Raw genomic sequence first — 144,179 nt, 5'->3', positions numbered from 1 at the left:
CTCTTCTGCAAGAAATATTTCCTGCCTGGGACCTTCCATTGTGGTGTTCCAATACCACAAATTTACGAAAGGCCTCCGAGTCCACCAGTTGATATGGCAGTAGTTGGCTGGCTATCAGTTCCGACAAGCCAGCAGTCAAACGTTGGGCAAGAGGGTTATCCGGCGTCATCATTTTTTTCCGCTCCAACATTTGGGCCACAGAAGCTTGCCTTTTTGGAGTGTGGCTTTGTGGGTTCTGACGGTGTTGCTCCCACTGGGCTCGACACTGCGAAGCCATTTGTCGGCATCCTGGGAGCGCCAGATGTGACTGTACATGGTTGATGGCTCTTGATACATTTGCAGTCTGCTTTGTACCTCTTGTGCAATGCAAGTTCTGCCTGCCTCTCCTCCCTATCTGCCGGTCCATCTCTCCCTCTGAACTCCCCTCCTCTTCCTCTCTTGTGGCCACCCACGTGACATCCATAGACACGTCATCATCCACGTCACCTTCCCCACCACTAACATTCGAGATCTCGGAGTAGGCAGCAACAGCAGGGACCAACCTCCTTGGGCTGATCTGGGTACTGTCGTCAGACTGCTGAGTGGTGGCTGTTGCTACCTCCTCTTCCTGAGCCGATAGCAAGAATGGCTGCGCATCGCAAATGTCTTGTGATGGATCGGAAAATAATTAGTGACTCAAGCGGAGGGTATAGGGTGGTGGTGTTTGTGGTGGTGTCTTTGGGGGTGCACACAGCAGAGAGTGAAGAGGGTGCAGATAGAGAGGATGAGGAGGGTGCAGAAGAGGAAGGCTGAGTGAGCCATTCAACCAAGTCTGGTGCGTCCTTTGACGTAATCAAACGCACCTTCTGAAACTTCACACTTTGTCTCCAGCCTACTGCTCCTGCCTTACCCCTACCACCCCTGCGGAAGGGCCTGCCTCTTCCTCTGCCTGTCATTTTTTAAATTCCCCTGTGAGAAAAGTCTCTAGAGAATCGCAGTATATCTGGAAAAAGGTATATAACACCCCGCTTCAATCTGTGGTATTGGGGGGCCACAGGTTTATCACACCAGTTCTACAAATAATTGGCCAGTAACTGTTGTCACTGTGTGTAGCACAGTTAACACAGCAAAAGAGGCCAGATTTTTGCAGGACTATAATGCAATCTTAGAACTGTATACTGTTAAATAACACCCTACTTCAATATGTAATATTGGGGGGCCACAGTTTTATCACACAAGTTCTACAAATAATTGGCCAGTAACTGTTGTCCCTGTGTGTAGCACAGTTAACACAGCAAAAGAGGCTACATGTTTGCAGGACTAAAATACACTCTTAGAAAAGTATAATGTTAAATAACACCCCACTTCAATATGTGGTATTGGGGGGCACTGGTTTATCACACCAGTTGTTCAAAAAAATGGCCAGTGAGTTTGGCACTGTGTGTATCAGAGCTAACACAGCAAAAGAGGCAATATTGTTGCAGGACACAAATACACTTGTAAAAGTATACTCAGATAACACCCCACTTCAATATGTGGTATTGGGGGGCCACTGGTCTATCACACCAGTTGTTCAAAAAATTGGCCAGGGAGTTTGGCACTGTGTGTATCAGAGTTAACGCAGCAAAAGAGGCAATATTGTTGCAGGACACAAATACACTTGTAAAAGTATACTCAGATAACACCCCACTTCAATATGTGGTATTGGGGGGCCACTGGTCTATCACACCAGTTGTTCAAAAAATTGGCCAGGGAGTTTGGCACTGTGTGTATCAGAGTTAACGCAGCAAAAGAGGCAATATTGTTGCAGGACACAAATACACTTGTAAAAGTATACTCAGATAACACCCCACTTCAATATGTGGTATTGGGGGGCCACTGGTCTATCACACCAGTTGTTCTAAAAATTAGCCAGGGAGTTTGGCACTGTGTGTATCAGAGTTAACACAGAAAAAGAGGCAATATTGTTGCAGGATACAAATACACTTGTAAAAGTATACTCAGATAACACCCCACATCAATATGTGGTATTGGGGGGGCACTGGTCTATCACACCAGTTGTTCAAAAAAATTGGCCAGGGAGTTTGGCACTGTGTGTATCAGAGTTAACGCAGCAGAAGAGGCGATATTGTTGCAGGACACAAATACACTTGTAAAAGTATACTCCGATAACACCCCGCTTCAATCTGTGGTATTGGGGGGCCACAGGTTTATTACACCAATTCTGCAAATAATTGGCCAGTAACTGTTGTCACTGTGTGTAGCAGAGTTAACACAGCAAAAGAGGCCAAATTTTTGCAGGACTGAAATACACTCTTAGAAAAGTATACTGTTAAATAACACCCCACTTCAATATGTGGTATTGGGGGGTCACTGGTCTATCACACCAGTTGTTCAAAAAATTGGCCAGTGAGTTTGGCACTGTGTGAAGCAGAGTTAAAACAGCAAAAGAGGCAATATTGTTGCAGGACACAAATACACTTGTAAAAGTATACTCATAACACCCCACTTCAATATGTGGTATTGGGGGTAGTATTGCTGCAGCAACGCTCAGTCACCACACCAGTCACAATGCTGCACAGTGCACAATACAAATCCACTATAGCACTATAATATGCTTTCTATATTACAAAGTATATTATACCGTGGATTACACCCCTATATAGTGCACTGCACACCTATACCAAATATATCGCAGGCCTTAACATGACTTTTGTGGACATTAACAGAGCGATTTGTGTCACTGCTGATCTCTGTCCCTGGAGCACACTGGAGACCTGTCCCTAAACTGAAAAACTGCACACCTATACCAAATATATAGCAGCCCTTAACATGGCTTTTGTGGACATTAACAGAGCGATTTGTGTCACTGCCGATCTCGATCTGTCTCTGATGAACACTGCATACCTGTCCCTAAACTGAACAGAAACTGTACACCTATACCAATACCAGCCATTAAAAGGATTTTTGTGGACAGTAACAGCGATTTGTGTCACTGCCGATCTCGATCTGTCCCTGATGAACACAGCATACCTCTCCCTAAACTAAAAAGAAATTGTAGTAGACCTATACCAAATACCAGCCCTCAAAAGGACTTTTGTGGATCTTAACAGAGCTATTTGTGTCTGGCAATCTCTCCCTGATGCGCACAGCCAACCTCTCCCTATGCTGACAAAAAGCAGAATGTGAAATGGCTGCCAGCTCTGGTCTATTTATAAGGTAGGGGGCATGTCCATGTGCTGAAATGTTTCAATTGGCTGTCCCGTTCCACCTGACGGCTGTGTCATTGGTCAAAGTTCTCCCCAATGTAAACTAATATGGCCGCCCCGAACATCGGCAAAAGTCCAACTTTTCGCGAATTTGCGAACAAGCCAAATTTGTCGCAAGCCGACCGTTGGGCGAACCGCAAGGCCATCTCTACCGATTTTGTATGTTCAATATGTGTTATCAAAAATCCAAGGGGACATAAGTATTGTGTCCTCTGATTATTTCATATGTAAAAGATCCCATAATGGGGTGAACATAAACTGGAATTATCGGATGTGAAAAATATTAATATATATATAATACATATAAGTTTAGTATGTGAAAAAATTGATAAAAATGTTTTTTTTTTAAAATAACTGAAAAAAGGAAAAATGTGTAATATGAAGAATATATGTGAATGTGATGTGTGTACAAAGACAACAATTACAGTGCCTTGCGAAAGTATTCGGCCCACTTGAACTTTGTGACCTTTTGCCACATTTCAGGCTTCAATCATAAAGATATAAAACTGTAATTTTTTTTGAAGAATCAACAACAAGTGGGAAACAATTATGAAGTGGAACGAAATTTATTGGATATTTCAAACTTTTTTAACAAATAAAAAACTGAAAAATTGGGTGTGCAAAATTATTCAGCCCCCTTAAGTTAATACTTTGTAGCGCCACCTTTTGCTGCGATTACAGCTGTAAGTCGCTTGGGGTATGTCTCTATCAGTTTTGCACATCGAGAGACTGAAATTTTTGCCCATTCCTCCTTGCAAAACAGCTCGAGCTCAGTGAGGTTGGATGGAGAGCGTTTGTGAACACCAGTTTTCAGTTCTTTCCACAGATTCTCGATTGGATTCAGGTCTGGACTTTGACTTGGCCATTCTAACACCTAGATATGTTTATTTGTGAAACATTCCATTGTAGATTTTGCTTTTTGCTTTATGTTTTGGATCATTGTCTTGTTGGAAGACAAATCTCCGTCCCAGTCTCAGGTCTTTTGCAGACTCCATCAGGTTTTCTTCCAGAATGGTCCTGTATTTGGCTCCATCCATCTTCCCATCAATTTTAACCATCTTCCCTGTCCCTGCTGAAGAAAAGCAGGCCCAAACAATGATGCTGCCACCACCATGTTTGACAGTGGGGATGGTGTGTTCAGTGTGATGAGCTGTGTTGCTTTTACCCAAAACATAACGTTTTGCATTGTTGCCAAAAAGTTTGATTTTGGTTTCATCTTACCAGAGCACCTTCTTCCACATGTTTGGTGTGTCTCCCAGGTGGATTGTGGCAAACTTTAAACGACACTTTTTATAGATATCTTCAAGAAATGGCTTTCTTCTTGCCACTCTTCCATAAAGGCCAGATTTGTGCAGTATACGACTGATTGTTGTCCTATGGACAGAGTCTCCCACCTCAGCTGTAGATCTCTACAGTTCATCCAGAGTGATCATGGGCCTCTTGGCTGCATCTCTGATCAGTCTTCTCCTTGTATGAGCTGAAAGTTTAGAGGGACGGCCAGGTATTCATAGATTTGCAGTGGTCTGATACTCCTTCCATTTCAATATTATTGCTTGCACAGTGCTCCTTGGGATGTTTAAAGCTTGGGAAATCTTTTTGTATCCAAATCCGGCTTTAAACTTCTTCACAACATTATCTCGGACCTGCCTGGTGTGTTCCTTGTTCTTCATGATGCTCCCTGTGCTTTAAACGGACCTCTGAGACTATCACAGTGCAGGTGCATTTATACGGAGACTTGATTACACACAGGTGGATTCTATTTATCATCATCAGTCATTTAGGTCAGCATTGGATCATTCAGAGATCCTCACTGAACTTCTGGAGAGAGTTTGCTGCACTGAAAGTAAAGGGGCTGAATAATTTTGCACGCCCAATTTTTTCAGTTTTTTATTTGTTAACAAAGTTTGAAATATCCAATAAACTTCGTTCCACTTCATGATTGTGTCCCACTTGTTGTTGATTCTTCAAAAAAAATTACAGTTTTATATCTTTATGTTTGAAGCCTGAAATGTGGCAAAAGGTCGCAAAGTTCAAGGGGGCTAAATACTTTCGCAAGGCACTGTATATCCATATAGTCCATCAATGTAATGAAAGCGCATATTGAAATATATTAATCCAGCAAAATATGTCATAAAGATTAAAGATGCATGTCCATTACATTGCTAAAAAAGGACTATATCCGAAAACCGAAAAAAACAAAAAAGAAGGAAAGAAAGGGGGGGGGGATATGTATGTGACAAATACCATAAACCTAATTTCTCAATGTATTGTATCGTATTGTCATGAACAATAAGGCCCAAAGAACAAATCGATCATTATAAAGATGGGATAGGAACCCTATAAATCGTTGTATGTGTGTCCCGAAAAAATCTGTGTTAATTAGCATTAGATATAACTAAAGGACACACATGCAGTAATGGATTCACACAGAGAACAATATGCATACGGTGTTAAAATCCAGTTCACAAATAAAATAGGCCATTATCCCATTCAGAGGTTTGTAGAACTATAACCTGTCAGTCGGACATAAATTTTAAAAACCAATAGAAACACTTGAAAATACAAAGTTGAAAAAAGTTATTTTTTAAAAAAGTTTTTATATATATATATATATATATATATATATATATATATATATATATATATATATATATATGTAAAGCCACTGAAAAAAGTCAAGAAAAAAATAATCTCTAATGGCTATAGAGATAAAAGGTAAAAGCATCCAAGGGAGAGGAGAGGAATAGTTTCAAAGGATGATAACTCATCTATAGACTAATTCACAACCATGGACCCCAGTAAAAATTAAAAATACATAGGAAATATAGATTTCAAAAATGCAGGAAAATCTTTTTCAAAAATTGCAAAAAACTTTTTTACAAAAAAATTCCTCTATAGAAAAACTCTCTCTACAAAAAATTTTTTTCTTTTACCAAAAAATTTAATTTCCCTTGCAAAAAATCGCAAAAATCGCCAAATATATAAAAAAAACAAAAGATGACTATAATTAGGATCATGCAAGGGGTTTCTTGACTAATAATATAGTCATATGGAGACCCTATGTAGATGTTAGTGGAACCGGCCAACAATCTAAGTATAAAAGTGTGTTACGTCCCATTTGAAATTAAGCCCCTTAGGCAAACGAGTCTGGAGCTTATAAATCCAGAACACTTCTCTTTTGCAGAGGGTTTGGAAATTTATCACCCCCTCTAGCTGGACTCATAATTGTTTCCACCTGTGTTGGATTCCTTTACCTTGACCCTACACTGTGGGGATGGCCTGTATTGTTAATTCTGGCACTGGATCCTGCACAGGCACTCACCTTGGTACCTCAATGCGCTGTAGTCATTCCGCAGGATGCTATACAGGTCCATCTCTATGCTCGCTGTGACGGGTGCAGCCTGGGCTTTATGTACAGTCCACCGTCATAGACATGTCAGGCAGGGTCACCCTGTAGCACTGACCATTATTGTAAAAACCGAAGCTACAGTATGTATGGAATTGGAATGTATTCAATTTACAGGGTAAACTTTCCAAACTTAGCTTGAAAATGAAACTACTTAGAGCTTAGTCTCAGGTAGATGACCAGGTGTTACTTCACACTACTGGTTGCGCACTTTATCACCACTCCTGCCTAGAACCCTTAAAGGGTACTCAGGTGCATCTTCCCACCCTTTCACCATGAGGATTCATTATAGGGTGGTCCACACACTAGTAAATCAAAAAAACAATAAAAATTACATAAATCTTTCCCGTAGTTAGTAAACACAATAACTTTTGCACAAACCAATCAAAATATGCTTATTGCGATTTTTTTTACCAAAAATATGTAGCAAAAAACAAATTGGCCTAAAATGTTAAAAAAAATTTGATTTTTACATTTTTTTTTGAGAATCTCATATAAAAGAATGTGAAAAATTTTGTAATTTTTTCAAAATTGTCGCTCTTTTTTGTTTATAGCGCAAAAATAAAAACATCACACAGGTTATCAAATACCACCAAAAGAAAGCTCTATTTGTGGGGAAAAAGGACGTCAATTTCGTTTGGGTACAGCATCGCAATTGTCCGTTAAAATTGCGCACACCCTCGGAATGGCGACAAACTTTAATAAAAATCTCCATAGGCGACGCTTTTAAAGGTTACCAGTTTAGAGTTACAGAGTAGCTCTTTTGAATTATTGCTCTCGCTCTTGCGATCGCGGCGATACCTCACATGTGTGGTTTGAACAGTGCTTTCATTTGTGGGCGCGACTTCCGTATACGTTTTCTTTCGCGCGCGAGCTCACGGCGAAGGGGGTGCTTTAAAAAATGTATTTTTCCTCTTTATTTTATTTAATTTTTTTAATTCTAGCACAGGTTTTAAAAAAAATTTGATCACATTTATTGCTGTCACAAGCAATGTAAACATCCCTTGTGACAGCAATAGGTAGTGACAGGTACTCTTTATGGAGAGATCGGGGGTCTAAAAGACCCCAGACCCCTCCACTGCACTTCAATGTATTAAAATGCCAAAACTGCATTTTTGAATACTATCACTTTTTTAAATTTGGCGCCTTTAGCCGCCGAGTAACCCGGACGTGACGTCATGAACGCTGCTTCTGGGTTACATCATTGGAGACCCGATCGAAGCTGAATACGGCTTTGTTCAGGACCCCAACCAGCCGGTGGAGGTGTCGGCTGGTTGCTCAGGTCTCCTGGTGGGATGGGAGAACCAGTCAGAACTGCGGAAGGCGGCAGGAGGGGGGGCGTCCCCTTCTGCTCGCTGGGGTAACCACTGAGCGGCTCCCAAGCCGCATCAGCCATTGCCACCTGAAAGCCGACCACCAGCTCTAAAAAATAGTACCAGGATGATGCCTCTAGCTGCAGGCATCACCCTGGTACAGCCACTTCTTGCAGCTGACGTAAAACTATGTGAGTTTACGGGAAGTGGTTAAGTAATATGGGTTCCGCACTCTGTCTCTTCAACCCCAAAAACAGACTCAAATCCCACTGGCACACCTAGATAACTGTTAGTGTAAATGCAGAAGAAAATGGACACAGGTTGTAGTGAACACAGAAGTTATCTTTACTGTTAGCTTGCTTAACGAGGAAAATGAAGCAATAGTAACAATACTATGGAATAGTATATAGATATATATACGAATGTAACAAAAGAAATAAAGGCTATCAAGAATCAACTCCTTCTGCTTCCAGGGGACGCCTTAAGGTGAAATAACCCTGAGAGCAGAGGTAAACACACAAAGCAACAAATTCTATAGTGAATACTACTTCAGGGACTTAACCGCCAACTCTACTGAGAGTGGACTATATGAGTCCAGGCAGGGGGAGGGCAGAGGAATGACCTGAACTGCCTAGCAGACAAGATGGATGTCTCTTCTCCTCCTCTTGCCAGAGAATTCTGGGATGTGAAGTTCGATCCTCATATAAGTCTATAGCAGTGGCGTACCAATGGGGGGGCGGCCCGCCCCGGGTGCTACGCACTGGGGGGGTGTCAGGCTGGCCCGCAATATCAGTGTGAAGGAGCTGCAGTGCCAGCTCCTTCAGTCCGCGCTGCTCGCGGGGCCGGCGGCCAGTGGGAAGAAGCACTGAGCAGCCTCCTGTATGTGTGTGTGACTGGATAGGAGAGGAGATGGGACAGCTGTATATAGAGGAATTCATCTTTCTGTATTCCTCCTGCTGCCGTTGAATGGCTGATTCTCCTCTCCCTCCTGCAGTCATTCAGTGGCTGCAGGAGGAATATGTAAAGATCAAATCATCTATATGCAGATGTCCCATCCCCTCTCCTATACAACTTGCTGGCCCCCTAGTGCTCTCCAGCCCCTCCCCATGCTCTTAACACCCCCCTTGCTCTTAACACCCCCCCAGTGCTCTTAACACCCCCCCAGTACTCTTAAAACCCCCCTGCTCTTAACACCCCCCCTGCTCGTAACACCACCCGGTGCTCTTAACACCCCCCCAATGCTCTTAAAACCCCCCCTGCTCTTAACACTCCCCCCCCCCCAGTGCTCTTAACACCCCCGCCTGCTTTTAACACCCCCCCAGTGCTCTTAACACCCCCCAGTGCTCTTAACACCCCCCTGCTCTTAACACCCCCCCAATGCTCTTAACACCCCCCCAGTGCTCTTAACACCCCCTTGCTCTTAACACCCCCCTGCTCTTATTCCCCCTCATGCTCTTAACCCCTCAGTGCTCTTGCCCCCTGGCAATTGCAAGATGATTTACGACCCTTCAGTCTTAACTCCCCCTGTGTAGTGAATTTTCCGTCTGCTGGCCAGGAGATGCAACGACACATAGCACTTAAGCTTATTGCAGATACATCTAATTTATTTTAGTTCGGCTCACATATTTATGGGAAATTTGAGAGGGAAAGACCGGTTCAAACTAGTGTACAATCCATGGGTCAGTTTGACAATAAAATATATATATACTAAGACAATACATGAAAAGGCTTTTGTTTCCCTAACACAGTGCTGAAAATGTGGGGTGTAGTGTGTCTGAAAGTTCGTTTGTGGAAAAGCCGTTCCGTCTCTGCTAAGCTGTCTGATGTGTTAATATGTAAGTAATTGTCATTGTGTTCAGGTGTTTGTCTGTAATCCATATGCAAAAGTTAAGTGTCCAGGATGAATGAAATGTGTTTAATATGTAACACTTATCTGTCATCTGTATGCGGAGCCTAACTGTTAAGTGTCTAGGATGAGCTGTGTTTAATATGTAATTGCAAGGGACCACATTTCATTGGAAAGTGGGCATTAGCTAAAATGAATTCTCTGGTATCATGAAATGTAATATTTCATCAAGGCACACTCTTTCACCCACCCAGCGCTCCTTAGCCCCCCAGTGCTCTTCAGATCCCCACAGTGCTTTTCATCTCCCCCCTGTGCTCCCTGGCTCCACCAGTGCTCTGCACCCCCCTGTGCTCCCTGGCTCCCCCCTCAGTGAGTTCCAGTTCCCCCCATGCTCTCCATCCCCCTGGTTTTCCCTGTCCCCCCCAGTGCCCTCCACCCCCTGCGCCTTCCAACCCCCCTACAATTCTTTTCAAACCCCTCTTAATTCTCTCCAGCCCCCCCCACCCTTCAACTCCTCCAGTGCTCTCTGCTTGCCCTGTGCTCTCCGGCCCCCTAGGGCTCTTCTATCATGTCTGCAGTCTCTGACCTTCTTTTGTATCATGTCTGCAGTCTCTGACCATCTCTTGTATCATGTCCTCAGTCTCTGACCATCTCTTGTATCATATCCTCAGTCTATGACCATCTCTTGTATCATGTCCTCAGTCTCTGACCATCTCTTGGATCACGTCCTCAGTCTCTGACCATCTCTTGGATCATGTCCTCAGTCTCTGACCATCTCTTGGATCATGTCCTCAGTCTCTGATCATCTGTTGTATCATGTCCTCAGTCTCTGATCATCTGTTGTATCATGTCCGCAGTCTCTGATCATCTCTTGTATCACGTCCGCAGACTCTGACCATCTCTTGTATCACATCTGCAGTGTCTGACCATCTAATGTATCATGTCTACAGTCTCTGACCATCTCTTGTATCATGTCTGTAGTCTCTGACCATCTCCTGTATCATGTCCACAGTCTCTGACCATCTCCTGTATCATGTCCTCAGTCTCTGACCATCTCTTGTATCATGTCCACAGTCTCTGACCATCTCTTGTATCATGTCTTCAGTCTCTGACCAATCATCTCCTGTATCATGTCCTCAGTCTCTGACCATCTCCTGTATCATGTCCTCAGTCTCTGACCATCTCCTGTATGTTGTCTGCAGTCTCTGACCATCTCTAGTATCCCGTCCGTAGTCTATGACCATCTCTTGTATCATATCCTCAGTCTCGGATTTCTCTTGTATTAGGTCCGTAGTCTCTCACCATCTCTTGTATCATGTCCTCAGTCTCTGACTAGCTCCTGTACCATGTCCGTTGTCTCTGACCATCTCTTGTACCATGTCCTCTGTCTCTGACCATCTCTTGTATCATGTCCTCAGTCTCTGACTATCTCCTGTACCATGTCTGTTGTCTCTGACCATCTCTTGTATCATGTCCTCAGTCTCTGACTATCTCCTGTACCATGTCTGTTGTCTCTGACCATCTCTTGCATCATGTCCTCAGTCTCTGAATTCTCTTGTATTAGGTCCGTAGTCTCTGACCATCTCTTGTATCATGTCCTCAGTCTCTGACTATCTCCTTTAGCATGTCTCCAATCTCTTACTCAAATTTAAACACATTGATAATAGTATTAGCTATCTGTTTATGCCAAAGGTAGGACTGTGCAGGGGAGGCAGAGAGTGCAAAAGGGGAACTGTGATTAGAGAGAGGGGGGGGGGGCAGACTGCAAAGGGCACTGTGATAGGGGGGCTGTGAAATTTGTGCAATAAATATTCTTGGAGACATTAAAAATTTTTGCGGGTGTTTTTACATTTTAAAGTGGGGGGTGCCAGATATAGGATCCGCCCCGGGTGCCAAATGCTCTAGGTATGCCACTGGTCTATGGAGCTGTCTGGTGGGGACTACATGCCCCAGAATGCTTTGCTGATTGCTGCTGAGTGGTTTTCTTCTCCCTGTCAATGAGAATGCAGGGGAGGGAGCAGAACAAACAGAATCAGTGTCAGTTAGGAGAGGGGGGGGGAATCCGACAAGCATTCTCTCTCCCAGTTAGAGCCTCGGTCAGCTTGGCATGGCACGGGAGATGCGAGGCACCCACTACATACAGTATCTCACAAAAATGAGTACACCCTTCACATTTTTGTAAATATTTTATTATATCTTTTTATGTGACAACACTGAAGAAATTACACTTTGCTACAATGTAAAGTAGTGAGTGTGCAGCTTGTATAACAGTGTAAATTTGCTGACCCCTCAAAATAACCCAACACACAGCCATTCATGTCTAAACCACTGGCAACAAACGTGAGTACACCCCTAAGTGAAAATGTCCAAATTGGGACCAAATTGTCCTAATTTTGTGTGGCCATCATTATTTTCCAGCACTGCCTTAACCCTCTTGGGCATGGAGTTTACCAGAGCTTCACAGGTTGCCACTGGAGTCCTCTTCCACTTCTCCATGATGACATCATGGAGATGGTGGATGTTAGAGATGTTGCGCTCCTTCACCTTCCACTTGAGGATGCCCCACATTTGCTCAATAGGGTTTAGGTCTGGGGAAATTCTTGGCCAGTCCATCACCTTCACCCTTAGCTTCTTTAGCAAGGCAGTGGTCGTCTTGGAGGTGTGTTTGGGTTCGTTATCATGTTGGAATACTGCCCTGTGGCCCAGTCTCCAAAGGGAGGGGCTCATGCTCTGCTTCAGTATGTCACAGTACATGTTGGCATTCATGGTTCCCTCAATGAACTGTAACTCCCAAGTGCTGGCAGCACTCATGCAGCTCCAGATCATGACAGTCCCATCACCATGCTTGATTGTAGGCAAGACACACTTGTCTTTGTACTCCTCACCTGGTTGCCGACACACACGCTTGACACCATCTGAACCAAATACGTTTATCTTGGTCTCATCAGACCACAGGACAAGGTTCCAGTAATCCATGTCCTTAGTCTGCTTGTCTTCAGCAAACAGTTTGCGGGCTTTCTTGTACATCATATTTAGAAGAGGCTTCCTTCTGGGACGACAGCCATTCAGACCAATCTGATGTAGTGTGAGGCGTTTGGTCTGAGCACTGACAGGCTGACCCCCCCACTCCTTAAACCTCTGCAGCAATGCTGGCTGCACTCATACATCTATTTCCCAAAGACAACCTCTGGATATGACGCTGAGCATGTGCACTCAACCCCTTTGGTCGACCATAACGAGGCCTGTTCTGAGTGGAACCTGTCCTCTTAAACCTATGGTCTTGGCCACCATGCTGCAGCTCAGTTTCAGGGTCTTGGGAAACTTCTTATCGCCTAGGCCATCTTTATGTAGAGCAACAAATTTTTTTTTCAGATCCTCAGAGAGTTCTTTGCCATGAAGGTGCCATGTTGAACTTTCAGTGACCAGTATGAGAGAGTGAGAGCGATAACACCAAATTTAACACACCTGCTCCCCATTCACACCTGAGACCTTGTAACACTAACGAGTCACATAACACTGAGGAGGGAAAATGGCTAATTGGGCCCACTTTGGACATTTTCATTTAGGGGTGTACTCACTTTTTTGTCAGCAGTTTAGACATTAATAGCTGTGTGTGGAGGTATTTTGAAGGGACAGCAAATTTACATTGTTAAACAAGCTGTACACTTACTACTTTACATTGTAGCAAAGTATAATTTCTTCAGTGTTGTCACATGAAAAGGTATAATAAAATATTTAAAAAATGTGAGGGGTGCACTCACTTTTGTGAGATACTGTATGCAGGATAAAATCATATTTTGATTTTAGAATGTGGGAGATATTTAGCGCTATGTTTTTTAAGAACGTGTTTTTTTTTTTTTTTAATCAAAAATTTATATATTTTTTCTACCTATGTAATTTTTGGTGTATTTTTTTTTTACATTGTACTGACATGCTTGACAACCTCATAGTGTAAATAGGGTATCAGATGTCTAGTTGGAGGTAATCATCTTAACATTTAATAATGGGAACCAATAAATCATCAAATATTTTTGAATCCTGAAGATTACCCTGCGCCTCTCATTCAGGCCTTCCTTCAATCAGGTCTTGACTAGAATTTGGCCTTAAGCACTCTGAAAGGACAGGTTTCAGTCTTTTCCATTCTTTTTCAAAGGCCTCTGGCTTTGCTCTCTCTTGTAAAAACCTTTATTTCAATATGTATCTGTGCCTCCTTGGGATCTCACCTTGGTTCACCTTGGCCCTGCAGAAACCACCCCTTGAAGCCATTAGGGAATAAAGGATAGCTCCTTAGAAGACCCCACCTGCAAACTAGCCACTTTGTTTACTTTCACAACTTTAATTTGTGTCTCTAAGTTGCCAGCTCTCTCTTTTAAGGAGCCTTTACTTATTCTTCAGAGTGTCTTACTCCCAAGAGCATCCTTTCTGCCTATGGTGGTATCAGTCCTGTACCTCAATAGGAATATGGTGCTACCATCCTTAAGCAAATATAATATACAAAAAATTATCAGCGCAAACCAACCTGTGGTAGAAACCAGAAATAATAATGAAAATACAAGTGCAAATATTTATGCAAATATATAAACAATGCCATTCGGTTATCCGGCAGCAAACACTAAATTGTGTAACACCTCACAATGATAGAAAATAAAAATGCTTGAAGAGTGCTGCGCCAGACAAATACTTAAATCAATGTAATAAATGCAGTGAATACAAGTGATTATAATAGTGAAATGGTGTAAAGTATTCTGTGAGATAAGTCCATAAGTGTCCAATAATCTAGTGGAAAAGGAACTCCAACAGAATGGTGAGAAAATCCCACAAAAAATTCCACAACACCGCTGTGCATATATCCTACCACCGGATAGATTGGTCTCTCACCTCAGCCACATACCCATGAAGGGTCAATGATCACATAAATCAGCTGTATCAACTAGGAGACTCCCTTCTCTCTCGGGCAGCCCAGCATAGATCGATCAAGGTGGGGGTAGAGGAACTTCACTCAAACTCGGAACGGATGCATGTATAAATATAAAGGACAAATATAGTGCTCTCCGTCTGATAACAATAGTTTATTGAAGTTTATGAATGGTACTCACATTCAGCGGCACTCGGCGGTGCACGCTTGAATTGCAGACAGATGATACACACTACACTGGGACCAAGGGAAAGTGCGACGTCAGGTACGCAGACTCCGCCCCCTTATACGCGTTACGTCAGAGCTACCAATAGCCTTCGACTTCTTCAATAGGGGAGCTACTGTTCATTGAGGGAATCATGAATGCCAACATGTACTGTGACATACTCAGTTGCGGCTGGTGCTCAAAATTTTTTTGGAGGGGGGGGGGCGCAAACAGAAAAATGTAATAGGCATTGCTTTGTGGCAAAAAAGGCTGTAAAAAATTGCGTGACTTTGAGGTCGCAAAAGTGTGAAAGGGGCCTTCAGTAATTAAGGTATAGTGTGCCCCCTTTCAATGCAGAGAGACCAGCGTGCCCCTTTTCAATGCACAGGGACCAGCGTGCCCCCTTTCAATGCACAGTGACCAGTGTGCCCCCTTCAAAACAGTGACCAGCATGCCCCCTTCACAACAGTGACCAGCGTGCCCCCTTCAATGCAGTGACCAGCATACATGCCCCCTTTCAATGCAGTGACCAGCATACATGACCCCTTTCAATGCAGTGACCAGCGTACATGCCCCCTTTCAATGCAGTGACCAGCGTACATGCCCACTTCAATGCAGTGTGCCCCCCCCCTCCGAGACCAGCGTACTTACCTGGAGCCATGGAGCAGCCGCGGCGGCGAATTCTCTTCAGTGTCCCGGCGGCGGCTTCTCTTCAATCCCCCGGCGTCTCCACGAGTCCTCCCGCTCCCGCCTCCTCCTCGGCCAATGGCATGTGGTATGCCTTGCGGCCAATCAGGAAGCGGGTATCGGACGCGCTCCCTGATTGGCCTGGAGGAGGATCCGTGTGACAATAGCGAATTTTCATTCGCTATTGTCACACACTGGGTGGGCTCGGGACGCACTGCTCTGCGCCCCGGGTCCACCCTTTGCATCGCCCTATTAGAGCCTCTGGCTCTAATCAGGTGATGCAAAAAAAAAGCCCCATTGAACTCCATGCGTCCGGCGCCCCTGTATGCAGAGGCATGGATAGGGGGGGCGACGCCCCTGCGCCCCCAAGGCACCGGCTGCCACTGGACATACTTAAGCAGAGCATGATCCCCTCCCTTCAGAGACTGGGCCACAGGTCAGTATTCCAACATGATAACGACCCCAAACACACCTCCAAGATGACCACTGCCTTGCTAATGAAGCTAAGGGTTAAGGTGATGGACTGGCCAAGCATGTCTCCAGGCCTAAACCCTATTGAGCATCTGTGGGACATCCTCAAACGGAAGGTGGAGAAGCGCAAGGTCTCTAACATCCACCAGCTCCGTGATGTCGTCATGGAGGAGTGGAAGAGGACTCCAATGGCAACCTGTGAAGCTCTGGTAAACTCCATGCCCAAGAGGGTTGAGGCAGTGCTGGAAAATAATGGTGGCCACACAAAAATATTGACACTTTGGGCCCAATTTGGACATTGAAACTTAGGGGTGTACTCCCTTTTGTTGACGATGGTTTAGACATTAATGGCTGTGTGTTGAGTTATTTTGAGGGGACAGCAAATTTACACTGTTATACAAGCTGTACACTCACTACTTTACATTGTAGCAAAGTGTCAGTTCTTCAGTGTTTTCACATGAAAAGATATAATAAAATATTTACAAAAATGTGAAGGGTGTTCTCACTTTTGTTAGATACTGTGTGTATATATAAACTTTACACAAATACTGAAGTAATACAACAACACAGATTCTTGTTAGTGGCACTGAAAATAAGGGGAACATAATATACTTCATGCTCGGGAATTTACAAAAAAATCTCAAACACAGAATATCACATGTTAAGCAGCAGATCAGGTGCTCATTTTAATATCAACATTGTTATTTAAAAACAAGACGCATCAACTAAAGTTATCTAGCAGCCATTCTCCAGTGGACCCTATTTCAGCACACCACTATACAGTGAATCTGTAAAGTATTTACAGCGCTTTAATTTTTCCACATTTTGTTATGTCACAGCCTTATTCCAAAATGTATTACATTCATTATTTTCCTCAACATTTTACAAACAATAATGACAATGTAAAAGAAGTTTGTTAAAGGGGGCTAGGATTAAGCTTACTACTCTTCAGATGGGCAAGGATAGTGGTGGCTTGGCAGTTCCTAACCCCAGAGTATATTTCCTGGCCTCCCAGGTTCAGCATATGGGGGGCTGGGGTCTTTTGGATCCCTTAGATCCTATTGGGTCCCTTTTGGTCCCTCCTGACTCTCCTCACCCTGTACTTGTCCATCTTGAAGCGGGGTTCTCCAATATGGTGACGAAGTTACCGACACTCACCTTGATTCGCATGGTATGGCGCTGTGTCAAGGGGCTGTTGAAGATCAAGGGTTATCTTCCTCAGACTCCGATTTGGTATAACCGCAATTTCTCTGTCGCTCATTGACAGACGCAGTCCTCTTGATTAATATCAATTGGGTTATACTGCCCTCTACAGGAGTAGGACACTAGGCAGAAGAAAACGTTCTGGCCACACCTTAGGGGCAGTCCCAGAGGGTATATCCTCTCACTTCCTGCTACAGGATGTCAGTTTTTTTTCTGTCTAGTCAGGAGTAAGGACCTAAGTTCCTTGCTGGGATCTTTGGTCCTGGCAAGATTTTTTAGATAAATTATTTTTAGTTAGCTTTTTTTTCTCCAGTTGTTCCTGTGAGATCTTCAAGCAATTATGCCGGATCTGGGCGACTGGCTGGATGTTGAGGTCCAGTGGTCAACCCAGCTGGCCTACAAGCGCGTGCAGATTCCAGCTCCGCGCTGGATCGGCCGCGACACATTTAAACAATTATGCTGGAGCTGGGCGACGGGCTGGATGTTGAGATCCAGTGGTCACCCCAGTCAGCCTACGAGCGCGTGCAGGCCCTAGCTCCGCGCTGGGTCAGCCTGCGACATAGTCCCACTGGACGGGGACTGGCCCTGCGAGTTAAACGTCTGGCCAGGACGCCTACGACCAGTCGGAAACTGAGTCGCGGCGTCCGTATTGGTCGACAGCCCCCCCACCTCGGTGGAGAGGGGTTCTGTTAGGAGTGGGTGCCCGCCTGTTCCAGTATGGTGAGTAGAATGTTCCCCCTCTCCCCTGTCGGGTTTTGGGAATGGATACGGGCCCCTCTGTGGATGGTCGGACCCTCTTGATCCTGGGTTCCCCCTCTATCCTATGACATGCTTCACAGATCTCCCTCTTGATAGTGTGATTTGGTGAATAAGAGATACCACTCCAGGAGGCTTGGTTTGGGAGCTGACTATCTGATAGTCACTGTAAAGAACTGGCGCTGTAAAAGGAGGAAGCCATGACTGAGATCAGTCAGGGATGGGGACAGGGCGCCGCTGGCGTTACTGTTTGAAGTAGTCATGTAAAAGAGGGTGATATGATCAAGCACCTACCTAATGCTAGTGATGCAGCTTCATGGACTACCGCCATCCTCCCGCAGGCCGCATGGAATCCGCAGGCCGCCGCCATCCTCCCGCCGGCCGCACGGAATCCGCAGGCCGCCGCCATCCTCCCGCAGGCCGCACGAATTCCGCAGGCCGCCGCCATCCTTCAACAGGCCGTCCGCAGGCCGCCGCCATCTCCCGCCGGCTGCGCGGGGCCGCCATTTTGGCGTAGCCTGGTGTCTCCTGCATGGGGGCGGCCATTTTGGATACACCCAGCTACCCGAGGAGTAGCAGTGGGAGTGTCGGAAGGCATGTAAAGGGGCGGAGCCGCCTCCTTTACCCGGGAAAACGATCCACAAGACTTCCTGTTCTGTAAAGGACAGCACTGAGAGCAGTTCGGTAGAAGCTTCTGGGCATCAGGTAGTGAGCCCTTGGGGTCTCTCTCTCTCTCTGTGGGGGTCCGAAGCAGGTAACACTGAGGGGCGCTGTTGCGCTGGGGGATTACAAAAAAAAAAAAAAAGTTTTTTTCTTTTTCAATTCTTGTTTGCTGGCAAGTGTTCTTGGATTAATCATGGACCCTGCCAAACATGTATCCCCACCTGATCCCCTCGAGGTGGCCGCAGGACCCTCCAGTTCCCCATTTACTATTGTTGCATTGTCAGCGGTTTTGGAGTCTTTTTTATCCCGGGTGGAGGTGGCCTGTCAGGGACGGGGCAAAAAAGCAACCCCCGCCTAACCCTATCTCATCTGACATTTCAGATACAGATTCTGAGCCTGTCGCAGCAGCTGCAGGCCCCTCTTCTGAGGCTAGTGTCTCATGTCCCATCTACTCGGAGAGTGAGGAGGACATCTCTCCCTCCGCTATAGCGCAAGATGAAGCTCTAGTAGATGCACTGATTGTGTCTGTGCAGGAAACCTTAAGAATTGCCTTTGGTACTCGCAAGCCTACCAAGACGGCAAAGGTGTTTCCTTTGCCCAAATGTTTTCAAGATATAATTAAGGAAGAATGGGTCCGTCAAAAAACGAACCCCTGGTATTTCCAAACGCATTGCTAGACGCTATCCGTTTGAAGAATCTCTCCTTAATAAATGGACGGTACCACCATCGGTGGATTTGCCGGTTTCCAGACTAAATTAAAGCTACTGTTATCCCGTTGGAGGATGCTCCGTCTTTTCGGGATCCAGTGGACCGTAAGGCGGAATCTTTATCCCGCTCTATATTTTCCCTGATAGGGTCAGCCTTTAGGCCAGTGTTCACTATTGCTCTGGTTGCACAAACATTGACAGAGTGGACCAAGTTGTTACGCCGAGATCTGGAGGGGAGAAGTCTCCCCCCGGCAGCATCGGACTTGCTGGAGCAAATGATACAAGCGCTACAGCTTGTCTGTAACGCCGCCCTGGACACCGCTCCATTGTTGGGGCGTGTATCGATCTCGGCGGGGTCCTTCGGCGCATGTTATGGTTAAAGTGCCAGTCGGCGTATTAAGCTTCCAAAAGAGCTTTGGGCTGATCCCCCCTTTTCAAAGGGATCGCCTGTTTGGTGCTACCTTGGTTAAAATTATCAAGGGTCTCATTGGAGGCAAGAGCACCTTTCTTCCACAGGCTACGAAAGGTAAAGGACCTCGTCGCAGACGGGGACCTTCTTTTTCTGTTCATAAAAAATTGTTTCGTTCCTCTAAGGCGAGTAATAAGGCGAGCTCCTCCAAAGACCCCGCAGGGGGTTTCAAAGGGGCCTACGGCCGCATCACCTTGGATGCGCCCAATCTCGTCTGATCTCGGAAACTAAACAGGGTTGGGCCTGTTTAGTACCTGTATGAGAAACCGCCTGGGAATACCAGGTGCTGTAGGCTTAACGCTGGTCGGGTAACAAAGATCCGGTCCTTCCAGACCTGAAAATAAGACCACACAGCCTGAAGGTGCGCCCCCACCCATATCTGGGGTGGGGGGACATCTTCACCGGTTTCCGGACCCGTGGCTTTCCAGAAATCCAGACAAATGGGCTCGCGAGGTCATACGGGCAGGATACAAGATCGAGTTTTCGATCATTTCCACCGGTGCGATTCTTCCCTTCCTACATACGACTATCCCGGAATCGCTTAAAGGCTCTGCTGGGCAAGGAGTGGTCCGGTCCCTTGGGGGGAAAAAGTTTCAGGGATTCTACTCGAACCTGTTCACAGTACCCAGGAAAGAGGGAAAGCTGCGTCCAATTCTGGACTTGAGGGCCCTCAATTATTTTGTCCGGGTGCAAAAATTCAAAAGGGAGTCCATTCGCACAGTGGTGGCCTCCCTGCATCAGATGGATTGTTTGGCGTCCGGAGACATCAAAGATACCTATCTTCACATTCCCTTTTATGCAGGACATCAGCGTTCCTTCGCTTTGCTGTGGGAGAGAACCATTATCAGTTGTGGCGTTACCCCTTGGTCTCGCCTCTGCTCCCCGGGTCTTCACAAAAGTGTTTTGACCCCGAATTTGACGCTGTTGCGACAGCGAGGCATGTCGGTTCTAGGCTACCTGGACGACCTTCTTGTCCGTGCAGAGTCTCCTTAGGCTCTGTTGCCAAACTTGGAGATCACCATGGTCTCTTTGGAACAGTTCGGGTGGCTGGTGAACCTGCAGAAATCATCCCTGGTCCCCACCAGGAGACTGGACTATCTGGGCCTAACTTTAGATCAGTGTTTCTCAACTCCGGTCCTCATGGCACACTAACAGGCCAGGTTTGCAAGAAAACTGAAATAAATCACAGGTGATATAATTTGCTGCTCAGTGCTTGCAGCATTCTCGTCTGCATCTCCCCAAGGTAATACTTAAAATCTGGCCTGTTAGTGTGCCCTGAGGACCGGAGTTGAGAAACAATGCTTTAGATACATCCTTGGCAAAGGTGTGTCTCCCTGCAGAGAAACTCCAGAGGATTCAGTCGACGACTCAGTTGTAATTGTCTGTCAACTGGCCTTCCCTTCAGATTTGCATGAGGGTTCTGGGACTGATGGTGCCCTCCTTCGAGGCAGTACCTTTTTCCCAGTCTCATACCCGAATTCTCCAAAAGGAGATTCTTCTCAAATGGAACCGAAATCCCGATTCCCTGGACAATCGGATCCGGCTGAGGGTTTGGTGGCTTCGATCACCAATGCTCAGTCAGGGGTAGTCATTTCGTCCAATCTATTGGACTATTGTCACCACGGATGTCAGACTATCCGGGTGGGGTTCTCGGCAGACTATCTGCTCAAAGGCCCTGGTCCCTGGAAGAATCCAGGTTACCGATAAATGTAGTGGAACTGAGAGCGATCAGACTTTGTCTGATTCACTGGACCGAGCAGCTCCGGGGCAGCCCGGTGCGGATTCAGTCAGACAATGCCACGGCAGTGGCTTACGTCAATCACCAGGGGGGCACCAAGAGTGACCTGACGGCCATAGAAGTGACCGGCATCCTTCGTTGGGCGGAACAATTTTTTCCAGCTCTCTCCGCGGTATTAATTCCGGGGGTGGAAAATTGGCAGGCAGATTTTCTCAGCCGTCAGATTCTGGATCAAGGGGAATGGTCTCTTCATCCAGAGGTATTTCACCAATTGTGCCTTCATTGGGGCACCCTGGATATAGATCTGTTGGCATCTCAGCTCAACAGGAAGGTGCAGAGGTTTTTAGTTCGCTCCCGCGATCCTCTAGCAGACGCCGCAGACGCGGTGGTCGCCCCGTGGGGGCAGTACCAGCTACTGTATGCCTTCCCTCCTCTCAAGTTGCTGCCGAAACTTCTTCGCAGGATAGAGGTGGAGGGAATTCCAGTCATCCTTGTGACTTCGGATTGGCCCCGTCGGGCCTGGTACGCTGACCTGGTGAGGCTGGTCGCGGACGTCCCTTGGCGACTTCCTCTCAGGAAGGATCTGCTGTCTCAGGGACCGATCTTCCATTCTGTTTTGCGATCGCTGGCTTAACGGCCTGGCTGTTGAGACCCAGGTGCTGAAGGACAAGGGGTTGTCGGCTTCAGTTATTCCTACTCTGATTAAAGCAAGGAAAGCGATTTTCAGAAAGGTCTATCAGCGCACATGGAAGTCTTACATTGCGTGGTGTGAATCCCTTGGGTTTCCTCCACGTTTCTACTCGGTGGCCAGAATATTGGCTTTTCTGCAAAAGGGAGTTGAGCAGAAACTGTCCTTGAGCACTATCAAGGGTCAGGTTTTAGCGTTAGCAATCTTCTTTCAGAAGCCTTTGGCTACTCATTCCTTGGTACGGAACTTCATCCAGGGGGTGCGGCACCTGGCTCCGCCGATGCACACGCTCTTACCGCCTGGAATCTTAATTTGGTGTTGTCGGTTCTTCAGAAACCTCCCTTTGAAGATATTAGGGAGATTCCCTTGATATCCCAGAAGGTGGCCTTTTTGGTGGCTATCACTTCTGCACGCAGGGTGTCAGAACTGGCCACATTGGCCTGTTGTTCCCCAGATCTGGTGGTACATAAGGATAAGGTGGTTCTTCGTCCGAATCCATCCTTCCTTCCTAAAGTGGTTTCAGAGTTTCATCTAAATGAGGATATTGTGTTACCTTCCCTGTGTCCTAAGCCCAGCCATCCTTGGGAGTTTGCATTACACTCCCTGGATGTGGTTCGGGCGATCAGGGTACACTGGACTACTACGAATTTGTTTCGTAAGACGGATTCACTTTTTATGATCACGGTTGGCCCTAGAAAGGGGTTGCCTGCTTCTGCCGCGACCATCTCTAGATGGATCAGACAGACGGTGGTACAGGCTTATTCTATTAAGGGTCGGGATTCTCCGTTCCCTGTTAAGGCGCACTCCACTCGGGCGCTTAGTGCTTCCTGGGCCTTCCGCCATCAGGCGTCAGTGGTTCAGGTTTGCAAGGCGACTACCTGGTCGTCGGTTCATACCTTTACAAAATTGTATAAGGTTGATGTGCTGGCATCGGCGGATGCCTCTTTTGGCCGCAAGGTTCCTGCAGGCTGCTATTTGAGGAGACCGTTGGTCTACCTCGAGGGTTTGTTGGGTTTTTCACTTGGGTCTCATCTTTTTGCTCGATGAGTCCTTGATGCTTCTGGTTGGCTCCGGTTGGGCCTTCTGGATTGGATTTTGATTTCCGTTATCCCACCCCTCATTTGTGGCACTGCTTTGGGACGTCCCAATTGATATTAATCAAGAGGACTGCGTCTGTCAATGAGCGACAGAGAAAAATTGATTTTTGTAAGATCTTACCGTGAAATCCTTTTCTCTTAAGCTCATTGACAGACGCAGTACCCGCCCCTCTATTTTTGAGTTGGGTTGGGTTAAATTCTCTGACACTGCTTTGTGACATAACTGACATCCTGTAGCAGGAAGTGAGAGGATATACCCTCTGGGACTGCCCCTAAGGTGTGGCCAGAACGTTTTCTTCTGCCTAGTGTCCTACTCCTGTAGAGGGCAGTATAACCCAATTGATATTAATCAAGAGGACTGCGTCTGTCAATGAGCTTAAGAGAAAAGGATTTTACAGTAAGATCTTACAAAAATCCATTTTTTTCAGAACTGTTCCGTTTAGAAGGCGCTGAGGTGTGGGAGCCAAAATAAAAGGAAACACAGGCGCCACTAAGTGCAGTAACTTGAAATTTTATTGGTATGAGACCACTGGATAAGAGGGTACTCACAAAGGTGATGGATACAACAGCTCATAAAAACACTCCGGTAAGGTTCAGGATGGCTTGAGCGGTGAGAGTAGGCAGGCTATAGCGGTAGCTACCGCTCTTCCTCTTCCCGGGGACACTCAGATGCCCGTCCGTCGTCACTTCCGCAAGCGTGATTACGTCATGGCGCTGGTGCCGCGTTCTCAGGCCGAGGAAGGAGCGCATGCTCCAAGAACGCGTCGCCCGCGCCATGACGTAATCACGCTTGCGGAAGTGACGACGGACGGGCATCTGAGTGTCCCCGGGAAGAGGAAGTGCGGTAGCTACCGCTATAGCCTGCCTACTCTCACCGCTCGAGCCATCCTGATCCTTACCGGAGTGTTTTTATGAGCTGTTATATCCATCACCTTTGTGAGTACCCTCTTATCCAGTGGTCTCATACCAATAAAATTTCAAGTTACTGCACTTAGTGGCGCCTGTGTTTCCTTTTAGTTTGGCTCCAAGCAAATCTTCTACTTGTCACTAGAGCTGCCTCAGGAGTGCACCTTGGGATTTTTATGGACTTTTCCATGGACCTTACCATACATGGACTTTAATATTGTCCTTTTTATTGTTAATCATTCACTCTGGTCATTGTGTGCCTAGTATTACTGGCATAGTCCCTGGTGATACTTTATTCCCCGTTGTGCGCCAGCTGTTCATTTTTGCTGAGGTGTGGGAGGCCCATGGCGTATATTTTATGGCACAATTATTCCGAGCTGGGGTACTGAAATCCTTTCAAGATATGCAGAGGGAGTTTGATGTTCCTAGGCACTGTTTCTTTCGCTACCTACAATTACGACACGCGATTACGGCCCAGGCAGGATTGTCTACCTTGATACCCGACACTCACCGCCTGATGGGTGAGGTATTTCAAGTTTCGGACAAAAAGGGTATGATATCACAGTTGTATGCACTTTTGTTGGGATCCATACAGGACCCCGCTTCCCTCCCGGCTCGTGCGGGGTGGGAGGGGCATCTTGGACCCATAGATGGGGAGACGTGGGATCTGTGCCTCTCCTCGATCCCTATGGTGTTGGTGTCGGCCTCCCATAAGATATCTCACTTATTTCTGTTTCACAGAGCATACAGGACACCGGTACAGCTGTTCCGTTGGAGGCACAGATCTACCCCTTTGTGCCCCAAATGTGAACGGGACCAAGGTACACTTGTACACATGTTGTGGAGATGTCCCAAACTCTTTCGCTATTGGGGGGAGGTGATCGACGCGATCTCTAGAGTATACAATTTTCAGCTGCTAAAGGATCCTGTGGTTTGTTTGCTTGGTGCGCTGGAGGTGGACACTCTGACCCCAAATGCTCATGTTGCCGTGTTGAGATTTTTATACATTGCCCGCAAATTAATTGCTAGATTTTGGATCTCCTCCAGGATACCGAGCAGGGGCCAGTGGATAACACAGGTCAATGCCTCTTTGATAAGAGAAAAGCTGACGTACCAGCATCGAAAGGCTCACAATAAATTTGCTTCATTGTGGCAGCCTTGGCTGGATGATCCAGCCTTGGCTCCATCTCAGCTAGTTATGGATCGGCTGCTCATGGGATAGGGTGACATTCCCTGAGACGGCCTAGCATGCAGTGTCTTACCATCCTTTTCTTTTCTTTCCCCCCTCCCCCCCCCCTCTTTGTCCTTTTCCCTTTAAGTTTTCTGCCACTGTTCTTTCCCTTCCCTTTTCCTTTGCACTTAGTACTACAGGTGGTTTTTTTGCCAATATACAGAGGTATGTGCTATACTGTTGGATGTGCATAGTTATATTACTAATATGTGGGAACAACTGAATGTTGCTGTTTATATCTATCTTATGCACATATGCACATACTCAGGATTGTCTACTTTGATGCACTATACACCTGAGTGCGATATTTTCTAGATGACATTTTCCTTTATTGTTGCTGTTATATCCTTATACTTTTGTATTTTTTCCGAACACTGGTTCTGTAAATGGTTTTGTCTACCGTTGATGTTATTTATACAATGTACTGTTTATACTCAATAAATAATATATTTTTCTTGAAAAAAAAAAAAAGAAGTTTGTTTGAAATCTTTGCAAATTTTTTAAAAATAAAAAACGAAAAAATCATAAGTACATAAGTAATGACAGCATTTGCTATGACACTCAAAATTGAGCTCAGGTGCATCCTGATTCCACTGATCATCTTTGAAATGTTTCTATAAACTTGATTGGAGTCCCCCTGTGGCAATTTCAGTTGATTGGACATGATTTGGAAAGGCACACAGCTGTCTATATAAGGTCCCACAGTTAACAGGGCTTTTCAGAGCACAAAGCAAGCCATGAAGTCCAAGGAATTGTCTGTAGACCTCCGAGACAGGATTTTATGGAGGCACAGATCTGGGGAAGGGTACGAAAACATTTCTGCAGCATTGAAGGTCCCAATAAGCACAGTGGCCTCCACCACCTGTAAATGGGAGAAGTTTCGAACCACCAGGACTCTTGCTAGAGTGGGCTGCCCTGCCAAACTAAGTGTTTGGGATAGAAGGGCGCTAGTCGGGTAGATGACCATGAACTCAATGGTCACTCTGACAGAGCTCCAGCTTTTCTCTATGGCAAAAGGAGAACCTTCCAGAAGTACAACCCTCTCTGCAGCACTCCACCAATCAGGCCTGTATAGCAGAGTGGACAGATAGAAGCCACCCCTCAGTAAAAGTCACATGGCAGCCGGCATGGAGTTTGCCAAAAGGCACCTGAAAGACTCTTAGACCATGAGAAACAAAGTTCACTGGTCTGATGAAACAAAGATTGAACTTTTTGGCCTCAATGGCAAGCGTCATGTTTGGAGGAAACCAGGCACCGATCATCACCTGGCCAATACCTGAAGCATGGCGGTGACAGCGTCATGCTGTGGGGATGTTTTTCAGTGGCAGGAACTGGGAGACCAGTCAGGATTGAGGGAAAGATGAATGCATCAATCTACATCCTTGATGAAAACTTGCTCCAGAGCCCTCTGGACCTTAGACTGGGGCAAAAGGTTTATCTTCTAACAGGACAATGACCCTAAGCCAGTGGTGGTATTCAGCCGGTTCGCACCGGTTCTACGGAACCGGTTGCAAACTTTCTGCAAGTTCGCAGAACCGGCTGATCCCTCTAAGCTGGCGGCCGGGGAGCAGCAGAGCAGTGCGCCCCGAGGCCGAGCCCACCCATTCTGTGACAATAGCGAATGAAAATTCGCTATTGTCACAAGGATCCTCCTCCTGGCCAATCAGGGAGCGGGTCCACCCGCTTCCTGATTGGCCGAAAGGCAAACGCCGTGCCATTGGCCGAGGAGGCGGGAGGATTGAGGAGACGCGGGGAGTCGGTACTGAAGAGAAGCTGCCGTGATGACTGTCCGTGAGGTAAGTAAACAGGTCTCGCGGGGGGAACGCTGGCACTCTGCAATGATTCCGGGCAAAGCTGTGGGCACTCTGCAATGGTTCCGGGCAATGCTGTGGGCACTCTGCAATGATCATTGGGGGCAACGCTGTGGCACTCTGCAATGATCATTGGGGGCAATGCTGTGGCGCTCTGCAATGATTGGGGGCAATGCTGTGGCGCTCTGCAATGATTGGGGGCAATGCTGCGGCGCTCTGCAATGATTGGGGGAAATGCTGTGGCACTCTGCAATGATGGGGGGCAATGATGTGGCACTCTGCAATGATCATTGGGGGCAATGCTGTGGCACTCTGCAATGATTGGGGGCAATGCTGTTGGCACTCTGCAATGATTGGGGGCAATGCTGTGGGCACTCTGCAATGATTGGGGCAATGCTGTGGCACTCTGCAATGATCATTGGGGGCAATGCTGTGGCACTCTGCAATGATTGGGGGCAATGCTGTGGGCACTTTGCAATGATTGGGGGCAATGATGTGGCATTCTGCAATGATTTGGGGCAATGCTGTGGGCACTCTGCAATGATTGGGGGCAATGCTGTGGCACTCTGCAATGATTGGGGGCAATGCTGTGGTCACTGTGCATTGAAAGAGGGGCACGCTGGTCTCTCTGCATTGAAAGGGGGGCACGCTGGTCACTGTGCATTGAAAGGGGGGCACTCTGGTCACTGTGCCTTGAAAGGGGGGCACGCAGCGCTGGTCACTGTGCATTGAAAGTGGGGCATGCTGGTCACTGTGCATTGAAAGTGGGGCACGCTGGTCTCTCTGCATTGAAAGGGGGGCACGCTGGTCTCTCTGCATTGAAAGGGGGCACGCTGGTCACTGTGCATTGAAAGTGGGGCATGCTGGTCACTGTACATTGAAAGGGGGCACGCTGGTCTCTCTGCATTGAAAGGGGGGCACGCTGGTCACTGTGCATTGAAAGGGGGCACGCTGGTCATTCTGCATTAAAAGGGGGCACACTGGTCACTGTGCATTGAAAGGGGGCACGCTGGTCACTGTGCATTGAAAGGGGGCACGCTGGTCATTCTGCTGGGAAAGTCGGAACTGGTTACTAAAATTTTTGAATCCCACCACTGCCCTAAGCACATAGCCAAGATAACAAAGGAGTAGCTACAGGACAACTCTGTGAATGTACTTGAGTGTCTCAGCCAGGGCCCACACTTGAACCCGATTTAATATCTCTGAAGAGATCTAAAAATGGCTGTGCACAGACGCTCCCCATCCAACCTGATGGAGCTTGAGAGGTCCTGCAAAGAAGAATGGGGGAAACTGCCCAAAAATAGATGTGCCAAGCTTGTAGCATCATACTCAAAAAGACTTGAGGCTGTATTTGGTGCCAATGGTGCTGCAACAAAGTATTGGGCAAAGGCTGTGAATACTTATGTATTTTTTTCATTTTTTATTTTTAATAAATTTGCAAAGATTTCAAACAAACTTCTTTCACATTGTCATTATGGGGCATTGTTTGTAGAATTTCGAGGAAAATAATTAATTTAATTAATTTTGGAATAAAGCTTTAACATAACAAAATGTGGAAAAAGTGAAACGCTGTGAATACTTTCCAGATTGACTGTACAGCGATATGTGTTTCCCACAATGGGGGGGGGGGGGGTTACTAAAACTGGTCCGCACTGAATTTAGTGCAGCTGTGCACCAGAGTCTAAAACTCATAGCTTAACCACTTTACCTCTGCTCACATTGCTGCTACTGCAGCAATGTGGCACGATCCCGTCCAGCGACGTAGACCTAAGTCGCCTGACTCCTCCCCCTGTAGGCGGCGCTCGCGCGCAGCCGGAGGCGCTCTCCCGTTGTTTTCAGTCACAGCGGGAGTCAGGCCAGGGGAGGATCGTCGGGGAATCGAGCGAGGAGATCCGCCCGCTTGTGTAAACAAAGCGGGTGGATCTCCTAAGTGACAGGCAGGGACAGATCGGAGTGTTCAGCATAGCTGAACATCCGATCTGTCCTTGTGTCACACAGTCACCTCCCCCCCCCACACGTTAGTAAGCACCAGGCATACATTAACCCCTCCCTCTCCAATAAAATTAACCCCTTCCCTGCCAGTGTCATTTTTACAGTAACAGTGCATATATATATAGCACTGATTACTGCAGTAATGTCACTGGTACCCCCAAAAGTATCAAAAATGTCAGTCAAGGGTCCGATCTGTCCGCCGCAATGTCGCAGTCCCGCAAAAAAAATCGCAGATCGCCGCCATTACACGTTTAAAAAAAAACACCAAAAATTACAGAAATCTTTCCCTTAGTTAGTAAACGCAATAACTTTTGCGCAAACCAATCAAAATACGCTTATTGCGATTTTTTTTTACCAAACATAGGTAGCAGAAAACAAATTGGCCAAAAATTTAAAAAAAATTTGATTTTTACATTTTTTTGGGGGGGAATTTCATATAAAAAAATGTTAAAAATATTGTTATTTTTTCAAAATAAACGCTCTTTTTTTGTTTATAGCGCAAAAAGTAAAAATCGCACTGGTGATCAAATACCACCAAAAAAAAGCTCTTTATGGGAAAAAAAGGACGTAAATCTTGTTTGGGTATGGTGTCGCACGACCGTGCAATTGTCAGTTAAAGTCGCACAGCGCCGAATCGCAAAAAGTGGCCTGGACGTAAGACAGCAAAATCCTCCGGTGGTAAAGTGGTTAATTGAACAAGATGAAGTAGAAACTGGTTGGTTACTATGTACAGCTCCACTAGATTATGTGTGCTCCAGTTTTAGTAAATCCCCCACCCCCAATGTGTTCTTCCCTTAGAATGGGGAATAACATATCAACTGAGTGATCATATGACAGGACTAGGTGACTCCTGGCAGACCAGTCCCAACATTTTAGATGGTTCTGAAAATAGGGCACCTTTCTATTCCCCACTGCATTGTCACCCAACTGCCTGTGGTTCTTTAATGTCGACAATGCCAGCAGTGACCATTACAACTTATTGCATATGAGATAAACTTTTTCAATACTGCCCTGCAATTTTGAGACACAGCTCCAAGCTGAAGTCATTGGTGGCACCTCTAAAATTTCAGAAACTGACTAAACTCTGGTCCCAAATGCCTGCATGCCATTGGGTGCGAAACGAGATGATTGATCTTTGATCACTTGCCCCTCTAGTGTTGTAAGAGTTCAACCATACAAAGTTATAAGCAGAAACAGTGAAGAGAGAGTCAATTCTTAATAAATAACAATTTCCTGTAAATTAGAAATACATTTTTACCAATGTTCTTAGCAAAACACACATTGCCTCCATAATATTTTCATCTGGATATCTTTAAGGGTAAAGTTTAACCTACTTAAATTTTGCCTTCACTTGTTCTTTTCTCTCATCAACATGCTAATAATATTTTTAAATAAAACCATTCCACTTTCATTATATACCTTATGCTAGAGCCAGTGACATCATCACGGAATCTCTGTGCTTCTTTCACGCAATTCAGACCTGTGTTTAGGACATGCCATCTGCCACATTAAGAGTTGCCATCTGCCATTCCCTTGTTTAATAAAAAGTATCCTTACTGATCACTGAGACCTCCAAAATCTACTTTAGTGTTTGAGTGCCACTTTATCTTTGTTCCAATAGTATGGCATGTTTAGATAAACTTGTTTTCATTTATATGATTGTTACAAAAAAATGAAGCATTTCTTTATTTTATCTTGTAAAAAAAAAAAAAAATCACAAAGAAAAAAAATCAGCCATTCTTATCATTACATCACTAGTAGATACAGCACATATATACCAACTAGAAAACATGGATTACATTCTTTGACTTTCATCTACTTTAAACATTCAGATAAAGCTGAATCCTGGCAAACTTAAAAGTCCTCCCTTGTAGTGGGACCAGGGCTGCTGTTAGGAATGATGGGGCCCCGTACAGCCTACCTGATGGGGCCCCCTTCAACCCCATCCCTGGCCCCGCCTCAAAACAAAATGCAGGTTTGTCACCGTTTACGTATATGTGCGGGACCAACATGCATGTTTGCAATTACTCATGAACAAGGGGGAATGGGGGCTTTAAAAAGGTTTTACATTTTATTTTATTTATGTTACTTTGTGCAAAGTTGCTGGGGCTATTATGATGCAGGGATGACCAAGATATCACCCTTCCAATCCAGGGACATGCCAGTGTTCTGTCAGAATAGCGCTACCTATCAGATTCTGCTACCGGAAGTAATATACAGACTAGAACAACTTACTGCGCATGCGGCATGCATTCCAACATGGCTGCTATGCATACCAATAGCTTTCCTAATGACACGAAGCAGCGGCGGACATCTTCTTACACCCACGCAAGTCTTCAATTTTACATTTATTTTATCAGTAAACTGACCTTATAGAATAAATCACAGTATTACATTTGTATTATTATTGTATTCTAGTAAATATAGCGAGAAACCTGCGGCCAATGTGGTGACGGCCACCTTGGTACACCCCGCACTGCTCAGCGACAAACTGATTATATAGTGAAATAGACTGTTCCACTCGGCTGCGGTGAAATAGTCTATTTCAGTATATAAGGTGAGTTTACTGCTAAAATAAATGTAAAACTCCAGACTTGCGTGGGTGTAAGAAGATGTCCGCTGCTGCTTGGTGTTCTGTCACATTAGGAAACCTATTGGAACGCATAGCAGCCATGTTGGAACACATGGTGCATGCGCAGTAAGTTGTTCTTTCCGAATGCCACTTCTGCTAGCAGAATCTGATAGGTAGCGCTATTCTGACAGAACACTGATACATCAATGGGCGGGAAGAGGTTAAAGGGGAGTGGTTTGACTGTGCATGTTTACTGTCCCCCAAACACAAGTTTAAAGTAGCATCTCACTGTGTCCTATAATCAGCAGCATGAAAATCACACAGGCTGCAGGTGCCCTGTCACAGTGTCATATGGATGCTGGGGATGCTGACTTTGTTATGCAGTAACACTCACTACAGCCATAGCTTAAAGTCAGCATCCCCAGCATTCATGTGACACTGTGACAGGGCACCTGTAGCCTGTGTGATTTTCATGCTGAGATCATAGGACACAGTGAGGTCTCTGTCCTCTGCTCTTCACTCACTGTGTCCAATCCAGCCACGCTGTCCTCCTGCTGTTCCCTGTCAGCTGCTGAGCAATCTGCCTCCGTACATGATCACACTCTGCACTTGAGTAAGGGGAGGCGGGGCTGAGCAGAGAATTATTGTATCCCTCCGCCAGGCAAGGCAGTGGACAGCAGCAGCCAGGACTATATTGCAGCAAATCAAAATGGAACTAAATCCTATGTATACATGCGCCCCGAAAATGGAAAAAAAGTCCCGCCACTGCACTCACTTCCTGGGCCCTTCTGCTGTCATTATAGGGACCAGGAAAATGTAATTACACCCCCAAAAAATTACAAATTAGGAAAAGGTTTAGAAAAAACGATTTTTTTTGAACATGCAGAAATTTACTGTGATGCTGCCCGGGCCCCTTGTAGAGCTGATGGAGCCCGGGCCCGGTACAACAGGGCTGGTTGTACTGCCCTATCAGCGGCCCTGAGTGGGACTGTGCCTGCACTGCAAGGATTATTTGCCTGTTTGGTCTAGGGCAGTGATGGCGAACCTTGGCACTCCAGATGATCTGGAACTACATTTCCCATGATGCTCATGCACTCTGCAGTGTAGTTGAGCATCATGGGAAAAGTAGTTCCAAAACATCTGGGGTGCCAAGGTTCGCCATCACTTGTCTAGGGGACAGCACTTTTTTCACGGTCCTATAAAAGAGCAGTTAACTCTTGCAGTGGGAATGCAGCCCCAATGCAAGGGTAGAATTTTTAGTTTTCCAAGGTTCAACCTTAAGTGTCTGTACTGCGCAACCAATCCTGTTGAAACTGACAATCCTGACCTCCTGTTCTGAAAATACTGGTGTTTTGGCTGCATGCTTATTTGGTGGCATCAGTACTTTTTGCATTACTAACCTACAAGTATGAAGATTTTCAGATTTCTGCATGCTTGATCCAAGCCAGTCAACTAACAAATCCAGGAGGCCTGCAGAGGCGGCCTTTGTACTTTTTTCAGCTCAGATTTTTCATACAAATCCAAGCTAAAATCTGATTCCTTGCAGTGTACCTCTGCCCTTCTTATTAGGATACTTTTTTTTATCCAAAACCCTACCTATAAGGCTGGGACAGTTATTTTGTTTACATGTGGGATTGTATATTGTGTCTAGGGTTGGCACCTGTCCGGGTTTCCAAACATGTGTTCGGGTTTCAAGCTGCCTGAAATCCAGACACATACCTGCAGCACTGTACCAGTAATTGACCGGCAATGCCCCAGCATCCTGCATATTGGCACTGTGTTCTGCAGCCAGCACTCTGCAGCTGTCATCAACCTGCCCTCTCTCTCTCTAAGCAGCCTTGTGTTATTACATCTGGCTGGCCTCCTACGGCCTACTTTTTACAAATAAATATCTGAAAAGTGTGGCGTGCATTTGTATTCAGCCCCCCTGAGTCAATCCTTTGTAGAACAACCTTTCGCTGCAATTGCAGCTGCAAGTCTTTTAAGGTACAGTATGTCTCTACCATTTTTAGAGTGAAATTTGTGCCCATTCTTCTTTGCAAAATAAATCAAGCTCTGTCCGATTGGATGGAATCTGGAAACAGCAATGTTCACGTTTTGCCACAGATTCTTAATTTGATTTAGGTCTAGACTTTGATGGGGCCATTCTAACGCATGAACGTGCTTTGATCTAAACCTTTCCTCTGTAACTCTGGCTGTATGCTTAGGGTAGTTGTCCTGCTGGAAGGTGAACCTCCGCCCCAGAGTCAGACTTTTGCAAACTCCAACAGGTTTTCTTCTAGGATTGCCCTGTATTTGGCTCCATCCATGTTCCCATCAACTCTGACCAGCTTCCCTGTCCCTGCAGAAGAAAAGCAACCCCACAAAATTATGCTGCCATCACCATGTTTCATGGTGGGGATGGTGTGTTCGGGGTGATGTGCAGTGTTAGTTTTCCCCTCTTACAACCCCCCCACAGGAGGCATTCCACCATCAACACTGACTGTGCCAATTTGGTAATTGAGCAATCTTTTTTCCTTCCACCAGTGGTTAAAGGAAAGAGAATCTATGGACTGTCCAAGCCATCCTGCTGTGCAATGGATCAAAGTCACAGTTTTCCCGTATGAGCCAAACAAATTTCCTGCTATGGGAAAGCTTGCTATCTTTTTGGCTCCCTCACTACTTTGTGAGTTCTCCTGCCTCTGCAGCCTATGAGAAAGGACCTGGCCGCTGGAAGTGTCACCTCCACCAATAGAAGGTGTCCACATCACACAGCCAGTGTTGTGGACACCCATAGAAGGACCCCAGGAAGTAAACAGCAGAAGAAATAAGGATTGCCACATGATTGTGACTTCAGGGAAGTAGAATGAGCATTTGGAAAGGTTTTCTTTTTCATTCCAGCGTTTAGTTACAGCAAGATGGGAGGGTGGGTTGAAATTTGGCTTTAAGGCTTACAACAATAATCTACAACATGCTGAAATATGTACAGCTTTTTCATCTTGATTAATTGTATAATTTCATAGTCTCCGAACATGACATTCACTTTTAAGATAATTAGTTTACAATCATTCTATAGTGCTGTCATATAGCTCCTAGTACAAAGGTTTTTACATCCTGGATTGTACTGTAATAACCCTGTGACCCAGAATAAATGGTATCACAGCAGGTAAAGTATGGCGATGCCATCATGCTGCTCATTTGATGCATGAACAATGGAGGCCTATCTAACAGCATTGCTACCTTTAAATAGAACTATCACTTCATACAGTATATTATGTGATTCTCCAGTCCCCTAGCGCACAAACTACATATAGCACTTTGCCCCAACTTTCCAGGAACTGTAGAAGCTGGGATCCAATGTGACAGGGTACCCCAAGCTCCGCCCACCACTTTTTGACAACAACGTTTCAAGATGTATGATTGACAGCGCTTGTGTCATCTGCCATGCACTTTCACGAAACACACGCACCATCTCTTTGAATGCAGGGTAAAGGGTTGCCAGTTTGACAACACAAGCTCGAAAACAGCAGCGCTGTTCCTTTGCTGCCCATACATGTCCTGTTTAGCAGATGAGAGCTGTAGTGGGGGTCAGAAAGAGGCCATGCTTTCAATTGTACAAGGCTTTCGTAAGTTAAAATCATTCGTAAAATTTATGTTGTGACACTGCTGCTGCTCCCAGCTTATAAGCAGACATTGCATTTGTGAGCAGAACAGAAACAGCGCTGCTGTGAGTATGCCTGGGTTTATCCAGCGTTAAACCCAGCAAGACCCCAATATTTTAGTAGGAATTCTGTGGCAATAAAAGTGAGTACACCCCTAAGTGAAAATGTCCAAGTTGGGCCCAAAGTGTCAATATTTTGTGTAGCTACCATTATTTTCCAGCACTGCCTTAATCCTCTTGGGTATGGAGTTCACCAGAGCTTCACAGGTCGCCACTGGAGTCCTTTTCCACTCCTCCATGAAGCCATTACAGTGCTGGTGGATGTTAGAGACCTTGCGCTCCTCCAGCTCCTATTTGGTAATGCTCCACAGATGCTCAATAGGGTTTGGGTCTGGAGACATGCTTGACCAGTCCATCACCTTTACCCTCAGCTTCTTTAGCAAGGCAGTGGTCATCTTGGAGGTGTGTTTGGGGTCGTTATCATGTTGGAATACTGCCCTGTGGCCCAGTCTCCGAAGGGAGGGGATCATGCTGTCCTTCAGTATGTCACAGTACATGTTGGCATTTATGGCTCCCTCAATGAACTGTAGCTCCCCAGTGTCGGCAGCACTCATGCAGCCCCAGACCATGACACTCCCACCACTATGCTTGACTGTAGACAAGATGCACTTGCTTTTGTACTCCTCACCTGGTTGCTGCCACACATGCTTGACACCATCTGACCCAAATAAGTTTATCTTGGTCTCATAAGACCACAGGACATGGTTCCAGTAATCCATGTCCTTAGTCTACTTGTCCTCATAAAACTGTTTGCATGGTTCCTTGTACATTATCTTTAGAAGAGGCTTCCTTCTGAGATGACAGCCATGCAGACCAATTTGATGCAGTGTGCGGCGTATGGTCTGAGCACTGACACTCATATGTCTATTTCCCAAAGACCACCTCTGGATATAACGCTGAGCACGTTCACTCAATTTCTTTGGTCGACCATGGCGAGGCCTCTTCTGAGTGGAACCTGTCCTGTTAAACCACTGTATGGTCCTGGCCACCGTGCTGCAGCTCAGTTTCAGGGTCTTGGAAAACTTCTTATAGCTTAGGCCATCTTTATGTAGAAACAAAGCAAAAAAGGAGACAGGGCGCACATCCGACCTAGTGTAATTCCATTTTATTAAAATTATCAGATATAATAAAAGGTTGCACTCACATGTTGACCATAGTTCCTGAGCATGTCAAACGCCTCCTATCCATTTATGGCCTCTTTAGGTGGAAACCGGGCGCCCGATCCGTGTCTCTGTCTCCAGGTGAACTGATGTTTCCTCCCGATCTATTGAAGACGCAGCACACTCTGGCGTCTCCGGTCACCGCTCCTGCGCCCAACTCGACCTGCACGGCCCCCTACCGCATATGCGCACATCGGCCCGGCCAGGAGACCGGTGGAGACGAGGAGCTCTCAGCGGATAGGAAGAAGAAGATTCCAGACCTGGTCTGTTGCTATGACGATGCGTTTCTTTTCCCGTTTACGATTCTTTAATTTTATAATGTTCTGCCTTTTGCTACTATGGCTACCTGTATACGCCTGCCCATGTTCCTTTGTTATGGGGCCTCTCCAGTTATGGCCTCTTTAAGCTGAGGAACAGGGAAGGGGCCAGTACACATATAATGCCATGGAGCATGGGTGGGGTTGGGACCTGAAGAGGGAGGCCACACCTCCGAAACGCGTCGTCATAGCAACAGACCAGGTCTGGCATCTTCTCATTCCTATCCGCTGAGAGCTCATCGCCAACACCGGTCTTCCAGGAGGGCCGATGTGCGCATGCGTGGTAGGGGCCGTGCAAGTCGAGTTGGGCACAGGCGCGGTGACCGGAGACGCCAGAGCGTGCTGCGTCTTCACTAGATCTGGAGGAAACATCAGTTCACCTGGACACAGGGACACGGATCGGGCACCTGGTTTCCACCTAAAGAGGCCATAAATGGATAGGAGGCATTTGACATGCTCAGTACCTATGGTCAACATGTGAGTGCAACCTTTTCTTATATCTGATAATTTTAATAAAATGGAATTACACTAGGTCGGATGTGCGACCTGTCTCCTTTTTTGCTTTGTTCAGTTCACTTATCCGCCTCCCAGTGGATTGGAGCTGCAGCGATTTAGCCACAACATTCCAAACTGCAATCAAAGAAGTATGTTTTATCAGCATCTCTTGGACTTGTATGATCTGCGCATTTATGGTGAAAAAAACATTTTTCTTTTATCATCTTTACATAGAGCAACAATTATTTTTTTCAGATCCTCAGAGAGTTCTTTGCCATAAGGGGCTATATTGAACTTCCAGTGACCAGTATGAGAGAGTGAGAGTGATAACACTGAATTTAACACACCCAATCTCCATTCACACCTGGGACCTTATAATACTAACAAGTCATGATGCCAGGGAAGGAAAAATAATTGGGCTAATTGGGCCCAATTTGAACATTTCACTTTGGGGTGTACTCACTTTTGTTGCCAGCAGTTTAGACATTAATGTGTTGAGTTATTTTGTGGGGACAGCGAATCTACACTGTTATACAAGCTGTGCACTCACTACTTTACATTGTAGCAAAGTGTCATTTCTTCAGTGTTGTGTCACATGAAAAGATATAATAAAATATTTACAAAAATGTGAGGGGTATACTGACCTTTGTGGGATACTGTATATTGTACCCTAGGAGACGGTAGCATCAAACAATATATGAAGTGATAGTGCCTCTTTAAGCACAAACAAACAGTATTACCCCAAACATATTGCAAAAGTACATAAAAAACTAAATATTTAGCTAGTGCTATTAGGCTCTCCGGTCTCACTGTACAAATCTTTATTTGGGTTGTAAGGTCCACCAATTAATGGCCAGCAGAGAAAGTAGATGATTGATCATAATGTACAAGGTATTTTTCCAGCAACTTAAAGGCTCATGCACACAGAGCGTTAAAAAAAAAAAAAAAAACCCCGAGATGCAAAGCCAGTACCAATGCCAGGAAAAAGAGGCTGTAAAAACGCGCTTTTAGAAGCATTTTGCATGTGCGGTAATGCACATTTCACAGCGTTTCTCTGCCCTCTTCTATTTTCCACTCCCAAATCCAATTACCACAGCTTAACAACGCTTGAAGCAGGTTAACGCTGTAAAGAATACGCGTTTAGCCACGTCAGACGTTTGTACAGCTGTAACGCTGCTGCTAAAGAAAGCGCTGGTCTGCGTTTTTTTATGCAGCTTAAAAATGCCTATGCCGCTTACAGATCCTAAAAGCCCATGCGTGCATGAGGCCATAGAATAACATAAAGAAGTGTTTTTAAGCTGTATAAAAAAAAAGAAAAAAGCCTGGCGCTCCTAAAAGCGCTAGGACAAACACCCCATGTGCATGGGGCCCAAAGCATAACTAAACCCAAAAAATGAAATATATTGCAGCTTACCAGTACTTAGATGTGGTGGCTGCATTTGTGTTCTTTTTTAGACTTTTTTTTCCTTTAGGCCTTGTTTACTCCTCTGGCTGGATGTTATATTTTAGGTGGGCGATTGGGAGGCTGGGGTTCAACCACTTGCTTTTACTGCCCCCTTTCTTTCTCTTGTAAACTAGGCTTTATTTTCACATGGTGGTCTGGCCAGTAAATCTGTAATTTTTTTAAGACCAAGCTGCCCAGCAAAAGTTGCAGCTAGAGAGTTGAGACAAATCAGGTAACACTGCCTAGCATTCTCTCAGTGGTTACCTTTATGTAAAATCTTTATCCCGAAAGGAAAAAAAAACAGTTTACTGCTTTAGGCCTAATGGATACTGTGCATAAAAAAACGCCACTTTTAAAGGCATTTGGCATTTTTTTCAGCCTGTAAATGCACCTGTAAGTTTGCTTATGTGTCCATGTACACTTAGGCATTTACAGGCAGTTTAGGAGAGGAGCATTTACAGGCTTGAAAAAAAAAAAAAATGTGCATAATGGAGTGTTGACGGCAGATGCGTTTATGAGCCTTTGCACATAAATGCATTCTAATGGCCAGAATAAATGAATATTCTGGCCAATAGACTTTATTAACATTGCATGCGCAAATGCTCATAAACACGTGCATAAATCGCAGCTTTTACAACATTTTTTAAGCAGCTTTTCTCTGCCAGGAGAAAAGGTGTTTAGAGGAGCTGGGAAAACACTCTGTGCATGAGGCCTAAAAAGCGTTAGTTTGGCTTTAATTTGTTAGTCGAGTCCATCCAGGTCAGCTAATGCATCTGACATTACCCTCTCCCCAGAATGCTGCATACGTAAAGAGAAGAGAAATAGATGACTGCAAACCGATGCCTCATAAACTCCTTTATCAGATAGACAATATCACAGATATCCCGGGGAAGCCTGTTGATGTGTTTCACACCATGGGACGCTTAGTCATAACACAATGCAGCCATGTAAGGCAGGTATATAAATAAAATAATCAATTAACCATTCCATTAATTACTAACACATGAATGGTGAAGCACTGGCTTGATCCGCAAAGAATGAATTAAAACTACATAAATGTATAAACATATCCCTCCAAAAACAAATGAAAAAAACAAGTAAATCCATCATTAATCATAAGTATGTATGGGTCTAAGTCACTTTCAGGATAGTAGAAAATTGTGGTTGATGATAAAAACCTATCAAACACACGGCCAGCGCTAGTAGTCCCTAAGAAATACTAGATGATAACACAAAGTATTGACATGCAACACAATACTGATGTAACTCCAAGTATTAGCATGTAACACTGAACTGGTGCAACAATAAATGTAAATAAATCAATAAATATATATCTCTGATTAGCAGCCGCTGTAAAAAAACAGTACTATAAATGAAGTGCAGTTAATAACGTGTCAATACACAAAATCAATCACACTCAGCAGCGCTATCATAAATATATCATATTACTATAAAATCTTAAGCTCAAAAAGCTCCATAATAAAATTTGCACTAAAATACTGAACCTAGGTTACATAGTAATACTAAATGGCAGAAAACTAATAAGAATGTTAAAAGCAATTAATAAATTATCAGGTGTTAAAAAATTATTAAAACACAACCACTAATAATTGCTTAAAAAACAGTTAAGATCTAGATCTATATTTAACCCATTGGGAGTAAGAGCATTGGTCAAATATATCCAATGATATACTCAGATATACTAGGTTCAGTATTTTAGTGCAAATTTTATTATGGAGCTTTTTGAGCTTAAGATTTTATAGTAATATGATATATTTATGATTTTTAGTCATTGGTGCAATAACTGAATTTATTGTGTATTTATTTGATTTGTTTATCTATTTATTGAGCATATAAGCTATCAAGCATTAATTGGTTTACATAAGGGCATGGATGCATGTGTGGTACCATGCAACAATATGCCTATACAGACAAATTGTCAAAAAATGTAATTTTTAAAAAAACGAAGATTGCATGCTGATTGTATGGTGTATGTGGTTGTATACTGCAATACCGCAGATCTGATTGCAGGTCGGGACGGATGCTGCGAGGTGACGCCTTGATGTGTGCATCGCCCATGGAGTCTGGAAGGCCAGACTTAGTGGGGGATAAATTGAACGTCAGGGGAGCGTGCTGACGTTCTCTGTTGAAGTCGCTTTACGACGAAACGCATCAGAACGCCAGCACGTCGCTATCATGGAGACACCAGGAGTCGGATGTCCTTGCCCAGAAGCCGTGGCTTCCATAGCAGAGGTGGGAGATCTGCGGGGAGCTGACTGATCGGCCGGATTCGGCTACATACTGGCGGTATTCCATTAACTTATATGCTGAATATCCTACACTTGAATGTAAGCATGTTTAACGGGGGGGGGGGGGGCGGATTGATTGTGTTTTTAGCAATAAACAGTTGAAAACGTTATCACACTATCCGAGCCCTACTCTTGTCTTTTTCCATTGGTCAAATTGTGTCACATAGTACTAGAGAGTCTGAGCACAGGAAACAGGAAGCTACAGCGCGCAGTGATCTGTATCTATTAACCAGAGATTTGGAGAGACAACTGAAAGGCAATAACATAGAGGCTTCTGATCTCTGTTGGTCTGGTGAGTGTTTAATCTAGAAGGGAGCACTGGAGGTGCATTTCACTTTATCCGAATTGAAGTACCACTATTCATTCGATCTGGGATTATGAACTCCATGTCACTCTGACAGTAGAAGACCTCACTGGGGAGTTATAGAGACTGCTCTATGTAATGGACACTTACATTCATATGATGGTCCTGTGCATTTTGTTTTATATTTGACATTTTTGATACTCAGAGCGGATGACTTTGAGTATAACGCTGCTGAGTGTGATTGATTTTGTGTATTGACACGTTATTAACTGCACTTCATTTATAGTACACTTTCAGGATAGGATGAAATAATAATCTGTATGTTCTGTTTTGTGTTTATACAATCCCAATGTATTGGGACGTACTATTATTGGTATGATTAATCATGGACTTACTTGTTTTTTAATTTGTCTTTGTAGGGGTAGGATTATAAGTTTGTTGTTTTTAACTCATTCTTTGGCGATAAAGCCAGTGCTGCACCATTCATGTGTTATAATTAATTGAATGGTTAATGAATTGTTTTATTTATATACCTGCTTAACATGGCTGCAGTGTGTTATTGCGTGAAACGCGTCAACAGGCTTCTCTGTCGTAGCTATGATGTGGTCGGTCTGATAATGGTGATTTGAAGTGCTTGAATAAAGAAGTTGGAATTTTATGAGGAATTGTGTGCAGTCATCTGTTTATTGTCTCCTTATGTAATGGAGCAAGGGCTGAACAGATTATTGTAACCTACCACTATTCCTGCCATATAAAATAAATCAGGGATCTCCAAACTTTTTCAACAAAGGGCCAGTTTACTGTTCCTCAGGATTTAGCGGGGCCAGACTGTGGCCAGTGTGATTAGAAAATGTCCTGGCATCAGGGGGAGTAAACACTGCCCCGTCATTGGTTTTAGCAGAAGGAGTGCCCTGTTGTTGTTTTTAGCAGGAGGAATAGTGCTCCATGGTGTCATTGGGTGGAATAGTGCCCCATTATTTCTCTTAGCAGGAGGAATAGTGCCCCTTTAATGACGTCAGTGGGAGAAATAGTGCCTCATTAATGGTGTCAGTGGGAGGAATGACGCCTCATCATTTGTGCCAATTGGAGGAATAGTGTCCCAAGGGCCACATAGAGGCAAGCAAAGGGCCGCATCTGGTGGCCAAGCCGCAGTTTGGAGACCACTGCAGTAGATACTAGTATAAAAACTGCTAGTGGTAGGTTGCTGTGATCTATTAGATCATGATTGATTAGATGGTTTACCTGTTTGAAAGCTGTTTGAAAGTGGCTAAAATTGCTGTGTGTACATAATTAATGCTCATTTTTTTACCTACAGCCCTGATCAGTTGTCTTTTCCAATGAAAGTGTCAATGACACATATGAACAGCTGGTTCTTCAGAAGTCTTCTGATGCACATGACCAAAGTGCAGAGGCTTCAGCATCTCTGCTGTAGATAAAATGGATGCAGTTTTACAGGTCATCATACTCATAAAGTCAAATTTTTATCACTAGTTAATAGTGATTGTTTTACATTGCCGTAAGAATGGAAATAATGAAAATACAATCTTCATCTGGCCTTCTACCTGGAATAATATAATATGAGAAAAATGCATAATTTAATACAATTCTAAGGCTGGCCATACACGCTTAGATTTTTTCATTTAGCCTGAACAGATTCCTTCACCCAAGCTATACATTGCAGATGAACTAATCTCCCACTGAGGCTATTATGTTCAGACTGCGGGCAGTCAGAATACCCGAACAGCAGCTGCAGTTAATTGGGTGCAGTCAATGTTCAGCTGACAAATTTCTGCCAAGCTCCTTCAATTTTTCAGTCGAAAGATATCGGGTGGGAGGAGGCAGATAGGGCAACCTGACTAAATTGGAACAGTGTATGGCCAGCCAGCTTAACATTTCAGAACAAGGACGTATGCGTTCTCTAAATTAAAATCTTAGCTCATTTTTACTGTGTACATAATGGCTATACAAGTTTAATGATTCATTGCTGTGTATCATCCACAAAGGCTGGACACTTCACATTCTTAAGAGACTGGTGTTTTGAATATGTAGAGGAACCATTCAAGGACTTTAGCATTACAGCATAGAAGATCTGTGTCATCTTCAGAATTGATTTGTATTTGGTCTTATGTGACGTTCTGTCTGATGTGCAGAATAAAGCTTCTTATGTGGTTACACCTTCATTCATCCCACATATGAATCTTTGCTTGCTGGGAATGAATCTGGTCCACTAATCAATGATTTTTGCTGGTGTTTATTGTTAATCATTTGCTGTCCTTCCAGTTTTATGAGGCATTACTTTTTCAGGATAGAGGAAAGCTCCAGAAGCATGCTCTGAAAAATACAATGCAAAAACATTACACCAAATATGTTTTTTTTTTTTAAGGGCATAAAAACAAATGACCACTATTTATGTTGTTTCATTTTTTTAAGCAGTACATACAGTACAACAAAATTGGCACGTTGGCAAGCTATAGGGTTAGGATTAGCTTATGCTAGTAAAAGGTAACTAGCTGTGTCACAATCAGTGTTTTATTATTATTATTATTATTTCTGGTTTTACAAGCACTGTAAGTTCCATTTGCTTGAATGTTTGTGTCAGGAATCAGCAGCAGGGATGGCCAGATCTGTGTGGCTACACTTAAAGCAATCAAAAATAAAAGTCAGCAGCTACAAATACTGTAGCTGTTGACTTTTAATATATGGACACTTACCTGTCCAGGGAGCCCGCAATGGAGGCACCCCAGTCGATTTCCATGTCCAAAATCGGGTGCTGCTGGCGCCATTCGTCGTAAGGGAAACCGGCAGTGAAGCCTTTCTCCTTCACAGCCAGTTCCCTACTGTGCATGCGCGAAGCGTGCTGCACTTTTTAACTGACCAAGCAGCAAAGAAAGGAGGAGAGGGGCAGAACTTCTGAGGGAAGGTACCACGGCACCATCTCCCAGGAGTGGGGAAGGGTACCTGTCAAAATCAGGTACCCGTTACCCCCTTCCCCCTGAAAGGTACCAAATGTGTCACTGGAGGGTGGGAGGAAACAGATCAGGGGAGCTTTCATTTTTGGGTGAAACTCCACTTTAAAGTGTTACTAAACCCAGGATCCTACATTCACTATATCTGGTCTCCCACAGAACACAGGACATGGAAATGAAATTATTTTAGTAAATATAAACTGCTAAATACCTTTTCTCATCCACAGTTAGAACAGTCTTGTAACTTCTATCCGTGTCCAGCCAAGCACTGGTTAAAGCTTGTAGGAGGTGTTTTCTGACTGACCTATGGGACTGCAAGATCCCTAACCCTCTGTCTGGACAGTGCTGATTGGCCCTGTGCTGATCATATGCACTCTCTCAAGAAAGAGAAAACCTCTCTAGCAATATACACCATACTGAGCATGTGCAGCCTGACTCCAAAGGCTCTGTGTTATCAGGAAATGATTAGGAGTCAGTGGAAGAAGAGGAGGATCTGTGCATACAGGATTAAACAGCCTTTTTACACAATGCAGAGGATTACCCCCTTAGGTTTCACAGAGGGTATAACAAGCATGCTTTACTGCATATACAGACTGATTTTACTGTACAGTGAATCAAGTACAGCAATCTCCCCTGCTGTTCTAATGTGTTCTGAAAGGTGTTCTGACAGAACACTCCGGTCAGCGCTCTCAGCCATTGGCTGAGAGGGCTGATTGGGAGCCGGCCGGTCTGGTTTTCCAGCATGCTGGTCTGGCAGAAAGGCCGGCTTCTGTCAGACCAGCGGCCATACACATGGACCGAATGTCGGCCGCTTTTTATTGAAATGTGTACTAGGCTTTAGAAAACTGAGACCAGACTGTGTATGCTCTAAGGCTATGTTTATACTTGTGCGGGTGGTTGCTGTTGTGGGACCCCATCTGTTCCCGCAGCCACAACCACCTGCACAGAAAAACACGCTGCTTTTCAAGAGTTGCGTGGGGATATCTATCTTTCATCCTAATGGCACCCTCATACACTGGAAACCACAGTGCATTTTGAACTGTACTGCACTATGCGGTGCTGAATGGGCTGCAGTGCACGAGCAAAGCAGCCTCAGGAAAACCGCACAAGTGTGAACCTAGTCTTAGTAAGATTTATATACAGGGAAACAAAAATCCATCCAAACGCAGCAAACGTGAAGCTACAAGTGAACCATGGCAATATAATCAAAATGCCTAACTAGCAACATAAGTTACAGGAAGCCTAACTAACAAACTGACTATGTACAATATGTACAAAAATGGGGAAAACAGATAAACAGGGTATTACCTGAGATGCAAGGAGGAGTGGGAACCAAGATTGGGAACAGCAACAAGGGGAGCAGATATAAGGCAGCAGAATGCAGGGCAAGAGCAATATCAGAAGCAGGATAAATGGCAGGCATTATTTGGCTAGCAAAGCAAAACACTGAAGCAAAGTGTAATAATAGAGGAGGGACTAAATACCCTCCTAGCAGCCAGCATCAGGTGGAGACAGATTACTGGAATCTGCTGGCTGCTGGGGGACACCCGCTGGTGGAAAGAAAACTACAACCTCCCAATCTGGGAAGCGCAGTGCCACCAGCAGGTGATCCAGGCACTGACAGTTTGTTTTTTGGGGGGGTACATTTTAGGTTTGTTTGTTATTAATCAGTTGCATACTATGGGCATCTGAGGAGCACCCAACAAAATTTCAACACAGTACACAGGGGATGTCTTGTAAATCCAAGCATGGGTCCGCACACTGCACACTACAGTGCACTTTTCAGTGGAACCCAGAAGCAATGAGCCAACTGGAGTGCCTTCTAATAGAATGATCACTAGAACCAATTACAGTGATCATTCTGTGTAACATTTAAAATATTTACATCAGTTACATAGTAACTGTGCTGATCATCCTCCACTTCCTCACAGACAATGAACTGTATGTGAGAGAGCTGCTGCTACGTGTCATTCTGGCAGGAAAGCATTTCCAGTGTACCAAAACATGTTTATGTTTATTAACCCATAATTAACCAATTTGTGCCCTTATTTAGCCTTGTTTACATTATTTAGCACAATTAATTCATAATTAAACCCATTTAAGTCTTGTTAAATGTTAAGATTTTTCAACTCTTAAGCCCTTGTTATCCCCTATTTAACAAATAAATGTACTGTGTATGTATGTATGTATATATATATATATATATATATATATATATATATATATATATATATACACACACAGTATCTCACAAAAGTGAGTACACCCCTCACATTTTTGTAAATAATTTATTCTATCTTTTCAAGTGACAACACGGAAGAAATAACACTTTGCTACAATGTAAAGTAGTGAGTGTACAGCTTGTATAACAGTGTAAATTTGCTGTCCCCTCAAAATAACTCAACACACAGCCATTAATGTCTAAACGACTGACAACAAAAGTGAGTACACCCCTAAGTGACAATGTCCAAATTGGGCCCAATTAGCTATTTTCCCTCCCTGGTGTCATGTGACTCGTTAGTGTTACAAGGTCTCAGCTGTGAATGGGGAGTAGGTGTGTTAAATTTGGTGTTATCGCTCTCATTTTCTCATACTGGTCACTGGAGGTTCAACATGACACCTCATTACAAAGAACTCTCTGAGGATCTGAAAAAAAGAATGGTTGCTCTACATAAAGATGGCCTAGGCTATTAGAAGATTGCCAAGACTCTGAAACTGAGATGCAGCATGGTGGCCAAGACTATACAGCTGTTTAACAGGACGGGTTCCACTCAGAACAGGCCTCAGGATGTTCGACCAAAGAAGTTGAGTGCATGTGCTCTGCGTCATATCCAGAGGTTGTCTTTGGGAAATAAACGTATGAGTGCTGCCAGCATTGCTGCAGAACTTGAAGGGGTGGGGGGGTCAGCCTGTCAGTGGTCAGACCATATGCCGCACACTGCATCAAATTGGTCTGCATGGCTGTCGTCCCAGAAGGAAGCCTCTTCTAAAGATGATGCACAGGAAAGCCTGCAAACAGTTTGCTGAAAACAAGCAGATTACTTTAACCATGTCCTGTGGTCTGACGAGACCAAGATAAACGTATTTGATTTAGATGGTGTCAAGCGTGTGTGTGTGGGGGCAACCAGGTGAGGAGTACAAAGACAAGTGTGTCTTGTCTACAGTCAAGCATGGTGGTGGGAGTGTCATGGTCTGGGGCTGCATGAGTGCTGCCGACACTGGGGAGCTCCAGTTCATTGAGGGAACCATGAATGCCAACATGTACTGTGACATACTGCAGCAGAGCATGATCCCCCCCATTTGGAGACTGGGCCCCAGGGCAGTATTCCAACATGATAATGACCCCAAACATACCTCCAAGACAACCACTGCCTTGCTAAAGAAGCTGAGGGTAAAGGTGATGAACTGGCCAAGCATGCCTCCAGACCTAAACCCTACTGAGCATCTGTGGGGCATGCTCAAACAGAAGGTGGAGGAGCGCAAGGTCTCTAACATCCACCAGCTCTGTGATGTCGTCATAGAGGAGTGGAAGCTCTGGCGAACTCCATTCCCAAGAGGGTTAAGACAGTGGTGGAAAATAATGGTGGACACACAAAATATTGACACTTTGGGCCCAATTTGGACATTTTGACTTAGGGGGTGTACTCACTTTTGTTGCCAGCTATTTAGACATGAATAACTGTGTGTTGAGTTATTTTGAGGGGGCAACAAATTTACACTGTTATACAAGCTGTGCACTGACTACTTTACATTGTAGCAAAGTGTCATTTCTTCGGGGTTGTTACATGAAAAGATATAATAAAATATTTACAAAAATGGGAGGGGTGTACTCACTTTAGTGAGATACGGTATGTATATATATATATATATATATATATATATATACAGGTTCCTCTCAAAAAATTAGCATATTGTGATAAAGTTCATTATTTTCTGTAATGTACTGATAAACATTAGACTTTCATATATTTTAGATTCATTACACACAACTGAAGTAGTGCAAGCCTTTTATTGTTTTAATATTGATGATTTTGGCATGCAGCTCATGAAAAACCAAAATTCCTATCTCAAAAAATTAGCATTTCATGAAAAGGTTCTCTAAACGAGCTATTAACCTAATTATCTGAATCAACTAATTAACTCTAAACACCTGCAAAAGATTCCTGAGGCTTTTAAAAACTCCCAGCCTGGTTCATTACTCAAAACCGCAATCATGGGTAAGACTGCCGACCTGACTGCTGTCCAGAAGGCCATCATTGACACCCTCAAGCAAGAGGGTAAGACACAGAAAGAAATTTCTGAACGAATAGGCTGTTCCCAGAGTGCTGTATCAAGGCACCTCAGTGGGAAGTCTGTGGGAAGGAAAAAGTGTGGCAGAAAACGGTGACCGGACCCTGAGGAAGATTGTGGAGAAGGACCGATTTCAGACCTTGGGGGACCTGCGGAAGCAGTGGACTGAGTCTGGAGTAGAAACATCTAGAGCCAACGTGTACAGGCGTGTGCAGGAAATGGGCTACAGGTGCCGCATTCCCCAGGTCAAGCCACTTTTGAACCAGAAACAGCGGCAGAAGCGCCTCACCTGGGCTACAGAGAAGCAGCACTGGACTGTTGCTCAGTGGTCCAAAGTAGTTTTTTCGGATGAAAGCAAATTTTGCATGTCATTCGGAAATCAAGGTGCCAGAGTCTGGAGGAAGACTGGGGAGAGGGAAATGCCAAAATGCCTGAAGTCCAGCGTCAAGTACCCACAGTCAGTGATGGTCTGTGGTGCCATGTCAGCTGCTGGTGTTGGTCCACTGTGTTTTATTAAGGGCAGGGTCAATGCAGCTAGCTATCAGGAGATTTTGGAGCACTTCATGCTTCCATCTGCTGAATGGAGATGAAGATTTCATTTTTCAGCACGACCTGGCACCTGCTCACAGTGCCAAAACCACTGGTAAATGGTTTACTGACCATAGTATTACTGTGCTCAATTGGCCTGTCAACTCCTGACCTGAACCCCATAGAGAATCTGTGGGATGTTGTGAAGAGAAAGTTGAGAGACGCAAGACTCAACACTCTGGATGAGCTCAAGGCCGCTATTGAAGCATCCTGGGCCTCCATAACACCTCAGCAGTGCCACAGGCTGATTGCCTCCATGCCACGCCACATTGAAGCAGTCATTTCTGCAAAAGGATTCCCGACCAAGTATTGAGTGCAAAACTGAACATAATTATTTGAAGGTTGACTTTTTTTGTATTAAAAACGCTTTTTTTTTTTTTATTGGTCGGATGAAATATGCGAATTTTTAAGATAGGAATTTTGGTTTTTCATGAGCTGTATGCCAAAATCATCAATATTAAAACCATAAAAGGCTTGCACTACTTCAGTTGTGTGTAATGAATCTAAAATATATGAAAGTCTAATGTTTATCTGTACATTACAGAAAATAATGAACTTTATCACAATATGCTAATTTTTTGAGAGGGACCTGTATTTATATAGTCCAAATCAATATTTTGTGGGACCATCCTTTGCCTTCAAAACCACATGAATTCTTCTAGGTACACTTGCACGCAGTTTTTGAAGGAACTCGGCAGGTAGGTTGTTCCAAACATCTCAAAATCCTTGCAATATACAGTTCCTTGCGAAAGTATTCGGCCCCCTTGAACTTTGCGACCTTTTGTCAGCAACTACAAATACTGTAGCTGCTGACATTTAATATATGGACACCTACCTGTCCAGGTATCCCATGTTGTCGGCACCCCTAGCCGATTTGTCCATCGGCTGTGGGTGCAGGCGCTGGCATCTTCACTATGGGAAACAGGAAGTGAAGTATTTTCACAGCCTGATTTCTACTGCGCATGCAGGAGTTGCGCTGCACTTTCTTAATGGTCCCACTGTCTTCTGGGACCTGTGTGTCTCCTAGATTGCAGCGGGTGGAAAGAAGAGGAGCTGGAAATTTTGAAGAGATTGTGCAGCGATCTTAACCGAAAGTGGGAGCGAGTACCTGGTTTCAATAGGTATCTGCTCCCCCAAAAAAGTGCCAAATGTGGCAGTGGAGGGGGGGGGAGGGTGCGCACAAGCTGAACTTCCCCTTTTGGGTGGAGCTCCACTTTAGAAAACTTGCTGAAATAAAACTTGCCTGTGGAAGCTTGAGCTGAAGAGGTGAATGCCTTTTGCCTGAAGCAGGGAAAGAGAGCAGGGACTATGTCTACCTTTCCAGGAAGCTCCCCTTCTGCGTCGGACCAGCCAGACAGCACTCGCTCCTTGTAGAAGATGCTGTCAGCGTCCCTGAGTCATCCCTGAGGCTTTTTATTCACCGCACCAGGCGGATGAGCCTCCCTGCCTGGCCTGCTTGTACTGTTAACCTGTTGTTTCAATACATCATTCTTTGCAAATCGGGACTCTGTGTATACTACCTACCAAAACACACTGCACCCAGTCTGCACCTATCCAACAAGCTGAAAATTGTGTTGAAATATTTTTGTATCGTGCTTGTTCTGTGAACAGCTCAATAAAGGGTTATTGCACGAGAATTTAATACTTTTTTTTCATCATTATATAATTTGCCAGAGCAACAAACATCTTTATCTCAAATGGAAGAGTATGTCCGTTTATCACGTATCCCGCATATACCAGTAGAAGCACGTGGAAATATAGATGCCCCTATATCATTTGAGGAGTTAACTATAGCAATCAACTCCTTTAAACATGGTAAAGCCCCAGGTCCTGATGGTTTTTCGCTACAATATTATCGTACTTTTTTTCCATTATTAGGTGAGCAAATGCTCAATCTCTTTAACAAATTGGGGCATACAGCCTCATTACATAGGGATACCATGAAAGCTTATATCTCCCTCGTCCCCAAGGAAGGTAAAGATCCAGGGATCTGTGGCAGTTATAGGCCAATCTCACTTCTTAATACAGATTTGAAGGTGCTAACTAAGATACTAGCTCTACGATTGGCACCTCTTTTGAAACACTTGATACATCTGGACCAAGTAGGTTTTATATCAACAAGAGAAGCTAGAGATAACACGACGAAAGTCTTAAACCTAATACATACTGTGTCCAAAACAGCTATACCTAGTATATTTCTCAGCACAGATGCTGAGAAAGCATTTGATCGTATCAATTGGAGCTTTATGTTTACAGTATTGAGACAAATTGGGCTGGGAGATCAAATGTTATCATGGATATCTCAGATATACTCATACCCTACTGCACAAGTAAAAGCTAACGGTATGCTGTCGGACACATTTCAGATAAGGAATGGGACGAGACAGGGATGTCCACTGTCACCCTTACTATTTGTTTTATCATTAGAGCCCTTCTTGTGTCATGTACGGTCAAACCCAGATATTTCAGGGATACGCCTACAGGATGATGAGTACAAAGTATCGGCATATGCAGATGACCTGCTTTTTTCCTTGACTAATCCCTTGATTTCAGCTCCGAATCTCATGCGAGAATTTGAAATTTATGAGAAGCTTTCCAATTTGAAAATTAATTTTACTAAATCGGAGGCCATGGGTATCCAGCTGTCAATTAAGATTTCGAGGCATTTACGACAGGTACTTCCATTTCAATGGTCTGACAAATCCCTCAAATATCTGGGTACATATATACCCGCGGTATTAGATACGACGTATGCAATTAATTTTCTCCCATTATTGTCACAAATACGGATACTTCTAGAAAAATGGAACAAGGGCTTACACTCCTGGTTCGGGAGATGTAATCTTCTTAAGATGTGTATTCTCCCAAAAATTTTATTTTTGTTTCAAGCAGTACCGATTGTGGTTCCAGCAGCCTTTTTTAGGAAAGTCCATTCATTATTTATAAGATTTGTATGGTTCAACAAGAAATCTCGTATAGCTCGCAATCAACTTATACTGCCTAAGGAGTTAGGGGGATTGGCACTCCCCGACGTTTTAAAATACTATCAGGCAGCCCATCTAAGCAGATGGATAGATTGGCGGCGACATACCCATCCTAAGTTGTGGATACAAATTGAGCAACAACAGAGTGATTGCAATCTAGGAGGTGCACCGTGGTGTCATAGGTATCTCTCCCGGGAAACTTTGAAGCATCCCACAATTGGGGCGACAGTACGGGTGGCATTCACTATTATAAAACAGACACAGTTGACTACTGCAAATTCACCGCTGCTCCCAGTTATAGGAAACCCTGCTTTCTCTCCAGGGATAACGGATCGCCCATTACGAGAATTGGGAAATAGAGGACTTTATCAAGTATCTCATTTTGTATGTGAAAACAAGTGGCCTACCCTTATGCAACTGACTAATGAACAGGGGCAATTCCGTTTACCCTTTTGGAATGCAGTACAGTTGTTACATTTTTTACGTACCTTACCACTTCCGGAAACATTTGATAGAAATCTTTCGTGCTTTGAGGAATACTGTTCAGGTAGTGAGGTCTTAACCCACCCTCTATCTAGAGTCTATGACCTATTGTTAAGGACTTCAGAAAATGCACGGTTATCATGTTTAGATAAGTGGGAAAGGGATTTGAATCGTACATTTACACAGAAACAGGAGCAGGTTATGTATAATCTTGCACTGAAAATTCCTGTCTGTACCACAACCCAAGAAACCAATTATAAAATTTTGGTAAGATGGTACCGTGTCCCTTCTCTTCTCCATAAATACTACTCACATGTCTCAGATAGCTGCTGGAGATGTGGAGAAGAGTCGGGAACACTCCTACATATTTTTTGGACTTGCCCCAAACTAAGAGAATTTTGGGAGGCTGTCCGAGAACTGGCACAGGAATTTACGGACTTTGAGATTCCAATGGACCCAGCTCTGTTTCTATTGCATGTTTCGGATACCCCTATGAGAGGATATAAAACGTCAGTTGTATATCATATATTAAATGCAGCCAAATCATGCATTCCACTGAGATGGAGATCTCAGTCACCACCTACTATTAGGGACTGTATATGTAAAATTGAAGATACTAACAAAATGGAAGATTTACGATTCACAAGACTACATAAAAAAGGAATGTATGAGAAGACTTGGGGCTCTTGGAACTCCTTCATCCTCTCAGAGAGAGGACGAAACATGCTTAGTCAGGGGAAGGCTCAAGTTTGAAATCTACAGGCGGGTGCATGGGAGAATAACAATTTGCATATCTATAACCCCCTTCCCCATTAAATGGGGTTCGGGGTGTCTCCTTTTTTTTTTTTTTTTTTTTCTATCTTTCTTTTCTTGCCCCTTTTTTTTTTTTTCTTTCTTTCTATTATAAAGGGGAGGGGAGGATGGGGGGGGAGGGAGGAGGAGGGGAAGGGAGGGAAGAAAAAAAAAAAAAAAAAGGAGAAAGAGAGAGGAGAGAAAAAGGAAGGCATAATGAACAATATTATCAATGCAGGAATTGTATAGCTTATTTTATTATTTTTGAAAATTTGGTATGTCAGATTGCATAATGAAGGACAATATCTTAGTATCCTGCTGATATAGATATACTGTTATTGAACGTTTATATGCCTATCTTCTGTTTTTGTTTCTGAGAGAGACATGACTGATTGTTGATGACTATGTATTGATGTAATTACTTTGATGTGAAATGTCAGTTTCTTTTTGTTTTTGTTTTTCTCTTTCTTGAATGAATAAATAAAATATTGGAAAAAAAAAATAAATAAATAAAGGGTGGACAATTTATATCCTTTCAATTTTTAAAATACAGCGGATACCGTAACCTGTGGTAGCATGAAGCTGAATTGCAAGGGCTTCCCACAACAAGCTCTAAATAAATAAATAAGTGTAGGAGTTATGCAGCCTCAGAAGCAACAAACTCCTTGCATTAAAATACAAAAACAAAAGAAAAGTATAGATTTTAAGTGCCAGCCGCGCAAAGGCCAACGTGTCAGTGAGAGCTCATGGGATATAAGAGAAAGAGAAACCTGTGGCAGTTGCTCAGTATACAAAATATATAAGGTCTGTTGATGTTTCTGTTTAAATGCTTACCCCCCTACCTGGGTACAAAAGCCCGCCAGGCCACCACAAAAAAAGTGGGGATACACTGATATACTCTTTGCAAATGACCTTGAATAATTATTTTATAGTTAACAAAAAAGTAGGCATCAGGGACTCATTCCAAAATTACCACGCATCAGTCCATACACAGTAGGCACAATCCTGTATGTTCACATTAGTACGCTGCATTTTGGCCACAGCATGGGTGTATCTACAGTTTACGTGCATTTTATTTACACTGACTTCTTTTAGGTTGCACGTTTATGCTGTGTTTTCTGAAATCAAACCGAATGTCCTGCATGCCGCATCTTTGGTGCCCTTTCAGAAAATGCTGCAAGAATGTACCACTTAATAGAAGTCAATGTAAATAAAATGCACGTAAACCGTAGATACATGCATGCTGTGGCCAAGATGCAGTGTACTAGTGTAAACATACAGGATTGTGCCTACTGTGTATGGACTGATGCATGGTCATTTTGGAGTATGGGTAAAACACATGTAAACCATGTATACACTTACACTGCAGTCAAAACGCAGCGCACCAGTGTGATTCTAAAAATCTGGCCAATGTATAAAAAAGTACAGCTCTCTTTTTGCCAAAACTGTTTCCACAAATTCTGAAAACAATCCTCTCTGTTTCTGTGTAGTACATAGTTACATAGTAGTTGAGGTTGAATAAAGACAATAGTTCATCCTGTGTGTGTGTGTTTGGACGTATTCCTTTCCCATACCCCTGAATGTTTTGATCTTGGAGATGTATGTCCAAGAGTCTTATAAAAGTAGCCATACTCCCCGCAGTTACTACCATTTGTGGAAGCGAGTTCCACGATCTTATATATTAATGAGAATAAATCGCTTCTCCTCTAATCGCATTGAATGGCCTCGTGTTCTCTTGCACTCCTTGTGACTGAATCTTTTTTTTTACTACGCTGAGATCACCGTTGAAGTATTTGTAAATCGCTATAATGTCCCCTCTCAGGTGTCTCCTCTCCAGGGAGAATAAATCGAGCGCTTGTAGACGCTCCTCATAATTTAGGTCCTTCAATCCCCTAACTAGCTTAGTTGCCCTTCTTTGGACTCTTTCCAGTTCCAGCACATCCTTTCTGAGGATTGGTGACCAGAACTGGACAGAGTACTCCAGGTGTGGCCGGACCAGAGTTTTTGTAAAGTGGTTGGATTATAGTTTTATCTCTGGAATATATCCCCTTTTTTATGCATGCCAATATTCTGCCGGCTTTGGCAGCTGCAGCTTGACATTGCATGCTATTGCTTATGGGCCATACACACTATAAGATTTTCTGAAGACTTTTTCCTTTAGATTTACCAAAACCAGATAATATGAGGTCAAACCTAAACACTTTCAATTTGTATGCAATCTGGCAGGCCCTTGCACTACATAGAAAAGGTAAATCTGAAGGAAAAAGTCTTCAGAAAATCTTATAGTGTGTATGACCATACAGTCTATCTTCTACTAAGATCTTTCTCCATTTTTGATTCCCCCAGTGGTTCCCCCCTAACGCGTATTTTGCGTTTATGTTTTTAGTCCCCAAGTGTAATACCTTACACTTCTCCACATTAAACCTCATTTTCCATGTAGTTGCCCACTCGGTTATTTTGTTCAGGTCATTCTGTAAGATTTCTGCATCATGATGTGAAGTTATTGTGTCAGTTGCAAAAACTGAGATTGAGCTAACAATCCCGTCCTTGATGCTATTTATGAATAGATTGAACAAAATTGGTCCCAGGACTGAGCCTTGGGGCACCCCACTTATTACTCCAGACCAGTCTAAGTACACGTTATTTATTACCACCCTTTGGACACGCCCCTTTAACCAGTTTTCTATCTAAGAGCAAACCTTGTGGTCTAAGCCTGCAGACCTTATTTTGTAAATTAATCGTTTGTGGGGGACTGTATTGAATGCCTTAGCAAAATCCAGATACACCACATCCACAGGTCTCCCCCTATCTAGCTCACAGCTCACCTCCTCGTAGAATGTTAACAGATTGGTCTGACAAGAACGTCCTTTTGAAAACCCGTGCTGATTACTGCTGATGATACTGTTGACTTTAGCAACCCTTCCAGTAATTTACATACTATTGACGGCAAGCTGACCGGCCTATAATTGCCCGGGATATGCCTCTGCCCTTTTTTTTAATATTGGTATCACATTAGCTTTCCTCCAGTCACCTGGTACAGTTCCTGTCAAAATATTATCTGCAAAGATCAGGAACAGTGATCTAGATATAACCTTACTGAGTTCTTTGTGTACTCTCGGATGCACACCATCCGTTCCTGGTGATTTATTTGTGGTAAAGTTATCCAGCCTTTTCATGATTTCACCCTCTGTTAGCCATGGCAGCAAGTCCTGTGAAGTACTGCTAACCATACAGTCATGGTCAGTGTACCCCTCCTTTTCCTGTGTAAAGACTGAGGAGAAGAAAGCATTTAGCACAGTTGCCTTCTCTGTGTCCTCTGTAACCATCCTCCCATCTTCGTTAATTATGTGTGCAACATGCTCTGACCTCCTTTTTTTACTGTTGATATATTTCAAGAATTTCTTATGGTTTCTTTTTCTTTCCTCTGCTATAGCATTATATTTTTTTGTTATTCAAAATTGCTCCAGAAAAAGGCCCTTCTAAAATCACACTGCTCTTCTTAGGCTTAAAGTGTCTCCCTAGGCAAAAATCATAAACTGTCCTTGATAAGGTTCTCATTATAAATGTGTATGAAAACTTTTTTAAAGCCTTAGATTATATAAAGAAATGATCTTGTGATCCTGCGTTTCCTATACATAATACCACTGTTCAACAATGCTACTCAGTAACTTGTCAAATGGCAACCCTGAACTCCAACTCTGAAGCAGCAGCGCTGCTAATTGAATACTCTAAAGTGCTGGGCAAATGAGAAACTAAGGCCAGCCATATGCAGCTTGAATCTCGGCCGATTCAGCAGGAACCGGGCGAGATTCAAACAAAATATGGCCAGGCTGAATGTACCAAGTTGATCGATCGATCAACATGGGTACAACCAGCCTGCCGGATTTGCTTCAAATTATCACAAGGGGCTGCTATAGTCGCTAGTGATAATCACGGTCTTCCCCCGGCGGGGACAGCTTTACCTGACCACTTCTGCCCCCCTGCCACTGTCTGGGTTGATGGGGGAATTTTGAAAATTTCTTTCCTGCAACCATAGGTTGCAGAAAAAACATTTGCACCATCTGTGACTGGCCTAAGGCTGGCCATACATTATTCTATTTTATTCTACAGTTTTCTTTTACATTTACCAAAATATATAATAAGAGGTTAAACCTGAACACTTTTAATTTGTACGCAATCAGGCAGGCCCTTGCACTACATAGTTGAAGGTTAATCAAAAGAAAATTTAACAAGAAAATTTTATAATAAATGGCCAGCTTTATTGCAGTGTGCATGCACTAACATGCAGATTGAGCTCTGGGCACTTAATGTGGACAGTCAGAGATCAAGGGAGGTGGCACCATCTCTTCCTTTATTGACATCAGTGTTCAGGAAAATCTCCACCTTCTGCTTTGAAGGGAAAGGATACACAACGGAAATTAGCAGTCACCCTGTGGGGACCCACCCATGAGCTTCAGTTTCCTTTGTCTGGAACTGGGTAGATTGCTTATTCTTTTTTCTTGAAGGTTATGGCTGTTTTGAACATGTACCTTACAATGAAATCTGTATGAAGATTTTCAGGTATGGTTATTTTCAGGTATGGTTTTGTCTGTGTTATATGTCCACCTGTGGAGTATTGGGTCTTTTAGATGGCAGAACGGCCCCTACCCTTGGTGGTGGGAACATGTCTGGCCCAGGTCAGCCTTCCCAGAAGAGCTGAAGCTGTTATAACTTAATATTGTTGAAGCTGTTCTAACTCAGTATTGAACCTTACGGACTAAGCCTGGAATGCCATTAAAGTTCATGTGCGTGTAAAGGTAGGTGTCCCAATACTTTTGGTAATATAGTGTATTTTTTGGTCTTACCCTTTAAAACGCCCCTTCTGAGAAGATATTCAGCAACTGATATTTAGAATTACTGAAGTTTCCTTGGATATTTGTCCAGAGACATTTCTATTAAATCTTACCCCATTCTCGAAACGCAGATTTAAGAAATCCCTCCCGATTCACCTGCTTACGTCACCAAGGTGTGCATTCCGCAAAAGTGGATAAGTGCTTATCCTCTGACAACTTACACATATCAACTCTTGTAACTTAAATTTTACCTCTGTAGAAACTTTTGTGGCTCAACTTGTACTTTGGGATTTAATTACTGCATAGTTATTTTGTCCCCCCTATTTCAGTATCCCCCCCCCCCCCATCTCTCCTCCTTGGCCTTTTCCTCTTTTTTCTTTCATATCTTTTGTTCACTATGGAGTCTCTTTATAAATCTTGAAGATAAGCCCTTTAGTCTAGCTACACATCTTTAGATCCTAGTTAACTTTCTGAGTTTATATGGTCTGGGGATCCATTCTTCTGTAATGTCAATTTAATGTATGCATGAGGACATAATGAACCTTCGCTGAGATATTTCTACATGCTTATGACCCATTTGTCTCTGATGCCATAAGATACCCTGTTATTGATGGCGATTTACTGTATAATGTTATGTATCCTCATATGCTAAATAAGTAAACACTACTGAGGAATAAAAAATCTTACTGGGATGATTTGGGTCATTTTACATGTGATGACTTTCCATCTACATTATTTGGGTCATTTTACATGTGATGTCTTTCCATCTACATTATTTGGGTCATTTTACATGTGATGTCTTTCCATCTACATTATTTGGGTCATTTTACATGTGATGACTTTCCACCTACATAAATACTTTTGCTGCCATAGAGTTTTTTTTATGTCGTCTTCTTTTTTTGCACACATAGTAAAATATACATTTTAGGGATTCACAAACAAAACATTCTCTGATTGTACAAGGTGGAGATTGTGACATCAGCACCCCTCCTTTAGACCAATCAGAGTTCTCCTTGTATTTACAGAGGCCTTCTGTGAAGTGACCCCCTGTGGTCAGTGTGAGGTGGGGTAGCCCCTTGGCACAGCACCTGTAAGATTGTGACCACCACTGTAGTAGCACTGACTACTACAGTGATTTTAACAAAAATGGAAATTGAAACGCCATACCACTGCTAAGTGGTCCAGATACAACTTTATTCCAATAAAAGTAAGGAGGACAATCTAAAAAGTGTCCAACACATTCAAAGACACCCACTCCATCAGGGCTGGAAATCAATGTGAATAGACTAGAAGTGAACTGAGCCTTTAATGTTGTTTATTTCAAAGAGATTGCAAGCACGGGCTCTGCCAGTAGCTGGTTTGACTGGGATTGTCAGCTTCCACAGCAGTCCTTCAGGTATGAGATATACAGTATATACTTACATTGCTCTGAGTTGGATCAATGTAAGTATGCAACAAAGATTATTCGTAAACCTCAGCTTTAAAACATGCAAAACCTTATATATTTTCTGAATGCAGAGACTCTGTGGAATAAAATTAGTGAGTTTTAGTGCACACAAACACAATATAACACTCATTTTATTGTAAAATATCGAATAGGGTTCTTTTTTGAGTAAACGGATACCAAATATGTTAATCACAAAACTGTGTGCATTCCTGACCCTGTGACAAAATAAAATACCCAAAATTGTCCATAGGTGATACATTAAAAACCTTCACAGGTCATCAACTTAGATGGCCCTATATATAATGCAAAATGGCCCTGTAAGATAATGTAATGACACTTACATAAATTTTTACCTTGATTGGTTTACTGTTAACATATACCTAGTTGGAGGGTATATTTCTTGTTTTAACCCTTTTTAAACCAGGTACTTTTACAACCTTTCTGTCCAGGACAATTTTCAGCTTTCAGCATTGTAGCACTTTAAATGACAATTGCACGCAACACTGTACCCAAACTAAATTTTTATTATTTTGTTCACACAACTAGGGATTTATTTTGGCAGTATTTAATTACCACTGGGTTTTTTTTTTATTTTTTGTTTAAAAAAAGAAAAAAGACTGCAAAATTTTGAAAGGAAATGCATTTTTCTTATTTTTTGTTAGCAAATAAATAATTGTTCTTCGTGAATTTAAGCCAAAATGTATTCTGCTACTATTTTTGGTAAAAAATTACCCAAATCAGTGTATATTATTTAGCCTGTAGGAAAGTCCACAAACTATGGCATGGAGAGTTTTTTGAGATTGTAATTTTTTGTCAACATTTTTTGGAAAATTAAGAAATTAAAGAAAATAATTTTCACAATTTGCATTAAATACTGTCACAGGTGCAGTACAGTATCATCATATAACTGGTGTGGTGGTGATCAGGGACACTGACTGGTGACAGTACAAAAAAAATGTAATCACTTTTTTTTTTATTACATTTTTTTGAGATTTCATTTTAACACACTGACTATAGCAATATAATGTTACCATAGTAACATTGTACTACTCTGGGGAAGTGATCAGGATTTTTTTTTCACACATTGTGATTGCTTATAACAGTGAAATACATTGCTATACGGAAGCATTTTGCTGAATGAAATTCATTCATTCAGTTTGTTTTGTTGTAATTAGCTGTGATTGGTCAAGGGTAATCACATGTTACAGATAAGCTGTGATTGGCCTGTACGATGTGACCACATTGACCAAACACAGCTAGCAACACAATTGTACACAATGTATGACATGAAAGGAAGCCATCCATTGTTTACAACTGTCCTGTTGTGATTGGTCACAGCGGTCACATGGTACTCACAGTGAGCCGGTACACTGATCAGTCATCGGCTGTGTCCGTTGGGCACAGCGGTGACAGGTCGTGCCGCTGCGTCGTGCCTTCTGAGAGAACATCACATGACCTCCACTCACAAGGACAAATGTCCCACCCGACTCATTCTGCTCTAGGCCAGGAGGGAGGTGTGACAGCGTGGTTAATGTCAACCACAAATAATCCTATTTAGCCCTTCGTCAGATAAATCACTGTGACAAGGAGCTGGCTATCACAAGAATAGAGGGGGAATTGAGTTTATAGAGCTACTACAGTATATACTGTATATACTGTAAGTTCTTCTGAGTTTTTGGAAAATCACAGTAACAGAATTCTACACTTATTCATGGGATAGTGAACAGATTGGGATTTGAAAAAGTGGTTTTAAAAACAGGTGTTTTTCTGTTTATACCAAAAATTTGTTTTTGGAATAAGTGATTTCTCTTCCTCTTTGCAAAATAATAACAGCCATTAAAACACATTAAGCTTGCTCACATAAGGGTTGTGAACAAAATAGGATTTGAAAAAGCAAAAGGAGAAAAAGACAAAGGAGTCCTTAGCCTGTAAGTAACATTAATATTGTAAGTGCAATATTGAGTGCTAGCAAGGTTGAAGGTTTTGCTTATTGCACAGTATTCTACATATATAAAATAATATAGAAACAGCTTCAGGATAAACATTGCTGACTAATTTGAGCAGGCTGCCTATCTGCAAGCTCACAATAGAGATCTATTTCTACAGGGTGTTCCTGTACCCTAGAATCAGTTTGGAATCAAATCCCTTTACAATTAAACAGAACTCACAATGCAAAAGGAAACAAGGATTTGGGACTTTCCGATACCAGTCCATAAGACTAAGCAGCATGCAACAAATTACTTGGGGTGGGGGGGGCTTTTTTACCAAACCTTTGGTTTGATTGACAGTACACTTACCTTAGGTAAGACCATAAGTAACCAGGTGCACTTAATGTCTAATGATCTTGGTCTGTTCAATGCTAGTGAAAGTAAAACTTTTAAAACATTTAGCTGATATACCTATAATCCTTTTTGGGCATTTCCCATTTATGCATTATAGGAGCCCTACATGGTATTGGGGACCCAATGATATCCCTTTGCTGCCTTTGGGACCAGTGGAGGAGCCCTTCCTTTTGCTGCCTGTCCCAGAAACATCTAACATATGTTTATCTTGTGAAATGTTCCTTGCCTTGTAAGGGTATGTACATGCCTCAAGATTTTGAACTGTATTGCTATAATTGAATATTTATATTTGGTACATTATTAATTCATGTATATATTACAGAGACTCTCTGGAACCATCAACCAAAGTCAACCCCCTGAGGAAGACTGAAAACAGTTAAAACGCTTTGGGGTTTTAGCTGATGGTGTATTTTGTTCATTTATCATGCATGTTGATGTTCTAGTCATAAGCTTGCATTGTTTATAACTTTAGCGTTTGTGCTCTTTAGCATTGTGCTGCTGTACTACATTTTTGCACTATACTGTCCCTGTTTCCAGGGCTTATTTTAATGCTGTCCAAAAAAGTATGTATTTTTAGATTATTTTGCTGCATACTGCTTATACTTACATCACATTGGTATCAGAAAGTCCCAAATCCTCATTTTCTTCCACATTGTGGGTTCTGTTTGCTCACACTAAAGATCTAAATGAGCGAGTTGCAACACTGGGGGGGAACTTACAACTTTGAAAAGAGTCATCCACACACTGAGCAGGTGGTTAATGGGGATGATGTGGAGGATGAAGGGGTGAGTCAGGATGAGCAGGTAGAAAAATGGATTTTTGTAAAATCTTACCGTAAAATCCTTTTCTCTTAAGCTCATTGACAGACGTAGTCCTCGTTGATTAATAACAACTCGGGTTATACTGCCCTCTACAGGAGTAGGACTAGACAGGAAAGAAAACGTTCTGGCCACACCCTAGGGGCAGTCCCAGAGGGTATATCCTCTCACTTCCTGCTACAGCAAATCAGTTATTTCACAAAGCAGTGTTTAGAGAATTTAACCCAACCCAACTCAAAAACAGAGGGGCGGGTACTACGTCTGTCAATGAGCTTAAGAGAAAAGGATTTTACGGTAAGATTTTACAAAAATCCATTTTTCTCTGTCGCTCATTGACAGACGTAGTCCTCGTTGATTAATAACAACTCGGGACGTCCCAAAGCAGTACCACAAATGAGGGGTGGGATAACAGAAATCAAAATCCAGAAGGCCCAACCGGAGTCAACCAGAAGCATCAAGGACTCATCGAGCAAAAAGATAAGACCTAAGTGAAACACCCAACAAACCCTTGAGGTAGACCAACAGTCTCCTCAGATTGCGGCCTGCAGAACCTTGTGGCCAAAAGAGGCATCTGACGATGCCATCACATCAACTTTATAAAATGTTGTAAAGGTATGAACCGACGATCAAGTCATCGCCTTGAAAACCTGGATCGCTGACGCCTGATGGCGGAAGACCCAGGAGACACTAGGCGCCCGAGTAGAGTGCATAAAAGAAAGGAAAAGGAGGCGCAAACACCTAGTGCATTACCCGTGGTACTGTTTGAAATGATTTAATAAAATGCTGAATGCATACTCACAAACATGAAGAATTAAAATCGTACTGCAAATTCCCGTCACCCATGTGTTGGACCATGTCCTGGAAATTGCGACCGCTAACGCGTTTCGGGAGTCAAGCTCCCTTCCTCAGAGCTGGTCATGCCATAGTAGAGTGCGCCTTAACAGGGAACGGAGGATTCCGACCCTTAATAGAATAAGCCTGTACCACCGTCTGACTGGTCCATCTAGATATGGTCGCGGCAGACACAGGCAACCCCCTTCAAGGGCTATCCGTGATCACAAAAAGTGAGTCCGTCTTACGAAAACAAGTTCGTAGTAGTCAAGTGTATCCTTCTGAACCCCATCCAAGGAGTGTAATGCAAACTCCCAAGGATGGCTAGTCTTAGGACACGGGGAAGGTAACACAATATTTTTATTCAGATGAAAACTCTGAAAACCACTTAGGAAGGAAGGATGGATTTGGAAGAAGAACCACCTTATCCCTATGAACCACCAGATATGGGGAACGTCAAGATAATGCGGCCAGTTCTGACACCCTGCGTGCAGAAGTAATGGCCACCAAGAAGGCCACCTTCTGGGATAATGTAAGCAAGGGAATCTCCCTAAAATCTTCAAAGAGAAGTTTCTGAAGAACCGACCACACTAAATTAAGATCCCAGGCGGTAAGGGTGCGCGCACTGGCGGAGCCAGATGTCGCACCCCCTGGATGAAATTCCGCACCAAGGAATGATTAGCCAAAGGTTTCTGAAAGAAGATTGCTAGCGCTGAAACCTGACCCTTGATAGTGCTCAAGGATAGTTTCTGCTCAACCCCTTGTTGCAGACAGACCAAGATTCGGGTCACCGAATAGGTATGTGGGGGAAATCCAAAGGATTCACACCACGCAATATAAGACTTCCATGTGCTGGAAGTCGCTTTCCTTGCTTTAACTAGAGGTAGGAATAACTGAAGCTGACACTCCCTTGTCCTTCAGTACCTGGGTCTCAATGGCCAGGCCATTAAGCCAGCGTTTGTAAAGCAAGATGGAAGATCGGTCCCTGAGACCGCAAATCCTCCCTGAGAGGAAGTCTCCAAGAAGCGTCCGCGACTAGCCTCACCAAGTCGGCGTACCAGGCTCGACGAGGTCAGTCCGGAATTTCCAGAATAACTGGAATTCCCTCCACCTCTATCCTGCGAAGAAGTTCCCGCAGTAACTTGAGAGGATGGAAGGCATGCCGTAGCTGATACTGCCCCCACGGGGCGATCAGCGTTTCTGCTGCGTCCGCTAGAGGATCGCGGGTGCGAGCTACAAACCTCCGCACTTTCCTGTTGAGCCAAGGTGCCAACCGATCCACATCCGGGGTGCCCCAATGAAGGGACAGCTAGTGAAAAACCTCTGGATGAAGAGGCCATACCCCTTGATCCAGAATCTGACGGCTGAAATAATCTGCCTGCCGATTTCCCACCCCCGGAGTGAACACTGCGGGGAGATCCGGAACAAACCGTTCCGTCCAACGAAAGATGCTAGTCGTTTCGATGGCCACCAGGACACTCTAAGTGCCCCTTTCTTGACATAAGTCACGGCCGTGGCATTGTGCGATTGGATCCGAATCGGGCTGCTCTAGAGCTGCTCGGTCCAGTAAATCAGACAAAATCTGATCGCTCTCAGTTCCGATACCCTATTGGTAACCTGGATACTATCGGAAGGAATGACTTCCCCTGGTTGAGCATCGGAGGCTCCCTGGTCCGCTCGCTCAACCGGATCCGATTGTCCAGGAAATCGGAATTCTGATTCCATAAGAAAAGAATCTCCTTCAGGAGAATTCGGGTATGAGACTGGGTATACGGTACTGCCTCTAAGAAGGCCACCATCCGTCCCAGCCAATTGACGGACAGTAACATCCGAATCGTTGACTGAACCTTCTGGAGCTTTTCCGCAAGGAGAAACTTTCTTGCCCAGGATGTATCCAACATTCCAAGTCCAGAATTGGACGCACCTTGCCCTCTTTCCTGGGCATTGTGAACAGGTTCGAATAGAACCCCTGAAACCGTTCAATGTTAGAAGGGAAGAATCGTACCGGTGGAAGTGATCGAAATTCGATCCTGTATCCTGACCGTATGACCTCGCGAACCCCTTCGTCCGGGGTTCTAGCAAGCCATGGATCCGGAAACCTGTGAAGACATCCCCCCACCCCAGAGATGGGTAGGGGCGCATCAGGCTGTATTCTTCAGGCTTGGCTGAGCCGGACTTTTTGTTTAGCCGACCAGCACCCTTTGAAAAACCCTCTGAAGGGGCTTTGGAGGGTTTCGCCTTATCGCCCGCCCTCGCGGAACAAACAAACTCTTTATGAGCAGAAAGGGAAGGTCCTCGTTGGTTACGAGGTCCTCTTTATCCTAACAGTCTGTGGCAAGACAGCAGGTGGTACCGTCTATCCTTTAAAGAGGGATTCCTCAAACGGATAGCGCCTAGCCATGCGTTAGGAAATAACAGGGGTTCGTTTCAAAACGACCCCATTTGGGTAAAGGAAAATCCTTCGCCCTTTTGGTAGGCTAACAAGTACCAAAAAGGAATTTCAGTCTCAGCTATCTCTGCCGGTGTAACCTCAAGACTAAAGGTTTTCCGGACGGACACAACTAGTGCATCCACCACTCTTGTGCTATGGCGGAGGCAGAAACGTTCTCCTCACTGCTGAGGAGACATTACCTGAGACAACAGCCCCATAAGAGGGACCTGCAGCTGCATTGACCAGCCCTGAATCCGTATCTGAAGTATCAGATAAAAAATGGGGTAGGTGGGGGTCGCTTCTTGACCCCCGTCCTGACAGGCCACCTCCACCCGGGATACCAAAGACTCCAAAACTTCCGATAATGCATTAAAAACAAGTGGGGTACTGGAGGGTCCTGCGGCCACCTTGAGGGGATCAGGTGGGGATACCTATGCGGCAGGGTCAATGATTATACAAGATATTTGCCAGCGACAAAAAATGACAAAGTAAAAAACTTTTTTTTTTGTATCCCCCAGTCGCAACAGCGCCCCTCAGTGTTACCTGCCTTTTTGGACCCCACAGAGAGAGAGAGAGTCCACAAGGCTCATCCCTGATGCACAGAAGTTTTCATCAGCTTGCTCAGTGCTGTCCTGTTACAGACAGGAAGTCTTTGGCCCTTTTTCCTGGGTAAAGGAGGCGGCTCCGCCCCTTAACACGCCTTCCGGCGCCTCCCCCTGGCTCCACGAGGTGTTTGGTCACCTCAAACATGGCCGCCCCCATGCTGGAGACACGAGGCTACGCCAATATGGCGGCCTCGTGTGCTCTGCAAGACAATGGCGGCGGCCTGTTAGGATAGCGACGGCTTAGCAGCGGCCTGCGGGATGCTGTATTCAGCCTAGCGGCCTGTGGGAGTGCATCGGCCCCCCAAACTTCACCCTGGATGGTGATCAGCCTGGCCGGCGGTACCGGACCCTGGCGGGCCGCATGCGGTCCGTGGGCCGTCGGAAGGCAGCCTACCCTTGCTGGAGGAATGCGATCTGGACTGCAGTTATACATGCATAGACATCGCCCTGTGAACACCTCTGACAGGTAGGATACCTTATGCTACCACAGTAATATTCTAGTACTGCCACTGACTTCAGTCATCTTTACAGTTTTGAAATGACATTAGATTGTCAGCTCCCAAACCAAGCCTCCTGGTTTCTTGTTCACAAAAATCACACTCAAATAGGGGGATCTGTGACATGTTATAGGATAGAGGGGAGACCCATCCTTACCATTTCAGAGAGGGGCCCGCGTTCCCCACAAACCCGTCAGGGGGAAAAGGGGGAACATACTACTCACCATACCGGAACCAGGCGGGCGCCAACTCCTGACAGTACCCCTCTCCACCAGGGTGGGAGGGCTGTCGACCAATACGGACGCCGTGACTCATGGTCATTGGCGTTTAAGCGAGACGTTTAACTCGCAGGGTCAGTCCCTGTCCAGTGGGACTATGTCGCGGCCGACCCAGCGCGGAGCTATGGCCTGCACACGCTCGTAGGCTGAACTGGGGTGACCACTGGATCTCAACATCCAGCCCATCGCCCAGTTCCAGCTTTCTTGCTTGAAGATCTCACAGGAACACTGGAGAAAAAAGCTGTCTAAAAAATCTAAGAAAAAAATCCTGCCAGGACCGAAGATCCTAGCAAGGCATCTAGGTCCTTACTCCTAACTAGACAGAAAAAAACTGATTTGCTGTAGCAGGAAGTGAGAGGATATACCCTCTGGGACTGCCCCTAGGGTGTGGCCAGAACGTTTTCTTTCCTGTCTAGTCCTACTCCTGTAGAGGGCAGTATAACCCGAGTTGTTATTAATCAACGAGGACTACGTCTGTCAATGAGCGACAGAGAAAGATGAGTTACTTGTAGTTAGAGGGAGTGTTAGGCATACCTACAAACTTCTTGAGATAGGAATGAGGGACACCTATTAGCAAAAATATGTAGGTATAGGACCCCACACCCCCTTAACCACTTTAGCCCCAGAGGATTTTGCTGCTTAATGACCAGGCCCTATTTTGCGATTTGGCACTGCATTATTTTAACGGACAATTGCGCGGTCGTGCGACGCTGTACCCAGATAAAATTGACGTTCTTTTTTTTCCCACAAATAGAGCTTTCTTTTGGTCATATTTGATCACCTGTGCGATTTTTATTTTTTGCGCTATAAACAAAAAAAAACCCGACAATTTTGAAAAAAAATAAAAATATTTTTCACATTCTGCTAGATAACATTCCCAAAAAAAAATTTAAAAATCAAAATTTTTAACATTTTAGGCAGATTTGTTTTCTGCTTCATATTTTTGGTAAAAAAAAATTGCAATAAGTGTATTTTGATTGGTTTGCGCAAAAGTTATTGCGTCCACTAACTACAGGAAAGATTTATGTCATTTTTATTGTTTTTTTTTTTTTTTACTAGTAATGGCAGTGATCTGCGTTTTTTTGCGGGAATGCGACATTGTGGCAGACAGATCGGACCCCTAACTGACATTTTTGACACTTTTGGGGGGACCATAAGTGGGGTTGAAAATAAAACAAAACCTTTCCTGACCACTGACTTTTAACTAATTTAAAGGTTAAAATTGGGGAAGATCAGTATTTTGACTTGATTTGTAACTTGACCAAAATAAATGACTTGACTTGACTTGCTTGATTTCTAGCAGGGACTCAACTTGACTTGCTTGCTTTTCACCACAGTAACTTGGGACTTGCTTGAGACTTGCGCATGTGTGACTTACTCCCATGTCTGCGCATTGGCTCCCCAGCTGATGAGCGGGGCGGGATCGTGCCCCTAGAGTCTCGTGAGCGAGCGACGTAGTACTACGTTGGTTTGCCCAGGAGCGGCCGCCTGCCTCAGTAAATCTGCAGTGGGCAGGCGTCAAGTGGTTAAAGGAAAATTATACAAAAAAAAAAGCTTAGTTATACCCACAAGTGCTTTTTTTTTTAACCACTAATATTTCTTTACACTAGCTTTTGAAATTGACAAATGCAACAACATAGAAGTTGGGTGAAAGGTTTATCACTAAGAAACACTTATAGAAAGAAAAAAAAGTGAATTTTATATATAACTATATACAGTGGGGATCGAAAGTTTGGGCACCCCAGGTAAAAATTTGTATTAATGTGCATAAAGAAGCCAAGGAAAGATGGAAAAATCTCCAAAAGGCATCAAATTACAGATTAGACATTCTTATAATATGTCAACAAAAGTTAGATTTTATTTCCATCATTTACACATTCAAAATAACAGAGAACAAAAAAATGGTGTCTGCAAAAGTTTGGGCACCCTGCAGAGTTAATATCTTGTACTGCCCCCTTTGGCAAGTATCACAGCTTGTAAACACTTTTTGTAGCCAGCCAAAAGTCTTTCAATTCTTGTTTGAGGTATCTTTGCCCATTCTTCCTTACAAAAGTCTTCCAGTTCTATGAGATTTCTGGGCTGTCTGTCACGCACTGCTCTTTTAACGTCTATCCATAGATTTTCAATTATGTTGAGGTCCTGAGATTGTTAAGGCCATGGCAAAACCTTCAGTTTACGCCTCTTGATGTAATCCCCCGTGGATTTCGAGGTGTGTTTAGGATCATTATCCATTTGTAGAAGCCATTCTATCTTTAACTTCAGCTTTTTCACAGGTGGCATCAAGTTACCATGCAAAATTTGTTGAAATTTTATTGAATCCATTTTCCCTTCTACGCGTGAGATGTTCCCTGTGCCACTGGCTGCAATACAACCCCAAAGCATGATTGATCCACCCCCATGCTTAACAGTTGGACAGAGGTTCTTTTCATTCAATTCTGTGCCCCTTCTTCTCCAAACGTACCTTTGCTCATTCCGGCCAAAAAGTTAAATTTTAACCTCATCGGTCCACAGAACTTGTTTCCAAAATGCATCAGGCTTGTCTATATGTTCATTTGAAAAGTTCAAAACGCTGATTTTTGTGGTGAGGACGTAGAAGAGGTTTTCTTCTGATGACTTTTCCATGAAGACCATATTTGTACAAGTATCTCTTTATAGTGGAATAGTGTACCACAACTCCAGAGTCTGCCAGATCTTTCTGGAGGGATCGTGCAGTCAAACGTGGGTTTTGAATTGTTTTTCTCACAATCCTGCGAGCTGTTCTGTCTGATATTTTTCTTGGTCTTCCAGATCTTGCTTTAACTTCCACTGTTCCTGATGACTGCCATTTCTTAATTACATTCCGAAAAGAGGATATTGACATCTGAAAACGCTTTGCTATCTTCTTATAGCCTTCTCCAGCATTGTGAGCGTCAACTATTTTCAGCTTCAGTTTTCTAAACAACTGCTTAGAAGATCCCATGGTGCTGATTGTTGGGGCAAGGTCAGATGAGTCTGGGCATTTAAAACCTTTGAGATTGACATCACCTGGTCTTCCCAGACAATGATTGAGAACAATCCATGACACTGGCAGGTCTCAGCCTTGCAAAGGGGGCAGTGCATGCTATAAATTCTGCAGGGTGCCCAAACTTTTGCAGGCGCCATTTTTTTGTTTTCTGTAATTTTTAAAGTGTCAATGATGGAAATAAAATCTAACTTTTGTTGACATATTATAAGAATGTCTAATCTGTAATTTGATGCCTTTTGGAGATTTTTCCATCTTTCCTTGGCTTCTTTATGCACATTAATAAAACCTTTTACCTAGGGTGCCCAAACTTTCGATCCCCACTGTAGATCTGACCTGAATGAGGGTCAAATGAGGAGGCAAGAGGGACAGAGGAACTTTGTTCCAAATCATGGACAGTCCCTCAAAATCAGGGACAGTTTGAAGCTAGGTAGGGGTTAAAGAAAAGGAAGGCCAGTCCTGTGTTTCAGCTCCCTAACAAATTTGCCAAGTTGGATGAACTGTGGGTGGCAAAACCAGAGGTGGCAGCCCTAGATGTCCCTGCCACTCATAACAGCTGGGAGAGCAGCACATATAGTAGAGGTGGTGAGGGTAATGCAGGAAGGCCTAGACCATTGCTGGTATTTGAGGATTCTATAACCAAGGGACCTGATAAAAAAAATTTGTCTACAGGATTGTCTTAATTGAACTGTTTGCTGTTACCCAGCATGTAATGGACTGGGTAGATAAATTATTGGGAGGGGCTGGGCATGACCCAGCTCTCTTTGTTCAGATTGGGAACAATGAAAAAGTACATGAAAGATGGAAAATCCTTAAGAATAGATTCATCGCTGCAAGTTGACAGACCTCTGAGATTTTATTCTCTGGGATATTAACCGTGTCATGCCCAACCCATGAAAGGCATTGGGAGCTTAAAGAACTAAATGCATAGCTAAACACCAGGTGTAAAAGGGAAGGATTTTGTTTCTAAAACACTTGTCTGACTTTTTATTAGGGTACAACCTATATGCTAAAGTTGGTTAGCACCTAAATGGAAGGGGATCTGCTGTGCAAAGGGAGAGGTTTATGGGAAGGTTAGAAGAGTATTTCATATTTGAGTTCTGGAAGCTTTTTACCCCTTCATAAACCAGGCAATTTCTTGCTATTTAGCACTGCGCTACTTTAACTGCTAATTGCCTGGTCATGCAACACTGTACCCAGACAAAATTTATATCATTTTTCTAAAATATTGCTTTCTTTTTTGTGGTATTTTGTGGTATTTCATCCAAAGCAGCAGGATTCTGTACCTGTGCACCCTCAGGGCCTACAAGGGAGAGGACTGCTAGATGCAGCATGCTTTCACAGGGACAGTGTCTCAGCAAAACTTAAATACCTTGCTCTGGGACACTTCTCAAAGCAGCCAGGCTGAAATTGTTGAAACTTTGGGAGGTTCTACTATGAGGACATGATGCTCCTACATACAGTCAGTTTATACTAAGGGGACACACTGCTCCTGCATACAGTATTTGTCAGGACTTTGCTATATTTCACCAAGGGGACTTAAACCTCCTGAAGAAGGGAAATCTTCCTACTGATCCATTAGAGACTGCTATTATTCCAGATGGAGTATGGTCCAGGATCTGCATTTTTGTCCTCAATTGTTCTACTAAGTCAAGTTGGACATCCCATAACCCCTTTTCCCTATCCAAGTTGTTTTCCCTCAATAAAAACAACAAAAACAAGCCTATGGCCTGGTTTTCTGTGTCTAGAAGATGCAAGTTGGAAAATGTGTTTTGCCTGGCTGTACAGGAATAGGGGAACCCAACATCCAACAGCTCCTTGGGGAGTAGTGCTACACTCTATTTCAGAGAGACAGCGTTAAACAAAATAGTGGTGGTGTATATCCTAATGTGAGAAGTAATCTAAAATGAGTTTAAAGGGGACCTTACTGAAGGGGAGAGATGGTGCAGAGACATTATGAGTTGAGCTGTAAATGGGTGTGCTTACTGCAAAGTTAATTGTTGGAATTGGTTACAGGCCACCCAATGTTCATGAAGAGGTAGAGACTCACCTGCTTGAATAAATAAAATGGCTACAAGGGCTGGGACAGTGGTAATTATGGGAGATTTTAGCTATCTAAAAACTGCCTGGAGTAATGGCACTGCTGTAACAGTAAGAAGGTGGAAAATCTATTATGGTTTATAGAAACCCCAACAACAAATGATACTTGCTGAACCTATTATTCTCAAACAATGGGAGATTTCTACTAATGTTTATATAAAACAACACCTATGTATCAGAGATTATGATTTAATTGAATGTCAGCTGTTTAACCTGGGAGGGTAAAATGTTAAAAAAAAAAGTTTAAGAAAATGGCATTTAAGATCAGAATAGTGAAGGAACACTATCATCATTTGAAAAACGTAAATGGAAAAGGGAAAAGAAGGGCACAAAAATTCAAAATGAACGATAAGTTGCAAAAAAGAGTAAGACAAACCCCTCAAAGGTCTTTAAAAAAATATAAATAGTGAAAAAGATCAGGTTGTGGCTTGTAGGCCCCTTACAAGAGAATTCAGACTTGGTGACTGGGATCCATGAGAAAGCAAAATTATTAAATACCCTTTTCAGCTTTGTGTATACAAAAGAAAATTAGTTTAAGTCCATAATAGGAATAATACTGAGGTAGCTCCAAAGGAACTAAAATAGCTCAAAACTAATGTAGTACCCTACAGGGTAGGTGCTAGGTAAAATTATAGTAGGCCTTTATTAGCTGCAAGTACACCATTGCAAGTACACCATTTTAAGTACAGTGAAGAGATATTGCAGGAGATAGTCAGGAGGTAGGCTGGAAGGTGGAAAACGAAAAAAAAGGTAAGATTTGTTTGACTTAAATTTACAATTTTTTTTTTTTTTCTCCTCTTTAAAATGGCAGACTTGGTTCAGTGCAGGAATTGTTGTGCATTTATTTCATGTTCCACTCTTTGGAGATTTGGATGCTGTCAGATCTGTAGGCAATTCTCCTTACTGCAGCAGGAAATTGCATTTTTGAAATCAGAGATATTTAAATTATCTGTTAAACAAACTCCAGCTGGGACTGCTGCAATGCCACTGCCACAGAGGACCCCCAGAAATGGCAGATGGGTTACTGCAGGTTCTGGAAGACTTAGAGTGGTGGATAGAAGACAAGTCCCACAGTCCCAACATGGATATGGACTCAAGCACAGAGGGTGAGAAACCATCGACTCCTATGTCTAATGTATGCAAGACTGCAGCCAAGGACAAAAAAGATAAAGTGAAGTCTCAAAGGAAGCAGCTGTTGCTGGGTGATTCAATCATAAGAAGTGTGGAGCTTAAAGAAAATGGTTCTGTGAGATGTCTCCCTGGTGCTACTGCTAGGCGAGATAGAAGACGTATTATTAATATTGTTAAGCAAGCAAAGCAGGAAAGGGACGTGGATGTTCTTGTCCATCTAGGGACAAATGACCTGGCTTGCAATGAAGTGTCAGAGGTGAAAAAATCTTTTATCACACTTGAAAAATGACATACAGGATTTTGCATCCACCATTTCATTTTCTGAAGTTCTGCCTGTGCATAATGTTCAGAATGATAGGCAGAGGCGCATAAAGGAGTTCAACATATGGCTTAGTAAATGGTGTCAAGAACAAGGATTTGGCTTTGTTTCTCATGATAGCTCTACTTGGAATAGAAAGGAACTGTACAAAAAAGATGGTTTGCATCTTTCTCTCAAAGGAACAAATGTACTTAGTGAGCAACTCCAAGAATTTGCGAAAGAGTATTTAAACTAGGAAGGGGGGGGCAAAAGAGTGGAAATACAAGAGTCCAACTGCCCCCCGAAACAATGCCAGAACAGGTCAGAAGCACAGAGGTTAAGAAATGATAAGCTCAGAGTCCTGTCTACAAATGCTCGCAGTTTAGGTAAAAAAATCAATGAACTTTGGTCAATAATGGCATCTGAGCATGTAGATTTAGTGGCTGTTACGGAGACATGGTTTAATGAAAGAAATGACTGGGACATAACCATACCAGGGTACTCTTTATACAGAAGAGACAGAGAAGGCAAGAAAGGAGGAGGAGTGGCCCTGTATGTGAAAGATAGCATTAAATCTAACCTAATACAAGTTGGTGAGGCCAACATAGAGTCAGTTTGGGTTACGTTGCAGTTTGCTAATCATGCAGTAACTCGTGTAGGTGTGATATATAGACCACCTGGTCAAGTTAAAGAACTAGATGATCTAATAGTTGAAGAAATAGCTAAAATGACAATGAAAGGAGAAGTTATCATTATGGGAGATTTCAATCTTCCAGATATAAACTGGAAAACCAAACTAGCAAGTTCTACCAGGAGTACAGATATTCTAAATTCCCTACTGGGGTTGTCTCTGCAACAAGTGGTTGAGGAGCCAACCCGGAGGGAGGCCATTTTGGGGATTCGGTATATGATGTCATTGTAGGCGAAACCTTGGGATCTAGTGATCACCAGTCAGTGTGGTTTAATATAAGAACTGTGAAAGAGTCACACCACACAAAAACAAAAGTTTTAGATTTTAGAAAAACAGACTTTTCAAAAATGAAATTAGTCATAAATGAGTCCTTATCAGACTGGAACAGATTACATGGAGTCCAGGAGAAATGGGACTACTTAAAAGGTGCATTATTGAAGGCAACAGAAAATTGCATTAGACTTGTCAGTAAAAGCAAAAAAAGGAAGAGACCACTGTGGTACTCAGCAGAAGTGGCCCAAATCATTAAAAATAAAAAGCTAGCATTTTGTAATTATAAAAAAACCCAGAGCAATGAAGATAAGGAAATCTACAACATTAGGCAGAAAGAGGCCAAGCAAGTTATACGAACTTCTAAAGCGCAGGCAGAAGAAAAACTAGCTCAGTCTATGAAAAAGGGGGATAAGACATTCTTCAGATATATAAATGAAAAAAGGAAATTAAAACAAGGAATAACTAAATTAAAAACAAAGGACGGAAGGTATGTAGAAGAGAATAAAGGGCTAGCCGACTGCCTTAATGAATACTTCTGTTCAGTTTTTACAGAAGAAAAAGAAGAAGGACCTCCACTTGAAAGGATGACTAATGAATCATTTGATGCATGTGTCTTTACAGAGGAAGACGTTCTAAGATTGCTGTCTAAAGTGAAGACAAATAAGTCACAGGGTCCTGATGAGATACACCCAAGATTATTAAAAGAGCTTAGTGGTGAGCTGGCAAAACCATTAACAGATCTATTTAACCAATCATTAGTAACAGGAGTCGTCCCGGAAGATTGGAAATTGGCAAATGTTGTGCCCATTCACAAGAAAGGTAGTAGGGAGGAATCGAACAACTATAGACCAGTGAGTCTGACATCAATAGTAGGCAAATTAATGGAAACCCTATTAAAGGATAGGATTGTGGAACATCTTAAATCCCATGGATTGCAAGATGAAAAACAACATGGGTTTACTTCAGGGAGATCATGTCAAACAAATCTTATAGATTTTTTTGACTGGGTGACTAAAATAATAGACGGTGGAGGTGCAGTAGACATTGCATATCTAGATTTTAGTAAGGCTTTTGACACTGTCCCACATAGAAGATTTATCAATAAACTGCAGTCATTGAGCATGGACTCCCATATTGTTGAGTGGATTAGGCAGTGGCTGAGTGACAGACAACAGAGGGTTGTAGTCAATGGAGAACATTCAAAACAAGGTCATGTTACCAGTGGGGTACCTCAGGGATCTGTACTGGGACCAATTTTGTTTAATATCTTCATAAGTGATATTGCAAAAGGCCTCGATGGTAAGGTTTGTCTTTTTGCTGATGACACAAAGATATGTAACAGGGTTGATGTTCCTGGAGGGAAACGCCAAATGGAAAAGGATTTAGGAAAACTAGAAGAATGGTCAGAACTCTGGCAACTGAAATTTAATGTGGATAACTGCAAGATAATGCACCTGGGGCGTAAAAACCCAAGGGCAGAATATAGAATATTTTACACAGTCCTGACCTCAGTATCTGAGGAAAGGGATTTAGGAGTAATTATTTCAGAAGACTTAAAGGTGGGAAGACAATGTAATAGAGCAGCACGAAATGCCAGCAGAATGCTTGGATGTATAGGGAGAGGTATAAGCAGTAGAAAGAGAGAAGTGCTTATGCCGCTGTACAGAACACTGGTGAGACCTCACTTGGAGTATTGTGTGCAGTACTGGAGGCCTGTAATGTTCTGGTACCTTTGGGTACCCTAATTACTCTTTCATAAGTGTATGCGCCCCACCATTCTCTTTTGGTAAGGTGCGCATACACCTTTAAGACTGATGCTGTCATCACTGAGCGCCGGACTGGATGGCTATTTAGATCGCCGGCTCTCACTCACATGTGTTCGTTCAAACTGCTTTGTGCCTTGATGCTAACCTGTCTTGAAGCTCTCATGCTTGCAAGCATACCTCGCTGTCAGAACCACGGTGCGCTGATCCCTGTATCCCGCTACCGGATCATCCGCTCTTGCCGAACCTCTCCTCTGCTACATTGCTATTAGTGATAAGTACCCCACAGGGGAAACCTCTATAACCTTCATACTAAAGCTTACACTATCTAGCTCTGCATACTAAGGACTATTACTACATCTGCATTATCTAAGATTGCTAGCTCTTGAGCCTACTACCACCTGTTCTTGCACTGGGTTGATCTCTCTTGTATGTCCACCTGCTACTCTGTCATCTGCTACCATACATGATTGCTAAACCTATCTGCATCCCATCTGCTACTATCTTACTTTCAAGAACATTTCCTTTCAAGTGTCTGTCATCTACCATCTCTACCCAATCTGTCTCTTCAGCCTATCATCACTGTGTTACTATATACATAAGTCACTCTAGGAAACATCTTACTGAGTGTGTGTATTTACTTGCTGAATTGAGATCATCCACACATGATGAGTCATTGGGAGTTGGGATTGGTGTCTCAGCGTTTCTCTACATGACTACTGAAGTGGAATATTTCTGCAGCTGAAAATCCACATCATACATAAAACGCAGGAGCGTTACAAGGCCATATCTCCAGAAGGATATAGATACTCTAGAGAGAGTTCAGAGAAGAGCTACTAAACTAGTACATGGATTGCAGGAAAAAAATTACCAGGAAAGGTTAAAGGACCTTAACATGTATAGCTTGGAAGAAAGAAGAGACAGAGGGGATATGATAGAAACTTTTAAATACATAAAGGCAATCAACTCGGTAAAGGAGGAGAGCATATTTAAAAGAAGAAAAACTACCACAAGAGGACACAGTTTTAAATTAGAGGGGCAAAGGTTTAAAAGTAATATGAGGAAGTATTACTTTACTGAGAGAGTAGTGGATGCATGGAATAACCTTCCTGCAGAAGTGGTAGCTGCAAATACAGTGAAGGAGTTTAAGCATGCATGGGATAGGCATAAGGCTATCCTTCATATAAGATAGGGCCAGGGACTATTCATAGGATTCAGATATATTGGGCAGACTAGATGGGCCAAATGGTTCTTATCTGCCGACACATTCTATGTTTCTATGTTTCTATGCCTTGGCTGCCTAACAGCAGGGCCATAATTTCAGCTGGGCTGTCATGTCTCCCAGGTGTGCCTGCTGAGAGGGGAGTCTCCCCACTGGCTCCATGAGAGGATTCCCATTGTGCAGTGGAGGAAATACAATCAATCAGAGACACATTCAGGCCTGTATCTACCCCAGAAGGCAGATTCTGCCGCAGAGGATTCTGGGAGTGGGTATAAGTTTGAGGGGAACGCATGACGTGGCATCTTTGGCGGGAAGCAGAGTCCCAGGAGGGAAAGTACCGCTGTCTCTCCTGTCAAAAGGGTCGGGTATCTTGGGTGGCTGCCTGGGAATCCAGAGAGTGCTGAGTTGAGCTTCAGAGGGGATCCGGTGTGCCAAGGACCAGCGGAGGAAGAAGGGTTCAGTTCCAAGAAAGCCTGCCAAGGTTGTGAGTACTGTGAACTGCCCCTAGGGGTCTGCCAAGTGTAGAGTGGACCACTCCAGAGAAGGTCCCAGGGATCCAGGAGTCAGCTAGCTGTAAAGTGGGTGCCTAGTCATAGGACCCTGAAGTGTTAGAGGGGGTGCCTACTCAGAGGACCCTGAAGTGTAGAGGGGGCTCCAGCGGTTGGGCCCTGAAGAGCTAATGTTTACAGTGTGTAGTGTACAGAGTTAAGAGTTGCAGCGGCACAAGCAGTGACAAGGAGCTATCTCAGCCAGTGAAGGGCTGGAGGGAGCTGTTCAGTGACTTTTGAGTTAAATTAAGTGTCAGGAGTCAAGTGTTCTACCGTCCTGGATCTTCTGAGTTAACAAACAAGTTAAAGTCGAAGTTCTAGCACAAGTTCAGCATAACAGTATCTTCAACTGCAAGTAAGCACTGGTCGGCATTCAGCTAGCGTCAAGACAGCGCCAACAGGCATTTTTGTATAAAGTCCAAGTTAACCTAGTTGAGCCACAGGAGTATCCCACTCATTACCTTCTCCCATCCCCATTACAAAATAAACAAAACCAACCAAAGATGCCTAAAATGTGTTGGAAGTGTCACTGGTAACAATGGCAGACCCACATCAGGCTCAAGGCCTGGAAATATTGCTACACTAATATTGTCCAGAAACACTTATTCTCAAAGAGTTAAACTTTGTTATTTTGACGCCAATAATTGATACCACTGTGGTATCACTGGATTTGTGCAAGGTCAAAATGGTGCCTACACTCAAAAATGGACTAAAGTCTGTACCAAGTAGCTACAGACCTGTTAGCTAACTTTCCATACATTCTAAAAAAAATGCATATGGGTTATTTTGATAGAAAGCAGTATAATAAACAATAGTCAACATGGATTTACAAAAGACCAAAGCTGTCAACCAAATCTGATTTCTTTTTATGAGGAAGTAAGCAAAAGGATAAAGGAGTGGCTGTGAGTATAGTATACTTGGGTTTTGCAAAAGCTCCACACATGGTTAAAGTGTATATAAAGTTTATAAGCTTGGAAAATTCAGTCTGTAAATGAATAATATATCGACTTAAAGACTGTATTCAGAGAGTAATGATTAATGATTCATACTCTGAATGGTGTAAGGTTATTAGTGGTGTACCCCAACGTTCAGTGTTGGGACTCTTGATTTTTAACCTGTTAATATTTTAGACTTTGAGATTTTCAGATGACGCCAAGCTATGTAGTAGAATAACGTAATTACAAAATGTGTCCAACTTATAAGCAGACCTCAATGCACTGTTTTATTGGACAACTATATGAAAAAAAGCTTAAATGTTGATAATTGTAAAGTTATGCACTTGGGGGCTAAAAACATGCATGCATCATGCATTCTAGGGGTTGAAAACTGGGGGAGGTAACAGTCGAGAAGGATCTGGGTATTCTGGTAGAATATAGACTTAATAAAAGCATGCAATGCCAAGCTATACATTTTAAAGCTAGGAAAATCCTGTAGAAAGTGTTAAGTAAGGCAATCAAACTGATAAGCGCCATGGAGGACGTTAGCCATGAGGAAAAATTAGTTCAGCCAATAGGCGATTAAGGGGGTACTATTACCATGTATATGTACATAAATGTTCCATATAGGGAACTTGCTACAAGGTTATTCACTTGAAGGTCATTACAAAGGCCCTCTTTTCATATGGAGGAAAAGAGGTTTAACCTCCACATATAGAAAGGCTTCTTCACAGTAAGAGTTTTGTAAATGTGGAAAAGACTCCTTCAGAAACTTGTTCTGGTCAGCTCAGTTGAATGCTTTAAAAAGAGCTGGATGCATTACTAAATGCACAATATATAAAAAGATGTTATCATGTATTGCTAATAACCAATTGCTGATTTTTCTCCCCCATTGAAGCAAATTGGACGGTGCTTTATAGGGTTTTTTTAACTTCTTCCATATCAGTGGGTATAGGGTTTTGTGCGTGGAGGTTTTCTAATTTACTTAATCTTTTTTTTTTTTTTTTAACTAGATGGACATCTTTCTTTTTTCTTTTCAACCTGACTATGTACTGTAACTCTATACACTGGCAACAAATGATGTTTTGATATTATGGTGAATGTGGTCTCTGAATGTCAACCTACTGTGGTAATGTCATGTAATGTTTTTGAAACAAGTTTTATATGTAGGCTATATGTAGGCTGGTATATGTAGCCTTGGGAGCAATGACAGTGTGGCATTTTAAAACAGTACACAAAATGAAGGGCACTCTTCCTTAACCATTGGTGCTCAGTGCTGACTGGCACAAGGCTCTCTGGCGTCCCAAATGGCCAGGATGGGGTGCTTCTTCTGTGGTCAACTGGTAAAGAGGTCCTTTTAAATCCTCCTTATCCTCCATCCCCTTCTGGGACCCTTCTACACTTCCTAGTCTCTGGTTGCAAAAGAATAATTTAGGGAACTGTGGCAGGAAGTCTCCATGGGTTGCCCAGTGACATTGCATGCTTTAAAATCATGGGTTGTTAATACCCAACATGGTGAATGATATCATAGCACTGAAAACAAATGTTTTGGGTGGGGTATCTTATTTTAGGAACTCCCCCAATCGTATCTCTGAGAAGGCAACATTAACCACTTGCCGACCGGTCACATTGACCGTACTGCGGCAAAGTGGCTCGATATCGTCCAGCGACATAGACCTACGTAGCTTGACTCCTCCCCTTGTGGCCGGAGGCTCATTCCTGCTGTATTCAGTTACAGCGGGAGTCGGGCCAGGGGAGGAGCGGCGGTGATCACCGCCGCTCTTCCCCGATCGTCGGGGATCGAGTGTGGAGATCCGCCCGCTTGTGTAAACAAAGCGGGCGGATCTCCTAAGTGACAAACAGTGACAGATTGCAGGATTCAGCATAGCTTAACCTGCGATCTGTGCCTGTGTCACTCAGCCCCACACACGTTAGTAAGCACCAGGCATACATTAACCCCTCCCTCTCCAATAAAGTTAACCCCTTCCCTGCCAGTGTCATTTTTACAGTAACAGTGCATATTTATAGCACTGATTCCTGTAGTAATGTCACTGGTACCCCCAAAAGTGTCAAAAATGTCAGTCAAGGGTCCGATCTGTCTGCTGCAATGTTGCAGTCCCGCAAAAAAAAAAAAAAATCGCAGATCGCCGCCATTACTAGTTTAAAAAAAAAACAATAAAAATGACATAAATTTCCCGTAGTTAGTAGCTGCGATAACTTTTGCGCAAACCAATCAAAATACGCTTATTGCAATTTTTTTACCAAAAATATGTAGCAGAAAACAAATTGGCCAAAAATGTTAAACATTTTTGATTTTTACATATTTTTGGGGGGGAATTTCATATAAAAAAATGTGAAAAATAGTGTTATTTTTTCAAAATTGTTGCTCTTTTTTTGTTTATAGCGCAAAAAGTAAAAATCACACAGGTGATCAAATACCACCAAAAGGAAGCTCTATTTGTGGGAAAAAAGGATATAAATTTAATTTGGGTACAGCATTGCACGACCGCGCAATTGTCCATTAAAGTAACAAAGTGCCGAATCGCAAAATATGGCCTGGTCAGGAATGGGGTAAAATCTTCCGATCTTAAAGCGGTTAAAAATACGCTCATTGAGAATTTTTTTGTGAAAGACGTAGCTAAATAAATTTTGGCCTAAATATATGACAAAAATTGAATATATTGGATATTTTTTAACTGTCAAAGTAGAAAAATATTGTTATTTTTTCAAAATTGTCCCTTTTTTATTAATATCGCAAAAAAATGAAAATTGCACAGGTGATCAAATACCACCAAAAGAAGGCTCTGTTTGTGGGGAAAAAAGGACGTAAATTTCATTTGGGTACGGCGTTGCATGACCGTGCAATTGTCAGTTAAAGTCGCACAGTGCCGAATTGCAAAAAGTGGCCTGGACGTAAGACAGCAAAATCCTCCGTAGATGGGCATCTAAACCATCACAACTTACAGGGGTATACAATGTACTATTGACATAAACACATACATACACACACACATCACAGGTTGAAATGGATGGACTGGTGTCTTTTTTCAACCTCCCCAACTATGTCATTATATGTTACTTTAGTAACATGACAATTGTAAACTCTGGATGGCTTTCTTTCATGCCATTCATTGTGTACAATTGTTTTGCTAGCTGTGATTGGTCACAGTGATCACATGGTACAGACAGGACCAATCACTGCCCATCTGTATCCTGTGATTATCTGTGGGCAGTTACTGGTAATCACTATAGTAAACCCTGAATGAATCTGTTTCATTTACTAAAAATGATTGTTTATACCAGTGAAAAAAAATATTTTTTAAATTATGTCCCTGATCACTGTGTACTGCATTAAAAAAAAAAAAACTGTTAAAAAAAAACAAATTTTTTAATTTTCCAAAAAATTATGACAAATAATTACAACTTCAATAAAACTCGCTATACCTCTCAACTTCCTTAGCGGTATTCCCGAGTGTGGCTCGGGGTTAACTTTCAGTACCAAAAGCAGTAACCCCGAGCCATACTTGGGATTACCCCGCAATGTTACTCACCTTCCCTGCGCTCCCCGGCCGTCCTCCCTGCCGTCCTCACAGTCTCTCCCCGCTCTGTGCATGGCTGATTGATGGCACTTGCCTTCCGGTTCCCTTCCCTGCGAGCGTTGCGACGAAGGGGGGGTGGAACCGGCGGCAAATTAAAAAGTGTGAATACACAAATTACATCATACAAAGCTGTGATCCTAACGGATTACACTGTATCATGCCTTTTTAGCACAGTATTTCACCTGGTGACTTTTCCAGTGCCCTGCCTGTGCTTTTCCAGTGCTTTGTGCCTGGAAAATTTTGAACGACCATGGCATCCAAAAAGCGTTCTTTTTGCACAAAAGCACTTTTAGACGAACTGGAAAACAGCAACAGCAAAATGAGTTACTTGAAGGACTGAGCGATAGTGTTTCATGGGAAAATTCATCATCAGGTACGGAAAGTGACGACAGCGACAATTCTGATGTCTCTTTCTGGCACATAGAATACCGCATGCAGCGTCACAAGACACTGCCGGTTCCTCCACGGAAGCCGGCAGGAGACAGCTGAGACTGTGGAGAGGGCGGGCCGCAACGTCGGAGGTTGATCCTCTGAAACGACATTGCGGCCCACCCTCTCCACAGTCTCAGCTGTCTCCTGCCAGCTTTCGTGGAGGAACTGGCAGTGTCTTGTGACGCTGCATCCGGCTTGCGGCTGTGCGCCGCGGATGTTCCCAGGAGGAGGAGGCATAGCGAGATCATCCCCTTCCCTCGGGATCTCCGGACCATCCACTCCCCATCCTCCATCCCTGGATCTGAAAGTTAACCCCGAGCCACACTCGGGAATACTGCTAAGGAAGTTGAGAGGTATAGCGAGTTTTATTGAAGTTGTAATTATTTGTCATAATTTTTTGGAAAATTAAAAAAATTTTTTTTTTTTAACAGTTTTTTTTTTTTTTTTTTAATGCAGTACACAGTGATCAGGGACATAATTTAAAAAATATTTTTTTTCACTGGTATAAACAATCATTTTTAGTAAATGAAACAGATTCATTCAGTGTTTACTATAGTGATTACCAGTAACTGTGGCTGGGTGCTTGCGTTCCAACCACCCCTCGGCACCTATCGTTGGGGACCCATGCTCTTCACCTGAATGCCGATGTTGATTCTTTTAAATGTAAGTGCTTTGCAATAAATTTGTTCTTATTTTAAATACTACTCTGACCTGGCACCCTTGTTTCATTTATTCTGCATGTCTGGAGGGATCCCTCACCTCTTCTAGGAGCAGCCGGTCTTGCACCTCAACACAATTGGACTCTCTCCCCCACATATACTACAGAGACCATCACATCTTTCAACCCAGGAAACCATACTGAAGCACACCTGCGGACAGGTTTTTTGGATTTTATGACTATGTGCCATATATGACATCATGCATAGTCCTCCATTATGTGATTGCAGTGAGCGCTGATCCATCGATCCTGGTCGGTGTAGTATTCTTTCTGGCACATAGCTTGTGGAATTAGGGAAGTATATCAAATGATTCTTCAGAATTTCCAACGGGGCTATGTGCCAGAAAGAGACATCAGAATCATCACTGTCGTCACTTTCCATACCTGATGACAAATTTTCCCAAGAATCACTATCGCTGAGTTCTTCAAGTAACTCAGTTTCCCTGTCACTGTTTTCTAGTTCGTCTAAAAGCGCTTTTGTGCAAAAAGAACGCTTTTTGGACGCCATGGTTGTTCTCAATTTTCCAGGCACAAAGAACTGGAAAAGCACAGGCAGGGCGCTGGAAAAGTCCTCAGGTGAAATCCTGTGGTGAAATGGCATGATACAGTGTAATCCGTTAGGATCACAGCTTTGTATCATGTCATTTAGTGTATTTACAATTTTTAAATTGCCGCCGGTTCCACCCCCCTGCGTTGCAATGCTCGCAGGGAAGGGAACCTGAAGACAGGTGACGGCATCAGCCGAGCACACAGCGGGAGGACAGCGGGAGGATGGCGGGGGATCGCAGGGGAAGGTGAGTTTTAAAATTTAAAACAACAGATTTCCATGCAAAACAATGTACCGCTTTTAGCACAGAAATCCTGACATAATCTGACCGCCAGGGAGGTTAATAAATACCTTGGAATGTCTACTTTTCAAAAAGGGGTCATTTGGGGGTTAATTGTACTTCTGTGGTGTTTTTGGGCCTCAAAAAATGAGCTGTGAGTACATCAAGACTGATCAATTTTCAGATACACTGTATATACCATAGTTTGTGGACTCAATAACGTTCCTACAGACTAAATAATATACGCTGATTTGGGTTGTCTTTTCGCCAAAGAAATGTAGCAGAATACAGTTTGGCCTAAATTTATAAAGATTATTTATTTGAAACTTTTAGAACAGAAATGAAGAAAAATTTGTTTTTTTTAAAAAACTTTCAGCAAAAAAAAGAGCCCAGTGATGATTAAATACCACCAAAAGGAAGCTCTATTTATGTGGAAAAAAATGATAAAAATATATATAGATACAATGTTGCATGACCGCGCAATTGTCATTCAAAGTGCGACACCGCTGAAAGCTGAAAACTGGCCTGGGCAGGAAGGGGGTGAAAGTGTATTGAAGTGGTTAATGATTTCTCTACCCTAAAGGTATATTAACCACTTAAGCCCCGGAAGATTTTACCCCCTTCCTGACCAGGGCTTTTTTTGCGATTCGGCACTGCGTGACTTTAATGGACAATTGCGCGGTCGTGCGACGCTGTACCTAAACTAATTTGAGAACAGACGGTATCTACTCACTCAGTGCCCAGTGTCAGTGGCCATCATCCCTATATGGTATATACAAGAAAAGTTCCCCTATGTATGGGACTGTAAATGCCACTGACCACTGTGTTTTGTATAAAAATATCTTTATTAAATACCAAAATTAGAACCAAACAAAACAGTAACATAAATCAATAACATAACAGGGCATTAAAATATGCATGCATATGACAGACCAAATACCGAACCAAATAGGGGCGCTCAGGTGTACAAGGCGATCATGGAACCGGAAACGACCCTACGCGTTTCGGGCAAAAAAAGCCCTTCCTCAGGGATCACCCAAAGCTCCAGATACAATACCTAGTATATCTAGAAAAGGAAAAAATGTTTTTAGTATAAATATAGATAAATTAGTCCATATACATATGAGTAGGTGAACATATATTATATCTCATGTTTTTAATCTCATAGTATATACTTAATGTTGATGGACCTACCCTTAGCGTCTAGCCCTACGGGTTGGATTGGTCTGTCGGCTAAAAATGGTATTGCTAACATCGGGAGGAATGCCCAAGTTCCCAGAGGCCCGTTCAAGGGCTACGAAGTCCGTGAGAGCATGAAAAAAGTAGTAGCATCCGCCCAGAGGGACCAGCAGGGCACCACGATGACCGGTAAAAAAAGTGGCTCAATATGGACTACTCCCGTGAAGGGGGATATGTTCATATGGCAACCTAATACACAGAAGTGAGGTAAAGGGAGGAGTAAGGAATAAGTTGACTAGTAATAAGAATTTTTAACAGCGAATTAGTCACTGACTCCTTAGAGTGTTAGGAGGCAATATTTACCTGTAGTGTACAGGGAGAATAAGACCACAGAGGGTCATATGTAGTACAAATAGTAGTAGTCTTGTATAGACGAGATCAAAGTGTATATGTATCTGTAAAGGTGAAAAATCCAATAAGTGAATGAGATATGGTATTAACTATCTTGAGTAGAAGAATAGTGACCCAATAATGTGGTGACATAGTAGTCATAGTTGTGTAGCCAGTTGCCAAAATACACACCCCAAAGAAGAGAGCATAATCGAGCTATAGGGATAGCTGCTGTGTGTGAAGTGACTACCAAGAAAAAATAAAGAAAAAGTGAAAACATAGAAAAAGTGGTTACCATTTTGCCTCAGAATATGCAACAATTTAAACCATCATAGCTTCTAATAAAGAGATGCCATAGGCCGCCCATAATAATGCTTATCACAAGAAGCTAATTTGGGCATTTATACATGCGTCAAAGATGGATTTATGGTAGTATATATATATGCATATACATATACATCTGGGCAAAGGGTGCCAGTTATAAGTCAAAGGTGCGCAAAAAATAGAAGCATGCCATTAAGAAATTATGCAAAAAGCCATAGAAGTGAAAAAAATTGTTGTGAATCATGCAGGAGTCCCCCCATATAGGGGAGAAAGAGTACCCATAAGAATCAGAGTGAAAATATGGAAGAGGTAGATAAGCAATACACCTACGTACCATACATGCTACAGTAAGGGCGACCCCATACGTGCCATACAGTCTGAAAATAGTGAGTGGATAAGCTTACCTGTCCCTCGGCTTCCTATGGGCTTGACATCCTCTGCAGAAGGACGCCAGCCCGAACTGTTTATAGGGAATCGAGCATGCGCAACAGAGGCATGCGGCGTCATCCAAGTGGTGTGTGAGCCAATCCGATCATCCGCCCGTGCAGCGCAGACCCCGCCCATCCCGGAAGGAGAGGCCGGATCTGCGCTCCACGGGCACCGACGCGGGAAACCAGCGATTCAAAGAAGAGCGCTGGTATGAGCGGGGGCAAGCCCCGAAGGGCTCCCCCTACCCGCGCCGGGAGAACCTACAGCTGGCATTGGGCAAATGGAGGGAAATGTCAGCAGAGGACTGAGAAGGAAAGAGAGAGCAGAAGAGAGAAAAGAGTAAAGATACGATTAGCAGGGAATGAACAGGGGAAATAGGGAAATGCCATGAAAGGCAAAACAAAGAAATTTTGCGTCTGAGAGATGGTTGGTGGACAAATTAGGTTGAAACGTGGTCCCTAATAATTAAATCAGGAATTTTATGTCATATATTACGGGGGCCTGAAGTGCTGTTAATTTTGAAGCAGACCATCCGTGGAAAGTCCAATCAGAATTGGAGGGGGGCCACACAGATGGATCGATATCGGTCTATCACTTACATGTAACAAATTAGTGTGTCAAATATACCTATACATATTATAGCAATTCCACATTTGCATTAGCATATCCTACAACGATATATACAGAAGCGCATATATATAATCCTATACAGAGCATGTCACCTTATATGATCTATACACCAACGTTGGTTTCACATTTAGATGTAACAGATAGTCACATAAAAAAGATGATGACCATGATATAATAATATTGTCATATGGATTGATATATTTGGTAGATCTTTCAGTATATCTCTCTTACTCCCGTGTGGAGGAACCCAATTATCACAAACATATATGTATATATATAGCAGGCAACGTGAGTCGTATAGGGCCCACGTATGTCATATATATGATAAATGAAATGATAAATAAAAAACATAATTGGAATATATCAGCCATATGTATCTCATATGTCAGCTCTATAGGGGACATGCCCATGGAAGAAATTGGACATAGGTAGGTCAAGATGGAGGGGTTTAGAAATTTTATGGTTGTATCCCAATCAGTGAACAGGAAACGACCCATGTCAAGGGGAGATAGGAATATTCCTACTGTTCCCATCCACCTGAAGCGAAGCCCTCCAGAAAGGGTCGAAAGCTGACAACGTCATTCAAACCCGGGGCTGTAGTGGCATTCAAGTCTATAATCCACCGTGTTTCCCGCTGTAGAAGGGTCTTATTCCAGTCCCCCCCACGGGGGCTGGGGTGGACCCTATCCAAAGCTAGGAATTTCGGTACTGGGGGAATACCCATGTGCATGCCTCGTACGTGTCTACCGAGGGGTAGATCTGGATCTCGTTTTTGCATACTCAATACATGACGATAAATCCGTTTGTGAAATGGTAATTGGGTCTTCCCCACATAGTAGGAACCACAGGGACAAGAAAGTAAGTAGACCACCCCAGCTGTTTTACAGTTCACAAAGTGGTGTGCTTTAAATATCCTGTCATTAGGGAGACAGATATTAGTATCTCTATTTATATACTGGCAATAGTTGCAACCTCCGCAAGTGAAGGTCCCAAACCTTTTACATGGGTCTTTACGATATTTGCCAACGAATTCACTGCGTGTGAGGTAGTCTTTTAACGCTTTTGTCCTACGATACGTGATGGACGTTTTTTTTGTGATGTGTGGACCAATGTTAGGGTCACAGCTCAACATGTGCCAATATTTTTCAATTGCCTTCACCACTTGTCTATGTTGTTCAGAATATTGCATTATGATGCGAGGGAGATTCGCATCGGACATACCTGGCTTAGTTTTCTTATTTTTGAATAATAGCTCTTGTCGGGTAAATGAATTAGCTTGATTAAACGCTTTTCTGAGGCAGGTTTTAGAATAGCCTCTTTTGGATAGGCGGTTCCTTAAGTTATTGGCCTCAGTTCTAAATTGTATGTCATTTGAGCAATTTCTGCGTATCCGAAGGTATTGACTAAAAGGTATGGATCTGACCAGTTTGACTGTAAATGCCACTGACCACTGTGTTTTGTATAAAAATATCTTTATATTAAAGATATTTTTATACAAAACACAGTGGTCAGTGGCATTTACAGTCCCATACATAGGGGAACTTTTCTTGTATATACCATATAGGGATGATGGCCACTGACACTGGGCACTGAGTGAGTAGATACCGTCTGTTCTCATTGATATCGGGTGGAAGACACCCAATTCCCCGTTCCATGTATCTTCTCGCCCTGTGCCATGTATACTAATTACAAATTAATTGGTATGGTTATATAGACTATGGTGACCTGCTTTAGGACTGTATAACCATTATACTACTTTCATAAAAGGAAATCAATAAACCCCCCCCCCTTTTCGTTGCTATATATTTTTTGTTATTGTGTCCAACTATGTTCAAGGGTAAGAACTTTGAGAGCATTCTTTCTTCTTACAGGGAGCAGGGCAAAAAGGAAGCCCAGGAGTCCGAATTGGACTCTCTGTTTTTCCAACTCAAAAAAACAGTTGAGAAAAAAACTAATTTACATTTACATATCGAGAACTTCGAACAATATGTCAGAGAAGACATCAATCCGTTTGGTCTGCGCATCCAGATCTTCCCCACCATGGAGGACCTGGATGAAGCATTCAAAAAACGATGGGAATCAAACCTACAGATTTGTTCTAAAAATATGATGTTACTGCTAGTAGAGGAATATAATAAACGCATAAAATTGCTGGAGGGCAAGATTGATAAAATATATGAGAAACTAACACCATTCCAAGACTCACCGAGGTATAAAAATCTCGAGTCTAATATCAAGACACAACTCGATAAAATCATCAGCGAAAACATCATTAAAAAAGAACGTAAAATCTGTAGGGACAGAGTAGCGTTCCGTGACCACGTAGCATAAAAATGGTCTAATTCTTCAACGTATCAACCCCCCAGAGGCCTGAGACCCTCTAGAAACCAATATGGTTCTAATTCTTCCCTGAACTCATCCGTCTCCTCTTCGTCTTTTAAACAGGATGCCCCTAGAAAATCCGTTAAGAACAAACGCAACTCACCTAATAGACAAGTTAAAAACCCATCTAAAAAACAAATAACGGAAGGGGGTCGAGTACTCCCCATAGGGACCGGGGCATATAATACCCGCCAAAATCGTAATATGCCTAATGCATTGGACTCTACCAACATGTCATCAAAACAACCAAAACGCCTAAACACCAATACGGCTCCAACAGAGGCAGGGTCAGAAAACGAAGAGGACTCAGACGGTTTTTTAGAAACAGGAGACCAGGAAATTTAAGAGGGTTCTTAGATCCTGGTCTACAATTAACGACTTCGGGACAATGTACATCATCCTATTCAGATTCTACTTATAACCACTCTGAACAAGACCATAGTGATGTTATTAATCTCACGGACTACCCCATTACTGATGCGGAACTGTCCTTACTCTCAAAAGGTTTAAGCTTTTGCCCTCAAAGTAAACCGGACAAATTCTCCATCATAAAAGACTCACATTTGTTCGCCAGAAAGGTTCTCCTCAAATCACAATATGACAAAAAAACACGAATCTCATCTCTTCCCACAAACATAGATAGTAAAACCACAAAAGAGAAGGAAGCCCTAGATTGCCTTATATCCCTCCTTGAGGAACAGGAAGAAAGGGATGTAATCGACAATATTGATCTGGACTCACTATTAAACCTAGTTGAGACCGATCATGACCAGTCGATTGTCCAGACAACCCCCATATTCCGGAAAAAATCGGACATGTTCCCGTCCCTAAATCTTAATTCAAATCTGGCGGCATTTGTCTCTCTGACTACACAGGAGATAAATAAAATAAAATTTTCTACGACTACGTCTAACTTATCTAACGAAGAAAAAAGAGCCCTAAAACACCTAGTAGAACAACATGATCTTACGATCAAACCATCAGATAAGGGCGGGAACATCGTCATACTAAGTAACATCCAATACAGGGAGATGTGCCTTCGCATCCTTAATAACAGGGAGTGGTATAGGCCTATCTCAAAGGGGGCCATTGATAGATCCAATCTGGAATTCTATACTATGGTTGACCACGCCTATCTTTATAACACCATTGACAAACCCACATGGGATTTTTTACGTACCAAATTCCCAGTTGTTCCCACATTCTATAGCTTGCCAAAAGTCCACAAACACCCATCTAAACCCCCTGGTCGTCCGATAGTGTCCGGATGTGGGAGTATATCAGAAAACTTGAGCAAGTTCATTGATTCTAAACTACGCCCCTACGTGCAGAGTTTACCTTCGTACGTTAGGGACACAATTAATTTACTTCAGATGTTGGAATCCATTGTGGTTCCTCCGGATGCCCTGTTGGTGGCTATCGACGTAGAAGCACTCTACAGTTCGATACCACACCAACAGGGCATCCAAGTGATCCAAAAAACTTTGTCTCAGTCCGATAGACATCAGAGCGACCTTAACGGGTTCCTCGTGCAGGGCCTTAGATTCATACTCACCAACAATATTTTTTCATTTGATGGCTCCCACTACCTCCAGGTGCAGGGGGTAGCGATGGGGACTTCATGCGCCCCATCGTATGCCAACCTGTACCTGGGGGAGTGGGAGCGCCAATTATTATCAGACGACTCGCCTACAAGCTGGACAAGTCATATTTTGACTTGGTACCGCTACATCGACGACGTTTTGGTCATTTGGAGTGGCTCTGCAGACGAGCTCGTTGAGGGTATCGCTCGGATGAATATCAATAATTTCAACCTAAATTTTACTATGAGCTTTGACTCGAATTCTATCAATTTCCTCGATATTACAATCGAGAAAGACACCTTGGGCAATTTACAAACTACCCTATACCGCAAACCCACATCCGCGAACACCATCTTGCATGCGACCAGTTCTCATCCCACACCACTTGTCAGATCCATACCTTTTAGTCAATACCTTCGGATACGCAGAAATTGCTCAAATGACATACAATTTAGAACTGAGGCCAATAACTTAAGGAACCGCCTATCCAAAAGAGGCTATTCTAAAACCTGCCTCAGAAAAGCGTTTAATCAAGCTAATTCATTTACCCGACAAGAGCTATTATTCAAAAATAAGAAAACTAAGCCAGGTATGTCCGATGCGAATCTCCCTCGCATCATAATGCAATATTCTGAACAACATAGACAAGTGGTGAAGGCAATTGAAAAATATTGGCACATGTTGAGCTGTGACCCTAACATTGGTCCACACATCACAAAAAAAACGTCCATCACGTATCGTAGGACAAAAGCGTTAAAAGACTACCTCACACGCAGTGAATTCGTTGGCAAATATCGTAAAGACCCATGTAAAAGGTTTGGGACCTTCACTTGCGGAGGTTGCAACTATTGCCAGTATATAAATAGAGATACTAATATCTGTCTCCCTAATGGCAGGATATTTAAAGCACACCACTTTGTGAACTGTAAAACAGCTGGGGTGGTCTACTTACTTTCTTGTCCCTGTGGTTCCTACTATGTGGGGAAGACCCAATTACCATTTCACAAACGGATTTATCGTCATGTATTGAGTATGCAAAAACGAGATCCAGATCTACCCCTCGGTAGACACGTACGAGACATGCACATGGGTATTCCCCCAGTACCGAAATTCCTAGCTTTGGATAGGGTCCACCCCAGCCCCCGTGGGGGGGACTGGAATAAGACCCTTCTACAGTGGGAAACACGGTGGATTATAGACTTGAATGCCACTACAGCCCCGGGTTTGAATGACGTTGTCAGCTTTCGACCCTTTCTGGAGGGCTTCGCTTCAGGTGGATGGGAACAGTAGGAATATTCCTATCTCCCCTTGACACGGGTCGTTTCCTGTTCACTGATTGGGATACAACCATAAAATTTCTAAACCCCTCCATCTTGACCTACCTATGTCCAATTTCTTCCATGGGCATGTCCCCTATAGAGCTGACATATGAGATACATATGGCTGATATATTCCAATTAAGTTTTTTATTTATCATTTCATTTATCATATATATGACATACGTGGGCCCTATACGACTCACGTTGCCTGCTATATATATACATATATGTTTGTGATAATTGGGTTCCTCCACACGGGAGTAAGAGAGATATACTGAAAGATCTACCAAATATATCAATCCATATGACAATATTATTATATCATGGTCATCATCTTTTTTATGTGACTATCTGTTACATCTAAATGTGAAACCAACGTTGGTGTATAGATCATATAAGGTGACATGCTCTGTATAGGATTATATATATGCGCTTCTGTATATATCGTTGTAGGATATGCTAATGCAAATGTGGAATTGCTATAATATGTATAGGTAAATTTGACACACTAATTTGTTACATGTAAGTGATAGACCGATATCGATCCATCTGTGTGGCCCCCCTCCAATTCTGATTGGACTTTCCACGGATGGTCTGCTTCAAAATTAACAGCACTTCAGGCCCCCGTAATATATGACATAAAATTCCTGATTTAATTATTAGGGACCACGGTTCAACCTAATTTGTCCACCAACCATCTCTCAGACGCAAAATTTCTTTGTTTTGCCTTTCATGGCATTTCCCTATTTCCCCTGTTCATTCCCTGCTAATCGTATCTTTACTCTTTTCTCTCTTCTGCTCTCTCTTTCCTTCTCAGTCCTCTGCTGACATTTGCCTGCATTTGCCCAATGCCAGCTGTAGGTTCTCCCGGCGCGGGTAGGGGGAGCCCTTTTTGGGCTTGCCCCCCGCTCATACCAGCCCTCTTCTTTGAATCGCTGGTTTCCCGCGTCGGTGCCCGTGGAGCGCAGATCCGGCCTCTCCTTCCGGGATGGGCGGGGTCTGCGCTGCACGGGCGGATGATCGGATTGGCTCACACACCACTTGGATGATGCCGCATGCCTCTGTTGCGCAAGCGCCGGCGTCCGCTCAATTCCCTATAAACAGTTCGGGCTGGCGTCCTTCTGCAGAGGATGTCAAGCCCATAGGAAGCCGAGGGACAGGTAAGCTTATCCACTCACTATTTTCAGACTGTATGGCACGTATGGGGTCGTCCTTACTGTAGCATGTATGGTACGTAGGTGTATTGCTTATCTACCTCTTCCATATTTTCACTCTGATTCTTATGGGTACTCTTTCTCCCCTATATGGGGGGACTCCTGCATGATTCACAACAATTTTTTTCACTTCTATGGCTTTTTGCATAATTTCTTAATGGCATGCTTCTATTTTTTGCGCACCTTTGACTTATAACTGGCACCCTTTGCCCAGATGTATATGTATATGCATATATATATACTACCATAAATCCATCTTTGACGCATGTATAAATGCCCAAATTAGCTTCTTGTGATAAGCATTATTATGGGCGGCCTATTGCATCTCTTTATTAGAAGCTATGATGGTTTAAATTGTTGCATATTCTGAGGCAAAATGGTAACCACTTTTTCTATGTTTTCACTTTTTCTTTATTTTTTCTTGGTAGTCACTTCACACACAGCAGCTATCCCTATAGCTCGATTATGCTCTCTTCTTTGGGGTGTGTATTTTGGCAACTGGCTACACAACTATGACTACTATGTCACCACATTATTGGGTCACTATTCTTCTACTCAAGATAGTTAATACCATATCTCATTCACTTATTGGATTTTTCACCTTTACAGATACATATACACTTTGATCTCGTCTATACAAGACTACTACTATTTGTACTACATATGACCCTCTGTGGTCTTATTCTCCCTGTACACTACAGGTAAATATTGCCTCCTATCACTCTAAGGAGTCAGTGACTAATTCGCTGTTAAAAATTCTTATTACTAGTCAACTTATTCCTTACTCCTCCCTTTACCTCACTTCTGTGTATTAGGTTGCCATATGAACATATCCCCCTTCACGGGAGTAGTCCATATTGAGCCACTTTTTTTACCGGTCATCGTGGTGCCCTGCTGGTCCCTCTGGGCGGATGCTACTACTTTTTTCATGCTCTCACGGACTTCGTAGCCCTTGAACGGGCCTGTGGGAACTTGGGCATTCCTCCCGATGGTAGCAATACCATTTTTAGTCGACAGACCAATCCAACCCATAGGGCTAGACGCTAAGGGTAGGTCCATCAACATTAAGTATATACTATGAGATTAAAAACATGAGATATAATATATGTTCACCTACTCATATGTATATGGACTAATTTCTCTATATTTATACTAAAAACATTTTTTCCTTTTCTAGATATACTAGGTATTGTATCTGGAGCTTTGGGTGACCCCTGAGGAAGGGCTTTTTTTGCCCGAAACGCGTAGGGTCGTTTCCGGTTCCATGATCGCCTTGTACACCTGAGCGCCCCTATTTGGTTCGGTATTTGGTCTGTCATATGCATGCATATTTTAATGCCCTGTTATGTTATTGATTTATGTTACTGTTTTGTTTGGTTCTAATTTTGGTATTTAATAAAGATATTTTTATACAAAACACAGTGGTCAGTGGCATTTACAGTCCCATACATAGGGGAACTTTTCTTGTATAAACTAATTTGATGTCCTTTTTTTCCCACAAACAGAGTGTTCTTTTGGTGGTATTTGATCACCTGTGCGATTTTTACTTTTTGCGCTATAAACAAAAAAAGAGCATCAATTTTGCAAAAATAACAATATTTCTTACATTTTTTATATGAAATTCCCCAAAAAAATGTAAAAATCAAAATTTTTTAACATTTTTGGCCAATTTGTTTTATGCTACAAGTGGGGAATGAGAAATCCGCGCTTTTGGACGGAGAATGTGGCTGCAGCCTACCTCAAAAACACAGCCCAAAGGCTACATTGAGAAAGTGTAGGTACAGTGAGGTAAAGTGGCGCTGCCTAATATAAGGTGCTGAAGAAATGAAATGTTTTCAAGTGTAAAGTGCTATAGTGTTAATTGAAAGCAAAAGACCAGTTTCCGGCAATAATACAAACTGTCCACCGGTTTGGTGTACTAAAGTGTTCAAGTGCAGATTTAAATAAATAAATAATAGTGCCAATAAATTTGTGTGTGGAAATATATATATATGTATAAGAGCACACTAAATATAATGTGTGGTGTTAGCTAATATGGGTAAACTATACGATGAAAAGAGTGAATCACAACTATGCTGATACTAAATAAATATGACAATAAAAATATAAATATAAATGTGACAATAAGTAATGCTCATGCAGCAAATTTATAGTCCTAGAAAACAGCAAAGCACCGAAATCGGTAGACCAACAGTCTTTTCTATTGCTGGGTGATTCAGTGGGGTGTGGAGAAAACCCCTCTGCAAGGAGCCTCACAGACCACGCTGCATTAAGGCTTGTTACCCCTGCAGGGGTGCATACCTCCGGTGAGTGCGGGAGAAATTGGAGGGGTGCACCTGTGTGTTTCACTCACCATTCAAATCACCCCGAAAGGATTTGAAGCACTTTAAATGTTACTGAAATTTCTGTTCTTCACCGATTATTGGAATATTTTCTCCACACCCCACTGAATCACCCAGCAATAGAAAAGACTGTTGGTCTACCGATTTCGGTGCTTTGCTGTTTTTTTTGGGACTATTAATTTGCTGCATGAGCATTACTTATTGTCACATTTATATTTATATTTTTATTGTCATATTTATTTAGTATCAGCATAGTTGTGATTCACTCTTTTCATCGTATAGTTTACCCATATTAGCTAACACCACACATTATATTTAGTGTGCTCTTATACATATATATATATTTCCACACACAAATTTATTGGCACTATTATTTATTTATTTAAATCTGCACTTGAACACTTTAGTACACCAAACCGGTGGACAATTTGTATTATTGCCGGAAACTGGTCTTTTGCTTTCAATTAACACTATAGCACTTTACACTTGAAAACATTTAATTTCTTCAGCACCTTATATTAGGCAGCGCCACTTTACCTCACTGTACCTACATTTATGCTACATATGTTTGGTAAAAAAAAATTGCAAAAAGCGTATTTTGATTGGTTTGCGCAAAAGTTATTGCGTTTACTAACTAAGGGAAAGATTTTTGTAATTTTTGTTGTTTTTTTTTTTAACGCGTAATGGTGGCGATCTGAGTTTTTTTTTATCTGTACTGCGACACTGCGGCGGACAGATCAGACCCTTGACTGACATTTTTGACACTTTTGGGGTTACCAGTGACATTACTGCAGTAATCAGTGCTATACATATGCACTGTTATTGCAAAATGACACTGGCAGGGAAGGGGTTAGCTTTATTGGGGAAGGAGGGGTTAAGTATGTCCCTAGGGGCGTGCTTCTAACTGTGATTGGACATGGCTACTGGTGCAGGAACAGTGATCAACGGTCCTACATAGTAGAACCGTATGATCACCATTCCTACACAGGGAAGAATGACAGGCGGCTTGTTTACATCAGCCGCCTGCCTTTCTCCCTTCACGGCGGACAATCGCGAGTGACCGGCGGACATCGGGTCCGCCGGTCACACGCACGGACTTGCTAGGGAACGAGCCGGGGCGGGAGCGTGCCCCCCGCGGGCGCGCACTCGCCCGCTATTGGCTCACAAGCAAGTGACAGGCTAGTGACGTATATATACGTCACTTTGCCTGGCCGGGGCTGACCACCGCCGTATATAGTCGTGCTGCGGTTGGCAACCGGTTAAATGTGCATGTGTGTTGTATACCATTATTACACTGATTTAAAGGAATAAATGCACACACAAAACAAGAATAATCATCCAATAAAAAAGAGAAAAAAAATCTAGCTCTAAATATTCATTTTTTGGTCTTGTTTGTTTAGATTATCACCCCCTTCTTTAGAATTTTAACTTATAAAATATGCGTAACCAGGGTGGCAATAAATGAGTATATAATCATAAGCAATGTTTTCTTGATTTAAGAATTGCTTGTGACAATTGGGTAATTTTGTTCCCTTGGAACTAATACAACCTTATTCTCTTATTATGGGTTATTCAGTCTTCTGTCAGGTGTGCTTGTTATAACTTATGGAAATTTCCAACTTGGGCCTTGGTGCTTTAGCAACTTCTTTAGGAACAGGCAGATGTCTCACCACCTCTAGTTCTTGGGTAGAGGTCGCCTATTTATGAACAACTTTGGTTTATCTAACTGCTGCAAGTACAAGCGTCCTTTTTTCTATTTTTTAGCAGTGTAAAATAGGCACACAAGGGAAAGCAGATTGGTTTTACTAAATTACTGATTACCATTTCCTTCTATTAGGTATTACATTTTTTTTCCAAGTAAATAATCATATTTCTGTATAAAGGTCTATTTGTAAAGGTTCATATAGCTATCTTAATTTATTCTGCTCACTGAATATAATACGGAATCCTATTATTGGATATAGACAGCAAAGCACATGCAGTGACACTGGGCCCTGTCAGAGAAGCCTGGCTGATGTGTGAATGCCTAACGCATTGTAATTACTGTTGGTAGTTAAATCAGTGTAACTTAGATAATGAAGTATATTGATTATAACATGTGTCCACTGGAGTCAAAAATACATGTACAGATCTCTATAAAAAGGTCATTCCTAATGACTTCCAGACATTGCATAATTCTGAACTATATATAGTAGTTCAGAATTATGCAAAGTCTGGAGTTTTGCTTAGACGATTCAATAATAATTAATCAAGCACTTTATCAGACAGCATTCATCTCCAGGAAAGTTTTGCATCCTAGTTTTTGCACATATTTAAAGTTGTATTAAAACCCAAACCAAAACGTAATGCATTGCAGTATACCTTAGATGTGTATTTGTATATGTATATATGTATTTGTATATTTGTATATGTAGATTTGTAGGCTTTCCCCTCTGTTTTCACCTGGTGATCTGACCAATATTACACCTCCTGTATTAGGGTACCTCTTCTATGGATGAAGATACACCTCTGGACAGCAGCATTGTTAATCTGGGGGTAGAAGAGTGCTAGGTGCACTATTCAGATGAACAAATTGAAGCCAAACTCCAATTCATACTTTATGGGCAGTTACAGCAACATTTTGTTTTCCTTTGGGGATAAAGGTTTTACATACATAAATAAAAGCTGCTCATTGTAAGCACCCCAGTCAGTAGCAAATGGTTTGTCTCAACTGTTACATCTGCAAGAGAGCTTGTTCATTTGAGAAAACAACATACTTAGGCTGGATTCACACAATTACGGTACAGGAACCAGCCCGATTCCAGTGTGAATTCCCTGCATCCCATGTCTCTGGCAGGCAGTTCACACTGCCCTATGCGAACCACTGTGGGTGTCAATACAAAGGTAATCAGTTCACAGATCGCAGAGCGAACTGCCAAATGGTGCAGAAATCGGATTGCATGGGTGTGAACACCCATAAGATCCGATTCCAATGCAGACCAAAAAAAGGGTTTTGTCCCAATGCGATGCAAATTCAGCTATACAGTTTGTATGGCTGAATTCACATCTAACAGATATCGCATGTGATCTGCACAGAAATGCAGTGCAAATCACATGCGATGTCTAATATTTCAAAAGTGTGAACCCAGCCTTACTGGCCACCAGGTGAAATTAACCACTTTCAGACCGGAGGATTTTCCCCCTTAATGACCAGGCCCTATTTTGCGATTCGACACTGCGTTATTTTAACAGGCAATTGCGCGGTTGTACAACGCTGTACCCAAATAAAATCAACATTATTTTTTTCCCACAAATATCTCTTTCTTTTGGTGATATTTGATCACCTGCACAATTTTTCACATTTTGCTAGATAACATTCCCAAAAAAAAAAATTAAAAATCTAAATTTTTTAACATTTTAGGCCAATTTGTTTTCTGCTACATATTTTTGCTAAAAAAAAAAAAAATCACAATAAGCATATTTTTATTGGTTTGTGCAAAAGTTATTGCGTCTGCTAACTACGGGAAAGATTTATGTCATTTTTATTTTTATTTTTTTTTCTTTACTAGTAATGGTGGCGATCTGCGATTTTTTGTGGGACTGTGAGATTGCGGCAGACAGATCGGACCCCTAACTGACATTTTTGACACTTTTGGGGGGACCAGTTACAATACTACAGTAATCAATGCTAAAAATATGCACCGTTACTGTAATAATGACACTGGCAGGGAACGGGTTAACAGTATAGGTGATCAAGGGGTTAAATGTAGGCCTAGGGGAGTGATTCTAACTGGGGGGGGTTGGGCTTGTGAGATGATCACAGAGACATGCGATCCTATATTGCAGGATCACATAGCCTCTGTGATCATCCGAGGGAGAAGGACGGACGGCTGTGTTTACATCAGCCGACCGTCCTTCTCTGTCAGCGGGGAGAGATTGCCAGTGTCAGACAGCAATCGGAGCACCGCACCTGCACTGGCTTCCCCGCTGACGATCGGGGGGTGCACGCTCACCCCCTATCTCCTCCCAGGCAGATGACGTTTATTAACGTGATTCTGCCTGGGAGAGCCACATTGTGGATGTACAGTGCATACAGTAGATAGCCATTGCGTAAATATAAAGTAAGCGGTCGGCAAGTGGTTAAAGGAGAGAAATCCTAAAAAAAACAAAACTAATGCAGCCACCACATCAAAGAATTGGTAAGCTGCAATAAAACAAATGTTTACTTTTGGGATAAATACTGCTTCTATATGTTTGTACATTTTTTGGACAGATAGTGTTGAATTAAGTAGCCGATGTGAATACATACAGTCAATTTTAACTCTGTATGTTTTATTTGGAATATATAGGAAAATAATGGTGAAGTCCATAGTCAAATTTAGGAGAGCAGTTTTTCCTTGCTAGGTTACAACTCTTCCTAGTTTATCAGCGTAATGTTAAGATAAACGTAAGATAAACTGATTTGGCTGTTTGTGCACAAAAAATTATAATGGTTGCACAATTTTCTGGTGTTTCCAAAATTTAAATGACATAAAAAATACTTTGACAGCAGCACTCTTTTTTCTACCTAGGTTTCAAATATACCTTTTTTTTTTTTTTTGGCACCGCACCAGACAATTTTGAGGTGTTTGCTACAAGTTCTTTTACTTGGCTGAATATAAATCTATTAACCTGATGGGGTAGGATCATGGAGCTTACACTCAATGTGCTGTAACAGGTACTTTTTGTTGACTGCCATTATAGATTTTTAAAATAGATATTATGGGTCCTTCTAGACTTATGATTTGGCCACATAAGTATATAGGAAAATTGTTTATAAATAATATGGAAAATAATATAGAGTTATGTTAAGAAGAGAACCATACTATAAAAAGGGGTCCGTAACCAAGTAAAAATCACACTGTTTACATTAGCAAACATGGGCAAAATTGTTTTAAAACTAAGTGCCAAGCACTTAAGTAATTTATTTTGCTTATTTTAAATTCCTGCCCAAAAATGCACTGTGCAAAAGTTTTCATTAATAGTTGTATAATACTCTTAAAGCATGCCTCGCATTCTAGACAAATAAATTATGCAATAAACTTGGAGCATCTGGGCAATTTTAAAGAATTCACTTTCCTTTAAGAGGAGGGTTACTTAGTTGTGTGCTTTAGCAGCTCAGTGAATAGGACCCAACATTCCTAAAGTGTGCAATTTCACAAAAGGCATACAAAAAAAACTATCACTGCCATGTGTAAATTTTGCTTGTTGATGTGGAGAAACATTAGATACATCAGTAAAGTGACCTTTAATCAAATACAAATATTCTATCAACTATGAATAACTATACATCGTTGTGCAACAAACATTTAAAAATGTGATCGATACTTCTGTTTTTCAGGAGGTTTCAGTAGCCTGTAAAGTCAGAATAGAAGAAGATTTTGAGCCAATTTTCTTCCTGATGCTGAAATCAATTTGTGCAGAAGAGATTGTGCCATTTCAACATGTTTGTGCCAATATGTGCACATTTTCATTCTCCGTATAATTTATTTTTCTGCACTTGTTGATTCACTGATCTAGCAGCAAATTGGTGTGTAGTGATTATTTACTTTGACTTGTTAAATAGTAATAAGTACTATTTGCAAAGTACATTTTTATACCCTAGCTTATAATATAAAAATTGGGAACATGTGGAGTTATACTTTAGTAGTAAGGCAAACTTCAGGTAAGACTTTGACCATAACTTACTCTTTTGAAGAACTGCCTCTCCTGTCCTTCCACTAGTTCCTCTAGATCCAATGTGGACACAGGGAGAGGCCTGCAAGAAGAAAGCAGAGCCCCTTATGCAGTAACTAAGCAGTATCTGCTTCATTTAGACTTTTTGGATTAATAAATTATGTTGTAGTTATAAAAAGACGATTTTTTCTGTGGTTAAAGTGTTTGTACCCAAAAAAATTGATCCAGTTCCCTTAAAGCATGAATGACAGCACAGTGTTTGTGCTGTGTAATATGGCCCCTTGTATAGTTTAAAATACCTAGCTGATCCTGCCTGGTGCTGCCCTCCTCTCTGTAAACTGACCATGTTCATGTGCTGATCCATGATACTGTGGTCAGTTTTCGTGCCTCCGTCATCCCGCTGTCTCTCCTCTGTCCTCTCTCCCCCCTTCCCTGCCTATTAGCTAGTGACAATGCTGCTCGGCTCCCTGCCCCTCCCTGCCCCTCCCCTCCTGCTGCTATCATAATTTTGTTATATTCATACAATCTCCATTGTTCAATTACATTACATCTCACATGACTGCACGCCACTCTCCTCCCCTCCTCTCGGCTGACGTTGGCGGGGGTTCTCAGCCCTTCTCACAGCAGTTGTCAGATCAGGAGAGGAGAGCAGCGAGCAGTCATGTGAGCGCAGAGGGGCACTCTGAAATAAGGTGCAAATCTGCATTGTATGAGGAATGTATAAACATAACAAAGTGGCTTTACAACCACTTTAAAGGTTTCTTGAATGTTCTCAACAATATTGTCTATTTATGCATTCATTATCATAATATTAAACTATATTATCTATGCTCTAAATGTATTCCATACAATTACTGCCTACCACCAGACAATTCTTGTGTTATCTCTAGTGATGCTACATATTTATTATTTATAGCATAAGTACATATAATGAGGGATCTAAACTAGACCAATAGTCTGTAAAGTGGATAAACCACTGACTGTCTGCCTCTACTTGCCATTGACATTCTGCGCCCAGATGGAGGAGGAGGAGTTATGCTGGAGCTTTCCTCTCGTCTCCTTGATTCAGATCCTGAGCCGTTTCTTGAGTCAGAACTATCTGGATCACTAGCCAGCCTACTTTCTGATAGGCCTCTGGAAGTGGAGCTGATTTTTCGGTGTCCACTGTCTGCAGAATCACTTCGGTCTTCAGCAAAGTCCCTGCAGCTACTGACTCTGCTGTATTTGCGCAAAGCAGATGGCAGCTCCATATGGCTGGAATGGAGGCATGATCTCAGAGGGTGTGCTGCACTGTGCCTTGCTTGGTCTAAAGACTGATGACTTTTAATGCAGCTCTTGGACCCCAAACAGCTATTGTGTTGAGATTTTTTATGTGAGTCCTCGCTACTTGAGGAGAGATTTCTCTTTTGTAATGCAGAGACATGCTGTTCTTCCCGTTGCTCTGCAAGATGCTGATCGGGCATAGTCCGGTTCAGAATTTGTCCATGGTATTGATCAATGTGATTGCTCATTCTCTGACGGTCCACATATCTAGATTCTTGTTTACAGTGCATGTTGATCTGTCCACTCTGCTGATCAGTATTAAGATGATCCACACTCCTCCTATGTTTTTCAGTGGCTATAACCTTACCATATTGACCTTGGTCATTAATCATTTGTACTTCCTTAAATCCCGGAGCCGGTGGAAGATAAGCAGGTAATCCAACAGAGTCCATTTGTTGGTCAGGAATCAGCTTATAACTACTCGAAGACAAAGGTATAATCTTGTTTGGAGAAGAATTACTCAACATGCAAACCTGCTGCACAGAGTTCTTTTTGGACTTGCAAATGCTTATTTCATCTTCTGTGACCTCTGAAAGATGTTTTCCATAAAGTCCTTGTCTGATCTTCTTAATACCCAGATGAAAGATTTCTAAAATATTTAGAAACAATGACACAGCAGCAATGCTATGCATGAAAACCATAAAGATTGTTTTTTCTGTTGGCCTGGATACGAAACAGTCTACAATATTGGGGCATGGAAAGCGTGAACATTTGTAAAGTGGGTTAAGGTCAAACCCATACAGCAAGAACTGTCCCACCATAAAGCCAACTTCTACAACGGATCTGGTAAGGATATGCAGCACATAGGTCCGTAGAAGTGAACCTCTAAGGGGAGCCTTATTCACCTTCTTTTGTTCCTCTAACTTTCTCAGCTCCTTCTCCAGTCTTCTGTGTTCATCAATAACTGTCTCTAGCTCTTCCAGCTCTGCCCTGATTTGGGCCTTTTTTCTCTGTCTCTCTTTCTCCAGGGCCCTCAATCTATAAAGTGCATGTCCCATGTAAACTAGGGATGGGGAGGACACAAAAATTATCTGCAACACCCAATACCTAATAAGCGAGATAGGAAATGCTTGATCATAGCAGACATTCCTGCATCCAGGCTGTTCTGTGTTGCAAATAAATTCTTCTTGTTCATCATCCCAAACATCTTCTGCAGCTACTCCTAGCACCAGCATTCGAAATATGAAGAGGATGGTGAGCCAGATCTTTCCCACTATGGTGGAATGAATGTGAACCTCTTCCAGAATGCTTCCCAGAAGGTTCCAGTCACCCATTTTCACGTTCTCATGCCTGCAACACAATTTTAATAGATCACTTTACCTACTATGAGAACATCATTTGTCATGTAAAATGTAAAACTTGGTGTTCAGAGATATTTGGAAAAGACAACATGGGTTCTGACAGTTAACAGCACTGTAATTTTACAACATCTGAATGTGGGCCCTCATTATTTAATGTTTTCCAAGACTGACACTTCTAGATTTATGTGATAACATTTAGAAAGCCAATATGCAATCACTTGTTAGCTCTGTTGCTGCCGTGATGTAATTAAGGTCAAAACTGAAAGTGGATGTACAGTGCATACAGTAGATAGCCATTGCTTCAGTTTCTCATTTAGACATATTTGTGCATTATTCCTGCTACATTTTTCGGTAATCTGTTTTTACCAAAACCTCTTTTGCTTACCTGTTTCTAAATGAAGATACTCCCAAATATACCCACTATTAAAACTTTCCCATCTCTCAGATACAGAAATCCCTAATATATCTAAATATCCACACTAAACATTTTCCCACAGTCATCACCAAGATTCACATCTGCACTGTAAAGTATAAATCTGATGATACATCAAGTAGAGGGAGATTAGCACAGCATACATTACAGAAAGCACACCGTCCTGTACCATATGTGAGCAGCTCTTTGGAATTGTATGTTCGTTTTTGGCTTCTGAAAATGAGTGTGGTAGTGACCTTTCACCTAACGCTGACCTGGTCGTCTTTGTGGCATAGGCCACATTTGCATAAATGGCTCCATGAATTGGAAGGTTTTTCTTGTAAATGTACCATCTATCTTGGTCTATGTATGTGATATACTTTAAATATATTTAGGCTGTATTTGTTCTTGATTATTTACACGGATGGCTCAGGAGTTCCAGCTGCTAGCACAGGTGTGAAACTGGTGGCCCTCCAGCTCTTGGGGAACTACAAGTCCCATGATGCATTGCAAGGTTGACAGTTACAAGCATGACTCCTACAGGCAGAGGCATGATGGGACTTGTAGCTCCGCAACAGCTGGAGGGCTGCCAGTTTGACACTCCTGTGCTAAGGCTTCATGTAGTAGGGAATCAAATTCATCACATTTGGGCATCCCCAGATACATGCCCTGTACCTAAAGCTGCTAGGGTTATAGAACACAGTTCCTAACTTTTTGAGAGGGGAACGAGGGACACCTATTAGCAAAAGGATGTAGGCATAGGACACACACCCTGCCATTCTGCCTTAAAGGACAATTATACAAAAAAAAACATTAATTATACCCATAAGTGCTTTTTTCACCACTACTATTCCTTTATACTGGATTTGGAATTTTGCTTTACAAATGCAGCAATTTAAAAATTGGATGAACAATTTAGCACTGGGAAACTATTTTTGAAAGATAAATAGTGCAATTTATATGTAACTGTGTAGATCAGACCAAAATGAGGGACAAAGTTGGAGGAAAGAGGGGCAGTGGAACAAGGACTTTGTTCCAAATCAGGGACAGTCCCTCAAAATCAGGGACATTTGGGAGCTATGCAGTTATTTACCATTTGAGAAATGTTAAAAATAAAATACCATTCTTAGTAAAGGATATAACACTGTGACTGTACAAGTGCAGTTGCACTCTGCAAGGGCCTTTGCTCTAGAACTTTGTAAATGAGGGGATGCTCTACTAACTTCCATCATCCAATCATATGCAAGCAAAAATGCTGTTTTTAATTTTCCTTGGACATGATTGGGTCTTCTTTGAAAAGTGAAGCCTCACCTCTTTTGCTAAACTCTGGAGCAAATATCCTTGCAGATTGCAACTGCACTTGAAAAGTGTACAGTCTTTTTGCCTTTAATAAATCAAACCCACATTCTCAGAAATCCGACAGGCTCTTGTACCCAAGTTGATTGACCAATCAACTTAGGTACATTCAGCCTGCCAATACATGGTTTGAATCTCAGCCAGTCCCTGCTGAACCGGCCGAAATTCGAACTGTCTATGGCCGCCTTTTTTAGCACCTAATAGCAATGCAGACTTAGTGACTTAATGGCAATCTAGCAAATTTCTAAGACAAAATGCATCTATAGTTACAACAGGGCTTATCTATTCACCCTTTTGTACACTGCTGAACAAACATTATTTTTAGGACTGTGTTGCTAGTAGCTTTGGGCTACAGCAGCAGCAGGAAATTCAGCGGAAGTCATGGTTTAGCTATCACATGGAAAAAAAAGGCTTCCAATAGCAGTCCAGCTGAGGAGTGGGCGACACAACACCGGGTGGAGGAAGAGATACGGAGACCTTAAAGAGAATGTTCAAGAAGGACAAAGAGGAAATCCAATTGCTGGAAGGAAGCTGTAGCAGAAAGGTAGACTCAAACAGTAGATACTATATAAAGACAGTGAAGAGAAATTTCCTTGGAATGTTTTGGAGCAGGACATAAGGTGTCCTTGTTATGTTGGTAGGTGGAAACCACCTTGGGGAAAAAAGGTAGCCTTTCGATACAGAGCTCTGAACCCAAACATCTGAAATTTCTTGAGACCAAGAAATGACCAAGAAGGCCAGCAGACATCCCCCACTCTGTCAAGTGGGGGCACACCCTCATTGTGAGGGGAGTTTGTTTCCAGACATGGCAGGTTTTGAGGTCTAAGTGTTCCAGCAGAATAAGGGGACAGGTGAAGAGGACATCTAAGCTTTTGTCTACTAGTACCTTAACTACAGGGACATCCTCAACAAAAATCAGAAAGGTTTCGCACAAGCAGAAAATGGCAAGGTCCTTATTTGGGACTGCCCAGGAAATCCTTCTTAATATGGTATTGCTGGGCAAAATGCTTAGGAGGGTTAAAAATGTGGTGACCTTTGAGTTATTTGACAAAGAGTGTTCTAAGGGACCAGACAAGCATACTGCATATACTGCATCAATGAGGAAAAAAATGATATCCTTAAGCTTGGAAGAACTTAGGCCAACACAATGCACCAATGCAGCAACAAAGCAACATTACAGGATGGACCCTCATGTTCTCCCAGGCACAGTCTGGTCCTCCAAGGCTTAGCTGAGGAGTAAATTAAAACAATAAGTGTGGCGCTTATACTAGTAATTGAAATAATATAAAGTGGAAGGACTCAACAACACCACAATGAATCATAAATGATACATGTCAATGACTGTTAACATCACAAAATTATAGTGTAATTGTGAAGGTAAAATAACTAAGTGCATGCAGTAAAATAAATTACAAAAAATATAATGGTACATATAAAATGTACCGTGACACTAATTAGAAATCAATGTAAAGAAAAAACAGTCCATAGATCCAAAAAGTCCAAATCAGTGTCCAAAAAGTAAAAAAACGTGAATCTTCAATGTGTGATCCAAGTGAATAATAAATAGGATTGTGAGTGAATCACCCACCACCAACATCAAGGAGACTTACCGGAACAAGTGGATCCAAAATAGCATACGCCAAATGGGTCAACAGAGCAGTGATGTATATACCCTCAGTAGGGAAGGGAAGAAGGTAGTTGAAATCTCTCCCACCACTTTCCACTCTGTTCTCCACACTCCGGAATGCTCCACATCCACCCTCAATGGAATCGACTCAATAAGGGATCCACAGAATCACATTTAAGCATGGATAGAATTCTTCTCCAGTTAAGCTCAGTGTATGAATAACCAGAGACGAAAAACAAAAAGCCTCCACATAGTGTAAAACCATATAATAATGAGGTTTATTAAAAGGTTAAGAACACTTACAATTAAGTAGATAATATGTTATGTAGCAGACAGCAAATTACGCAATGGCACACAACAGAGATCGACCAAATGCGTTTCATCTCCTAAGACATCATCTGGGGTGTGAAACCATTGTTATCATTGGGTTTTTATATAAAAAATGTGACCCCCAATTTGAGCAAATTACCTGTAACACCACGGTCATAACAATAAAACATGTTTTCCCTGTATCGAACAACCAAAATGGTGACGATGCGTGAGTGCCAAGCCTCATTTTCAATGTGAGGCGCACCTGGCAAGCATCTAACATTGGGGCATCAATGCGTGAGTGCCAAGCCTCACTTTCAGTATGTAGTGCGCATGGCAGACACCAACATAGCCGCTAGACTTCTGGTACCTAAGACCAGAACTTAAGCTACTCAAGCCTCAATCTGGAACAGAGAGAGCAGCACGTCAAGCCTCTCCATAAAATTTAAGGTGCTCGTATACTTCCTCCTTCCACGTTTGAGGTTACAAGGGGGAAAAAAAAATAATTGTCAGAGCGCCGTTGAACTAAACTAACTGGGAAGTAATAATGTAAAAATTACAAAAAAAAGCAAAATTATCACTTATGTGTTAACCAAATGAAAGGTATTAAGAAATAAATATAAAAATGACTATAAAAATGAATGGATAAAAAATAATAAAAATAAAATGAATAACCCTGTAGAAAGAGGGTCAACTAGGGTGAATGATAACACAGGTCATTTGTCATTCAAGGTGACATATTATTGAATGTACAATAAATATCAGCTGAGGAGTAAACAAATCTGGAAGGATGCATCGAATGAACCTCAGTGTCTATGTAGCAAATAGAAATATGCTAAAGAGTCATGAATAAAAAAATAATAGCAGCAGAGATAAGACTTTCATAACCTAAGAACAGTAGCAAAAAACTGAGGCTTGCTGGGAGTGGAAGGGGTTACATGAAGCATGGAAACATGATTTTGTTTCCATGCTGTTCAGGGAAACAAAACCCACCACATACCTGCAGACGGAACAGAGCTCTGCCTTTTTCACATAGGCAGAGCTCTGTTCGGAGTATCTCCCTGCCAATCAGCAGGTGCCAGCAGACATCCATTGGCTTGTGTCTAATCACAGCACATTTGTGGCGCCGGCAGCACGCACCCCCTAACTGGAAGTGCGGGATTACGTACTAGGTACATGATTCGGCAAAGGAGAGCCGCTCTAACGCTATACTCCTATATGAGGCAGTTGGCAAGTGGTTAAAGCAGTATTAAACCCAAAAACAAAGCATTTATTTTATTGAAGCTTTCCAGTTCTTATGTATGATGGCTTTATTAGTTTCCTTTTTTTAGGCTTTCTTTCTTCTAATTTCAGGTGATCTAGCCAGCAAGTCTGTTGTTTTTCACAAGCTCAAGCTCTCCAGCAAAATTGAGTTTATATGGATTAGAAAAAACACCTACCATTGGCAGGGGTGATTAAAATGCTCAGCTTTTATTTATTCATGCAAAACCTTTATCCTAAAAGGAAAAAAAAGCTGTTCATGGTAACTGATTTTAAAGTGTGAGATGGAGTTTGGCTTCAATTCAATAGTGTAATTAAATCTGCTAATATATTTAACACTACCTCCCACCCCCAGACTGACAAAACTGCAGTCTGCTGTGCCTCCTTTTCTCATTAATCCAGAGTTGTGTCTCACTAATACAGGAGGTGTGTCGCTGACCAGATCACCTGGTAAAAACAGAGAAAAAAAAAAGGAAATAAAACTAATAAAGCCACCACATCTAATAATTGGTAACCTGCAATATAATACATTTTTGGTTTTGTGTTTAATACTGCTTTAGGATCCTGTGTCCTGTACTATTTTATTAAGAAATACTTTTTATTATATTTTGTCCAGTGTTTAAATAGGAACTGCAGTCTGTTCACATAATTTGTAATAAAAACATATTTGCCATTCTGAAGCTTCCCTCCAACCACTTTGCATATTATTTTATATATACTGTGATTCTGTACTGGTCAAATATGCTGCAGAAATTTCCCTCCACTAAGTCTGGCTGCAGCCATTTTAACTGTGGGCAGCTGAAGCTGCTGACTGTTCACTTCCTGGATTTACAGACACACAGAAAAACACACACACACACACACACACACAGCACTCCTTGGCTCTCCTATGACTCACTACTCCTCCCGTGCTGGCAAACTCTCACAAGAGTTAGAGAGAGAGCTGTGCATGATGTCATTAGCCTAGGCTTTTTACCAGACAAGAAAGAGGAGGTGGGCTGTATAAGGTATTAACTGGCAGAAAAAAATGTTTTACTATCCAAAGTTAAAACAACAAGGGCAGAGAATTTAATAGATGGAAAGATGAAAAATTACTGAAGGTCTACTTTAAAAATGATCAATTTTATTCTATAATTTGACCTGTTAAGGTTGAGGGGTTAAGGCAGTGCTGGAAGTAATGGTGGCCACACAAAACATTGACACTTTGGGCCCAGTTTGGACTTTTTCACTTAGGGGTGTACTCACTTTTGTTGCAAGCGGTTTAGACATTAATGGCTGTGTGTTGAGATATTTTGAGGGGACAGCAAATTTACACTGTTATACAAGCTGTACACTCACTACTCTCCACCCCCCAGACTTGTCCTCATACCATCCCTGAGCGGCATGTAACTACACATGCGCAGCTGCGGTGGATGGCAAGAGACATTACTATGCCGGGCTGAGTGACGTCAGCACGCTTACCAGCGCAGCACGTCACTCAGCTGGAGGATATTTAAATAGTCGGACAGACGTCACTGTCTGCCTGGCTATCAATAGGGTCATTTCCTGCCCTGTGTCCTCGGGGAATAGATTACCGGAGAGGGAGTTACATACAAGGTAAGATACACTTATATGGAGTACATGCTGACGTTCGCCACCTAGTGGCTAGTTAAATGTCCTCCCTGTTAATTGTATGTCTTTTATACATGAAGTCACAGATACACAGTGATTTCCTGTGCCCACTTACTAGTAGTGCTATTTTCTACTGTTTCAGCAACCAGGTGCTACCTCACCTCTGTTCCACCCTCTTCGTACCTAATGGATTAGAAGGCACACCCATTAATAATACCCTAATATCTAGAGATCTTTCAGCACTTAATATGCTTACCCAGGCCCTCTAGCAAGCCAGCACTACATCCCTGGACCTATACGGAGCACCTATACGTATGGGAAACTTTCTTCCTCTCCCCCTTGTTCTCTTTTTGGGCGTACGGTCCCACATATATCAGTACCTTTTATTACCTATACATACCCCCTAGAGGGTTATAGTATATATTCTCCATATAGACAGTATGTTGTGTCCTCTTTATAGGATCTGACCCTGCTGAATTTGGAGGTGCCAAATTTATTTTTGACGTTCTTCAGACAACCTTCAGAAAGTGTACATTGCACCCTATCTGGTACACCATACTCCATCAAAAGTACACTCCGGGTAAGGAAATGGAGATTTTTTGCTTTTCTTTCCTCCCACCCTATTGACACCTAATAATCAAAGATATTTATTGTGTACGCTATGTGGCTCTGTTTAGTGTCATGAGCAACACTATGACTGTTTATACCTTATATCTATAGGTTTGAAAAACGAGAGAAAAAGTTTCTTCTTAAATATCCTCCCACCTCTATCTGTACATAGTCTGAGCACTCAGCTACCCTCCACTGCAGTCCAAACCTCTCAAATCAGTTCCATATTGGGACTTGTCGTTACTTATATCTACATATTATGTATTGGTAAGAAACCTTTTATGTATCTTTGACTACATCTTTTAATATACAATGGTATAGACATATCTGTCTCTAAACACATATCTAATTTACTGCATGATGTTTTAGAATCAAGGATGTATATTGTATGTAACTCATGCACTGTCCCCTTGTTCTTTTTAGATCTTGTTTTGATACTGTATTTGATAATATTCTCCTGAAGAAGCGTTATGTAAAAACGCGAAACATGTATAGAAAACCAATTGCTCAGCGGTCCCCTCATCATCAGATATTCACTACCACCATATATACTATGACCTTTTTATGAGTAACAGGTCTATATGGTATCTGTACACGTCAGTGGTGATTGAGGGTTACCCTTATTCTATTACAATGATGGTATACCTATGATCTAATTTTTAAATGTTCTGTTTATATTCATACCTATTTGTTATGATGTTTAAATACTTTTAACTATTTTTCTAAATAAAATAAAACTTTTTATGACATTATTGTCATGTTGTGGTGCCGGGAAAGTCCATGCTCATAGCAATAGCAATTTCCTTCATTTCAGCTCAGTGATGTCATCATGGAGGAGTTGAGGAGAACTCCAGTGGCAACCTGTGAAGTTCTGGTGAACTCCATGCTCAAGAGGGTTAAGGCAGTGCTCGAAATAATGGTGGCCACACAAAACATTGACACTTTGGGCCCAGTTTGGACTTTTTCACTTAGGGGTGTACTCACTTTTGTTGCCAGCGGTTTAGACATTAATGGCTGTGTGTTGAGATATTTTGAGGGCACAGCAAATTTACACGGTTATACAAGCTGTACACTCACTACTTTACATTTTCATTTTAGCAAAGTGTAATTTCTTCAGTGTTGTCACATGAAAAGATATAATAAAATATTTACAAAAATTTGAGGGGTGTACTGACTTTTGTGAGATACTGTATGTGTGTGTATATATATATATATATATATATATATATAGATAGATAATGTTTTGTGTGTCTTATGTAATCTTCAGGCCTAAAATTATTTTTTAAACATGTGCAAAAAATACAAAAAAAGCTCTGGCAGCGAAGCAAGGCAAATTTTCAAATAATTTTGTTTCAACTTTGCACATGTGACACTAAAAAACAATGTAAAAAACAAAACTGAAATTAAAATCAGAAAAAAATAACTAAGGGGAGAAAGATGTTGAAAAGGGTTGCTTAGGGTTCATTTATGGTTAATTAAATTTATTGCTATTTAATTCCTTATTAAAAAATGTTTTTGATGTATTATGCAGATCAGAGGTCACAACTTTAATATATTCAATACAACAGTACATTTTGCTATGTTGTATTATTTAATGAGACCTGAAGACTAGCTGCAGGTGCAATTTTACACAGGAATAGCTGAATTTTACCAGGCACTCCTGCTATGCAATATATAGCAACATGTGACTGTCAAAATTGCTGGTAATAGTGGAGGGGAAGCAGCAGCACAGGGAGCTAAATGACCTAGACGTTTTTTTTTTTTTTTTTTGGGGGGGGGGGGGTTCAGAAAATCTTGTGTATGTATAAAAAAAAAAAAAAACTCCTAAATTAAAATGTGAGCTGTGTAGACCCATCATCATCTTTTTAATTGCTGGAATTTTAAATCACACTAACAGCAAGGTGGTCTACACTGGATGCTAAAATGACAGGGAAAAGACATGGCAGAGGTGTTGGTCACAACAAAAATTTGCACCCTTATCTGTTTTCAGCAAGTATTTATGGATTAATGGGAGCTGCCATTGCTTATTTATTTGGGAATACATGCATTTTTAATTCCTCCCCTCCACTCTGTTAAAATGATAACAAGCACAGGCTACAGATTAGATGATCATTTTCAGCACTTTTGAGTGCTATGTTACACATGGAAATGTTTTGTTTTATTGTTTTGTTAGTCAGCAGTTGCTCATGCAGCTGCTTTCTGCCATATATACTAAACAGCCTATCTACCTGTAAGCCTTCAGGTAGATGAGCAACCCAATACACTCTATGGCAGGGAGCCCTAAACATACACAGTCTGTTGACCCCCAAGAACAGAGAAATTACACAGTTAACCTTAGCGGGTATAAATTAAATTAGATGTTTGTCTGATGATTACTTTTTATGGGACAGATGAAGGAAACCAATATGGTTATTCAAAAGTTCACTAAAGGTGAAATATCTAGGGTTGTCATCTTGGTTTTGACTTTGCGTAGTTAGTTGCTGAACAGGAACATGCATGCAGGATGAAAGTTCACACCCAAGACCAGAGTTCCTGCATGCTTCCAGGTCATTGACTCTTAGTGATGCCAGATCCTTTAAACCACTTTAAGACCTTGACATACAGTATAAGGTAGAACCAGAAACTTAATCTAAATATTTTGGGCATATCTTAGATGCTCAGGACTTTTGTCCCTGCATTACTAGCAGAACTTGGTGAAACTGCCGGAGCTGGCTGTCAGTTTGGCATAGGGGTCCCTATCTATTTATCAGCAGTTGTGTCTTTTGTATGAACTAAAGCTGGCCATAAATGGATTTTTTTTATATTGGCCAGCCAACCACCAGCATGCAGTATGCAAGTAGTAAGTCAATGTGGGGACCATGTGCTGCTGCAAATATTTTCCTGTGCCGAGCAGCTGGGAGCGAGCACCACAAGGTTCAACTTTACCTAAAAAAAATTTAGTATCCAGTTAAATTATGTACATTTAAGAAAGAATCCAGTCCTTTTTCAAAGCAAGCTACTGAGCTGGCCAGAACCAGCTGTTGAGGGAGTCTATTCCACATTTTCACAGCTCCTACTTTGAAGAAACCTTTCCATATTTGGAAATTTAATCTCCTTCCCTCCAGACGTAAAGAGTGCCCCCTGGTCCTCTGTGATTACCTTAAAGCGAATAACTCAACACCAAGTTCGCTATATGGACCACTTATGTATTTATACATGTTGATCATATCCCCCTAATCTCCTCTTCTCAAGGGAGATTTAATTCAGTTCATCTAATCTTTCCTCATTGCTGGGCTCCTCATTGCCTCTTATCAGTTTAGTTGCCCTTCTCTGCACTTTCTCCAGTTCCCCAATATCCTTTTTGTGAACTGGTGCCCAAAACTGAACTGCATATTCCAGATGAGGTCTTACTAATGATGTGTACAGGGGCAAAAATTATATCTCTCTGTCTGGGGTCTATACCTCTCTTAATACAAGAAAGAACTTTACTCACTTTGCAAACCACAGCTTGGCATTGCATGCTTCTATTAAGCTTATGATCTACCAAAACACCCAGATCCTTCTTAAGTGCAAGTAAAGCATTGTAGCTCTGGAGGTTGGGTATTGTGGGCACTTTCAGCAGGGCAAATGTCCATGTGAGACAATAGGCTCTGAAAAAAATAATAAAACCTGACCCCACAGCAGAAAATCTCATGAAACAACTTCTACACAAATTCTGATATTTGAGGTGGTATCAAAAAGTTGACACTGGTTTTGCAACTAGTGCTATTCTGACCAGGTGCATTCCCAGGTCTGTGATTTCTTAATGAATAGTAAGTTAGAACAAAGAGCAAATGTGAAATTTTGCATGAAACGGGGCAAATCTGCCACGGAGATATTCAAAAGGATACAGCAAGTTTACAGCGATGCTGCAATGAGTCATTCAAGGTATTTTGAGTGGCGCACACGACTGTTCTCCGATGATCTTCATGCACACGTTACCGAATGGTTTTGACATTTCTGGGGTTTTAGCTCGTTGAAGGTCTTTCTGATCTCTCGTCGTCTCCCAGTGATGTTGTTCTGCTCCTGAAGCGTGCATGCCACTTAAAACACCTCGAACGACTCCTTGCAGTATCGCCGGTGTTGTCATCATTGACATCATTGCTGTCCATGACAAAATAGCAGTGGTCAGACAAGCACCAGTTTCACAGCTCCCAATGTACACTTGATGATGTCTTTTGGCACACTGACTTATAAATGTCAGTGCTCCCTGTGACTGTGCGTGCAGCCTTGTGCTGCCATCTGTTGGTATATTACAAAAATAGTCTAAAAACATTTTGATACCATCTCGTATATTTATAAAAAATAATGATAAAAAAAAGAGAAAATATCTGACTCTTACACAGCTAACTGTATAGCAAATAAACTTTATTACATAGAAAGTATAAAGACACACAAACACACAAAGTTAAAAACAAAAGGTATACCTACTAAAACCCAACATACTTCCAAAATGAAAACTATATAGAAGTCCTACACTATAAATCAATTCATCAAAAACCATATCAAATATAAAGATAAGGATGATTATTAATGACATAATACCAGTGGTACCATCTCAGAATAGCAGCAGTTCCTCTAAAGGCTCTGTGAATAAAATGGTTAATCCTACAATTGTTAAGACACCTGTAAAGTAGCAAAAACAAGAAAACTATGAATCATCCACTTCTTACACGGACAAATTAGAGTGGTATATTGTCTAGATTGTATTCCAAGAGGGCTCAATAAAATCTCCCTGGGTTGCTCAGGATGTAACACATGAAAAGGTTGAAACCAGCACGTTGAGGTGATGTAGCCAATCTATAAATGCTGCAATGTTAATAAAAGATTTGAATACTCCAGGTAAGAGAAAGGTCTCAAGGTAGATTTAACCTGTAAGTTTATTGAAGAATAGAATGTCCTTATATACGCTTTATAGGGACCAGTGAGACAATATGCATGGTAGTGGGTGCAACATTATCCAGTCCCCAGGTGGATTTAATCTATCATTAGTAGTATACAAATGTCAACATGCAGATTTCTAGAAGGACCACTGAAACCTTACATGCATGGCTTGTATAGTTGATGCATCATCATCCAGTCACTAGCTGGATTTAACCTATTAGACACACGAAGCATGGAGAAGGGGGGAATCAACTGTCACTGAAAGCAAGTGAGTGCTGTGTCACTGATCCCATTCCTTCACCACCATCCCTCTGCCTGATCCCATTCCTCCACCGCCATCCCTCTGCCTGATCCCATTCCTCCACCGCCATCCCTCTGCCTGGTTCCCATTCCTTCACCACCATCCCTCTGCCTGATCCCATTCCTCCACCGCCATCCCTCTGCCTGATCCCATTCCTCCACCGCCATCCCTCTGCCTGATCACATTTCTCCACCACCATCCCTCTCTGCCTGATCCCATCTCTCCCACCATCATCCCTCTGTCACTGTCACTTATATTTTCTGCATTTAGGACAGGAACGTATTTCAGGTCTTTGTTAAAAGAATCTACTGAGCAACCTAGAACTAGTTTGTGAGAGAGTCAGTCTATTCTACATTTTCACAGCTCTTACGGCAAATAAGCCTGTTTTTCCTCTAGATGTAAAGAAACCCCCTTTGTTCTCTGTAATGAACTGAAAGTGAATAACTTGTAGCCCTCTTTTGGGATGGTTATGAGAATTACCTTCCCAAAATAGGATATTGTGCTAAGAGCAAAGGAAAATAAAAAAAAATGGAGTTCTTCTGACTGCTTGAATTTTTAGATAAAAACCGTGGGCATTAATCGTGATGCATCATGATGCATCGCGGAATCTAATCAAATTGTTGACAGGATAATCTAAATCAAATCGTGAGACCAAAGAAGATACACACCCCTATTATATAGTGCATATTGAATTTGTGCATGGATAGGAAAAGTCTTTTCTGACCTAGCCATCTTCTCAGTGCCCATAGGAGCTTATTTTGGCTGTGGAGAACCAGGTGCTGCTAGCAAAAACTAGTCTGCACCGCGTCCAGCAGGGTATCAACAATGGAAAGCATTTGTCAACTTGAGAAGCCTTAATTTGTGACTAAATCCTCTGTAGTTTCTGATACAGTATGTGTGTTTCTCCATTTTGCCCTCAAAAGAGGTTTGGGGGTTTCACTTCTGATTCAGGAACAGGGTAGAGAGGAGAGATGTAATGTTTTTTTAATCCCTGGAAGCCGAAGGGATTAAAACACAAAAGAGAATAAGTCCCTCTTCCTGTGCCTATGTACACAACTGTGCGCTAAGTACTGTAGGTTGTCTATAGCCTGCAACTGGCCTAAAGTACATGGAAACCCTATTTTTCTTTATCCATGGTGCTGGAACAGTTAAAGCAGTATTAAACCCAAAAGCAAACACTTATTATATTGCAGCATATCAATTCTTAGATGTAATGGCTGCATTTGTTTTCTTTTTTGTGCTTTCATTTTCACCTAGTGATCCTGCCAAGAAGTCTGTTATTTTTCTTTTACTATATTTTTATTGAAAAAAAAAAAAAAAGACATAAAAAAAAAGCAGCGCATATGCATCACATGCACAACACCTTTAGCGGTGCCTGCACTGAGGCCCAACCTTCAGTATTCAAGTAGGATACAAAAATTCAGACAATGAAATAGACATAGCGCAAATAAAGTCATAAGAACAGGTGGTGGGAACATAGTCTGGGGTGGGATCATATGCCTATGAGTGTTGAACAGCTAGAGAATGGAACCCTATGGTGCAATAAAAGCAATGGCACTAAAGACCCCAATGCATTTGTTTAATTGGAGATAGGGTGGCATCTATTCAAACTGGGTGCAATGCCAAGATCAGCAAAATGGAGGAGGAAAAAGACCTCATTACCATCCACAGTAGCAAAAAAAAAGGGCATTCAAAAGTAGAGTATTCTGAAAAGAAAGGTCAAATCTACATGAAAAGGAGTAAAGAAATAAAGTGAAAGGAGGGCAAATTAAGCAGAAAGAGAGAGGTGGGAGGGGTGGGGAGATATGGAGTGTATCCCAAATGCACTCAAATGTTAGACTGTATTCTATATCTGCACAGTTATAGTTCCAAAAAACGGGTGACGTAGTCAGTTTGTTTTTCAACTGAACAAGCTGTCCTGAGGATGTAGAAGTTAGATGTTTAAGACAAACCATTTAAAAAAAGAAGTATGGCCAAAGCATTGTTGGCCATACTTCTCTTGTGGGTCACAGGAGTGCACTTATTTTTGGTCTCCTGTGACCCAGAATGAGCCACTCCAGGCTCTGGAAGGATCCCAATCATATTGTTGGGATCCACCAAAACGCATGTTTGGCAGCTGCCTCAAGCTCTCAGTGCACGGCTCAGAGGTTGAGCTAGCTGTTCTCAACCTCTCCTGAGCCCAGTGTGCCAGTGAGCACTGGGAGGGGCAGAACAGAGAGTGGTAACTGACAGTCATGACTGTCACAGCTCATGGAGAACTAAGCAATCAGCAGTCATGTCACCACTCTCTCAGACGTAGAGCTGGCGTTTTTTTTGGAGGGGTTTTATTTTTTTTAACAACCCCCAAATCTCTTAACACTGGCAAGGGTGCTTACCTTTTATTTATGTAAAACATTTTTTGCAAAAGTACTAAAACTGTTGCTGTAAATAAAGTATTAGTTGGAGTTTGGCTTCAATGAGTTAGTATCTAAATCTGCTAGTTCATCCAACACTATCCTCGTCTTGACTGAAAATGCTGTTGCACCCTAACAAAGGAGGTGTGTTACTGGCCAGGTAAAGACCAAGGGTGAGGGTACCGATCCAGAAATTGCTAAATATTCCAGGCCATATCTTGGTAGACATACCTGGGAATGAAGCAAAAAGTAAAAAGGGAAAAAACTTTTTCAGAGATGTCCGTTACTTAAAGTGTTACTTAACCCAGATCCTGCATTCACTATATCTGGTCTACCACGGTACACAGAACAAGAAAATGCAATAGTTTTAGTAAATATAAACTGACAAATACCTTTTCTCATCAGCTGTATATAGCAATTATAGTAATCTCGTGACTTGTATCAGTGTGAGTGCTGGTAGTTTGTAGGAGGTGTTTTCATTTCTCCCAGGATTGTTCTATCAGGCTTCAAGACCTTTAATTCTCTGTATGAACATGTCCGAACTGTGCTGATTGGCCCTGTGCTGATCACATGTACCCTCCCAAGAAAAAGAAATCCTCTATCAATCATGATGTGACATCCCACTCCCTGTGTTCTTTTTTAGTTACTGGGCATGGAGGAGGAGGTGGGAGGGACTGGGCTGTCATTTAGGATCTGTATACATGCCCACATGTGTGATGTTAATACCATGTGACCTGAATAGCTCAGCTTCAACCAGGACGTCCTTTTCCCGCAATAGAGACCAAACTGAGCATGTGCAGCTGAACTACACTCACTGTGGCTCTTCGGGACTTGTCCAGAGTGAACGTGCAGGAGGGGGGAGGATCTGTGCATACAGGATCACACAGCCTTTTTACACATGCAGAGGATTAATCACTTACGTTACACAGTGAGTATAACAAGCATGCTATTCTGCATCTACAGACAGATTTTACTGTTGTGGGTTTAGTAACACTTATAAAAAAAAAAAAAAAAAACACTGGAGTGTCAGAGTTGATGGGGTTATAAAAGCATGCCCCTACTGGTGGCCATAGCAACGTTTTTTCTCAGTATCCAATCACCAGAAGGGAGCTTGCATATAACTGTGCTCTATGAATACAAGTCCTGTATTGTACGATTAAGATAATACTGTATATGTATTATGAATTTCTTATGATTTTATGAGAAAAATTGATTTTTGTAAAATCTTACCGTAAAATCCTTTTCTCTTAAGCTCATTGACAGACGTAGTCCTCCTTGATTAATAGCAACTCGGGTTATACTGCCCTCTACAGGAGTAGGACTAGACAGGAAAGAAAATGTTCTGGCCACACCCTAGGGGCAGTCCCAGAGGGTATATCCTCTCACTTCCTGCTACAGCAAATCAGTTATGTCACAAAGCAGTGTTTAGAGAATTTAACCCAACCCAACTCAAAAACAGAGGGGCGGGTACTACGTCTGTCAATGAGCTTAAGAGAAAATGATTTTACGGTAAGATTTTACAAAAATCCATTTTTCTCTGTCGCTCATTGACAGACGTAGTCCTCCTTGATTAATATCAACTCGGGACGTCCCAAAGCAGTGCCACAAATGAGGGGTGGGAAAATGGAAATCAAAATCCAATCTAGAAGGCCCAACCGGTGCCAACTAGAAGTTTTAAAGGCTCATCAATCACACGATGAGACTCAACTGAAATTCCAATGGAAAAAAACCCTTGAGGTAGACCACCGGTCTCCTCAAATTGCGGCCTGCAAAACCTTGCGGCCAAATGAGGCATCCGCCGATGCCATCACATCAACTTTATAAAATTTGGTAAAGGTATGAACCGACGACCAGGTAGCCGCCTTGCACACCTGGACCACTGACGCCTGATGGCGGTAGGCCCAGGAAGTACTGAGCGCTCGAGTGGAGTGCGCCTTAACAGGGAACGGAGGATTCCGACCCTTAATAGAATAAGCCTGTACCACCGTCTGTCTAATCCATTTGGAGATAGTCGCGGCAGATGCAGGCAACCCCTTTCTGGGGCCATTCGTGATCACAAAAAGTGAATCCGTCTTATGGAACGATTCCGTAGTCTTCAGGTATACCCTGATTGCCCGAACCACATCCAAGGAATGCAACGCATATTCCTGAGGATGATTGGGCTTAGGACACAAAGAAGGTAGCACAATATCTTCATTCAGATGAAAATCTGAAACCACCTTAGGAAGAAAGGATGGCTTCGGATGAAGAACTACCTTATCCCTATGAACCACTAGATATGGGGAATGGCATGATAATGCAGCCAGTTCTGACACCCTGCGTGCAGAAGTGATAGCCACCAAGAAGGCCACCTTCTGGGATAATGTAAGCAAGGGAATCTCCCTGATATTTTCAAAGGGAGGTTTCTGAAGAACCGACAAACACCAAATTAAGATCCCAGGGCGGTAAGGGTGCGCGCACTGGTGGAGCCAAGTTCCGCACCCCCTGGACACCAAGGAATGAGTAGCCCAAGGCTTCTGAAAGAAGATTGCTAATGCTGACCCTTGATAGTGCTCAAGGATAGTTTCTGCTCAACCCCCTTTTGCAGAAAAGCCAAGATTCGGGTCACCGAATAGGTACGTGGGGGAAATTCCAAAGATTCACACCACGCGATACAAGTCTTCCATGTGCGATAATAGACTTTGCTGGAAGTCGCTTTCCTTGCTTTAATTAGAGTAGGAATAACTGAAGCTGACAACCCTCTGTCCTTCAGTACCTGGGTCTCAATAGCCAGGCCATTAAAACCAGCGACTGTAAAGCACGATGGAAGATCGGTCCTCGAGACCGCAGATCCTCCCTGAGAGGAAGTCTCCAAGGAGCGTCCGCGACTAGCCTGTCCAAGTTGGCGTACCCGGCTTGACGAGGCCAGCTCGGAATTTCCAGGATAACTGGAGTTCCCTCCACCTCTATCCTGTGGAGAAATCTCAGCAGCAATTTGAGAGGGGGGGGAAGACATATAGTAGCTGATACTGCCTTTACAGGCCGTTCAGCGCGTCTGCTGCGTCCGCTAGAGGATCGCGGGTGCGAGCCCTGTTGAGCCAACCTACCAACAGATCCATATCTGGGGTGCCCCAATGAAGGGACAGCTGGTGAAATACCTCTGGATGAAGAGACTATTCCTTTTGATCCAGAATCTGACGGCTGAAATAATCTGCCTGTCCACCCCCGTGATAAATATCGCGGAGAGAACTGGAACAACTGTTCCCCCAATAAGAATGTTGGCCACTTCTATGGCCGCCAGGGCACTCTTGGTGCCCCTTGGTGATCGACCTAAGTCATGACCGTGGCATAGTCCAATTGGATCCGAACCGGGCTGCCCTGGAGCTGCTCGGTCCAGTAAATCAGACAAAGTCTGATCGCTCTCAGTTCCAACACATTTATCGGTAACCTGGAATTTATCAGAAGAAATGACTTCCCCTGGCTGAGCATCGAGACCGAAGCCTCAGACCAGAGCCTCCCTGGTCCGCTCACTCAATCGGATCCGATTGTCCAGGGAATCGGGATTCCGATTCCATATGAGAAGAATCTCCTCTTTGGAGAATTCGGGTATGAGACTGGGCAAACGGTACTGCCTCTAAGGAGGCGACCATCAATCCCAGCCAGCTGACGGACAGCAACATCCGAATCATTGACTGAATCTTCTGGAGTTTCTCTGCATGGAGAAACACTCTTGCCAAGGATGTATCCAAAATTAGGCCCAGATAGTTCAGTCTCCTGGTGGGAACCAGGGATGATCTTTGGGAAAAGCAACAAAAACGCTGATGTCCTGCGAAGATGGGGATATAAGGATAGGCATCCTAAATGTCTATGGACGCCAGGAAATCCCCCTGATGCAGGGAGGCCACCACTGTATGGATGGACTCCATCTCTTCCAAGACCAGAATTGGACGCACCTAGCCCTTTTTCCTGGGCATTGTACACAAGTTCGACTAGAACTCCTCCAAGGAATGGGAACTACCACTGCTTGTTATATCAAGCTGTCTCCCGCAAAGCTTTTAAGCGACCCGGGGATGTCGACTATTGGAAGGGAAGAATCGCACCGGTGGAAGTGATCGAAACTCGATCTTGTATCCCGACCATATGACCTTGCGAACCCCTTCATCCGGGATTCTGGAAAGCCCTGGATCCGGAAACCGGTGAAGACGTCCCCCCACCCTAGAGATGGGTGGGGCCCATTCTGTCAATCCAACGGGATAACAGTGGCTTTATTTAGTCTGGAAATCGGTGAGTCCACTATTGGTGGTACCGTCCATCTTTGTAATGAGGGATTCCTCAAAATGATAGCGCCTAGCCAATGCGTTTGGAAATAGCAGGGCTCATTTACGGACGACCCTATTTGGGCAAGGGAAACCCTTCACCATTTTGGTAGGCTTGCTAGTACCAAAAAAGGAATATGAGTCTCAGCTACCTCTGCCGGTGTAACCTCAATATTTAAGGTTTCCCGGACAGACAACTAGTGCTTCCACCAACGCTTCTTGTGCTATGGCGGAGGCAGAAGCGTCCTCCTTACTGTCTGAGGAGACCGTACCTGAGACAACAACCCCAGAAAAGGGGCTGCAATGACCAGCTCAGAATCCGTATCTGAGGTATCAGATGACATAGGGGTAGGCGGGGGTCGCTCTTCTTGACCCCCGTCCCTGACAGGCTACCTCCACCCGGGATACCAAAGACTCCAAAACTGCTGATAATGCATCATCACAAGTGGGGTACTGGAGGGTCCTGCGGCCACCCTGAGGGGATCAGGTGGGGATACATGTGTTGCAGGGTTCATGTAACAAGACACAAAAAAATTAATTGCAAGAAAAAAACATCTTTTTTTTTTTTTAACTTAGTCCCCCAGCGCAGTAGCGCCCCTCAGTCTACCTGCTTGGACCCCTCAGAAAGAGAGAGAGAGAGACCCCAAGGCTCACCTGATGCACAGAAGTTTCTTATCAACCTGCTTCCAGCACTGTCTGTTACAGACAGGAAGTCTCTGGCTTGCTTTCCCTGGGCCAAGGAGGCGACTCCGCCCCTTTACATGCCTTCCGGCGCCGCCCAATTACTCCACAAGGTGTTTGGTCACCTCAAACATGGCCGCCCCCATGCTGGAGACACGAGGCTATGCCAATATGGCGGCCTCGTGCGATCTGCAGGAAAATGGCGGCGGCCTGTGTAGGATAGCGGCGGCTTGCAAGTTAGCAGCGGCCTGCGGGATGTGTGCATTCGGCCTGTGCGGCCTGCGGAAGTGCCTCGGCCTGCGGGAGGTGTCCTCGGCCTGCGGGAGACTGTGCGGCCTGTGGAAGTGACCGGCTTTCTGGAGGGATGGCGATCTGTGGCTGCAGTAACTCAGGCATAGGCATCGGCCTGTGTACACACTAGACAGGTAGGATACCTCAATAGTAATGCCTTTTAGTAGTCTGCCACTGACTTCAGTCACCCTTACAGTCATATAGTGACTTTAGATAGTTAGCTCCCAAACCAAGCCTCCTGGTTTCTATTCACAAAAATCACACTCAAATTGGGGGATCTGTGACCGGTTATAGGATAGAGGGGAGACCCAGAAAACCGAGTGTCCGACCATCCCAGAGAGGGGCCCGCGTCCACCAACAAACCCGACAGGGGGAGAGGGGGAACATTCTACTCACCATACCGGAACCAGGCGGGCGCCAACTCCTGACAGAACCCCTCTCCACCGGGGTGGGGGGGCTGTCGACCAATACGGATGCCATGACTCTGTTGGTCATTGGCGTCAAGGCGAGACGTTTAACTCGCAGGGTCAGTCCCCGTCCAGTGGGACTATGTCGCGGCCGACCGAGCGCGGAGCTATGGCCTGCACGCGCTCGTAGGCTGAACTGGGGTGACCACTGGATCTCAACATCCAGCCCGTCGCCCAGTTTCAGCGTACTTGCTTGAAGATCTCACAGGAACACTGGAGAAAAAAAGCTGTCTAAAAAAAGTATTTTTAAAAAAATCCTGCCAGGACCGAAGATCCTAGCAAGGAATCTAGGTCCTTACTCCTAACTAGACAGAAAAAAAACTGATTTGCTGTAGCAGGAAGTGAGAGGATATACCCTCTGGGACTGCCCCTAGGGTGTGGCCAGAACGTTTTCTTTCCTGTCTAGTCCTACTCCTGTAGAGGGCAGTATAACCCGAGTTGATATTAATCAAGGAGGACTACGTCTGTCAATGAGCGACAGAGAAATTACCTGTTGCTTAAATTGAAAGGCAAACATTGCTCTAAGCTGAAGTGCTTGCTTTAAAGAAAACTGTCATGAGAATAATGCAGGGGCTCCTATTGCTGACCATCACCTAAAATATTAGTAGCCTGGATGGTATTCTGGCACACTATCCTTGATACTTACTTGGAATAATCCTTATCTGCATATTTCTTGCATTGATTTAGTGTTCAAGCAGGGTTAGTATGACAGCCAGGCCATAATTTTCAGAAGAAATAAATAAAAAAAAAAGAAAAGAAAATGAGACCATCTCATTACAGATTTCTTTCTTCTTTAATCTTAAAAACAAGTCAGCAATGATGGCTCCAATGTTCCCTTCCTTATAGGCTCATTTTAAAGCCCAACTGAAACGTTTGTGTACTCCCCCAACCTCCCTGAAGCCAACCCTGCTCTCTTTTTTCCTCCTTATAATAATCACTTTATAAATACCTTTTTTCTGGTTATCCCAGGCCACTCTGGTGACATCACCGATCCTGGACAGTAAAGCATGTACTGTAAAGCCCAGGCTGCTGTAATGATTTGCCCCCCAGGAATCCTATTTATTATATTCTGGGCTCACAGTAAATTGGTTGGATGGCACTGGGTTGTCAACATTCAACCCAGTAGAAGACCAGTGCACTAGATTGCAGAGTGGTCAGTCTGAGGGTCAGCGCCAGAAAAAGGAGGCAAGTATTGCAGCGGGAGATGCCTTTTTTTTTTCACACGAGCTGGGCATTTTATTCTAATATGGCTTTTTGTGCTGGCACTTTGGCTTGTTACTTGTCTACATTCACACATGATCCTTGTGACTTAAGGTACAGTACTTTATGACCTGGCTCAGCATGCACAAAACATTGGGGTTTATATTAATAATTAGCAGAGGCTATTCACTTAGCAAGGTCAATTGCTTTTTTTTTTTTTTTTAAACTTTAAAACATTTTAAATGTCTCACTGCGTGAACGAAATTAAACAATATATACATATGCTTGAAGATGATTGGATGAGTAAAGTGAAAACTTAACCTTATTTACTACTCTAAATGAAAATTCACTTGCAAAGTGAACAGTCTTTATTTCTTTAGTAAATTAACCCCATCATATCATACAGCAGACCTAAAATAGAGCTCCAAATGCACAAAACATAAGAGCAGAATCTAATCACTGATGGTGCCATAGAGAAAATATTAGGTCTTAAGAGCAACAATTTAAATGTTTATTTTAGGTCTTTTCTAGAAGCTCAGGTTAGTGTTTTACATGACTGGGGCATTTAGTACATCCCTAAAACAGCACTTCTGCTGTTCTCCAGTCTCCCCAGGAATCCTATTTATTATATTCTGGGCTCACAGTAAATTGGTTGGATGGCACTGGGTTGTCAACATTCAACCCAGTAGAAGACCAGTGCACTAGATTGCAGAGTGGTCAGTCTGAGGGTCAGCGCCAGAAAAAGGAGGCAAGTATTGCAGCGGGAGATGCCTTTTTATTTCACACGAGCTGGGCATTTTATTCTAATATGGCCTTTTGTGCTGGTACTTTGGCTTGTTAATTGTGCTCCTAATAGCAATATATAGAGACGTTTACCTTTAAAAAGTGTTCAGCAAACTTTTAAGTACTAGCCAGCATTTCCATATAGATCTGTATTCAGTGCACTCAATCCAGAGCTGAAGGATACACTTTGAATTTTAATGAATCTGCTTACTATATCGAGCACCCTTCAGACACCCTTTACAAGCTAAAACATCTGTAAACCTGGCCTAAAAATAGGAATCTCTGACTCCAAGATAAAGGAAGAAACAATGTAGAATAGATAGTGTCAGAGCAAAGGAAAGGGTTTAAAGAAAGAGTAAAATAAAGCAGAAGGCATTATATCAAAGTAAAAGGAAACTTTTTAAGCAAGTAAAGATCTCAGAGATAGCTGCCAGGACCTGTCACTAGTTTGACAGCACAGGTCCCGATCTATGTAGTAGAGCTGCTGGGCTTCAAGCTATATAAAATTCAAAACAAAAATACACTATGTATGCCGTGTGGTTGGTCCCAGCTGTCATGTTTTAATAATTTTTTTGGCCATTTTGTTATATATCATTTTGTTTTCTGACCAAACAAAGGCTGCCTCCTTGCAGCTAAGCTACACCATCTTTGTACATGGACACTGTATTGTGGAAGAATTTGATGTCTTCTAAAGTTATATTCTATGGCAGTATTTCCCAACCTTTTTTCAGTCAAGGAACCCTTTAAAATTATGGACAATCTCAAGGTACCCTTTAAAATTATGGACAATCCCAAAGCACCCCATTCTAAAATGTAAAAAAAACTATTCTAATAGCTTTATATAATGCATCAACATCCACACATGTAAGACATCCAACATTAGAGGTGATTTTTTTCTTCCAAATCCAATACACTTTTGCACACACTGGTACAGACTAGTATTCCAATGTTTCTTTTCTCCCTCAGTATTTCTCCATCACTCAGCTAATGTGACCCCAGCGCTGACAGAGAGGGCCAGGGTGGGTCATTGGTTGGTTGTTAGGACACCAGCAGCTAGAAGGTCGTAGTGGTGCACAATGAAAACCTGTGGCTTTGTGTAACTAAAAGACAGGTTTCATCCTTCTGCTGGCTTGTATACAAATTTCTGGGCAATTTTTAGGCATTTTGCCAAGGTTCTATGGTGTTGCAAGAAATTCTAGGCTGTTGCACTCTTTCAAGAGCGAACCTGCTAATGCTACTTGAAAATGGGAAAACAACAGCTTACAAACCTCTACCACAAGCTCATATTTACATTATATGTTCATTTTGGTTAGAAGCTAATTTACCTGACGCCATGTTTCAATTGTGGGGGGAAAAAAGTAAAGCACCCAAAACCAATCCATGCAAGGACAGTGAGAACAAATTGTATACAGTTCGTATTCCCGGGAAGATCTAAATCCAGGACGTAGATATGTGGTCACCTTCTTCTACATTCACACATGATCCTTGTGACTTAAGGTACAGTACTTTATGACCTGGCTCAGCATGCACAAAACATTGGGGTTTATATTAATAATTAGCAGAGGCTATTCACTTAGCAAGGTCAATTGCTTTTTTTTTTTTAAAACATTTTAAATGTCTCATTGCGTGAACGAAATTAAACAATATATACATATGCTTGAAGATGATTGGATGAGTAAAGTGAAAACTTAACCTTATTTACTACTCTAAATGAAAATTCACTTGCAAAGTGAACAGTCTTTATTTCTTTAGTAAATTAACCCCATCATATCATACAGCAGACCTAAAATAGAGCTCCAAATGCACAAAACATAAGAGCAGAATCTAATCACTGATGGTGCCATAGAGAAAATATTAGGTCTTAAGAGCAACAATTTAAATGTTTATTTTAGGTCTTTTCTAGAAGCTCAGGTTAGTGTTTTACATGACTGGGGCATTTAGTACATCCCTATAACAGCACTTCTGCTGTTCTCCATACCTCTGAAAATTTTAAAATAGATGCTGAGGAAATTATGTCTTGAAATCTGAAGTTAGATTTGTAGCTCTTTGAGAAGCTGGCTATAATGTGACATTGTGTAAAGTAAACCAAACAAACAAGATAATAGAATGCAGCATAATTTAAAAAAAAATCCAGAATATACAAGATTGTGGGGGATAGTGAGGCAGTGGGTATAACCAGAGAGTTTGATTCTCGTTAGATAACTGTTAGCACATGTTTTCTGTATGTTAATACTTGTTTATTCTAGATCTGCGATTTTCTATGGCATTCTCAAAAATACCAGTAATTGTCTTGCCTAACTTTGTCCTAGCGTACTTGGCTATGCAGCCTTCATAACAACATCAGACTGTAGGATTCACCAAGGCGGGTACTGGTAGAAATAATATACTGCACACTAAAAAGTTCTTTAGGATGTGTTGTCACTGTTTAACTGTTCACCAGTACGTCCAAAGTGTATATTGTTAAATCAAAGGATGTATATCTCCCTCAAAATTAAAACTATTGCAGGATTGATGACATGTTCATGTCTGTGGTGTTTACATTATACATATACACTGTATACTCAGGCATTTTAACAGAACTACAGTAATTCATTTTATGTCAGATGTAAGTTTTTAAACCTTTACAAACCTTGAGTTCCACAATTTTAAACTGATGTTGCATCACTTGCTAGAATGTATTAAAAGTACATGCACTTGTAACAAAACAAAAAAACTATTGATCAAAATATATAGGTGCAAAATAAGTTTCATCTATAAGCAAAAGTGTGGAAAAATAGTATACTAAGATATAAGCTTACATACTGTTAGATCATTGTGCTTACCTTGTTGGTGGAAATAAAACTGTGTATTAGCCACACATCCTTTATGTTATGTTGAAGCTGGCACTGAGGAATTTTTGCCTTTTGTGTTAGATAAAACATTGAGTCGCAAAGCATGATTCTGGAAAACTGTATATTGATTAAACAAGAGTATAAAACCAGAGACTGATTACGCAGTCACCTAACGGAGCCTAGGGCCAATGCATATTTTAATTGATGTGATGGGAGCCAACCCAGTCCTAAGGCTATACTTTAGCGGCTTTAGTTTACACACTTTTCATGTAACAATGATCATTTAATAAATGTAAGAATCAGATTTACTGTTTAAAATAGGAGAGTTGTTCCTTTTCATTGTAAATGGATTCTGGTTATTTTTACATTTCTCACAGTTCTTTGATGTTTTATCATGCATGTCAATAGGAAGTAATCAATCGGACATGTCCGATTTAATGCTTCAGTGGACCATGTGCTATTTAGAGCAGTTCTGGCAGCAGAAGGCTGTCTAGTCCACATGGCTCTTTTTATGATGGGACATATTAGACACTATTCCAAAGCACAATTATTCACCGTACTAAAATTGGAACATCTCTGAGCAAAATGGGTGCATAAAACACACCAACCTTAAAAATATCAGTAGTTAAATCCATATGGTTTTCAACTTTGACCCCTTGCTAGTTCTTGTAGGTTTAAAAAATACCGCTACTAAGAAAAGTCTACAGGTGATATAATCCAGCAATATAAAAATAGGATTTTTGTGTTACCATTTTTAAATACATTTCCCATTCTCAATCTACACTTCCTCCCTGGATCAGCTGATAACTTGCCATGGCTTCCAATACCATTTCTACGCAGGTGACACCCAAATCTACCTTTCTAGTCTTCAGCTCACTCCATCAGTCTCCTCACGCATCACTAATTTACTAACTGACATATCAGACTTGATGTCACACCTGATTTCTCAGTCAAGATTGACGACTCAACTATGAACCTGTCCCCGCATGCCAGAGTTCTAAGTGTAATACTGAACTCTGCACTATCCTTTAGCCCCATATCCAGTCGATGTCCAAAGCTTGCCGCCTCAACCTCTGCAACATCTCCAAAATACGCCCCTTCCTAACCAATGGCACAACAAAGCTCCTAGATCACTCCCTGGTCATCTCTCGCTATCACGCCTTCAGTCCATCATGAATGCTGCTGCCAGACTTATCCACCTTTTTTTTTTTTTTAATGAATCTTTATTTAGTGTACATGAGTACAGACAAAAATGAGACAGTAACAACAAAAATACAGGGTAGGGGCAGCAGCGGAACAGAGCCACACCCCAGGGGGCATAAAAGTGCATTGTGGTACATAACATGTGAAAAAGGAGCAGCTTGTATCAACACAACATAGTGCAAAAACCATCGTTTAGAGGAAGAAAAATAAGAGGGCGGCCTGCCGGGGGCTTCGCGTCACAGTCATTTGCAGACGTCTGCGGGTTCTAGAGGATGCAATTCATATCACAGGGGAGCCTGAAGCTGAAGCGCGCCGACAGGGGAGGAGGGCATCAGCCTCCGTCAAACGGCCCCCAGTGTGGCGCCCCCCCAGGCACCTCAAACCACCCCCAACTGGTCGTGGGGGGTATCTGGTAACAGGGTGGGACGACACAGAGGAGCTGCACCGACCTCAGGCCGGCTCCGCGGGCGGAGGGGCCGAAGGAAGAGGATACGCAACATGACTAACCCAGGCAGACCCCCCAAAACACTCACAAAAATCGCCCACTCGAGGTAGATGGGGCAGCATGTAGGAAGAGAAACAAAGAAAAGAATCAGAAACAGGAATACCAAGGAGAGGAAACATGAGGAAAAGGCAGGGAGAGAGAGAAAGAAAGAAGCCTAGGGAAGAAGAAAAGGAAGGGGGAAAGAAGATCGTACCTGCCAGAATCCAGAGCACTGCCAATGCCGCGCCCCCACGGGATCCTCCCGTCCACCCGAAGATCAAAGACAGCCTACGGAAAGGGTCCTAAGGGCTGGGCCTGGGAAGGGCTGCTAAGGAAGGATCGGCCAACACCAGCAGGGCATGATCTAGGCTCGAGGGCAACGCGGACAAACCACCTGAGTGATCAGCCCACGGTCGCCACCTCAAGTCATTGCGCTCCCGTGTCCCACGGCATCTAGCGACCCAGTCCTCCGCATCTAGGATAGTGTCCACCATCCGCCGCCACTCGGTCCTGCCCGGAACCTGCGGCCGCTTCCAATAAATCAGGATCAGTCTCCTCGCAGCATTGAGGAGATGGGGTAGCAAGCTACGTCTATAGCGGCTGAGTGGCATGCAGGGTACGTGCAGGAGAAAATGCAGGGGGCTAAATGGCACGTCCAGATCCAGGATAGTTTTTACCTGGTCTCGGACGTCGTGCCGAAAAGGGGGGATCACCGGACACTCCCACCACAAATGCAGCAGAGTACCGGTACCGCCGCAGTTTCACCAACATGTGGAGGAGGCCGAGGTGTAGATGTGTGCCAAGTCCGCCGACACCCGATACCAGCGCGTCAGGAGCTTATAATTTGTTTCTTGCATCTTAGAGTCTGCCGAACTCGAGTGAGTCAGTTGGTAAAGGCAAGAAAGCTGGGCATCAGTAAGTTGTATTCCCAAGTCCCGCTACCATAGCCGCGTACATATGGGCGCAGAAGCGGAGGATGCAGCACCCAGTAGTTGGTACAACTCAGAAACCATATGAGGGATGGGGTCGTCCTGGATGAACAGGTGTTCAAAGGGTGTAAGAGACGTCTGAGGACGGATCGCCAGGCCGTGGACAGCAAAGAAGTGGTGTAGTTGCCTGTACTTCCAAAAATTCATAGGGGACCCGCTGTGACGTGCCTTCAGGACGTCATAGGGCAGTAGTTTACCACTTTCCATCAGTTTCCCGCAACTGGCGTTGCCATCGTCCACCCAGGGGTCAAAAAAGGCCATCTGTTCCCCAGGGGGGAACCAAAGGTAACCTCCCAGGGGGGCCAGCGGGGACACAGGGGGCGCCAGATCCAGGAGCTTATTCACACGGTCCCACACTGTCAGCGCGTGGACTGTGAGGGGGGAGACGTTGTCCGACAGCCCCCGGTATTCCTGGGAAAGCCAGGGGGCATAGGAAAGATTCCTGCCCGCCATGAACTTTTCGAGAGGGACCCAGAGCTTGGAGCGGGTGTGGAAGCGCCAGTTGAGGATGCGCTGGAGGACAATAGCGCGGTAATAGCGCCGCACATCTGGAAGGCCAAGGCCTCCCAAGTGTTTAGGACGCTTCAGGGTGGCCAGGGCGATGCGGGGGCATTTACCATTCCAGACGAAACCCGTAATTAGGCCGTCCAAAAGGCGGAAGAAACTACGAGGCAAAGGGATAGGTAGCATCTGGAGGTAGAACACCACCCTGGGGAGAACATTCATCTTAATGATATTAACCCTCCCCAACCAGGTAAAGGCCGTTTTGGTCCAGTGCAGGAGGTCCTGTTTGATGTCTGCTAAGAGGCGGGGGTAGTTGGCCATATAAAGTGTGTCAAAACGGTCTGTAAGCTGTATTCCGAGGTACGTCAGGGAAGAGTCAGTCCACTTGAAAGGAAAGGCGGCCCGCAGGGAAGCAGACAAGGGCGGGGGCACACAGATGGGGAGAATCTCAGATTTGCCAAAATTGATCTTAAAATTGGAGACAAGGCTAAATCGTTCAAGTTCTCGCATCAGGACCAGCAACGAAAGCAGGGGATCGGTAAGATGGAACAAGATGTCATCGGCATAAGCCGAGAGCTTAAGCTCCATCATCCCAACCCGCACACCTCTGATGTAACCATGCGCAATGACCCTGGCCAAAAAAGGTTCTAGGAGGGCATCCCTGTCTGGTACCGTTCCGGATCCGGAACCCTGCGGAAAGACACCCATTAACACGGACCCTAGCACTAGGATCCCTGTACAGTGCCATGATCCATGCCAACATGTGTGGTCCTAGGCCCAACAACTCCAGGACCCCCCTCAAATAAGTCCAGTCCACCCGATCAAATGGCTTTTCGGCGTCGGTCGAGAGGATCAGGTAGGCCGGGAAGTCAGAACGGGTGGTAGCCCAGTGGATTAACTGTATCGCCCAAATGGCATTGTCTCTAGCCTCCCTACCGGCAATAAACCCGGTCTGGTCAAGATGGATAACCTGGGGCATAAGATGTTTCAGGCGGTTTGCCAGGAGTTTAACGAAAATTTTGATATCCACATTAAGCAATGAAATGGGACGGTAGCTTTGTGGAGCTGTGGGATCCTTGTTGGCCTTCGGAATCACCGTAATGTGGGCCAGTAAGGCTTCCGAGGGTATCTCCCCGTCTGTGGCTAGCGAGTTAAAATAGTCACACATGGGTTTCCGCAGGAGAGGGAGGAATGTTTTGTAATAGGTCTTTGTGTAGCCGTCAGGGCCGGGGCTTTTGCCATTAGGCAGGGAAAGTATCGTGCGTTCTAATTCGTCCAGCGTAATGGGAGCGTCCAGGTCAGAGCGCTGGTCTGAGGACAGGGAGGGGAAGACGTGGTCAGAAAGGTAGTCTTTGGTCCAGTGCAGGAGGTCCTGTTTGATGTCTATTTTGATGCCTGTTTGATAAAATATTTGAGAGGACAAGATGTCCAAACAAAACATATAGGACATATGTGAAGACAGTGGAATTATTAAAAACGAATAGCCCAAGACTATTTTAACCCATATATTCTCCAATGAGAATGTGAAAATAGTGTGGGTTATTATAAATTCACAAGGTTATTTAAATAACATCATAAGATACATAGTCACATCTGACATTTTGGTCTATGCGTTTCGCAGCGTGCTTCTTCAGGACCGTATTTATATATCAGAAGTTTCTGTACTGGGATGTAGCCAACGTCTCCCAGGTGAGCATAGAGGACGTCGAAAAACAAGGGTCTGATTATGTACATATATAGTATAGACCTTTTTGGATTGAGCTCTTGCCTATACAAGAAGATATATATAGATGGAATAGACTCCGGATTGGTAAATCCTGAGCTCAAGTCAAACCCTTGGGATTTCTGAGATGGTAATATGATGGACGGCGGGACACATGGTATATTGTATGTTATCCAAGACAGGAAAAGAGTGGAATAGTATTGTCTTTCAAAATCATAGATGGCCGAATATAAATATATTGAGGTAATTAGACTCTTAGAGTGAGGCCAGCCAGCATCATCCCGGTGGATCGTCTAGATTGTAGATTAGAAGTATTTATTTTGATCACATTCATGGGAAAATGATTGATTCCACCCATAGATCCATAATGATCTCTCAAAGATTTTTAAGAGCACAAAAAGTAGAGGCCCCAAGCTGGTATGTTTGGTGTTTGCCGCATGTCCCGCCGCCAACTATATATATATATACATACACACAGTATATGATATTTTAAACCTCAGCTGAAAACCTTAAGTCACACAAACATGGAATGTTGAGCCTAAATTCAGCTAATAATAATTAAGATATAAATAAGGACATCCAGTGGTCACAATAGGGAATCACCACTTTCATAAAGAACAATCAAGTCATTTCAATAGATAAACATAATAGAAAATAGATAAAAAAATGCCAAGATATAATCATTCTCAACCAAAGGCTACAACTAAGCTGGACAGTGCTAAACCACCCCCCAAAAAAAAGAGGGGAGAGGGGAGGGGAAGAGGGACCTCAACACACATTGGATCTAGCTATTATTAATGAAGCAATTATATATATATATATATATATATACACACACACTATATATATATATATATATATATATATACACACACACACACACACAGTATAGCTTTACAGTATAATATATTATTAGCACGTATTATCTTGAATACAGAGACTGATTGGTGCACATTATGTGAAAAGTTAGCACTGTTTTTGCACATGCACTTTAAATCATTTTATCACACCAATATTAGCACGTATTGTAATTGATGTAAAGAGGGTGAGAGAGTATTACACTTTGCACATTTGTTGTGGCATAGCTAGCGCTGCTGACCGCACCAAGTACATCTTTATTGCAGTAGTATACTTATACTCATAGTTTTCTATTGTTTTGAAGCAGCAGCAGCTCCAAAGGGACAATCGCTTTGTATATTAGTCTTTAGCGCAAGTTTATTCACAGAATTTTCACATCATTAACCTTGTTTCAAAATACCAACCAAATTGTTTTCTTCATTCCTCCCAAGACCTCCTTACCTTTAGCTCCCTTGTCAACTCCTCCCATGCTCGTCTCTGTGACTTCTCCAGAGCCTCTGGAACTCCCTACCCTAATCTCTCCGACTATCTCCTACACGGTCCACTTTTAGATGATCCCTAAAAACGCTCCTCTTCAGAGAGATCTACCCTGCCCTCAACTAACAACTGTACTTTTATTTTCTCCTTTGTCTCATTACCCACAGTTATTACCTATCTCTTGACCCTCCCTCTTAGATTGAAAGGTCTAATGAGCAGGGCCCTCTGATTCCTACTGTGTTAAATTGCATACTGGTAAAAGGTGTAGAGATGCGCTCTGCACTGGGCAGGAGGGAGAGAAGAGCTCTGAACTGGGGGAGGGGGCAGAAATTTGGGGGGGGGGGGGTGTAAACTGGCCTGTGAGATATGCAAACTTACATTCAATACATGGCACAATCCGCAAACCCTGCAGTTTGAATGCAGAGCACTTCCCCTGAAGGCTGCACCTTGTAGGTAGTGCACTCTTGTGTAGTAGAATCTTGAACTGTGCACTCTGCACGTAGTACACTCCTGAACCCTGCCATTCTGTACATAGCATAATCCTGAACCCTGCACTATGTACATAGCGCACTCCTGAACCATGCACTCTGTACATATCGCACTCCTGAACCGTGCACTCTGAATGTTACACACTCCTGAACCCTGCACTCAGCAAGTAGCACACTCCTGAACCCTGCACTCTGTACATAGAACAATCCTGAAACCCACACTCTGTACATAGCACACTCCTGAACCCTGCACTCTGCACATAGCGCACTCCTGAACCCTGCACATAGCGCACTCCTGAACCCTACACTCTATACGTGGCACAATCCTGAACCCTGCACTCTGTATGTAGCACGCTCCTGAACCCTGCAATCTGTATGTAGCACAATCCTGAACCCTGCGCTCTGTATGTAGCATGCTCCGGCACCCTGCAATATGTAAAGAACAATCCTGAACCCTGCGCTCTGTATGTAGCATGCTCCTGAACCCTTCAATCTGTATGTAGCACAATCCTGAACCCTGTACTGTGTATGCAGTGCACTCCTGAATCCTAGACTCTGTACACTGCACACTGCACACTCTGTATCAAGCTCACTCCTGAACTCTGCAAGCTGTGCTTGGTGCACTACTCAACCTGGTACATAGCACACTCCTCAACTCTGCACTCTTTACATAGCACACCGCTGCATTCTGCACTTTGTATGTAGCACACACACCTCAACTCTGCACTCTGTTCACTGCTCAAACCCCACACTTCATGTGTAATGCATTGCTCAACTCTGCACTCTGTACATAGTGAACCCCTGAATTCTGCAATAAACTGCTAGAGCCTGTACTCTGTATGTAGCGCATATTCTTTATTCTCTTTATTCTGTATGTAGCACACTGGGGGGGTGTTTATTAGGTTGATGGCTAGTGGTGCAATGGGGGAGTGAGAGTTTCTGCCCCTATTTTAGTTGGTAAAAAAGCCTGCATGCACTTGTAGACAAAGCCGCATTTTGTTTTGAGGCAGGGTCAGGGGTGGGGTGGAGCGGGGTCAAGGGCAGGCAAGGGATGGGGTCAAGGGGGCCCCATTAGGTAGGCTGTATGGGGCCCTGCAATTTCTGACAGCAGCCCTGTGTATAAAAATAATAATTACAGGACTCAGAATTCAGTATTCTGTACTCTTGGGTATTATTGCCATCTTCTGGAGATTGGACTATAGCAAAGCAAAGATGCAAGGAAAGCCCATTCTCACCTCTTCCACTGCCAGCAAGCCTATGTTTTGTAGCAAGCAATAATGGGAGTAGATCATAAGAAACCCGAGGGGATGAGACTGGGATGTACTCCAAGAAAGAATTGTACTGGTATGCTAAACATCCTATTTCTTTAGTTGTAGATTACAGGACACAGGATTCTGCATCCTTGGTACATCCAAAAGCAACCCAATAAGGGGTGGGCAAGCAATCAAAACCAGCAAGCCCATTGAAAACCCTGGAGGGAAAGGATAGGGCATTATAGGTCACAGGGCCGCCTGAAGAACCTTACAACCAAAGCAGACAACCGCTGAGGCGTGAACATTCATCTGATAAAACTTAAAGGATAAGTTTACCTTCTGAACATGTTATGCCCTATTTAGGGTGTAACATGTTCAGCATCCTCCCCCTCACCCGAACCCCCAGCTATATAACAAATGTGCTAATTGAAGGGTAACCGGTCAAGGTCCGAAGATGGATGAGCCGACAAGGAGAATCCGGAAGAGTAGTAAAAACGAGCCGGGATCAGGACGGGCAGCAAACAAGCGAGGTCAGGGACGAGCCAAAGGTCAACAGGTATCAGACAGGAATCAACAGGAAGCAGGTTCGGGAACACAGGAGAGCTGAAGACAACACAGCAAAATGCAAATGCACCAGCTGCCTTTAAATAGGCCTCCTTTGGCGGCAAACGTCCGGGTCAACGTGTGAAAACGTGAGAACGCATAATGTGCGTGGGGTCACACACATGCGTATTAGCCAATTAGCGTCTTCTAACAGAAGACCAGGTGGCAGCCTTGCAAATCAGAGAAACTGAAGCCAGAAGACCCAGGAAGCACTTGAATGGGGTTTGACAGGATTGCTGTGGCATTGTCCAATAAATTCCGGTTAGATGGGGGCATGGCTGTTATGTGAACAGGACCAGATGTGCAGTGTTGCCAACATCTTACCTTGTACTTTGGGCACCTTTTCCGAGCCTTTCCTTGCTTCTGCCTTCACACTGGGCCCCCCATGGCAGAATCACTCATCTCCGGTGTTACGCATGTCTCTGGGCAAGCCGCTCACCAATGGACACAGGCCAGTGCTCCCCGCCTCTATCCTCCTGTGGCAATCTTTGACAAGGCCTACAGTAATGTCAGTGGCAACAAAGACATCTCTGGGGGATTCTGCGGGTGATAGCCCCACAAGTGCGGATATCTTGACGGCTATTACTGCCTCCAAAGAGACACTCAGGGCCAAGACAGACAATAATTTAACAGACATTAGTCTGATCAGACATGATCGACACAAATTCCACTCCTGCCTGTCGCGGGTGGAGGATGCAGTCAGGACGGATTCCACAGACCTCCACCCTTTGCGAGTACAGGTGAGAGCGCTCCAAGAAAAGGTCATAGATACGAAGAATCATCTCTGCCGCAACGTGCAGATCCTGGTGTTACCAGAGTGTGCACAGGGATCAAGACCGTTGAAACCTTCCGGGCGCAGCTCCTGGATATGCAAGAACTCCCACCAACATTCGCGGCTGAGCGGGCCCATAGAGTCTTCCCCTACTCCACCTGTGCCAGGTGCCCCAGCAAGGCCTTTTCTACTATGCATACTTAATTATGGAGACCATGACAGGATCCTGGCTGCAGCAAGGAACAAACTTGTATTCCACTACGAGAATTCCAAGATTCTCCTCTTCCTGGATTATTCTCCGGAAATTCAACAGCGTCAACGTTTGTTCACAGTGGTCTGCAGACCCATCAGAGGGAAGGGTATCAAGTTCAGCCTTTTGTATCCTAGTCGCGGATAGTGACCATGCACGGTTCTTTAAAATCACCCGAAGTGGCCTCCACTTGGCTGGATACTCATTAGGTCCTGGATCTACTTAGCTTTTGCAGTGATCTTCTGTTGACATCTTTGCCAATTTAAAGCAAGTGCACACGTTTTCAACATCCTTGTTTATATGCACCGGTTTATTTTTTAACAAATGCGCAATCCTGCTGCCTTTCAGGGGGCCTATGTTCCACGCTGTTATTTCCTCATTTATGACTATGGGGTATCAAGCCGCTGCTGTCCATAGCCTTACCTGAAGAGAGCCTACCTACCAGGGCTTTGAACTGGGCCGCCCCAGTGCTTCTTCGCCAACATCTTTTAATGGACTGCACCGGTTGGGATACTGAAGAGTTTTCCCTATGGTTCCTTACTTGAAAACATTGTTTTTTTTTGGACCTTCCTGGTACCCCTGCACTGGACATGGCATATTGGTTTTGACCAGTTTAGTTAATTGTCCGTTTTGGGATTAAGGTCCCTATATGCCGTCCTTGAACATGCATGGGTTGTTTTTGGGATTTTTGTTGTTTTTCTTTTTGTTTTTTTGCTTTTTTCATTATAATGTCATGGCGATGGCTCATGATCTCTTTGATGCTCATTAGATGTTCCCTTGCCCGTTTCATTCATGCCTCCAGTACATCAATTCCCTTTGAGACAAAAATTATATCCTGGAATGTCAGAGGCTTGTACTCAAAATTCAAGAAACACATCTTATGGGCAGCAAAATGATGGCGTTGAAGAAGTCCTGTGTACAAAAGGCCTTTCAAGCCACATACTCCAATTATGCCAGGGGGGAATTCAATATTCCTCAGCAAATCCTTGCCCTGTGTAATCAAAACTGTGCATACTGATCCTTATGGTAAATACGCGATTGTGGCGATGATGTTATGCCAGCAAAAATATGTGATACCGGTCTTATATACTCAATAAAGAAGTATGGGGGGGGGGGGGGGACTCTGTACTCAAAAATACCACGGCACTATCCCCTTGTTTTCAGTCTTCATGGTTACTTTCACTTTATTGCTGTGTCAGTTTAAGACCTTTTGGTAACCTTTACATGAGGGATTGTCCACCGATTCATCTCCGCTTGATTTTAAAAGCCCCAGTTGAGACTATGGCTTTACAAGGCATATAATGTATTATATTTTTGATGATCTATATTTTAGCTTATTAAAATTGGAATACGTGGATCCTGAAGAAGCCCTGGATTCGGGCGAAACACGTTGATCCAGATCCATATGTACTTTCTACGCATTTTCTGCACAATTTCTAGGATACACTTTTCTATGATACATGTTTGATATATCGTTTTTTTTGTAATTCTTCATTTAATAAAAGGTCATATGACAAGGTAAAGAAAAAGCAAACAGGTAACAGGAAGCATGTAATACAACCAAACAGATAACAGTGTCGCAGCACCTTGATGGGGAACAGACAGTGAAATAAATTAAAGTATAGTGATACAGCAGCTTTCTTAGTGACCTTAAATTTGATAGAGATAAACGATTTTGCAGATAACGACCTTATCGTGCATTATATTTTCAATATAGATATCCAGCAACAACAGTTACCAGAGGGCAAGGGGAAGAACCACCATGGGAAGATACCTGAGAGAGTAGATTAAAACAAGGGGAAGATGTACAGAGGTGAAGGGGGAGAAGTGAAGAGAGGCAAAAGAAATAAACAGAGGAGTGAGAAAGAGGGGAAGGCTTGGCGTGGGGCCCCTCCAGCTCCGGCCCCCCAGCCTCAAACAGGCTGAGGGAATGCCTGTAGATAGGCATCAGTTAGAACAAAATGCTGCCAGGGTGTCCACTTGTCCCAAAAGGACTTCTTATCGTAGAGTGTGGCTGTGAGGTCTTCCATATCTCTCAGGTCATTGACCTTAGAAAACCAGAGGGACTTCAAAGGTGCAGCAGGGGACTTCCAACGGAGAGGAATACTTGCCTTAGCCGCATTTAGAAGGTGAATGGTGAGAGATGCCTTATATTTTTTAGTGGGCCTCCGGGAGAGATGGAGCAGGCAAGCCGCAGGGTCGTCAGAGATGTCTACATTGGTGAGCTGGGGGGATGGTATCAATAACATCAGTCCAGAAAGGCTTGATTTTAGGACAATCCCAAAATACATGAAGAATGATCTCAGGACTCGTGGCTCAGTGCCAACAGCGGTCTGGGACGGACGGGAAGAAACGGTAAAGAAGAGAAGGTACCCTGTACCACCTCGTGAGAATCTTGTAGTTGGTTTCCTGTATTTTTGTAGCTATGGAGGATTTATGCGTGAAGTAAACAGAGGGAAATAGTCAGGAGGGGGAGCCATCAGAGATGCATACAGAATAGATAGGCAGTGCCGAAGCAGCTCACGTTTGTGGCATATCAGCTCTAATTCCATAAGCGGTCGAAAGATACCCGGGAAAAGGCCGCACTTATGAAGGAAATGTCGGAGTTGGAGACCACTCCAGAAGTCCAGTGGGGGGTCCCCAAGAGCAGTCAAGGAGGCCACCGAGAGCCTCCTGTCCAAGAAAATCCCAGAAGTGCAGGCAGCCCCCAAGTCTCAAGCTCCGGAACCGCGCACCCCCAAGGCCCGGCACAATGTCTGGATTGTCCAGAACAGGCAACATTGGGGAGGGCATGGGGGAGATCGAGGTGTGGCGGGTCGCTTCCCGGACAACAGTGAGCGTGCTTCCCAGGGTGGGATGTTTAGCAAGGTCCGCAGACAATGGAAGGGTGATCCAAGGCAAGCTTTTGGTCGTGTAGCCAGAATCCTCCAACTCCAAGGTCACCCAACTCTTAGCCGCAGCATGACAATGCCAATCTACCAGCCTGATGAGATAGGCAGCTTTATAGTAGGTCTTGATGCACGGTATTCCAACGGAAAGAGCAGGAAGGAAGGCGAATGGGTAAGTACAATTGGAGGGGCAAAGTGGGACTTTAAAGGTGCAAATGATGGAGAAAAATCTGGATTCTCATAAAAAAATCACATTTTATTGCACATGAAGGACAAAAGACATAACAGGAAATACTTTTAAAATAGTAAAAGCACAAGAAAGCACTCGATTATGTCAACTCTACATGTTTCGCCATCTTCATAATAGCTTCTTCAGGAAGAAAAAATGAGAACAACAAGACAAAAGAAAGCAAAAAAGGGGCAATAATTTCAATAAAAATAACATTTAAGCATGAACAGAATGTACCTTAAGAAAGCCTGGACCCTTGATTGCCGGGGATAGCAATGACGTGGATACAAGGACAAGGGTGGGTGGAAGGGAGGAAGGCAGAGAAACCTGACCCCCAACGTTGACCCATAGAGGAGATGCAAGCCAAGCCAAAAGTGACAAAAAGAAAACTACGGCTGAAAAATGGGGAAACAATTTGCCTAAGTTTCATCAAAAGATAGAATATGAAAGATATATTCAAATTTTGGATTGACAATGAATTTACCCTTTACTTCAAAATTTGAAGAGATGATAAACTTGGGGAGGCCTTTTTGATGATCATATGGGAATTAAAGCCAACTCCCTACCAGATCAAGGGAAGACGATCCCCTTTAAGAGAGGGAAAGGAATCTTTAGATACATAATCCATAGGTAGAATACCTATGG

The 144,179-nt window shown here is 42.9% G+C and overlaps 1 protein-coding gene across 1 annotated transcript; it reads right to left on the bottom strand.

The window, feature by feature from the left end:
- Positions 1-43,945: 43,945 nt before the first annotated feature.
- GJA10 (gap junction protein alpha 10) lies at positions 43,946-105,458 on the bottom strand (the record flags this gene model as incomplete). Its single annotated transcript, XM_082252457.1, has 2 exons — positions 43,946-43,984; positions 103,860-105,458. The coding sequence occupies 2 exons, from the start codon at positions 105,456-105,458 to the stop codon at positions 43,946-43,948; spliced, it is 1,638 nt and encodes a 545-aa protein (XP_082108583.1).
- Positions 105,459-144,179: the final 38,721 nt, after the last annotated feature.

The sequence above is a fragment of the Pelophylax lessonae genome, assembly GCF_965119305.1.
Source record: "Pelophylax lessonae genome assembly, chromosome: 3".
Lineage (NCBI taxonomy): Eukaryota > Metazoa > Chordata > Amphibia > Anura > Ranidae > Pelophylax > Pelophylax lessonae.
The sequence above is the reverse complement of the archived record's forward strand: the minus strand, read 5'-3'. Positions and strand labels throughout refer to the sequence as shown.